Source organism: Homalodisca vitripennis, chromosome 2 (assembly GCF_021130785.1).
Source record: "Homalodisca vitripennis isolate AUS2020 chromosome 2, UT_GWSS_2.1, whole genome shotgun sequence".
NCBI lineage: Eukaryota > Metazoa > Arthropoda > Insecta > Hemiptera > Cicadellidae > Homalodisca > Homalodisca vitripennis.
The window spans coordinates 108,411,209-108,540,208 of NC_060208.1; the positions used below are offsets into that span (position 1 = coordinate 108,411,209).

General features: G+C 33.8%; 2 protein-coding genes and 1 pseudogene across 4 annotated transcripts; 1 reads left to right on the top strand and 2 right to left on the bottom strand.

The window, feature by feature from the left end:
• Positions 1 to 26,308: 26,308 nt before the first annotated feature.
• Positions 26,309 to 28,793, bottom strand: LOC124355760 (annotated as a pseudogene).
• Positions 28,794 to 29,076: 283 nt separating this feature from the next.
• On the top strand, positions 29,077 to 83,293 carry LOC124354552 (NADPH:adrenodoxin oxidoreductase, mitochondrial). 3 transcript variants are annotated; one of them, XM_046805097.1, is made up of 9 exons: positions 29,077 to 29,608; positions 55,890 to 56,060; positions 56,790 to 57,008; positions 60,559 to 60,774; positions 61,500 to 61,692; positions 64,092 to 64,276; positions 65,743 to 65,881; positions 77,719 to 77,892; positions 80,830 to 83,293. In XM_046805097.1, exons 2-9 carry the CDS (start codon positions 55,938 to 55,940, stop codon positions 80,958 to 80,960), a joined length of 1,380 nt encoding a protein of 459 aa, XP_046661053.1. In that variant the 5' UTR covers positions 29,077 to 29,608; positions 55,890 to 55,937; the 3' UTR covers positions 80,961 to 83,293. The 3 variants fall into 3 exon arrangements, with proteins under 3 accessions (XP_046661053.1, XP_046661055.1, XP_046661054.1); XM_046805099.1 differs by having other exon boundaries at positions 29,077 to 29,426; XM_046805098.1 differs by having other exon boundaries at positions 29,077 to 29,401.
• On the bottom strand, positions 83,156 to 110,074 carry LOC124355761 (DNA polymerase nu-like). Its single transcript, XM_046806916.1, is given in 7 exon segments — positions 83,156 to 84,161; positions 98,813 to 98,956; positions 99,368 to 99,430; positions 99,433 to 99,466; positions 99,468 to 99,538; positions 107,918 to 108,107; positions 109,040 to 110,074. Coding segments are annotated over 7 exon segments (1,656 nt in total). The 3' UTR covers positions 83,156 to 84,042.
• Positions 110,075 to 129,000: the final 18,926 nt, after the last annotated feature.

Below are 129,000 nucleotides of genomic sequence, written 5' to 3' on the forward strand. Positions count from 1 at the left end.
AGCATCGACGAAGTGGAAGCCTTCCGTACGTCCGGTGGTTAGCGGCAGTCCCACGACAACGCAGTAATTTGCCAGAGTTTTAGCGTAGGTTATAGATACTCCATAAATACAGATAAGGACATGGCAAGTAAGACTTTTTTATTACTGTATGTTAATTTTTGTTTGCAGCATTTATATTACAATTTTCGTTTTGACATTATAGTTTGTAGAATTTATTGGCATGTGCATGTGTATTTTTAAATAAGACTTAACAAAGTGAAAAATGAAAATATTTTTTTGCAGCGACGTTTAATATTAATATAATTACTACTAGGACAACTCAGCATTCAAAATTAAATATTGATTGTACTATACCAACCTATAATTAAATTATAAATACGTAATGGGTAGAAGTATGTCTGTGTGTTATGCATGTGTCTGTGTGTGTATGCATGTGTGTGTGTGTGTGTGTGTGTGGTGTGTGTGTGTGTGTGTTGTGTGTGTGTGTGTGTGTGTTGTGTGCGCGCGCGCGCGCGCGCGCGCGCGCGTGCGTGTGAGTATGTATGTGTGTATGCACTTGAGTATGTATGTGTATGTGTACACGGGCTAACGAAAAATAACAAAATAATGTTTTATAAAACAGTTATTATCCCCATCTTACTATTAGTTATTTATATTATAAGAATAACAAGTTACTGTAGAAAACAATAATTAATTTATAAATAATATTAATTTAATAAATACTTTCATGCCATTGAGATTATAAGTTTCAGAATGTAAATTTTTTAATTCTTTTAAACTTTTTTACCATTTTTACAGCCATCTTTACTGTCCAAAGGTTAACAGATAATGTTTTTTGCATGGTCAGTGCGATGTTAATTGTATATTAGGTCTAATTTCCGTCTATGTCTTTTTTATATATGGAATAATAATTCTTATAGTCATCTTTTGAATATATGACACACACAATTATAAGCATGCACATGTCAGAATTTATACTGAAGTATATTTTTAATTTTAATTAGTTATTCATATGTTAATACAATTTATATTTTTGTTTGTGCTAGTTACATTTCATTGTGGCATGTAATATAAGATACGTTATTTATTTTTAGCATATCTATATTTGAAAAGTTTTAATTGCATAAATTTGTAAAGGTTGCTTCTTGTTTTATTTTAAACATAAGTTGCAGCATAGCATAGATGTACCTATACCGATAATGCTTTCTTAAACGTTATTCCATGTATATATTTTATTTTATTTCATATGTATTAAATTAAACAAAAATATTTATTTTATTACTATATCATATGATATTGGTATTTGGTTTCAACTACATATAAGTTTTTGTTATATTAATATTGTTTTTTTTATAGGTAGCTATACATTTGGTTTTTAGTTTATTTTGATGATGTTGTAGTTTTTAATCAAGTGTAGTGATATCTGTATAGATATATAGAGCGCGGTGGCTGAGCATGGTGTACAATGAGCAGGTTTGCGCAATGGGCGAGTTTATGGATGAAAATTGTCCAATTCTAGAGCTGTGAATGCATGTGTTTATGATTATGTTTGATAGTTTTGATTTTTTCTCAGAAAATGAAGACGTTAAATAAAAATCGAGTGACAATCCTTAGCTTGAATATTCGTAGCTGTAAAAAGAATTTTGATGAGCTAATTATCATTTTGAACAACTATAAAGTTTAAATTTGACATAATTATTTTAACAGAGACTTGGATGGATGAGTGCAGTGTAAATGTGAGTATGGATGGGTATGATAGATTCGTAAATAAGGAAAGTATGAATCAGAATGATGGCGTGATTGTTTTCGTTAATAAATGTTTTTTCAGTATGTCATGCGGAAGTGAATCTGAGCGGTGCCACATGTTTGAAAACTAGATATAACGTTTGGCAGGGAGCGGATGTCGTGGCTCGCCATTTACCGGAGTCCGTCCGGTGACCTTGACTCTTTCATTAGTGATCTCGAGGTATATCTTGAAACCAGGCACAGGGATCGGGTTTCACTGGCTGATAGGTGATATAAATTGTTGTATTTTTACCTGAAACCAACGATCCACTGTCACAACGATATCTTGATGTAATGTATGGAGCTGGTTTCATTAGTTTGCATTAATGTGCCAACCAGAGTTACTGGATTTTCCAAAAGTTGTATTGATCATATATTTACGGATATTAAAACTACGGACGGTGTTAAGTCGGCGGTCATCAAAGCGGAAATTACGGATCACTATTTTTACTGTCTCGCAAAGTCAACAGAGTTTAATTAAAAGTAAAAGAAAACAATCATCTTTAGTTAAAAACACATATATTGACTTTGATATTGTTGGCCGTCTTGTCTCTGAAAGAAATTGGACACCGATTTTAGAGATCGAGGATGTTAATCTGTCTGCATCTAAGTTTGTTGAATATTTGCAAGATATTCTATTACAATCCTCAATTAATAAGAACCCAATTTCTTCTAAGCACGTCAAGCTAAAGCCGTGGGTTACCGTTGGACTAATTAAATCAATTCGAGTTAGAGATAAAATGAGTAAGCAGCTCAAAGGCCAGCCTTTTAATACAATGTTAAAAACTCGTTTCAAGCAATATAGAAATCTCTTAAATAAAACTATTAAATTGGCTAAAGAAATGTATTTTTAGAAATAAAATTAATGAATCAAAAAATAATAATAAGCTCTTGTGGAAAAATATTGCTGAAATTATGGACATGAATAAAAAAAAAGATTCCTTTCCTATTGAACAGTTTTCTGGACGGCAAACTTAATATTGAGACAAATGATATAAATAATGTAGCTAACACATTAAATGAGTAACTATGTTAGGGTGGGTGCCAACTTAGCCAGTGCTGTGCCTCCCGTGACTGAAGTCGTTATGAATGACGAGGATTACGGGGCGAATTCTTACTTCCAGCTGGAGCCGATATCCGAGGATGTCCTTGCTCGTGTTGTACAAAACCTTAGAGGCGGGTCTGCTCCGGGAGAAGATGGAATCCCGGCTACTCGTATCAAAATGTTTTTCAATTTCTTAAAGCTTCCACTTCTACATATTATAAACAATAGTATGTCACAGGGAATTTTCCCAGCATCTTTTAAAATGGGTAAAGTAATCCCAATCTATAAGGGAGGCCCAAAAAATCGATGTGTTAGCTTCAGACCAATAACTTTAACTAGTGTTTTATCTAAATTATTGGAAAAATGTGTCAGAATTCAACTCGAAAAAATATTTAAACATCAATAATATTCCTTGTACAAAATCAAATTCGGTTTCAGAAAAGATAAGAATTTGAATGATGATTTATATTTGCTAACTAAAAGTGTTCATGACACGATTAGCCGTAATAAAAAACCATTATTGATTTTTATAGATTTAGCTAAAGCTTTGATACAGTTGATAGACAACTATTACTACAAAAATTAAAATATATTGGAATACAAGGGAAACTCTTGGAGATGGTTCAAAAGTTATTTGTCCGATCGGTATCAAGTTGTTTTCCGTTTTGGGCCATACAAGCGTTCCTCAAAAAATTGAGTATGGGGTTTTGCAAGGCAGTACTCTTGGACTTGGACCCTTGCTTTTCTTAATTTTTATTAACAATCTAGGAAGATTGACTTTGTTTTAAAGGACAGATATTTCTTTATGCGGACGACACCGCTTTGTTATTTGAGGGTGAAAGCTGGAGGAAGTGAGGGATGTGGCTGAGCGCGGTCTACTCACTGTCAAGCGCTGGTTTGATCAATGTCGGCTCACAGTTAATATAGCCAAAAAACTAAATGTATGCCAATCTCTATACGAGCTGACGGCGATCCTTTGTTTTTAAGCTACGGTGTTGCATACTTGTGGTGGCCAGGATGGATGCGTTTTGTGTGATTGTATTGATAGGGTGAGTGAGTATAAATACTTGGGTGTAGTTTTTGACAATCGTTTGAAGTGGTGTAATCACGTAGCTTACATGCGGAATAAACTTCGTAAATTTATCTTTAATATTCTGTAATCTGCGTAATATACTTACAATAGATCTTTTAAAAACTGTATACTATGCTATGTGCAATCAATTCTTCAGTATGGTAATTTAGCATGGGGTGGCTGTTTCCAAAATAACCTTGCTCCCTTAGAAGTCGTTCAAAAAACTATTATAAAAGTAGCTCTGAAGCGAAATCGTACTTATCCAACCAATTTATTATTTGAAGAATTTAAAGTTTTTAAACGTCTCGCAATTATATATCCGAACATTAATTTTGTACATTTTTTCAACATCGAGATTCAATTTTTCATTCACAGTAACCACAGCCATTTTACGCGTTCTTCACTTCATAACAGAATTTTTGTTCCTAGACTCGTTAAAGCCTTTAATTCAACCATCATCTCACTATATTGCTCATATAATTTTCTCAAAATTACCATACTTTTATAAAAAACCCAAGACCTTGCACTATTAGTACGTACAAAAAATTATCAATAAATGGTTAGTAGATGCTGGGCGAGATGGATTTCGTCAGTATTTTTCCTCAATCTACACCTAGATATGCTTTTTTTATGTATTAAATTTCTGTTATATTTTTTGTATTACAATCAATGTTAGTCTGAGTGTTTGGTGAGTTTGTACAATCGTTTTTGACTGCAGGCCAACGAGTACGTGTAGTGCGTGCATGTGTGCGTGTGCGTGTGCGTGATTGGTGTGTGTGTGTGTGTGTGTGTGTGTGTGTGTGTGTGTGTGTGTGTGTGTGTGTTGTGTGTGTGTGTGCGTGGGTGTGCAGTGTGTGGTCCAAGTCTCTCTCTAACTTATATCGGCTAATTTTTAATTAAGTCTTTCTGATTGCTCTTTTTTATGTAAGTTACAAGTTTTTATAAATTAAATTTTTAAGTCTTCAAATTATATTTTCTAAATAAGTATATTCCTTTCAAATTTTAGATTATTTATTAACTGAATTTGCTCATGTATTCCATGCTCTGGCCTTGTATGGTTTATTTTAGAGGTTAAATCTTCATTTCTCATTTGTTAATGAAAATGTTTTTATTAATGACAATTCATTTCCTTATTTTAATTTAAGTTTTTTGTGTTATTGGTAGTGCAGACTGAGGAACTCGTTTCCCCACACACAGGCTGGTGCCCATGTGGGGATAATTTCCTATAAGTTTTTTGTTATGTATTATATTTAACTCTGTACATAAATTTTGGAAATAAATCAATCAATCAATCAATTGATTCCCTGGTATCCAAAGTTCCCAGATATCCTACAGGACAGTTTTGACCCAATAAAATAATGATGATTTGCTTAGCATCGGTAGTTTCATTGCCATTAAGACACACATATATACTGATACTAATCAAAGAAACCCAATATTAAGTCTTCTTAGTCTGGAAACCTCAATAAAGCAGTCTCAAACAATCATGAATGTACACACACAAATGTAAGTATCTACAAAATATAATATTGTCACCAAAACAAAATAATGTATAGACTGCTGAAACCTTGGGCATTGTGAATCACTATGATGGAGATTAAATAGAAAAAATTACTTTACAAAATTAATATTTAAATCATGTTGAAAAACAAAATAAATGATATATTTTTAAATCGTTAGAATATTAAGAAGTTTCAACAAAAATTTACAACAAATTGTTTAGTAGACTACAACTACACCCAGTTAACACATTAATTGTGACTCGTATAACTACAATTCCAGATGTTCTCATGTTGGTAAATATCTCATACCTCAATTTAAGGTCATTATTTGGTGAACATGTATTGTATTTGGTTCTGTGAAATTTGTTATAAACTTGCTTTTCTCTCGTGAAATAGTTCACAAACTGATAATAAGGACTGTTATTAATTGATTTCGTTTATTTTGATAATAGTTTTGATGTAGTTTATTGTTCGTAATGTAATGTTTTTTGTTCTTCCTGTTATATAACCTTGTCTTGTTTGTGTTTATGTTTTGATTGTTTACGTTTTTGTAGATTCTTATGATGCAAACAGGTTCCACTTGTGAAAATGCTTTCACAGATGATAGTGCTCAATGTTCTACATGATCACGGTTATAATCAGACAGCAGTAATATCTACAGGTATTCCAAACTCCCGAAACTCTGAGGAGAAAGAAAGTAATGACGGCATCCACTGGCAAACAGTGACTGGTTCATTCAAAAGACCTAGGAAATTGGTTTCGAACGGTCCCGACATATCAAAGAAATTGTGTTCAAACCCAAGTAGCTTCTCATTAACTACAAATAATCGTTTCGATGCTATTGGAGGGTCAAATACGATGGATGAGAGCACCACATCGACGCCACCGTCTCATGTTGGCGAGGATAAACCACCTCCGATCTTCGTACCCAACGTTGTAAACGTTAAGAGCATGATAACCGCTATTGAAACTGTTATCCCAAATGACAACTACACATTTAAATGCCTCAGCCAAAACAAATTCAAAGTTAATACAACAACTATTGACGGTTATCGGAAGCTGGTGCACAAACTAAAAGAGTTGCAGGTCACCTTTCATACCTACCAAATCAAACAAGAGAAAGCATATCGCGTGGTTTTGAAAAATATGCACTTTTCCACTGATGTTGCGGACATTAAGATTGCTATTGAATCCTGAGGGTTCCAGGTTCGCAACGTAATGAATATGAGACAACATAAAACCAAAGCACCTCTTTCAATGTTCTTTGTTGATCTGGAACCAAATCCGTGTAACAAAGATATATTTAATATCGAGTACCTCCTTAATGCAAAAATTACCTTTGAACCACCGCTCAGGAAATCCGAGATCGTTCAGTGTAAGCGATGTCAAAGTTATGGACACACCAAAACGTATTGCTGACACCCTTACAGGTGCGTTAAATGTGGCCAGAACCATGACACACGGGCATGTTTGAAATCCAGTGATACCCCACCCACCTGCGCTCTATGTGAGGGGAACCACCCGGCGAACTACAAAGGTTGTTCTGTGTACCTACCGCGAACTTAAACAAAAATCGTTTCCCCCGATCAGACCCAAAGTACCTGAAAGTAAAACTCATGATCAATCACCTCGGGGAGCCCAAGAAGTGGTAAGACCTCCCAGTCCATCCACTGTTCGAATCCTGCCGGGACGATCATATGCACAGGTGGCATCCAACTCGATGTCAGAAGATAACAGTACTCAAAACGCTTTAAGTAAAACACTTAACGACTTTTTCAGCAAATTTGAAAAAATAATGATACAACAGGCTGAACAGATAGGTACTTTAATGAACCTATTGTCTTCCATCATTTCGAAGCTAAAATGAATAATTTTTATAGAATAGCACTTTGGAACGCCAATGGCTTGAGTAACCATACTCAAGAGGTGAAAATATTTCTTGGTCTTCATAAAGTTGATATTATGCTTATCTCCGAAACTCACTTCACAGATATGACACATTTCAAAATTCCTTTTTACTCTCTGTATCACTGTGATCATCCAGATAATACTGCTCATGGTGGTAGTGCGGTATTAGTTAAAAATAGTATAAAACACCATGCCATACCTGCTTATAAGTATAATAATTATATTCAAGCTTCCAGTGTTGTGATTGAAGACTGGTCAGGTCCACTCACGGTATCTTCTGTGTATACCCCTCCTCGTCATAACGTTTCATACCAGCAATACAGCGACTTCTTCAATACCTTGGGTTGTAGATTTATCGCGGGGGGTGACTTTAATGCGAAACACACCATGTGGGGCTCTCGGCTGTGCAATCCCAGAGGCCGTAATCTCCTTAAGACTATCAACGACAATAACTATCAATATTTTTCTACGGGAGAACCAACTTATTGGCCTACTGATCCCTTAAAAATTCCTGATTTGCTTGATTTTTTCGTGACTAAAGGTATTTCCCAAACGTACACACGTGTAGAATATTGTCTTGATTTATCCTCAGACCATTCTCCATTGATCTTCACTTTAAGTTCATCTGCCATTACTACAGAGGGTCCACTGCGGTTAAGTTCTAAATATACTGACTGGGACCAATTTCGATCTCTTCTTGATGAAAACTTGCATTTACACGTTTCCTTGAAGACAAATGATGAAATAGATGAAGCTGTTGAATTGTTTAACAGGACAGTCCAGAAGTGTACTTGGCAATCAACGCCGTATCAACGAAATGGAACCACTAATGGCCTGAACTACCCTCTTAGCATCAAGAAAAAGATTGCTCAAAAAAGAAGACTTCGTAGGATTTGGCAAAATTCCAGGAATCCTCGTGATAAAAACAACTTCTATAGAGCGGCGCGGGATTTGAAACGTTTGTTATCTAACTTCAATAATGAAAGGTTTCAGGTTTTTACTGTAAGTCTAACTCCTACAAAAGACACGAAATATTCAATGTGGAAAACTACTAAACACATGACTAGTCCAAGAGTGCCGATTCCTCCGATTATCTTGCCAGGTGGTGGCTGGGCCAAGAACAACAAGGAGAAAGCTGAAGTATTCGCTACGCACTTACGCGATGTGTTCAAGCCCAGTGACTCAGCTCAAGCTCCTGACCAAGAAATTGAATACTTAATAGAATCACCTACCCAACTATCACTTCCTGTTCAGCCCTTTACTCCCTCTGAAGTAACTGAAATAATTGTGAAACAATTGAAGCCGTACAAAGCTCCTGGGTATGACCTATTACAGGAAGGATTTTAAAAGAACTGCCGAGGAAAGCTATTATGTTTTTGACTTTTGTCTTCAACGCAATATTGAGAATTGAGCATTTTCCAGCACAGTGGAAATTATCGGAAATTGTCATGGTAGCTAAACCTGGGAAGCCTCCACATCAGGTTAGTTCTTATAGGCCCATAAGTCTATTGCCTGTGACTTCAAAAGTTTTTGAGAAGCTTTTTCTAAAACGATTTCAGCAAATTATTGATAGCGGCAACCTTATCCCCAACCATCAGTTTGGTTTCCGCCAGAAGCACTCTACCATTGAGCAGATTCATCGTGTGGTCAATGTAGTGAAGGAAGATCTGGAAGCAAAAAGATACTGCTCGGCTGTTTTTCTTGATATCAGTCAGGCTTTTGATAAAGTTTGGCATGAGGGTCTCCTCTATAAATTAAAACTACTAGTTCCTCATTCTTTCTTTAATGTCATCAAGTCCTATTTGTCAAACAGGTTTTTTCGAGTCAAATTTCAAGACGAATACTCCGACCTCCACAAAATTGAGGCGGGCGTTCCACAAGGCAGTGTATTGGGTCCCATCTTCTACACCCTCTTCACATCTGACATACCTGTACGAGCCGATGTCACCATGGCCACCTTTGCTGATGATACCGCTATACTAGCCTCTCATGAAGTCCCAGGAACTGTATCCCAACGACTACAATCTGAGCTGGATGACTTGTCGGAGTGGCTTGTGAGATGGAGGGTGAAGGTTAATGAAACCAAGTCCACTCATGTAACTTTCACAACAAGGCCTGCTAACTGCCTACCTGTCTCTCTTAATAATGTCCTCCTCCCCCAATCTGAAGAAGTGAAATATCTAGGTATGCATCTAGACCGAAGACTAACTTGGCGTTCTCATATCTGGCACAAAAGATTATTTTTAAACTCAAAATTCAAAAAAATATCCTGGCTTTTAAACAAGAGGTCGAAATTATCATTAAGAAATAAGTTGTTAGTATACAAGGTGATTATGAAACCTGTTTGGACTTATTGTATACAGCTTTGGGGTACAGCCAGTAACTCCAACATCGAAATTCTCCAACGTTTTCAGTCTAAAGTCCTTCAGAACATCCTGGAAGCTCCGTGGTATATAACTAATGAATTAATACATCAAGACACAAAAATTCCCACAGTAAAAGAGGAAATAACTCGCTACAGCAAGAAGTACCAAGACAAGCTGTATTTTCATCCGAACTATTTTGCGATGAACCTGTTGGTTAATAGTGCGTCAGTTACACGTCTGAAGAGACACTCAATCCTGGACTTACCTCTTAGGTTCTAATTTCAAACTTTCTTGTTTATTTGTGTTAGCTCTATCGCTGGATAGAGTATAGCTCGTGTTAATTTATTATTTTATCTAATTTACTTATTGTTCTAAGAATGTCTGAACAGATTGTAAATAAAATTGTAAAAAAAATTAAGGTATTAAATGAGTAGTGAAAACATGATTATTTGTAATCACAATACATTACATTAACACATTGTAGTATTGAATTGTATGGGGCTAAATGAAAATTTAATTTTAATAGAATATTACATTTCCATATGGTTGCTATAAGAATTATACTTAATCTAAAAAAAATACTCATTATTTACAAAACAGGTTTGCAGGTACAAGTTTTTAAAACCTTTGCCAAGCAGCTAAAGCTGATTTTTGCCCCTATTGACTACTACCATGTAGACAAGTGTCTGGCTAAATCTCCACCCCTATCCTTCTTACTTCTCCCTCCACCCACTTAAAAACAACAAATTTTTTTATAATTTTACTTCAAAGCTTCACAGTACACCACAGTTTAGCATGTCAAAAGTACAGTGGACAGAAGAATTGTTCAATTCATTGCTTTATTACAAAACGTGGGAAACCCACAGCCAAAACTTATAATTTAAGTTATTTTGTTTAGTTTATTTGAATCTTGTTATAGTCTATAAATATAGTTTATGAAAAAAATTTACATAACAAAATAATAAACAATAAATTTATAAATAAAAGAACAAGAAAATAGGAAGGCAGTTGCGGGACTGACCGACAGAAGTGATAAAGAGCTGTGAATATATATCTTGAAAAAGTATGTTTGCTAATTGTAAAAATCACTTCACTGAAATGGGAATAATGACGGTTTACAGTCTCTACATATATAAAATATTAGTAGTGCGTAGATTTATTAAAACTAGTATTTTACCATATATTTTAGTTTCTTTGCAACGATTGTTTGTTTGGAGTTGGAATTTTTTTAATGTGTTTAAAATTTATTAATATAGCTACTAATAAAAGACTATGAATTGATTTTGTAAATTTTGACAGATTTTAATTTGGAACTTTTAATCTTAACCTAACCTGAAAATTCATAACCAAGGAATGTCAGCAGAAGCAGGGATAGATTCAGACGATTCAATATTTTGGACAACATTTATGCCAATAATAATATAAGTAAACTGATCAAACAAATAATTGCACAAGGGTAAATCAAATATAAACAGTAATTTTTTGTTAATCTTTATTTGATAACCTTATACACTTATTATTGTTTAACATTTTTCAATAAACTCTCCCGTGTGATTTACACACTTTTGTCACCGATTTGGTAGTTTCAGTATTCTCTGGTCATAGAAAGTTTGAGGGCGAGTTGGAAGCTAATTGCGCACGTTCTTCTCAACTTCTTCATTGCTCTAAAACCGTTTTCCACCCAGTGATTCCTTCATAGGCGCGAACAAAAAATAGACACAGGGGAAGTCAAGGATATGAGGAGGCTTCTCAAGGTTTTCCAGCCCATTTCTTCCAGTGTTTCCCTTGTCAAAGCCACAGTGTGAGGCCTGGTATTGTCATGAAGGAGAATGACATCTCGATGGGCATGTCTTTTCTTTTTGTTTCTATATACGGCTTTCACTGACTGTAACGACTGACAGTAGTAAACCGCATTCGCTGTATGTTGATCATGAACAAAATCGACGAATAAAATTCCCCTATATAAAAAAAAAATCACTGCAAGGACTTTTCCCACAGAGAGTTTTGGCTTTCACAGGACAACCTTCATCATTTTTACGCCACTCCTTACTTGCCATTTTTGACTCGGGCGGGGGAGAGTTTGTGGTGTACCCACGTCTCATCACATGTAACAATGCGCTTTAAAAATGCCTCCCCTTCTTGCTGAAACTGATCCAGAAGCCTTCAAGCAATCTCCGATCTAACCTATTTTTGGTTTTCAGTCAAGAAACTCGGAACCCGTCAACCACTAATTTTTTTGAAACCGAACTCATCACTGATTTATGGATTGAACACTTCCATAGCTGATACACATTTCTATTATAATAAAATTTCTTCCACGGTTAACTGTCCATGTTCAATAAGCCCTAAAACGGCTATATTGATAATGACGTTAAGACGCATGCCTTGAGCAAATAGAAATAAGTAAGCAATTTATAGGTAAATATTATTTATGTAATAATCCAACAGTGGTCCCATGGTTTGACTGATACAGCAGCTAGAAATATTGCTTATAATGAAGCAAGTAGTTGTGATACATTAACATTTAACAAAACTAGGTTTCGGTAATGTTTATTTCTATTATTCAACAATGAAAACACTAACTTTGAACATTGCTTTTGCACCATTATCTCACACCAAATTATGAGCAAGAAGAAAAAGGAATGAAAATACAATGTTTTATTTAAATCTGACATGAAAGTTTACAATTATTAAATGAAATGAATATTCAAATTTGCTATGAAATGTAATCATGTATGTTTAAATTTTAATCAATACAGGTAATGTGAATGAATTAGATCCTAATTACAAACACTACAACAAGCCGTCAATTCCCCAATCCTCAAGAAATAAACAATCAGAGCTATATTTAGTGAGTGTAATTTTTAATTAGAATAGGTACAAAATACTATGACAATATCATAGTCATATGACAATATGAAAATCACCAGTTTGTGGTTAGTTTTGTAACATTCTGCACAAATCTCATGTGCAATAAACAATTTGATTCTATTTAATGTGTAATGTACTGTACATAACATAGGGCCCACAGTAATATTATTGTAATAAGTATTTAATATTAAAATATTTTAACACTATTCATATACAGTACTTCATACATCTGAACCTCATTGATCCGGATTATTAATATCAGTTATATAGAGGGTAAGGAGTTAAAATTTTTTGAAGATTTTTATGCATAATCTGGTTTTCCAAGTAGCTTCTTATTGCTTTGCCGTTAATAGTTTCCAGCACTGCAGTTAACCTAGCCTCTCTAGGACTGAATTTTTGAATCGATTTTGGCAAAAATGTATGCGTGTACTAAAATATTAACAGAATGAGTTTGGATACAGATAAATTAGTCAATTTTTCAGGACATTTTAGTCTATTTCGTTACTCTACAATAGTTGTTGCTTTCTCCAAATAATTTTTTATTTAATTTTTTTAGTACATATTATTCAATTAAATCTTTTTAGTGAGATGAACAAAAAATTAAAAACAACTGTCAATATTGTATTCCTTTGTGGTTTATCTCTTTCTATAGTTTTTTATTCAAAACAGCACAATGTTTTTTACATGGAAAACCAGTTTTATTGGATTACTTAATTATAAAGCATAATAACAAAAGAATAAAAATGTATTTACATATTTTCACTTTTTGATGACTTTATTACAAGCTCCTGAATTAGTTGTGAGGGAGATGAGATAAAACGGTTTGTTACGTTTCATTGTTATTATTAAAATGATAATTAAAATAGACTATCTACATTACATACAATGACCATTAATTTAATCTTTGATTCACTTTTGCGTCAGTCTTTGAATATCTTTGATATCTCAATATCGCTGTCCAAGTATCTGTCTACTTCTAAAGTACGCAAATTGTCTTCTTCCATGAGGTAGCGGAAGAACTAAAAACATTCAACAACTATCAACAGTTAAACACTAAACATTGAGAACACAATACGTAGAACGTAAGCAGAACTTTGAAGTGACAAAAAGTGAGCATATGGCAAAATATAAACAATAACAAAACAAGCTATTAGTTGTAGTTCCATTGTGCAAACATAACGACTCTAAACAGAATGATTGCTCATAAGGATGCTGGAGGGCACAAAACTGCGAACTAGTGTAAAAAAAAAAACAAATATGTGATCGTTAGCCTCTAGAAAGAGCACAAGTGCTGCTCGGACAAGATTATTCAGTCCCGCTTGCCCGCAACGAGTGACGCTCGGGCAAATTCCCCAATGGGTTAATAGTGTCAACACAAATATCACAACATTCACACAAATTATCACCATCACAGCAAATTTCAAAATGGATTTCTAAGTCACAAATCACGGCCAAATCCTGTTTTTAACAGAAGTAACTAAAAATTAAAAAAAATAAATAAAAGCATTGTTACAGAGAAGAATAATACAACAGTGATCTCCTTACAGCAGAATAATAGTTTAGAATATTGCCGGTGATGCTTTTTATAGTGGGAAAAAGATGTGACAAAAATGAGAAAAAGATGTAACTTGTATTGATTTTGGACACATTCTACCCATTACTAATGTCTTGAATGATTAATGTCACTTGTCTTTGCATGTTTTCAACATAATAAAAGTGGTGATCAATTATTGCTGTAAAAGACATAATTGTTCAGTAATTTAAAATTTATTGTAACATTTACCCGTTCAATAAATTTAAAATTACTGGACAATTGTGTATTTTCTTTTACAGCAAAAATTTGTTTCAATAACCCTCCCCCCCAGAATGAAAGGTGAGTCAATATTTTACCTGTTTACTGAAACAGCAGGGTAAAAGGGAAGCGATTACGTGTGCTCTCTTGTACATGACTATTTTCACAATCTCTTATCAATGAATGTCAAAAAGCTTCACATGTTCTTTGATGCTTGCATTAAGCCAAACAAAAACTTTATTATTTTTAGATTTTTTTAATTTTCTTGTGCATTTTGAAAATTATTTACAAATACCACAGTACTGTAATATGCCCTAGTCACAGTTATCTCGACTGTGATATTCATATGGCTCTTCTAAATTAATGCATGGTTGGAAACATAAAAATACTGGCAAGATTATTTTGAAGCAGCTAGAGGAAAACCAACTCCATTTAGTGTATATACCATTGACTCACTTGATGCCAAATATCCATCTGCTAGGCTAAGTGTATTTTCATGAGTTGGACCGAAATCTCCAGTCATTTCATACAAAGAGAGAATTCAAAATCAGATTCTTAAGGCAGATCATGTTTGATGACAAGACCTTTGAAAACATTTTTGATTGGCTTACATATCATGCATGGGGCTTGAGAGTCTGCAATGATAACCAAAGAAATCACTCAAGCAACTAAGTTCACACTGCCAGCTGCAAATGGTGAGTTACTATATTACCTAATTATAATACTTATTTCTTGTTATCTTACTCTACCCAACTGAAACTAAATTCTGCAGAGTGGCTCTCAAAATACCGGTACTTTTAAAAGTAATAAGTAGCTTGTTACTGATGTTTATTTTATTAAATTGGAAATAATAGTAGTAAGGCCATAAAGTAAAAATAACTGCAAAATAGAGGATACCAAATGGAAAATTATGTGCCCAACCCATAAAAATTTGTGTTTCCTACGTACCCAATGGCAAAGCCACCGAAAATACATATGAGTGCACAGTGGAAAGGTTAGCATGCAGGTGGGAAACATAGGAAAGAACAAACTCAAAACTTCCACATAGTTCATCTTTCTTACATAGTAGCATTTATTTGATGGTAAAGCAGTTTCACAGCAGTAAGGATGTATGTTCTAAGTTTTAGGGCCACTTTTTGTAAGTGGTGCTAAGTATGCTGTCCTCCAGCACTTGTCAAAAGTTTTGTGGTTTAGAGGCATAGGACATGTTCAAGAATTTGAAACACAGCTAAGTGGTGAGAAGACAAAAAACTACTTTGCTGTATTTTCACAATGTAACTTAAAAAAATATGTATCAATTGAAGTAATATTAGCTATGGAACTGCATGGACCAGTAGCAATAATATTAATACAATATCATATATTTATATAAGTAAACATGAGGGAATGAAAGCGATGTCCACTGCAAACATCCCTTATTTCCTCGTGTGTATTTTCGATTTTTCATACAAACAAACAAAGAGTGTATAGAAACTGAATGCTTTTCCCTCAATTAGCTTTAAATTTTTATTTTGTCAAACTTGTGTGCATAGTCTGTAGAGTACTTAAAATGTTCCTTAAAAATTTTAAAAAAGTGCACTTTCCTCTTTCTTCCCTAGATCCCTTCATTTGTTATCATAATGGTAGAAATAATCTAAACAGCATTTTATTAGTTTTATAAGTTTTCCACATCAATGGCTTCATCCTAACAACACGTATTTCCAAAATTGGTGATTAATTTGAGTTTTAATTTCAGTTTTGTCCCTTATTTTTCCCTGCATTGGATAAATATACCATTTTAAAACATCTCTTGAGGGATATTAATGAAAAAAGGTAAATTAGTTTCCACGTATCTCTCAGTACTTTATTCTGGACTTCTAATAACACGTATCTCCTTTTTAACAATGCAAAAAGTATTGCTTGAACACAGCTGACATATTGCAGGGCTGATATTACTCCAATTCTTTTTACATGCAAGAAAATTCTAATTGGTAAGTTGGCAATTCCTAAAACTCAAATCATAAAAAAGAAGAATAAACGTCATATGTTTTGTTTTTTTATTTTGAATCTACTTAAATATTTGTTTGAATATTGTTGAAGAGATACGTGATGTTAGAATTGATTTTGTACTTGGTTATTTAGAGATACGTGGCCATTTGACTGTATTGAGGTTAGAAGCTGAGTAGACCTTTGAGTGCTTTTTAAGCCATTTAATATTTAGTTCATTTTTGTTTTATGAGTTTAAGAATGTCTGATAGTGAAGAAGACAACTTGGTTGAAGAAATATATAATCAACTTCAGAATGCACCACCAACATTTACCCGTAAGTAGACCTATTCTTTACAGCTTATAGCCAATTTAGGTTGTGAAACATAACATAGGCTAACACAACTACTTAATAATTCTTAACAAAAAATCTTGCTTCTTCACACCCCACACTTGCATATTTGTAATACATGGAAAAAAGAACAATTAATTTGCTATTTTTTCCAATTACAACTAAACTGTTATAGATTCGCTATAGTCTGTTAAATCATTACATTTTGTTTGCACTTTGCCAAATTAGTCCTGCCACTTCAGAAAGAATTAAAAATTAATTAATTAGAGTTAAAACTTCATTAGTTTTTTGCATTGTTTTTAGGTGTTTACCATGGCGGAGACATTCATGGGAAAAAGTTACAAAGTGCTTGCACTGAAGAAAAATCGTCAAATTATGAATTAAATATATTAGAAGGCATATAATAACTTCAGCAGAGGTTGAATTGGGAGAAGGTGTGACAGTGAATGAAGTTACTAATGGTGACATTGAAATGACATGAATGTGTTGAAGGGACAGATATTGTACGTTACGAAGGTGAATAAACATAATCGAGTTTGTTGGAGCAGAACATTCCTGCAGACAAAAAGGTACTTTGGGATTATACCGACCACACCAGTATGAAGAACACAAAAATATAAATTTATAGAAACAAACATGATAGAAACGAAAAAACAACTCTTTAATTACAAAATTACAGACTTACAACGATTATCAATATTGTTAATGGGGTCAGATTCCGTTATATACCCCCAACGCTTAAACTTTTTTCAATGAACTTACGTTATAATACGATGTAGTTGAGTAACAGAACTAACATTCCATCAATCAACAAGCATTTCCAGGTATTGTGATCGTATTTTTGTCGCTGTTATCTTATCTTTCTCGAGAATCCCGATTACGGCAGGCCGCGCGGCATCACATGATTATTTAAATTTTTGCACGGTACAGTAAATAATTGCCTTTCCATTAAAATTCAATTTATATTTCTGATCAGCCCCTCTAGAATTTGATATTTTACTGATTGGTACTATCTCGAGGGATGTTTTTCTGTCGTTGACATCAGCGCGGGCTTCGGCAGCACCGAAGGCACCTTCGGTGCTGCCGAAGCCCGCGCTGATGGCCGGAGGCACTCGCATTTTGGGTGGCGGAGTGTGATAAAAAAAAAATAGTTAGAGAATAAATAAAGAATTAAAAACAAGTTTTGTGAGGTTTTTCAATAAAGAGTTTTTAAACACGGAAGTACAACCAAGCGACGCACCAGCTGAACGGGCGGCGAGACTCTGCAATCACGTTATCTACTAGACCGCTCGACTTTGACCTCTGTCTGAGGATGGGGAGGGGTTTGCGATAAGACAATACCTGTTTTATAATGACGACATATTGTTCTACGCTAATCTAGTAATCAGTAGAAACAAAATGTCAAATAACGATTCATGTCTGGGTGTGGTCGGTATAATCCCAAAGTACCGACAAAAAAATGATTTGTTGCTTGCCCCTTTGCCCTCGAATGGCCAGCGCTGCTGGCCGCCGCCATTTCTCCTCAGCGCGGCAATGTTTTTAATGATTTTTGCTCTCAGGTCGAATGGCCAACTGTGCTGGGCAATAATGATTACACGACCCACTCGAATGGTCAGCACCGTTCGCAAATTTACAAATATTATTATATTTTTTATTGTAAAATAACTAGTTGTCGGTGAAAAAGCAAAGGGCTGCTGGACTCAATCGCTATTTTGTTTTGTGGGTTGGCAACACCTCAACTCCCCATTGCGCGCTAAAACAATGAAAACTATCACTGACTATTTGCTATAACGTATAAAGTGCACCTTTCTGTTTGCTATTTGCTTTTGTGGAGTTATTAAATTACAATCAAATTAAAGTTAATCAAATTTTGTGATTCAAATGGTTAAATATTAGTTTCTTAGTTATTATATAATTTGCAATTATTATTTGGTTTTAGCGATGTAATTGTTTTGTGTTATTTTTGCTGTTTATTGGAACAAGTAAGTTTTGATTACCTGCAGAATGAGTGATTTGCATAATTTTGCAGACAAATCCGATGACATACGGGACATTTTAAACAATGAATTAGCAGATAGTTGTAGTTATGCACATCAAAGTGATATTGACTCCGATGTAGGTGAACTGTTTGATCTTGAAGTACTTAATGAAGTAGGTGACAATTTAGTGATAAATCAAAATATATTAGAAGAGCAGTACATTGGATATAATAATGATGTTGAAGTGAACGATGATGACTTTGAGGAAGTGATTGAGGAACAGTTTTATAACAGTGAAGAAAAGGCGGAAGGAAATGGAGAAGAAGACCAGGCTGTAGGAATTGAAGAGAGAGAGGAAGAGGCTGCTGAAGGAGATGGTTGGAAAGAATGGACTGACGACGACGTAAGGTTTAATAAATTCATTTATGCTAATAATAGTGGTTTTCGACCACCTCGTGGCCCAATGCCACAGATGGAAAAAGATTTTTTCCAATTGTTTTTTACTGATATCTTACTTACAGAAATTGTTACTGAAACAAACAGATATGCCAGAGAGAAAATACTTAAGAATACTCCGTTAAGAAAGCGATCTATCTGGTGGTCATGGAAGGAAGTGACACTTCCTGAAATGAAAGCTTTTTTAGCTGTGTTAATAAATATGGGAATGAATCCAAAGCCAGAAATAGAAGACTACTTCTCTAGTGACTACGTGGATTACCAACCCTTTTTTAAAGACACTTTTTCAAAAGACAGGTTCCATCAAACCTTTTGGAACCTGCATGTTATTCCACCAGAAACTAGCCGTGTAGGAGGATTTTTGACCCGATCTGGTAAGGTAAGAAGGGTTTTCCAGTATTTAGATAAGAAATTTAGGCAGTACTACGTCCCAAAGCATAAAGTTAGCATCAGATGAGAGTACTGTGGCCTTTAAAGGTAGGGTTTGTTTTAAAGTTTATAATAAAGACAAACCCATTAAATGGGGAATAAAGATTTGGGTCATGCCTGAGTCTGCAACTTGTGGCTTAGAATCATATTTTGGCAAGACAACAACAGACTGCGTGTGCCGAGAGGACCTAGGTGTCACAAGCAGAGTAGTGTTACACTTGGTTGAGAAACTAAAACATGACTATGGAACAGTAGAAGGTCTGCATGTATTCACAGACCGCTTATATACAAATGTATAACTTGCAGATGCATTAAATGAAAAGAAAGTGCACATAACTGGTACAATTGTACGCACAAGAAAAGGATTATCCCCTCAAGTAAGACCGAGCAGAAAGGGGAGAAACTCTAATAAAAAAAATACAAAAAAAGAGATGTCCCAATTATAAAAACTGAAGAAAGGCGAGATCAAAGCCTTCCGAAAAGATGACAAATTTTCCCTTCTCCTTTGGAAAGACACGAATGAAGTGACTATGTTGACCACTTTGTACGATACATTCATGAAAACTGTAAAACGGGTGAAGAAAGGTGGAGTAGTGGAAATTGTACAAAAGCCAACCGTTGTATGTAAATAAAATGAGTCTATGGGGGAGTAGACCTTACAGACCAGTATATATCATCATACGCCTTTTTAGGAAAATCCATCAAATGGTGGAGAAAAATCTTTTTTTGGTTATTGGAAACAGGAATTGTCAATTCCTTCATTTTGTTTAACAGTAATAAAACACAAGGAGAGAAGGTGACCAAAAGAAAATTTAGAAAACAATTAGTTAAACAGTTAGTAATGAAGTTCGAAATACAAACAAAAGACTTAGACCCTCAAATATTAGTGATCAACAGAGACTAAATGGCAAACTACACATAATGTATCCCCTTGAAGAAAGAAAAACAAAGGACTGTGCTGTGTATAGCGACCGAACTGGAGTAGGCGTTCGAAGACGTACCAAATTCTTCTGTAACACTTGTGACGCTAAGCCAGGACTTTGTCCTGGAGCTTGCTTTGAAAAATACCACACCAAGACAAATTTTAAAAACTGATTTATGAGTCCAAAGTTGGACTTTTTAACAGTAATATTTCTATATTTTATGTTAATACATGTTATAATTTCTTATCTTAGTCATTACTATAAAGTAAAACCTTGTAATTTGATGATTTTAAGTTTAGAGCAAATTAAAATACTGCTGTTGTTATGAAACCAGTTAAAATAAAACTGTTTTTATTAAAATAAAAAAGCAAACAAACACAATCAGTAACGATTGCGAAGTAGGAATGAAATATTTAGTATTTGATCTCAAAGTGTATATCCATACATATGGTACTTTATTGTACTGTTTTCTCTAATTGTCCATATTTAACTAATATCTCTTCTCTGCAAGAATTTTAAGGGAAAATTAATTTTAACAATAAATAAGTTCAAGTAATGTTTCGGGGCTATTTTATAATTTAAAAATTGTTTTAAATAAAGCATTGTTTGCATTGAAAAGTTTCCTGATTTTACTTATTGAAATAAATTTACTATGTTATGTTGTATAATAAATAAAACCACACCATGAAATTCAGTATGTTTTAACTTTTTAAACAAATTACAACCTAACCATTTACGTGAGTCTATGGGGTTTAAAACAATTAAAAACCACACTCATGTACAAACACGTTTTTAAACACAAAATAGCTTCCAACCTGGTAGATTGGTTAACGTAACTTTGCCGTCGAGCTGACAAAGAAGCCGCCATGGCCAGCAGTGTTGGCCATACGATCTGAGAGAACAAAACATAAGAAAATTTGTCTAGCTGAGACAGAAATGGCTGCGGCCAGCAGTGCTGGCCATTCGATCTGAGAGGACAAATCCTAAAAGGAACTACCGAGGGCAAAGGGTTAATGATCCTGACGTTTTACCTGATATATCGGAAACTGAATCAGACTCAGATATTTGTGCCCACTCTTTTGAAAGTTCTCCTGGTATACAACTCGAGTCTGTCAGTGTTTCTCAAAATGGAAGTAGGGTTAGTGTTGATGAAAATGTAGAGCCAAATTCTGTTGGGACTCATTACAGTAAAAAACTTTCAGAGGAAACACCTACACCTAAAAGGCGTAAAAAGCAAAGGCAGAAGAATGGGAAATTAATCAAACTAAACGAAAACGTATGTCTGGTCAGAAGTATGTATGTTTTCAAAGGACAAAACAGATGATGGTAAGGTAGTCTATCTAGAAGTTCGGAAAGAAGTGAGAGAAAGCTAAGTCCAACCTGTGATTCAGTTGTCTGTAAAAACAGCAAAAAAGGCATTGTACAGAATTTAAAGAAGAAGAAAGGAAAGCTCTTTTTGAAGAATTTTGGTCCTTGACTAGGAAAGAAAAAAGAAGTTTACGTTAGGTCTTATATATCTGTTACCAAGCCTAAAACCAGAAAGAGAAAAGATCCTAAATCCTCAAGACGGTCTGGTTCTTATTTTTACAATTTAAGACACTTAGGTGTTTCAAGGCCAGAATGTAAAAAGTTATCTTTGAACACATTAGGTATCAATGAGTGGATGGCTCATAATTGGGTCGGTTATAAAAACAATCAAGATCGTCAAGACTTACACGATAATGATATTCCTACATCATGTAATGAAGATGGTGAAGAGGAAACACGTAGGAGGCCTAGACCTTATTCTAAGAACACATCCGAAGAAAAGAAAATGTCAGAAAAAAGTTATATATTACAAATTGGCTTGAAAAACTACCAAAACTACCAGCACATTATTACAAAAACAAAAAAAACCAACAAACTTTACTTAGAGTCAGTATGGCACTCAAAGATTTCAGTCTATGAACAATACAAAAAGGACTGCCTCCACGACGAAAAACCATTTGCTAGTAAAACAATGTTTTTTGAGCTGTTTGATATGAAATATATATCAATTTTTACACCAAGAAAGACCAGTGTGCTGTGGATTTAAGGCTAGACATGTGTCTGAAGAAGACTATAACTTTCACAGAAAAGAGAAAGAAAGAACAAGAGAGGAAAAGAGTAATGACAAAGCCCTGACTGAAGGTGGAAAACTTTATTGTTTAACAGCAGATGTTGAAGCGGTGATGGTGACACCATTTACGCTAGCAAATGCCATGTACTACAAAACAAAGTTGTGTAATCACAACTACACAGTTTACAACTTGTCTAGCCACCAATGCACTTGCTATTGGTTTAGCGAAGTAGAGGGGGACTTGACTGCTAATGCATTTTGCTAATGCATTTTCATCATGTCTAATTGACTACCTAAAAGAAAAGTGTACTCAGCCTCCACTTCCTACTGTCATATACACGGATGGTTGCACAAATTAACCACCAATTCCTGGCCAATGCTCTCCTCCACTTCTCAAGACAACACAACGTTACAGTTACACAACAAGTTTTAGTCAAAGGCCATACCCAAATGGAGAGTGACAGTGTCCATGCCATGATTGAAAGAAAACTTAAAAACAAAGAAGTCTACATCCCATTTATGAGCTGGTGAAATATACAAGGGAAGTAAGAGAACAACCTTTCCCATATGAAGCTAAGTACCTCTACTATGTTTTTTTCAAGGACTACAGTCATATCAACTACTATGACTCAATTCGCCCAGGAAGGAAACCAGGTTTGTCGACTTCATTATTGGATTATCTTCTACGTACTCTAAACAAATGTAATGTTGTGATATAGTCACTCCTTACTCCTAATTTTAACAACTATTTTTTTTTACTTTGGCGGTTGTAGTGGGAATAGAAGAGTTGATGAGAATCAGAATAACTTTAACATGCGAAAGAGAAATTTGGTAAAGTCACATAATATTGGGCAAATAGTAAATTAACACTTGTTTAGAAGAAAGTGTTTTAGTAGTAACTTTAGCACTGACGTGTTACATTTCAACTGGTATAGTACTTGAGACCATGCACAACATTTAAATTTGTATTTGACCTATTATGATGTTAATTTTACATCCATAACTAAAGTCCAGAACATTTTATGTTTCAGGTGATCCAGTAGTTACATATATGCATGTACCAAAATACTTGCCTGTGGGAAAGATAATGTACAAATTAAGTAATAATCATAAGTTTTAATTATGAACTCAAAGACCTACCAAGAAGAGCACAAACTGTTGACAAAAATATTGAACCAGTACCTCTCTACAAAGCTAGACTTCCTATACTAGAAAAGAAGTACAAGCATTTGCAGGACTTAAAATATGTTATTCCAAGGGAATATCATAGTGTCTATGATGAGTTACCATACAAATAAGCAACTTAAAGTGATGAATGCTGACTGTTGACTAACTTTAAAAAATTTATTGAAAGTGAAGGATTAGTTTTCGCCAATAACATAGTGTAGGCCTATGTAATTATAATTTTAGCTGTAGGAAGATTACTTAAGGTGGTTAATGTTGTTAACGGTGACAGTAAATAAATGCAATTGACTTAATTCACTTTGTAAGTGTGTTGAAATATTCATTTTCCTTCACTTATAGTATGCTATCATTAAATTCTAATAACACGTAAGTTAAAAAAATAAACTTCTAATAATGCTCTTCTAATATCTCCTATTTCCAGCTATATTTACTAGTGTGTAAAGTTTACATTGTAAAACTTATTAATGAATTTATTAAAGAATTATTTTTTAAAGTATTGTGTACTTTTTTGGCATTTTTAAAATTTAAAATAAAAATTTAGCGAAGTTTTTTTCATTTTCCTGAAATGTTGACGTTTTGGAGATACGTGTTATTAGAATGAAGCCATCGATATGCAACTCTTCCTGTCACTTTTAAATGAGGTCTGGCAGAATGAAGTCTTTCTAGCAGTTGTTGATCCCTTACAATAATATATGTTATAACTTACCGTAATTCAAGAGCTAATAGCACAACTAATTTACAATACATTTGAAATATCAAAAAGAAAAAAAAGTCAGAAAGGGAAGGCCTTTATTTGGATAGCTTAATTAGTGTTTGCTTAAAGAATTGCGCTGTTCATATATTCTTCCTTCCTTCTGCTCTTTTATACTAAAATAGATTCATGAGAGGAGAGTGGGAGAAGGGGATCAAACTTATTTGGAGAATTAGAACTTATTTGGGTGGTTAGGGAAGAAGTTATGAATGCATAGGATTATATTTGATTACTTCTTGAGGATACATGCTTTGTATTCAGTAGTGCAGGTTCAAATGTTGTCTGTGATGCACTTTTTATCAGTACCATTGTACTGTATCCACTCTCTTACTTATTCTGATTGATAAGATCCTGCACAGGCTAGTGGTATATGAGAAAGGCAAAATAAGGTTTAAAAGAGTAGGCCCCTCTTAAAAAGGAAATAAACATTGTGTATTGTCAAGTTACACAATGTTAATTGACAAAACCATTTTTAATTGTCAATATTAGACATCAAATTAAGATGCCTACGGAATTGTACTTCCTTTATATTAATTTTATGTGTGATATTTCAAGCTGTTGGATGAACCTTGTCATAACAATTAAGAATAATAACATTCATATATGTATGACAATGCATACATGTTGAAATTTATAACCACTGGCAAAAGAGATCTTGATTTTTTAAGATGTGGAGAGTAGAGGACAGTACTGACTTTGGGTGTTAGGAGGGACTTTGTGTACAACAGACTTAGTGATGCTTATTTTTTATATGTAATACTTAATTTATGTTTGTTACTCTTTGTAAGAATTATTTAAAGCATTCTCCCATTAACTATTAAATTAATTAGTATTCATCATATCATGCTACAACATTAAATTTACTTATTGATGCAATAAAAACAGTGAAAATGTTCTTTTGCAATTAATGCAATCAAATCAAGGGACTGCTTTATTTATTGCCTGGGTTTACTATTATTATTATTATTTATTACTAACAGAACACTCGTTGGTTTTAAGATATCTGTGCTTCCTTACCTTCACTCAAAATGTATGTAAATTAACTATTCAAATGCCTAAGTTTATACATTCCACCTCTAAAATTTTAAACCCATAATTTTTTTAAACAAATTTTTTTATAAATTTCTATCTTGACCAGTAAGCTGTTCTAGCCTTACTTTGTTAAATTATATCTCTATAGTTTTTCAAAACAACTCACCACCTTAATGTACTCTAAAGACAAAATTAGTACTCTAGGTTAATTATATATTCATTTATAAATTTGTTATTTTGAGAGTTTTATATTTTTAGTTCTCGATACACGATGTTGTCTTCGTTTCTGAAATTTCATATGACCTACATCCTAAATCTAAGTATTATTAATATCAGAGTCAAGCTTAGCGTGGCCACCTCGCTGCCACCGACGTCGCGTCGACCCGCTGCAGTACTAAGGCAAGCCTACATGGTTGTTGGGGTTGAGAGGAGGGCGGGAAATTGTGGATAACCCAGGGGTGGCAAATCTCCAAATCCGCCTCTGGGTGGCATGATGTCCAAACTAATTGAGAGGAATGCGAGAATACCCTGCAATCAGTCTCAAAACATTTACTACATGCTCAGACAAACAATCTGGTGTAACTATTCAAGTTTTTGAGGGAGACCGAACAGTGACTAAGGACAACAATATCCTTGGAACATTCAACCCCGAAGTAATTCTTCCAGCATCCCAAGGTATTCCAAAAATTTATGTCACCTTTGATTTGGATGCAAATGGAGTACTCAATATTACAGCCAAAGACAAAAGCTCCAGAATATCAAAATTATTTAAATAAAAAACAACAAGGGAAGGTTTATTAAAAGAATAGATTGACAGGATGGTCAATGAAGCAGAGTTTATTCAGACCCGATATAGCCCCAGCATCCTTTGTAGTCTGTCTCTGAGAATTATTGTTGAGTTATGTAGGAACTGTAATGTGTAATGACTGCATCTCGCACCTTACTACCAAGATAAGTTTCTGCTGTCTCTTTCATTTTGACTAAAACCATGGAACTAATTTATTGCTTCTGGAGCAAACTTCTTGATTTCACCTTTGAACCCAACTTGAATTTTAGGTTTTCCACAATCATTTACAACTTTGAAAGGCCAATGTTTCATGACATTTTGAATCTTATGATGGTCAATTCTCCTACCAATCAATATTTTAGCGTTAGATAATGTGTTCTAAGGATTCATAGCTATACTTGATTCTTCGCTGCATCGCGATGAGACGCTCGGTGTCTGTTAAGAGCAACGTAGCTCGGAGTTGTCCTATTGCCTTGGTCGTTGGCTATGATTTAAACTTTTCCCTGTTGCCAAACACCAACATGAGAGTAAATTGTACAGTTGGAGGAATTTAGTTGCGCGCTCGGAACCCAAATACTACCCTTCCAAGAAATAAACGCTATCTGTGTGACGGGATGCGTTTACGTGCTAGCCGTTGAGATGAAGGTGCAATAATCTTTTTAACATCAGTTTAAATCCACGATTTCATTTGCCGATGAGAAATAAGTTATTTTGAAAAAAAAAAAAACACGTTGAACGAGACTTTAAAAATTTAATAAAAAAAAAACAAGTTTATGTCCTGTTATTGGTATTATTTGAATTTCTCTAATTATTTAATTTTTTGCAAATTCAATAATATTTAGTTAATTAAAATACTAGAATAAATATAATTTTATAATAACAATTATTGTTTTTCATTGGAGTTCTTTAATTCTACACGAATGGTCCTCCTCTTCTGGGCCATTGCCACTGCTGTCTGTATCCGAATCATCTCCACCTGATTCAATAACGGATTCTATAATATTGTCAATGTGGGGTTTGGCGGCTGCAAAGTCCTTTTCGATTTTCCCCAAGTGCATGCACTTTACTGACCACTCTTCTGCGCCTATACTTGGTACTTGTCTTCTCAGAGTTTTAGCTTCAGACATAGGTATAATTAATTCCTTTTAGCTACATAACCTTTTACTTCGACACAAGTTAACTTAATGGGATTGAGGTCTGTGTGGTAGGGTGGAAGTCGTAAGATGTCGTGACCCTCAAGCTGAACAGTTTCATCCATGACGTACCGCGGGCATGTCTTGGTTTATATAGCTGCACAAGTTTGTACAGTTCAGGTGAAAACATATCGTTGCTAAATGGCATTCCGTATTTTGAAAGCCACGTCTTCATACCTTTCTTTCTTCATACATTTTGAAGTAGGAGCCTTATCAATGTTTCTAGTAGAATGGCTCGTTATCAACGATTCGTAGTGAATTTTGTTATATATTTGGCAACACCTTTTTCCTTCATCCACTTCACAAATATTTCCCCATTCACGTTGTCGTGGTAGTCCCCACTTGGTTGCTTACTTCCAACAGGTAAAAGCAGTAAGCACGAACCCGCATAAATAATTATCAATCTCGCCCTTGTAAATCTGAACGAGTAACTCTCTAGTTGAGCTATCAGACCAAGTATACATGACACGATGGCACTAAAGACTCATCTAAATAAGCTAATGGGCGTCCTTGCTCCCTGTGGTGTCTTAATGCTCTGAAATATATTACCTTCTTCTCTCGGATTTCTGGGGTTTCAATTAATAATTTCCTCTTGATTGTTGTCCATCGCCAAATAAACCTCAGGTTCTTTAAAAAACCACCTCAAACTTTTCTCACAGCCCTGAAAGTTTATTATTTTCCTTAGCGCCTCCCTCAATAGTTTTGCAGTCTATATCCGATGATTTACAATGTGAAAATGTACACTAGTCTTCTCACTTCACACTTATCGAGTCATCTAAATAAGTAACTGTTTTACTTCGTTGGCTTTTTTGTGTAGTGAAACTTGCCTTGAATTAATTACTAACCATCCATTTTTAAGCTCACCTTTTATTAGAGTCACAACTCGTTCTGATACACTAGTTGCTAGAGCAGTTCCGCCTTCGACAACGGAATATTAACGGTTTGATGGTTTGTCTCTTCCTTCATACATTTATAAACATTACCCATGATTTCGGGAATTATTCTACTTTTGAACTTTTGACTTTGACTCATCAGTTAAAACAAAGCTCCAGCAACCACCACACTCGGCACCGTAAGAAAACACGCTGATGTTTTAGCGATTGAATTGAATTTATTGCGTCAGTACGAGTCAGAGAAAGGAAGCTGTCGTCGCTGAGTCATAGGAAATGTTTTCAGGACGCAGTGCATAACGTTACCCCGCCACCCCTACCGCCAATTATCACACACCCAAGGCCACGCGCTCAGATGAAGTCCTCGAACTGTACCTAGGTTGATTCCAATTGCAGGCGTTTTTGGCGGCATATTTCACTGTGATATGTAAAACACGACAACACAAAATCACAATCACTACCGATTGCACTGTCAATTTTGACATTTTCACTTCTGAAAGCTAACTGCTGTCGTCTACGTTGCCAACTGTAACTATACAATCAGTAAAATACTTTTCTGATTGTTTCAAGAAAAGTCGTTTGCTACAATCCCAGAGATCTCTAGAGCTCGCACATTGCCAGATTATAGAAGCAAAGACTAAAGTTCCATAACATCATAATAGTTACTTAACTTTCAGAGGGCAGTGGAAATAATTTCTTTAACCTTTGGATATTATTCTGGAAGGAGGAAGAGGATAGGTCACTAACCTCAATCCATTATTTAGTTTGAACTTTTTTTCTATGAATTCATATTTGAAAGTAAAATTTTAAATCCCGTTTGTTTTGGATTGGATAAGTTTATCAGAAATAATTTTTTCCTAATCAATAATTTTAAAACTTGTGTATTTTACAGAAATTCACAGAATCCGAATTTCATGCAGACCTGAATTGGCTTATATTGTTCAACAAACTAAGAAATGAGATAACGATTAAAACATTGCAGTTGTAGATGTTTTGTTTTATACGATATCAGTAGAATATGTAAGTTTTGTTTTGGATGATATTTGTGAGTACAATTTTTAACGTCTGTTATGGTACAGGCCCTAAGCTCTAACCGATTTTCTAAAAGGGTTTCAATTCATTCTTGATTTTTTTTCAATTAATTAAAAATTTTATGAAAACCGAAACAAAATTGCCACACCTAACTAACTTCACGATATGGCACTTCTCTGTCACAGTTATTTTTAGGTTAGTTATTCTCATTTTATTTCATGAACTACTATTCTCACTCATTCAAAGATAAGAATGTGTGTCTTTTGATATATCTAATGTTTACATCATAAGGAAGAATATTTGAGTAGACTTTAATAAGCGGCCTATAATTTTTTATTCTACACTCTTTATTCTGTTGTTTTATCAAATTGTTTGATTGTTTTTATAACGATTTGATTGTTTTCTGTTTTCATCGGAATGAATATGATATTACAATTTATTTAACCAACATATGATTCCTGTTTATTAGTTACAGACATTTGTCTGGGTAGACTGTAATAAGTGGCCTACACTCGTTATTCGATTGCTATTATCGAATGGTTCCATAGGATAATTCAATATTACAGTTTATTTAACTTAGCGTATGATTTCAACTTATTAGTATAGTTGTAGTAATTGGCGATGAATATGAGGAAAATAGCCTATGTAAGATATTCCTCACAAGTGACGAGATTTCTTTAAGTGGCTTCAACATGTGAGTTTGGATTTTGGTAACCCATGGGGAGAATTCTTTCCTCCATTTCACAAAAGCGGTTACTTATTGATATCAAGCTGGGCAAGTTATAAATATTGTAAGGTTTCTTTTTATCTAAGTCTGGACCATAGTTAGTTTTGTAATGGTATTGTAAAATTTATGTTTTAAAAATTGTTATGTACGAGATTCTTCTTGTTACGGTTATTTATTATAACTCTTATTGTGTACGATTTTGTACATATCGAAGTTGGATAATATATCGAATTGTTCGATAATAGTAATTGAATAACGAGTGTAGGCCGCTTATTAAAGTCTCCCCATTTGTCTTTTGAACAATTAACAGCAAGAAGTAACTAATTTGTTGAGAATTTGAAAATGAGGTTTGTTTACTACCTTCACAAAAGCAATTGCTCATTGCTATTCGCTCAGTTTATAAATATTGTAGCATATTTCTGATGTGTTGGTCTAGGCTATAGTTTGATTTATTATTTTGTAATGTTTGTGTTAAATTATTTTATTACTAATTTTAATGTATTATTATCGTTAATGTATTGTAATTATTGTTTTGTACGATTAATATGTAATATCGAATTTGGATCATATATAGAATAGTTTGATAATAACAATCACATAACGAGTGAAGGCTGTTTATTAAAATCTATCCGAATATTTAAATCTCAGGGTATATTATGGTTTTGATGTTATGTTATCAGGTACATTTTATTTGACAATATTTCACTGTCAAAAGTTTCCTAAATACTCACAGTCAATTCAATTACAATAACATCATTTACAAATGTAAAGAACCCGAGTACCGGTTGTACGATAAGATAAGGTGACTCGGTTTATACGTTGATATTGCATAATTATACCCAGTAGTTTAATCAATTAAAACTGATTAATTCATTTAAATATTTAAATTTAATCATTTGTGCCAACATACAAAATTTTCAAAATGTAAGCATAATATTTGATAGGGAGAAAGAAAAAATGATATGATAGTTAATCCTTGGTACCAAGCAAGGGTAGAGTACAATAAGGATAAGCGTACCCAGTTTTTTATATCGAAATTATCAAACAATATTTAATCATTATACACATCAATATATTCAACCATTAGTAATTAATTTGAACAACAATTAAAATCATCTGCGCAAACTGTATACACATTTTTATATTTGTTTTATAAGAAACTTATTTTGAATAAAAAATTATAGTTATATATTTAGAAAACTATGCAAAATAACATTAAGAGATCATTTACTATGTCTTTCTCAGTTTCAAGATGTTTGTTAAGTTTTCTTTACTATTTAAATTACATTTTTCATCTTACCTGTCTTAATGTTTTGTTTGATTAATGGTTATGGTTTTGAAAATTATTTATTACATTATGTAATTGTTTAAACGATTTCCGTTAATTTGGAACTTGTGAATTTAATAGTAGTATTTTAATATTAGTATTTTGTATATGTTGATTTTGATTGATAGTTCTGGTATTCTATATAAAAAGTATCGATGATAGTAGTAATATGTGATATAAAAACCGGGTCCGCCTATCTGTCCCCCTAGCACTTTTGAGGGGATGGCACTGACAGTGCCTAGCATTTATGACAGGTCACCTCTCTCAGTGTCGAACACTTTTTAGGTGTTTGTGTAGAGTTCAACCAAATAAAAATATAATACAAACAAAAATTAAATTTTTAAATTTTGCAAAACTTTGGACTAAACAAATTGTAATTTTAGAATCTTAACCACTCATTTTTTTGGAATGTTACTCAATAATGCCAAAGTTATTTTTGCAAGTGTTATCCAAAAGTTCTGTGCTATTTTTAGCAATTTGCATACGGTTATTATAAAATATTATAACTTTGTTATTTATTGGCGAATTTGTACTATAAGTTTAGTTTTGTACAAAAATGTGTATAACACTAAATATACTCAAACACAGAACACTATATTTTAAACATATCCACTAATTTTTATAAAATTATAATAGCATTTTTTAACACCGCTCACTTTTTAGGAGAAGGAACTAAAATACATATATTGATTAGCAAATGTTTTTTTGACTGATTTTACTACTGTTTTTATGAGTAATAACCATAATGATAATTATGGTAAATATTAAGATCAGCGACTACCCCTCCGATCACCGTAATTTTTTGCATACTAACACAGGTTAACGTAATTTCACTGAAAAAAATAGTCCTGATTGTCGCTAACATATAACAACCCGTTTTTCGGCAGTACAATGTTGGCAATACAAAACACATAAATAACAAGATTTTCGACTATCAAACTAAAAACAATGGCCGACCACGGTCGTTTTGATGAGTTGACAGTAGTCACGTGACAAACAGGAAATTTCTGATTGGCCGGACGGATCACGTAACCTATAGGATGGCTTCGATTGACCGCCAGACGTCAACAAACAAACCCACATGGACAAGGAATTCACAGTATCAGTTTAATCACCTGACTGTGAATCACTCAAAGGTCTTTGTTGACCACTTAACATCCGCTTGTACCAACACAATTGAACGGAAGTGGCGTGACGTCGACCAGAAGTCCCCAAATACGGTCGCAAGAACAAGCACTTCGTCGGCTACCTCGCGGGAGAGTACTTGTTTAAAACCAGTTACATCCCAGAAGAAAGGGTTCACACGCTTTCCTCGGGGCAGTGGCTGCGTTGTACCCCCAAAAAATTGTTTACAATTTTAATTGTTTTTATTTAAAATTTGTTTAATTTCATTTTTTTCCATTTTTTTGGGGGGTGGAATAAACGGCCTCGGCGACAATCGGGACTATTTTTTTAGTTTAAATTACGTTAACCTGTGTTAGTATGCAAAAAATTACGGCGATCGGAGCGGTAGTCGCTGATCTTAAGATTTACCAGATTTTCTTTAGTCTCACAGTAGTCAAAAAACATTATACACTTTGATTTACTGGTATTTATCAATAATTTATTGCTAATTAGCCATTGAGATATTTTTTCTAGATCACTGTTTATTTTATATTGCAGTGATTGCCTATTATAGGCAGAGCATACAAGTGCTGTGTCATCCACATAGGCAAACACAGATGAGTGAAGGTCAATATTCAAAAGATCATTAATGTAAATCAAAAAAATAATTGGTCCTAATACCCCTCCTTGAGCTGTTCCGTACCGTAGCTCCAACACATCACTATAACATTAATTTATTTTCACAACCTGCCTTCTACCCCTGCAAAATGAATCCAACCATGCCAGTGCTGCACCCCCAATGCCATGTTTTCTAAATTTATATATTAAAATGTCTAATACATCAAATGCTCTCGGGAAGTCCAGATAATTTGTTTGAATCTATATCGTAAAGAAACAAACATTATTCTAAGCGGCTAGGTTTGTTGAAGTTATATTGCCACAATTGCATTTATATAGTGGGACTTTATGTAGTTAAATAAAATATAAAAATCTTTGTAGCGCAAATTGTTTAATCTTGGAGAAGGAACCTCTACACAGGCTTTGCCTTAGAGGCCCTATGTTTTTTGAAAGTAAATATATATTGGATATATACTAGAATATGTGTGTTGCATTTAAACTTATATATAGTATTTTTATTCTTTTAATTATGATAATTTGTGATATTTTATAGTTTAATTGCAGTCATTAATTTAAGACTATATGTGAATTAATATTATTACCATCTTTTTTGATAATTTTGCACCAGATTATTTTAGTTGTGATGGATTGTAATTACTTTCGAAAAATAAATATATTCTATTCTATTCTATTCTATTCTATAGATAAACAGCTAATGTATACATACTTTTGTCTGTAGATGCCACTATACTATTGACGTGCTTTTCTATGGCTAAATCCGTACCTCTACCCCGCAAAAACCCAAATTGATTGTTGGAGAACAAAGATCTATTGTGGAAATAATTTAGTGACTGCTTTTTAATTATACTCTCAAAAATCTTCGCCACAGTGCTTATAACAGATACAGGGCGGTACGAAGAAAAAAGTGATTGATCACCTGTCTTATAAATCGGCACAACTGATGCAGTTTTAAACTCTATAGGAACTATTCCCTGATCCAAAGACTTGGCAAATATACTGTGGAGGAATGGCGCAAAAAGATTTACATTTTGTTTTATTGTACCAATGCCGATTCCATCAACGCCACAACTAGGCTTATTTTTGATTTGGTCAATAGCTTTTAATAATTCATCATATGTACATTCGAAATTAACAAACAGGTCCTCAAAAATATAATCATTGTTCTCTTTAAACATGTCACATCCAAAAACGTCATGCTTCAGAGATGAAATAATAGTTGTCAAATATGAATGAAATGCGTCAGCAACAATTCTTTCGTTATCTACCACCTGTACCAACCTATCATTAATTGTTATACTGTCTAAGGATGTTTTCTTTCTTTTAATAATTTTTTTAATAATATTCCAGTACTTTTTTGAATCGCCTTGACACTGATCTATTAATGAAGAAAAATAATTTAACTTTTCCTTTTTAATTTGCTTTGTTACATTTTTTGCATACGTCTTATACTCTGACCTTAAAACCAAATTACTTCTATTGTTATTGTACATAACAAACAATTTATTCTTTCTGTTTATTAAACAAATAAGGCGATCTGAAATCCACTCCCTTCTTTTTCTACTCTTACTATTAAGTTTTTTCAAAAAACAAGCATTATAACAATTATTATATATCGTATAAAAATTTTGTACACACTTATTTACATTAATTTCATTGTACACCGGATTCCAGTGTGTGTGTGTACGCGCGCACGTACGTGCGTGCGTGCGTGTGTAGTGAAGTATTATGAATGTTTCAAAGTCCCCATTGAATGAAAATACAAATGAGTAGTGGAGGAAGAGTACCTAAATGACAACTTTATAACTAATTTCTTTTCTCATGTAAATATTTGTAAATAGGCTAAATCATGTTAAGTCTATTTTTTTCAGTGAAATTACGTTAACCTGTGTTAGTATGCAAAAAATTACGGCGATCGGAGCGGTAGTCGCTGATTTTAATATTTACCGAAAATCTTACAAATGTTTTCAAACTGTTTTGCCACGTGCATCATTGTATTTACGGTTGTTCTTGTTCCAGTATTGAGGTAGTTGAGTTTGTAAGATATCTGGGGATTTACATTGATCAATTTTTAAAGTGGACGTTGGCAATTCAGGCATGATTTTAAAACTCCGGTTACCGGGACGTTGGCACTGAAAGGGTAATTTATTTATATGCATTCATTTTTATTGCTTTTTATGTACATATGGCTGCAATATAATAAGCGTCCAACACTCGAGTGATCGATAATATCTAATCATCAATGAGAATGATTTAAATGCTGTCAGACATGTATGTTTATCTTGTTAAAAATTGTAACTGCCAAAACTTAGTATAAAAAAATTATTATTTTATATAATCCAAAGTGCATATATTTCTTTGACATACGAAATTATAGCTTCACTATAAAACAATCTTAAAAGTCTATAATGTAATTCAGTTCGACATTATTGTTCCAAATTAATTGAAACAAAGTTAAACCATGTGTGATATTTAAGTAATGGCCTCTAGAAACATTATATAGTGTTGTTTTTCAATACACATTACAAAATAACGTGTTGAGTTATTACGTTCATGTTTCCTGTTACCATGGTAGCATGTTAATATACAAAAATTTAACTTGCTCACTACAATGTAACATAGACTGATAAACTAATAAAGTTATAAACAGGTTAATTCAAATTTGACTATACAATACAATTATTGTGTACTATAAAGTCCTTATCTACTATTTGTTATTAGGCTATACATATGTATGTATTGTAAATATAAAAAGTTAAAGATAACTTTACCAAGTGCTCACGTGATCTGGGCTTGAATTTGGGTATTGTCTCAAGGGATCAATCAATCAATCAATCATCTTTATTTCATAAAAATGTACATATCGTACAAGAAATAGTGTCAACAGAGTAATTGGTTTTAATTTAAACATTTACAATGTCAATGAACAATAAAAACAAATGAGACAAAACAGAAAACAAGAACCTCTTTATACACAAAATTACACATTCTTAACTAGGTTTGTGCAGATTAGTTTAGGGGTTTTCCCCTTCTTCGGGCCAGAACAACATTAGTTCTAAATACAGGTTTTACAAACAATCATACAAACATTGAGCCTACAAATAAAAATATTAAAATTAAGTGTTTTCACCTTGTTTCAACTTTCATACCTGTTCTATTAGAGTAGTTATTAACAATTTTCTTTTGAATAAAACGAAAAGGGGAAAAGCACAATGTATTTCAATGGTTTCTTAGAGTAAGTAGCTCTTCAGTTGAGTAAAATGCAGATTTTATTAAAAAATTTTTTAATGATTTAAGAAATTTGTTCGGATTTTTCTCTTTTTTAATATTTTGCGGTAAACAGTCAAAAAATTTTTTTCCTTTAAAAGAAGTTTTTTTTCGAAAAAGCACAATCTATGTTGTTCAACTTGTCGATGTGATCTAGTATTATATGTATGTACATTTTTCCCTATTGTAGTTTTATTATTTAAAAGTATGAATTTTATTGTCTCAAAAATATATAAGCTATACACTGTAAAAATCTTCAATTCTGAAAATATATGTTTAACAGAGTCGGATTGTTTCAAATGGAGCATAATCTTTAAGGCCCGTTTTTGTTGGATTAAGATTCTGTCCATATTTCGTTTTGTTGTTGTGCCATATATACAAATACCATAAGAAATGTGGGAGTGGATTAAGGCGTAGTAAATAGATTTTAATGTTTCTATGTTACATGATAGTGCCATTCTTCTTAGAGCATAAAGGCCACTTGATGTTTTGCGCATAACAAGATTTACATGGTCATCCCACGTTAAGTTTTCATCTATAACTAATCCTAGAAATTTAGTTTCTTGTACTTGGTCCAGTATCTTATTTTCGACAAATACTGTGGGCCGTAATTTATTCTTAGCTTGCTTTGTTGAGAAGGAAATAAAATTAGATTTACTAGAATTCAAAAGGAGATTTTTACTGTCCAAAAAGTCTTTTACCAACGACAAGCCAATGTGAGAGGAAATTTCTATTTGCTCTTCACTTTCCGCAGTTACAATTATGTTTGTGTCATCTGCATAAAGGCAAACTTTATTATCATTGCCCCATACTACTCCAGGTAGACCTTTCAAATAGCATAGGAATAGTAATGGGCCCAATATAGACCCCTGGGGGACACCATAGTGAACAGTTAAAAGACGAGAAGCATATTTTTCCTTATATCTAACTTTTGCATTTTCTTTATAGTGATTAATTTCAACAAATTGTTTTCTTTCTGACAGGTATGATTTAAACTATGTCAATTCTGTACTTTTCACTCCAAGAGTATAAAGTACATTCAGTAACTTACTGTGTTCAACACTATCGAAGGCTCTTGACAAATCCAGAAAAATGCCAATTATTTTTTGCCCTCTATCAACAGATTCAATTATTGATTCAATAAACTCAACTCCTGCCGTTGTAGTAGACTTACTGGACCTAAAGCCATGTTGTTGTTTATCTAATAGCTCATTAGTTTCGAGATAATTAGAAAATTGACTATATAACTACGGGTCAATCCGTTTTCAAATCACCCAGGTCATGTTGCTCAACATTTTTAATTTGCCTAATTTTTTTATTATGAGTTCCCTATGGGTAGACAATCACAAAACTCTATTTGAAAAATTTTTACAAGCCATAGTTTTTTCCTGGCGGCCATTTTACAAATGGCGGTTTTGCAGATTTTAGTAAAATACGCGGTTCGCGAAAAGTTTTAATTGCCAAGCTATTTTTAAAGATATCGGAATAATCCAAAAACCAGTGTGTTCAGCATAAAATGAAACTTCAATTTGACATTATAAATAATGTTTCTTTTGTGCAAGAAAGTCAGTCAAACTTGTTCTGCAAAATCTCGGAAGAAAATCATCAATTGTTACTTTTTAAGACCATAAAAGTTTAAGAAGGAAAAGAGACTCACTACTAATATTTATTTCTTTGTTGAAAACTAATATAACTACCTACTGAAAAAGTTTTAGCCCTGAGAATGCTCTCCTTTTTTTTCTAGAGCTTTTCAAAAATGGCCGAAAGCCTAATTATGTCAATTTTCTAGGGTTAATTACTAAAAAGGGACTGAATGAAAATAAATGAAAATTTTACAAAATGTTCTTTATACAAATAGGAATATCTCATAAAAAAATTATGACTGAGACTTAACTACATTTAGAGATATACAGCATTGCATTTCAGTTAAAAGCGCTACCCTTCTTCTTGCTTGTGCGGTAACCAAGTTAGCAAACAAGGGCTTGTTTAAATCATTATGTTAACAATAAACTTATATTTAATGCTCAAAAACATTATATTCCTTATTTAAACCTACTTAGGATTTACAATAAAAATTATTTAAAACCAGAAAAATTAGTGACCATCTTGGATCACAATACCACGACTGTATACACATTTCAACACCACCTAATTAGTGAAATAAAGAAGATAAACCCTAATTTTTTAATGGTAAATTTACTTTAGCGATGGAGCAAGCAGCCAGTACAAAAATAAGAAAAACTTCATTAATGTCTGCCTACACAAAAATGGTTTCGGTTTAAAAGCAGAATGGAATTTCTTTCGCCTCATCATACACGGGAAGAATTCTTGCGATGGTATTGGGGGAACCACGAAACGAGAAGTAACACGAGCTTCACTTAAAAGACCTTACACTGAACATATCCTGACTCCACAACATATGTTTCAAATATTGTGGAGAAAATATACTGGAATTCAGTATATTATTGTTCCTTCAGCCGAAATCAAGCAAATGGAAACAAAACTTACCGAGAGATTTTGAATGCTGTTTACCAGTGAAAGGAACAAGAAGCTATCACAGATACATCCCCATAAGTGGCAACCAAATAAGATGTTTTGTTACTTCTGCAGGCTCAAACTTTGATGATCATCAAACATCGATACTTTTTACAAATGTAATCATCTTTTTACGAGTAATGACTATGTTGCTTGTATCTATAATGACATTTTCTTTCTCCCTTCTGGACAAAAAAAAATTGCCTTCCCAGCTTTCCAAAAATGACACTGCCTGGGTGCCTGCTAAGAAAATAGTGCGAAAGGTGACTCCACTGGAACTAACAACCGTGTCTGGTAGGACACATAACATAAATGAGAAACTATGTAATGGAATATCATCTTTATTTAATTCGCTGATGAAAATTGCAGTCAACAAGTAATTGAAACCAATGTTTTAAATCTAAATGCACAGAAGAACAATATTATGTGGATACTGTATGCAACTGTAGTACAAAAATTGTATCGGTAATTTAAGTTGAAGAATTATGATTCTTACCTATTGTTCTCACTGTGTAAGATTATGAGTTACTATTTTAAAATATTCCTCAGGTACTAACACATATTTTTACATCATGTATATTATAAAAATGTATTTGATAATATTATATTTTAGAACATAAATTAAAATGCATATACATTTTGACAGTGTAGGTTTAAATAAGGAATATAATGTTTTGAGCATTAAATATAAGTTTATTGTTAACATAATGATTTAAACAAGCCCTTGTTTGCTAACTTGGTACCGCACAAGCAAGAAGAAGGGTAGCGCTTTTAACTGAAATGCAATGCTGTATATCTCTAAATGTAGTTAAGTCTCAGTCATAATTTTTTTTATGAGATATTCCTATTTGTATAAAGAACATTCTGTAAAATTTTCATTTATTTTCATTCAGTCCCTTTTTGGTAATTAACCCTAGAAAATTGACATAATTAGGCTTTCGGCCATTTTTGAAAAGCCCTAGAAAAAAAGGAGAGCATTCTCAGGGCTAAAACTTTTTCAGTAGGTAGTTATATTAGTTTCAAACAAAGAAATAAAATATTAGTAGTGAGTCTCTTTTCCTTCTTAACTTTTATGGTCTTAAAAAGTAACAATTGATGATTTTCTTCCGAGATTTTGCAGAACAAGTTTGACTGACTTTCTTGCACAAAAGAAACATTATTATAATGTCAAATTGAAGTTCATTTTATGCTGAACACACGGTTTTTAGATTACTCCGATATCTTTAAAACTAGCTTGGCAATTAAACTTTTCGCGAACCGCGTATTTTACTAAAATCTGCAAAACCACCATTTGAAAAATGGCCGCCAGGAAAAAACTATGGCTTGTAAAATTTTTTCAAATAGTGTTTTTGTGATTGTCTACCCATAGGGAACTCATAATAAAAAAATTAGGTAAATTAAAAATGTTGAGCAACAAATTTTATTTTTATTGGGTGATTTGAAATGGATTGACCCCTACTTTTTCTAAAATTTTTGAGAATACTGGAAGTACCGATACTGGTCTATAGCATTTCACATCCTCTAAATTACCCTTTTTAAATATAGGTATAACTCGGGCTATTTTAAATTTATCTGGAAATATACCTGAGATTAGGGAATGATTGATTACATGAGTTAACGGAATACAAATAAAAGGCAAAGCTGCCTTTATAATTGTAATAGGAATGTCATCGTATCCTGAAGAGTACTTATTATCGAAGGATGTTATTATTTTTGCAATTTCATTTTCTGTTACCATTTTGAATTGAAATTTTGTGTTGACTTGACTAACATTTAATAAAGTAGCTTTTGCCGAGTGCTCAATGTTTGGGATTACTAGATCTTTAACTGCATTCACAAAGAATTCATTAAATGTTTCACATATAACAGATGGATCAGTTATGTAGTGACCCAGATGAAATAATTTAGTGTTTGTGTAGGTTTTTGACAGTTTTCCAGTTTCTAAATTTACTAAGTTCCATGTAGTTTTAATCTTATTTTTTGAATTCATAATTTTTTCCTCAAAGTATAACTGTTTATTACTAATTACATTATTTCGTAGATCTTGCTTTTTACTTTTGATTAATAATTTTAATTTGTTATCTTTACATATTCTAAATTGAGACTCCAAATAAGTTATTTCAGTTTGCTTTAGTTTTAACTCCTCATTAATCCATTTATTTCTACTATCTAACTTTTGTGTAATATATAATTTTGGAAAATTAACATCAAAGTAATACTTAAATATATTGTAAAAACTATCATATTTGAGGGGAATGGTAGATTGAGAGACATCTAACCAATGTTCTAAGCTTAATTGTTTGTGAAATATGTCTATGTTACTTTTATCAAATTTTCTTACTTGTTTTCTAACTAGAGTAATATTTTTTGATTCTAAATTTAACAATTCCATTATTTGGCCATCATGATCAGAAATATGAGTGATTGCCCCAATTACATTTAAACTATTGGGTTCTATATTGGTGATGAAGTTATCAATTGCTGTTTTTGAATGTTCTGTTACTCGAGTAGGGAAATTTACCATATACCTCATACCATAACCAGATAAAACATTTACAAATCTAGTATAAGTGTGGTTTTTTACTAAAACATCCACATTAAAATCTCCAGCAAGAACAATTTTTTCAAATTTTTTACATAAAATGTCTAGTAAAATTTCTAAATTTTCAAAAAAGATGTTTAAGTTTGAACCATTTGGGGATCTGTAAATACATCCTAATACAAAAGAAAACCCACTATTTATGATTTCTGTCAAGCAACATTCAAATTCTTTTTCTACTAATATTGATTGAAAATAAGGGATTTCTACAGCTTTAAAGTTTACATTTGTATGAGTCAAAATTATGACACCTCCACCCCGTCCTAGGTTTCTTGAAAAATAAGAAGCTGTTACATAATTTGAAATTTTTAGCAAGTCTATTTCTTCTTTTATCATCTTATGCTCGCTTAGTGCAATTATGTCCGGTTTTGATTCAGTGAGAAAAATGTCAAGAAGATCCAGACGAGATGGAAGGTGTTGAACATTGTGATGTAATATTGAAAGGCTTTTATATACTGGATTACTTGAACAACAAGAAGTTTTTTTGGATATGGAAAGGTTAGGACTTATTAACAGGGGGGTGTTTGCTGTGGTACTAGGGAGTTTAAATAAGATGAAGGGTTCTTGCCAGATGTCAAGGGAGTTTGCAGTGACTTGGTGGGGACTGTTAATGGCGGGAAGTCTGAACAATGTAAATGAAATGAATTCAAGTTAAAACTAGACTGGGTGGAGACAGGAACACTTTGGGAGGTGCCGAGGTCTTTGGTCGCCGGCGTATCTGCAGATCCTGCCTTCTTAATCTCCTCCTTCAGCTTCCTGACAAATACTGCGTGGGAAAGTCCATGATGTAATACTCTACGAGCAGTAGACTGTTCCTTGGTGACCACCACCACCTTTGCACCTGTGGTCTGATGAAACTCATTGATGTTCTTGGCAAAGTGCTCTATCTTGACATGGTCTCGGACACAACCCAAGGGCGAGCATATTAACTTAGAAAAAGTTCTACTCTTAAAGTCATGAGTAAGGTCATGGAACGCCTTGTTGTAATCATCCCTTGAAGGCTTGTCATTGAAGTTATCCTTGGTTATCAGGCTGTAGATTCCCGCTGCCCGCGGACCATCCCTCTGGTAAGCCAGATACTTGGTGAGGCAATCCCTCCATACAGGTTTTCCAAATTGCTTTGCAAACACAACCGCCACCCCTGCAGTCATCCTTCTGTCTTGATGGAAGTCGCCTGAGATTGTATGTGCAAAGGCACAAGACTCGTTGCTTTTCAGGTTCTCAATAATCTCCCACATGTCCCCTTCCAGCACCTGAATTCCCGTTACAGAGTTCATAGACAAATTTAGTTTTTCTTCATGAATTTGTGTTCTTAAGTTGTCTGTATTGATTTTGGTCTCTCCGCAGATACTGTGTTTGATCATTTTAGACAATTCTTTTTTTCCTGTACGGTTGAAGTGAATCCCTTTTTTTGTGTACATATGCCTAGGTAAGATGTTGACAGGGAGAAAATCTGCATCTAGATGTTGAGAAAGAATTTTTTCCAATTCCATGTTTATGTAGGCTATCCGGTTATTCAACCCAGGGACATCATGTCTGCAGGGTATTGCAGCAATTCGAACTGTGGTATGTGTTGTAAGTTGAATAATACGAGGGTTGTTCAATAAAGACTGAGACTGTGTCTATAAAACATTTATTATTTCATTCTGATCTACATCAAATTTTTCACCTTCAAAGTATTCCCCATTAAGTGAAATGCACTTGTTCCAGCGCCTTTGCCATGCCAGGAAAACGTTATAGAGAAGCCATCCTTTGACATGTTCTTCAGGATCGCCTCCAAAGCCTTTACTGCATCCTGTTCCGAATCAAAACGACGTCCCTTTAATTCCTTTTTTGCAGTAGGAAACAAAAAATTCGTTTGGCCAAATATTCTGTCACAACGTGTGCAATGTGAGGCCGCGCGTTGTCGTGATGAGGTTTCCAGTTTCCTCGAAGTTTTGGACGCTTTCGAGAAATGTGATCATTCATTAATGTAGCCAAAACTTGTTTGTAATAGTCTCCATTGATTGTCTGTCCACGTGGAACTGAATGAGTGTACACCATTCCTTTATAGTCAAAAAAAGTAATGACCATTGCTTTGTTTGCAGATTTGGTTGCCCTAGCTTTCTTCGGGCGACCTTCATTTTTTTCTACCCACTCAGTGCTTTGGATTTTCATTGCAGGGTCATACTGATAAACCCAGGACTCATCAGCAGTGATTACACTCTTCCGCCAATCCCTATCTTCTTCAACGAACCGCTTCCACTCAAGGCAAACATCGACACGGTTTTGTTTTTGTTCAGGTGTGAGTAAACGAGGAATCCAACGAGCACACACTCTAGACATGTTAAGATTGTCTTTTAAAATTGTGTGAGCACTACCTACCGATATGTCAAGGAGTTCAGCAATCTGTCTGACGGTCAGACGTCGGTCGGTTTTGATCATTGCCGCTGCTGTATTGATGATTTCCTCAGTGAGAGCAGTAACTGGGGCACCATCTCCTCCCTGCAACTCTGGGTCCTCTCTTCCCTCCTTAAAATCTTTGAACCAGCGAAAACAGGAAGCACGAGACATTGCGTCATCCCCAAAAGCTTGCTTTATGTCTTCATAAGTGTTAGTCGTAGTTTTGTTGAGTCTAACACAAAACTTAATCGCATATCGTTGTTCACGCAAACTGGACATGATAAAACGTTGGAGGCGGCACTTACCAAGCTGATGTTCAAATGAGCACTGATGGCTTTGTGATAGAGATAAAGCAATTCAATGTCTGTTGGTAAACAATAGGGTCCAAAGGTATTGGAAAAACCTGGCATCATGTCTTATCAGAGCAGTATGGGGAAATCCCGGGCCCAGTCTCAGTCTTTATTGAACAACCCTCGTATCTTTGAAAATGTCAATAAGTTTGTCTTCCTTATCCACAATATCATCATTCGTTCCCCCAATAATTATAACTGAATCATCTTTCGTGAAGTCTTTAGTCAACAGTTTTAAGTCTGTGACGACACTCTTTAGAGTTGCATTGGGTTTGTGTATACAAGAAATATTTACATTACTTTTAGGCCAGATTTCAGCAAGGTTTTTATACATCTCTCTCCCGTGGCTGTCAGCAAACATCAGTATATTGGATTTATTTTCAGTTGTTACTTTAGGGTTTGAAGTTGGAGGCACCTGTGATTTTTTATTATTGGTATTATTACTTTTATTCTCTCCAGGTTGTCTTATTTTACTAATATTGTTAGTTGTTGGTAAGAGTGCCTCTGTTATTTCTTCATGAATACTCGTTTCAGTAGTTTCCAGTAAATCAAAACGGTTGGCCAGGCTGATTGGATCGGAGCAAAACTTTGATCTATCTAGATCCTTAGAAAATTTTTTTGGGAATTTAAAATTATTTTCTTGAAACTGTTTGATGTCATTTTTTAGTTTTTCATTTTGCAAATTGGTACTCTCAAGCTCATTTTGTAGCATACCAATTATTTCCCTGTAGGATTGAAGTTCTTCACTGAATGTGTGTTCCAAGAGCTCAACATGTTCATTCAATCTTTTAATCTCCTTAGTGAGAGTTTCGTCTGGTAAGGGACAGGGCTGAATAGCTTCTGTAAGCTTGAGATTTTCTTTTCTAAGTTCATTTACTTTATTTTCCAATAATTTTATTTGCATGTTGTTAGGTTTACTTTCATTTGAACTCTGAATTGCTTTACAGACTCTGTCACTTGGTGGATGTTCAACATTAACTTCTACATGTTCAACATATAGCTGATTTTTGAGAATAGAAATTTCTTTGTTTTTGTTTGTTATTTGTTCATCTCTGGATTTTACTTCCTCTTCATAAAACTTATTTTTTTCCGCTAGAGTTTTGACTTCATTTTGTAGGCTATTTATTGTTTCTTCTGCTTCAGATTCCAAAAGTTGAAGAGATAGTTCTGCTTGTTCCTTTTGAAATTTCAACTGAGCCATGTCCTCACTAGCTTGTATTAAGCTCTTGCCTAATTCATTAAAACTTTCATTGCTAGAATTAGTACTACAAAAAATCTCTTCATTTTCTGTACTGTTGAGGGAAGATTGTGGAAGATTCCTACTTTCTACTATGTTGTTTGGTGTACTGGAATGAAGATTTATTTGTGTTTGAGTTTGTGTGTTTGTTAAAGAGCTATTTAGATCCTGAACTGATTGAGAGGGTTGCTCTGGAATATGAGCTGTGGGCTGAACCACTGTTAGGTCAGAATTGTCATTTTTTTGCTTCTGTTTATTTGTTTCAATATGTTTTAGGACACTTTGTTTTGATCTCAACTTTGTTGTTCCATTAGGAGAAAAATAATATTTGTCAGTTTTTCCTTTTGAAAGTCCAGTCTTCCTTGCCACTTCTGTTTTTGTCCATCTATCAGGGGTTTTTATATTGTCTTTATTTCCCATATTATTAATAAATAAAACTTCACGGGATGTCTTTCTTGCTTTGCCAGCAGTGTGGAGTGGCGCAGGGGCATTTCTGATCAGTATTTTCCCGACTTCAGATCATTTCCCAGATCGTCCAACTTGTCTGACGTCAGATCACGTAAGATTTAGGATGTGATCTAACACCGGGAAAGTACAGATTGAAAATGCTTCTGGCCATCATTGCGCGTTTTGGTGGAGTCTGGCGCCACCCCGCACTGCTGGCAAAAAAAAATCCTTTGAATAGTAATTATCCTTATACAGTGTAATTTGGTATAAGTAGTTGTGGCGAGGATTCTTTACTCATTCTAATTGATGATTTGATATTATTGATCAATGGAGTGTTGGATGCTTATTATACTGCAGCCGTACGTAGGAACAAACATACCAAATTAAAAAAAGGAAGTATCTGTATAATTGAGGTATGATTTTTTTTATAACTGAGTTTTGATTTTTTTTAAGTTTGATGTTTATGTAGTGTTTCATAAAATAATTCGCAACTTTTTCAAAAATAAACATAATAGGATGAATTTTTTTATTGTGTTGGGGGAAAAGTAGGATATGACATAATATTTAATCAAACAATAAAATCTGTTGAAATTTTCAAATTAAAAATATACAAAACATTTTTAATTTTTTTATTAATTTACGTATTGATGAAGAAAAATTGTAACTTTTGTATCTTAATACTTTTGTAAGCAACTTTTTCATTGTTCCCTATGTAAGTAGGAACAAGTACAACTTATCAAGTTTCAAAAAAGTAAGTGTCTGTAATACTGAGTGTGACTTCTATATATAAGTACAAAATATGTAGATTTGACTTATTATGCATAACATAAGACTAAGTACAATCAATCAATCATATCACTTTATTTGTATCATACACATAATGTACAAAAGTGTGAATTTAGGGCCATAAGGCCCTGTCTTACAATTAACCCTAATACAATAATACTTGTTAAGTCAAATAAAACTACTACATTTAAAATAAAACAAGATTATATAATAAAGGTCTCTTTAAGAATTTAATATGAATTCAAAGGACACATACATTTGTACAGTACATTCATACACACATTCATTAGCACCCCATCTGTCCTCCAAGACCTACCCCAACTAACCCATCGCTGATATCATTTCTAGCAATTGAGCTTTCAGTAAGGCTGCAAACCGGTTTCGACTCCCTACTGACTTAATATGGTTAGGGAATTCCTTCTCGGCAAGCAGTAACGACAAATGATTAATTGTAAGTGGAGTTTCGGTGGCAAGGGATAAGAAGCATTGATGAGGCCATTCTTGTCTCTCTTGTGCTTGTTTCAGAAATCAATTTGGATTTATCAGCCAGATATATATACTCTCCAAAGTTAGAAGACTAGAATACACCAATTTCAGAACTTTTAGTAATCTTGTATCAGCTAATCTTAGAATAGAATTTGAATATAAATATACATTATATGATTGTCACGTCTTAGATCAAATACAAAACGTACAAAGTAATTTTGGCATCACTGCAGTTTGTTAGCCAGATCCACAGTCATATCATTGATTAGAGAATTGCAGTATGAAAATTTAGGAAAAATTAGTGTTTTTACCAGTCCTTCAAGACATTGTTTCACACATTCTGGCAAGTGTTGCATCCTCTTGAGTGAGTGTACTGAAGCAAACACCTTCTTACAGATGCCCACAACAGCATCACATCATTCATAGTTAGACCCAAATTTGTCACTTTGTTGCAGTACAGAAGAAAAACGTTTACAGTAATTTTGGGTATATTATTTGTGTCTATATAGTTCTTAAGTCGTGAGTGAGAGATGATAATCATTTGCGTTGTGTTTTTGTTAAGCTTCAGTCCGTGTTTCATTGTCCATTCCACAAATTTTTTTAATATCAGAGTTTATGTTCTGTAATGTCGTGTGTATATCACGGACCCCATAAGTATATAAATAGTCATAAGTCTAATAATCTTATTTTTAGTCAGTTAGCTCAGTAAGGTAAAGAATTCCTAGGGAGGATTAGATGTAAAAAAAACTCTTGTTAAAATACCTGACACTATTTCTTGCACTGCAGGATCACAAGATCAGAGATCACACGTAAAAACAGAAGTGGGCAACAAAATACAGGGTTATTACAAAAGTAGTAAGAACAAATTTTAAAATGATAGAAATATTTGAACCATAATATTCAACACCTACCATCTCAACTAGATCAATTACAAATCAGCTTAGAGGTAATTAAACCTGACATATTGGCATTATCAGAACATAAATGACCGAAGCAGACTTGTATATCTCAACATAGAAAATTACACAGTAAGGTCATTTTTTTATTGTAAAGGCGCTCTTGGAGATGGGGTTATAATTTTGGCCCAGAAAAATATTACTATCAAAATTGTCTTGTTCCCTGAGATGCAAGAAATGGTAACAGAAAAAGAATTTGAATGTTGTGTAACAGAATTTAAAATTGGGAAATATTTTTTGTGTTGGCTTGTATATATCCCCCCCCCCCCCCGACTACTGTTATGTAAACTCTTTTCTGAACAAATTGGAAACCCTCATTTATACTCTTTGCAATAAATACAACAATGTCATAATTACCAGAGATCTAAATAGAAATGTGTTAAAAAAAGATAATATTTGTAATATTCTAAAAATGTGCAATATGGATTAAAAAATAAGATTTTCCAACTAGAGTAACTCACAATTCAAAGTTAGCCGTAGATAATTTTATTACAAATATTAAAAGTAATAAGTTATTAGCAGGTAACCAAAATTGTGGATCGCGATACCCAATATCTTAAGATAATGGACATTCAAAGTAGTCAGAAATAACACCTAAACGTATGTAGAAAATTTGATAAATGTAATTATGAATTATTTTTCAAATATCTCAAAGCTGAAGAGTGTTTATCAGGTCCCTGTAGAAAACAAACATGACATATTTCATACACATTTTTTATATTATTTTTATGTAAATTTCCCAAAAGTAACAGTTACAGAAAAACCATTCAAAACTCAAAATTGGTTAACAAATGATCTGAGGAATAACAAAACTGAATTAGTGGAAATCTAAGTCTTAAACCAATCATTAATGAAAAAAGAGATCTCTGAATCAAAACATTACCAACACACACAAAAATATTATGAGTAAAATTTTAAGATCCTAAAATAAAGGCAAAACCACTTGTAGTATAATTAATTCAAATTTAAGAGAATCACAATAGAAAATTAACAATAGAACACTGTAATATAACAAAAAAGGGTTGCTAATCAGTAATCCAAGAGAAATTTGTGAATTTTTTAATGATTTCTTTATAAATATAGTTGACAAACTGATAGTACCAAATACAAAGCCGCAAAAGATTAGTCCAACAAAACTTCAATTACAATAGGAAAAAGAAATTTTCTTTCAAACCAGTAACTGAAAAAGAACTAGAAAAGATGTTCTCTCTTTTGAAAGTAAGTACTTTGCCGGTGTGGATGAAAATCCAATCATAGTAATTAAAGGTTCAGCAAAATTCATCATGAAACCTTTAACACATTTGATTAATTCTTCTCTTATTTTGGGACATTTCCCTCAAAACTAAAAATATCAAAAGTCATCTTAATCTTTAAAAACGATGATACAAAAGAAGTTTCTTGTTATAGACCTGTGTCGATTCTACCCTCCTTCTCAAAAATCTTCGAACGTATAGTTTATAATCAATTACTTAAGTTTTTAGAATCAAATAAACTATTAATCAATCTATCAATTCTTTATTGTCATTAAACAACATACAACATTGTAATAGACATTGTCAAATAGGAACATAAAATATACTCTATGCTAAAAATGTAAATATAAATATAAAGGCCTACAACATAAAACATATAAAATATTAGACTAGAATGGTAGGCTATGTACAATTGTTAAAACTTAAGGTCACTCATGTCAGCAATTTCCTAGTCCTCAACACAATAAAAGGCTTTAATTTTTAACCAATTTTGTAAAACTTTTTTAAAATTATGTACAGTAACATTCCTAGCAGCTAATGGTAACTTATTGAACAGTTTGACCCCAATGTAACCATAACTGTGTTGTGTTTTACTTAGTCTAACATATTTACAATCAATTAGGCCCTTATTTCTAGTGTTATGCTCATGGCAACTACCTCTTGGGTTATATTCATCCAAATGTTTTTTAACATAGATCAGACATTGGAGAATATACATTGAGGGAACAGTAAGTATGCCTAGCTCTGTAAAATGTGATCTACAGCTATCCAGAAAGCCAATACCTGAAACACATCTGATTGCTCGCTTTTGCCATTTAAAAACCTCCTTTGCACCAGGGGCGTTTCCCCACAGGATTAGGCCATACAATATGTGCGAGTGGAAAAAGGCATAGTATGCATTTATGACTAAACTGTCATTTGTGTACTGTTTTAGCTTACTTAGTAGGAAAACTACTCTAGATAAGCGAGTACACAAGTTACTTGTGTGATGATGCCAGCCCAATTTACAGTCTAATGTAATTCCTAACAATTTCACAGTCTTATCATCTAAGTTAAATCATAAACTAAATACAATTTCCTCTGTTTTACTACTATTTACAGACAATTGATTGGCACAGAACCATAGGTTAGATCTCTCAACCATATAGTTTTTAACAATACAGTTAGTTTCAGAATTAGCGCTTGAAGTTAACAGTGTCGTGTCATCTGCATATAAAATACATTTATCAGGGATAAAAGCAGGTAGATCATTGACAAATATCACAAACAGAAAAGGGCCTAGGACAGAGCCCTGAGGTACCCCACTTAAAACTCTTAAAACATCAGATTTTTCTTCAGAAATTTTTACAAATTGATATCTATCTGTCAGATATGTCTCAATCAACAATAATTCTTTTCCCTTAATGTTATAAGATTGTAGTTTTTTAATAAGAACATTATGAGGAACAACATCAAAAGCTTTACTTAGGTCTAATAAAACTATTAGATAGTCTATTAAAACTATTAGTCTATTAGATAAAGAACAGCATGGGTTTTTACGAGGCAAATCATAGTTAAAGCAAGTATAGAATTTATTTAAAATATAAATTCAGTTAATGCCAGAAAAAAAGTTATAGGTATTTTCCTTGATTTATCACGTGCCTTTGACAATGTATCCCATGTACTGTTAAACAAACTAAAAAATGTAGGAATAGTAAAAAAAGAACTAAATTGGTTTACTTCCTTATCTTAACAATAGACAAAAATATGTGGAAACACAGTTCACAGAAAATATCAAGGGTAACACTTATTTAAGGAAGGCCGTCTCAGCCCAGCAAACAATCAAGTATTGCGTTTCCCAAGGCTCAATATTGGGACCCCTATTTTTTATTTGCTATATTGGAGAGATAACCAAAATTATTAATCAAAGTAAAATATGTATATATGCAGATGACACTAATATGGTAGTAACAGGCAATTCAAAGGAAGAGATAGAGAGATTTCTGCATATATTAAGCTAGCAGCCATTAAAGAATTCTTAAAAAATCATAATCTTTTATTGATAAAAAAAAATCCAATTTCATAACATTCTCAACAAAATAAAATCAACACAAAATTGAACCATCACTTAAAATTGGCAATGATCTCAAAACACAAGAAAATTGTAAAAACTTTACAGGTTTAATCATAGATGAATACCTTTGTTGGAATGAACATGTTGACGGTATTAAATAAAATTTCATGTGGAATCTATAGCGTATGTCGAAGTTATGCGACTAAAGTGCTCTAAAAAAATTTATTACGCACTCATTCATTCACATTTAGCATATGGAACAACATCCTAACAAAATCTTGACAAGATACTTATACACTGCCGCTGATTTGAGAGATAAGATTTAGTCCAGGTTTTACTAAACTCGGAAAATCCTAAAGCACCCAACTTTCTCAACAACAAACCGAATATAACACAAAAGTCTTGGAAAAAGTCAAACAATGTCATAATAGTGCATTGACTTCTATCCATTGCTTGGCGAATGCAGTAACACTGAGAAGCGCAGTTTCAGTGCTATGATTTGGTCGAAATCCTGATTGAAACTTATTCAAAATATTATTTCTTTGAGGAATATTGAAATTTGACAGTGCACTATTTTTTCCAAACCTTTTAAAAGAGTAGGGAGAATGCTAATTGGCCTGAAATCTTTTGCTTCAGTGGGAGAAGAAATTTTTTATTTGGACGTATAAGGGCAGACTTCCAATTTTCAGGAAAACCCCCGGGGGTTAAAGATTTGTTATATATAATATTCACCACAGGATGCATGGCATAAAGAATCTTTTTTCAGCACCTTGATTGATGTTTTATCAATTCCGGTGGCATTACTTTAAATCCTGTTTATAGCTCGTAGAGTGTCAACCTGAAGGATATGTATAAAAGTGAATTTATTTTGATTAGTTGATTGTGATGCAGTAATAAAAAGAATATTAAGATTGTTTATTAAGATGGTATATTGCAGTGAATATCTGTTTTCTGCTTGCCCATACCTAAACATTTAACATTCTGCCACTTGTCGGTGGATGAAGAAACACATTTTCTTCTTTCAGGAAATAAAATGTGAATATATTGCAGCCAAGAGTTACAATGGTCCTGCTTAACTCTATTGCAGAGCTGATGATACTGAGAGAGGATATCTGGGTCATTAGTTTTACAAGCTCTACGCTCTACGAGTCGTGCTGAGTCATAAGACTGCTTATAGCAGGTGTTAACCTAGGGACGGGGCATTTCTTAGAAACTCTCCTTGTCACATCGACCCAGAACAAAGGATTTAAACCTGTCAACCATTTTATTGACTGATTCGAGGTGTGTAATGGACTCCCATGGAATTTTCAACGTCACAAGCAAAAGAATATTCATTAATATTTTTTTAATCTCTGTAGGTTATAAACAAAGACAGCACTAGGAGTTTTAGTTTTTAGAACATAGTATATGAGGTCATGATGTCAGATGCCAGGGATTGGAAGCTGCCCAAGAAGGAGGACCTCAGAAGGATCACTTACCACTATAAGGTTGAGTAGGATATAGAACTGGCAGTGAGATGTGTGGGATTCAATGGCAGTATAGTCAAATTGCACGAGTCAAACATAGTGGTCAGTTGTGATTGTAGTCATTATTGTGTCTAGTCATTAGAAGATCTGCGATCAGATCTCCCATCACCAAGACACAAGTGTAGGTTGGCGTGTAGCACAAGACAGCATTTTCAAAATCAATCATGAAACCTACATTCAGAGACTGGTAGCAGATCCCTAACAGGTGGTGCTAATAACCTGGAAATAAAATTTCAACTAGCATAAATTCAGGCTTAGCTGAATACTCAGAAGGCGAAGAATTTAAAAATTTATACCCACACATAAAGCGCAATCTTTTTTATTAATCCTATCATTCCGCAAGAGTGAAAAACCAGGGAGTACTACTTCATGAGACAAAACTAAAGGCTTAAGCCAAGTCTGAAATACCAATTAAGTCAAAATTATTATACTGAAATATTGAATTGACCTCATCAATATGTCCTGTAAGGGATTAGGAATTTATGTTAGCAATTTTGAGATGGGGATCGAGGCGGGCAGAGATAATGTCGGCAGTCGATTCTACATGGTGCTAAAACCATCACCGTGAGGGCCAGTATCTGAAGTACAATGCTATATCTGAACATTAGTAACAGAATAATAAATATCTGAAAAGCCAATCTAGTCAGCCTTCTGCACTTTTCGGAAATACCCACAGGCCGATCACATAGGCACTCAAAGGGTTAACTAACCAACACTATAGAAAACTAACCAGAATAACTTGGAATGTCCTGGATTTTCATTGTTTCAGCATATTTGTTTTAAATTTATTTTATTTAAATGAATTTTTGTAACCTATCCCATTGTTTGTTTGATGGTTATGGCTCCTTTAATTATTTATAGGGTTATATAATTGTAAAATTGTAATAAATTACAATTAAAAATAATATATTTTTATTTCCAGAAAGAATTTATTAGGCGGTCGCAAACCATATATTAGATAATAATTACAGTTTCAAATCAGTCCATCAGACCAATCAATGAAGTAAAGCAATGTATCAATTCCTTTATGATAATTAGTTAAAAAATTACGTTTATTATGTAAAAAGTTAATACTAAATTCATTCTTTACAAATATTTCTTTAACAACTATAAAATAACAATATCAATAGCAATAAAATTAGCTGTGACTAAATAAATTAACAAACAAAACCAATTGAAAAGATTTAAATTCTCGTTCAGTTCAGTTGTGCTTAATTGTGTTCTTTCCCGGTTTGTTAATGAGTTGTTATTAATTTATATTGCATAAACAACGTGATAAACATCATATAAAAAGCAACTTATAATTTCAATGTTTTAAGACTAAATTGTAGTATTTAAAGAAGTGCTCCTTAAGACTTATAGATATCTTAATACTTCATTATTTTATTCCAATTATAACAATTCTTACATGAGTGTTTTCCTTATAAACTTTACTAAAATTTACATTTTATTTTTGGTTAGATTGCAAAGTTTTCAAGTAGGCAAAATCAGTGGGTTTTCATTTATTTTTGCATTTTTGTTGTTGTTATAAACTCATATAAATAATATAGCCATGGTCTGGGAGAGTTGATTCAATGCGAATATTAAGTTTAGCTTAATACAGCATCTGAAATATGAAACTGTTATAGACGTGACTCCTGGAATCTGAAGTTCACTTCCAAATGAAAAGATAAAATAATCTGCAACAATGTTCAAAAGTGATCTCATTGCATTGTTTTGACATCAGAAAAGAGCTCTGCCTGGTTTACCCAGCAGCCATCCATTGTAGTCCAGATGAGGTATTCTCATTGTCTGTTTAGATGCACATTTGTGTGTACTACGATGTTTTAGACATGATCCCAAAGCATGGCAGAGCAATCACGTTTTCTTCATGTCATAGGCCATGTAAACAACAGACATGGTATAAATGTTCTGATTTTAATCTCACAAGAAGATAGACTAGATAAAGAATTGACACATGGCACCTCAGCAACAACACATGGTACAATAGCTGATACTGCCAAGTGTTGCAACAAGCTTCTTATAAAACAAAGTAAACTGTTTAGAAGTAACTAAAAGGATATATTCGTATAAATCAAGTACATAAATTTTAAAAAGTTTTTGCTTTTAGTAATTCCCGGAGGGTTCACTTCTGGCTGGTTTATACCTTTCAGTTAAATTCACAGTGGGTACAGCAAAAACTGATGTGTCACTTAAATCTGGGTAACCTTATGAATGTCCAGGAGCAGCACATCACTAACCGCAAATGTCAAGATTCTAAGGTGCAAGGGTAATTCGATAAGTCCAGTCCACTGCGTGAGATAACTGTTGGAGTTGGTGAGTGGTGAGGTTTGTTCCCTAAGAGCCAAAGGTTCTTGCCAGCCTAGACATAAGGGTGTGCCATTCCCTGCCTGCTTTGACTAGAGGGACTGGTTCAGAGCTGGCTTCTTCTTCCTAGGGACACTTGAGATTAGTGCCCTAAACCTTTTCTCATAAATCTTGACAGGAAGCGGCCCCTATTCCCAACCCTACCTATCCAAAATATCCTGTCACTGGGAGCAACGCATAGGTCCTTATAGGACTAGGTGCAATTTTCTAGGTTTCTTGTCCTAAGAGAACAAAAAATGTTTAAGTATTTATTAATTTTCTTAGCATTTTCAATAAATTGTAGTCTTTATGTATTTTTTAGAACAGTTTGTATAATCTATCTAGATTAACCTCTATCTAGTTTGATTAACCTATCTCCAAGATCATAATCTTTGTCGTAGGTTGAAAACATTATATATAAAAACACACATGATAAAATCTAATAATCACATTAAACAGTTCCAGATGAAAGAATATCAATAAGTGGTGAGATAGAGTGGTGAAACTATGATGATGTTACGCGCGTCTTGTATGGCCATAAGGTGTATGTCTGGCAAGGCTGCAGTCCCCCGAGTGTGTGTGGTCGGGAGTGGACCTGCAGGATTCTACGTCACCCAACATTTGGTCAAGGTAATCTGTGATACTTCTTGAGTGTGGAGGTACAGGGATATAATCTTTTTCAATATTGAGTATTAAAGCTACAGGGTGCTAAAAGAATGTGGACCAAACTTTCTAAAAAAGGTTAAATGGATTTGTTTAAACAGAACATTGACTTCTAATATTGTAAGTTCTCCTTATCATCTTAGAGAGGCACAAGTAGTAAGTGCAATAGACAATTATTGATCTTTGTGTGTTTTTAAACGTGTCCACAGTTGATAACACAAACCGATAGTAATAAAAAAAGTGGTCGAGCAGGAAGAAGTCATAAGTGTGGATTGTGTCCGAAATATGATATAAATAACTTATTCATCAAATTTTCACTATAAATATGTTTGATTTGCTATGAATTTCGAAAGGCTAAATACATATTGACACCACAATATTTAATAACTGAGTAACATCACAGATCTCAAAATGAGCAGGATTTTCTACTGCTGAAGTATTATTTATTTTAGTTGCCATTTTGGAATATTTTTAGTAAAACAAACTTGACTGTACAGGAAAAAATCTGGTCAGATTTGGGCATTGAAAAGAGAGTTAACTAAGTAAGCATTTACTGTTGTGTGTCAATGCTTTTGGACATAATACTTTCATTGCTTATAATTTAGAGTGTAATTTTAAACCTATTACTGGTGTGTAATGAATCAAGGTAATCACCAAATATTTTGTGTGATACCAATACAGTTCTAATGGTTCCAGAACAATGAGCAATTGGAGGTGGATATCTACGAGAGATTGCCAGTGCCGTTCGGTCTAGTTCGATATGGTGTTGCGCCTGACCACCCCGAAGTGAAAAATGTCATCAACACCTTCACCAAAACAGCACAGCATCCCAGAGTCAAATTCTGCGGAAACGTCTCGCTCGGTGAAGATCTTACCCTGCGAGATCTAAAGGATGCTTACCATGCTGTTGTACTGGTTAGCATACTGATGTTTTAAACACTATGTTCCTAACAAGACTTAAAAGTTTTCTGGATGCCTATGAAATGAGTACTCAACAATTTGTATTCAGATAAAAAAGTCAATGATTGGTGCAGTAACTACCCTTGTAGATGTCCATAGTCTATGGATTGGAGAGGAGAGAGAAAAGGTGCTTAACATTTCTCTTAATGTTTCAAAGGCTTTTGACTTTGAGACACTGTACCATAAGATACTGCATGATACTTAGAGGTGTGTATCGTGAGATACTGAATGATTCATTTGCATCATGTATATTGCGGCACCAGTTTGAAACTTGTGGGGTCCATGGTTTGTTGCCCGGTTGGCTCTCGTCATATCTAAATAACTAGATCAATGTGTACAGTTCGCGAACACCATTTGTGACAGGGCATCAGAAAAAATTGGAATGCATTATGAAAACCTGTAGGAATCATTTCTTGGGCTGGTATTTTTTCTTATATACATCAAAATTTTGAATTTGTAGGTAATAGAGAGATCATTCAATACGCTGAAGACACGACTTTCTATATCTCAGATAAAACAATTAAAAAATAAAATTGTTTCTTGAACTGAGTTTGTGCATCCAGTACTTTTCTGAAATAAACTTAAATCAAACCATACAAAGTTCTTTGATAGCATAAACAAGAATTAAGACCAATTGTGTTTATGGATGATGAATCGGAATCCATCAAGAATTTTGGTAATTTATAATGGACTAACCTAGAAAGATTATACTAACCCTATCCTGGCCTTGAGTGGCCTAGGCATTTGTGCTTTACGTAATTTGGAACAATATTGCTACTTTAATATCTTAGAAATGTTATTTTTGGTCTTGTTTACTGAAATCTGATATATGGTGTGAGAAAAAGGGGAGAATGTACCAAATATAGACTGGAAGGGTGCTTAGACTCCAAAAAGTCAATTCAAACCATGTTCAAATTAAATTTTAAAGAGTTGTGTAGGGAGGCATTCATGGAATTAAAACTGCTAATTTTGCCATGTCTCTTATGTGCCGTAAGTATTTATATACCAGTAAGAGTGTACTTTCATAGTCAAGACCGAGACTGGCACGAGAGGCAAGGACAACCTGTGAACACAACCACAAGATGACAGAATTTGTGCATTTGCTGTCTCAAGTTAGTGTGAATCTGATAATAACTCCCAGAATGCACCAAACATACTCAAACCTCAAATCATATTCAATCTCAATTGAAGTGTCATCTTGTGGCCTATGTGTTTTACTTAGTTGATGAGTTCATGTAGATTCGCTGATATAATAAACTGGTATTGGCTTAAAATCAGCCAAATTTCAGATCTGGTGTTGTACAAATTTGAATTATTGTGCATGTGTGTGATCTTTCTAGTTTGAATGTATTGTATTAGATTAGAATTTTAAGCTTTGCAGTACTGTAAGCACTGTTAGGCACGAGGGCTGACCATGCACTAAATGCAATAAATATGTAGTCTACACACACAAAACAGTTGTTTGCCTTGTTTTATGATTATAGTTCTGAGTTAGTCTAGTTGAGTGTGTGGGAAGAATGTTTCAGTAGTTTAGAGATGTGCAGTATATCACGTGACAAGGAAATGTAGAAAACTCGGTTGCTCCACTGTGCATGTAGATCGTGTCTAAAATGTCATACTGCACTCTATAAAGTAAAATTAATGTTTGTGACACAACCAGTTAATCATCTTTAAAACAACTATTTCTTTAACAAATTCAAAACATGGATAGTTAATGTAGTCTTGTAATGTTTATGCGATTTTAATTGATAAAGAATCTTTTATCCATTTTTGTTTGTTTAGGGTGTAGTGGTTTAAATAATAACCATTGCTGTTTATAATATTTATTTTAAAGTACTTTGTGTTATATATAAAGCTACTGAATGAAACAAGAATATTTGAAAAAAAAAACTAAAATGACATGATGATTATTGAATAATGAGTTTTAATTATTTGGGATATTTTAAGTAGCACATTCACAGAATAAATAATCATTACTATGACGAAGATCTGGTTGTGTAGTGTTGATAACTGTTGTTTAGTTCTAGCCTGAAGTTATTTCAGCCATGTGATGAAGTTCAAAGTGTACTAGATTAATTAGGTGTCCCATGTTGTAATTCAAAGTACTTCAAGTATTAAGTTACGGTGTATTGCCCATGGTTAGCGATGCCACATGACAAAAGTTCTTAATGTGAGTTTTACTTAACTTTAGCAATAACAAACAAATGTTACAACTAATATAACTACAAGTCCATGTTGGGTAACATAGTGAATTAGTCTTGAACAAACACAGCAATTTGTTTTTATTGTAGGTAACGATCATTGACGACGGTCTTAAGTCTAGTTTCACTTTTAACAGATATGCATTGTGCAGCGCAACTACGGCAGTTGTAAACATCGACTGTACCACCATCGAGCTTGCAACTGCAACTATCAATATCAGACAACGGTTGCAACTCAGAACCATCATTTGAGTGCAGCCATTCCAAAAACACAATTCCGCTGTATTCTACCCATCCCTATTGTCGATCTGGCTAGTCCTGTTCTTCTGTAGTGATAGTTTTTGCTGTTGTGGTTTTGTGCTATTTTAATTTTTTGTGATAGAAAATTTGAGTGAATAGTGTGCAACTGTAAAATTTTGTTTCCTGTTCGTTAAAAATGCCATTAAAACGGTTTTAATATTTAACACAGTCTACAAAGATGCTGCTATGAGAAAATCTCAAGTGCATACATGCTACATTTATATATGATTTTACCATGGTATTGATCTTTATTTACAATAATAAGATGCATTTTCCGTTTGTATATAACAAAGCAAAAACATGATGGAATAATAATACAAATTCAGTTTAATAAATTTGTGAAATGTAAGCTGCAAAAAGAAAGGAAATAAGCCAATAAGTACAGACAATTTCAACAGGATGGTCTCGAGATCTAGATCAAGTAGTTCAGTATACACTAGCCAAGGATCTTCCATTATGGTACTTAAAAAGTAAGAGGTCTTTATTTTTTCACTGTTGTACCCCTTCCTTTTGTTAAATTAAGGAAAGATATATTTAGAGAATTTTAGATCATTTCATTTCTTTATTGTCACTTTACTTTACACATCTGGCAAAGCTATAAAGAACTGGTAAAATGCCAATCAAGCTAAATCTAAACTTAACATTTAATACACTATAAAACAATATTATCTAAGAAATATATTGCATACAATTTATTAACATTTGTGTCAATAAAAGACAGTAAATACACAAATTTAAAACTCAACATTAAACAATATAACAAAACTAATCATTTAATGTCAAACATTACCTCAAAAGCATGTAATAGCATTACATTTTTATGCTGTTACATTATATTTTTAGGCAGTAAAATAATAAATATCAATAAAAGACAAAATACATGTCACTACATGTTAGTTTATGTCAGTACTTGTATGAGTTATGACGAAATTGAAACAAATTTTAATGAGATATCCTTTATTAAAGTCAGTTAAAACTATGCTTTTTAACCTGTGCATGTGTAGACATACGGAGCCGAAAGAGACAGAGAGCTTGGTTTGGCAGGAGAGTCATTGGTGAACGTGGTCTCAGCTCGCAGGTTTGTGGGCTGGTACAATGGTCTACCGGCTGACAGAGACCTGATGCCGTTGCTAGATACCGACACTGCTGTAGTCTTGGGCCAGGGGAACGTAGCTATAGATGTGGCTAGAATTCTACTGACACACATCGATGTTCTTAAGGTATTTTTATTAGTTTTATATTTGCTTGGTGGGGGCTCTTGGCCCCATTTATATTAATAATAAATCAAATTGAAACTAACGTTGCCATTAAAACAGAAAATAAAGAGGAAGGTCAGTATAGATGGAAGGTTAAGCAGTAATGCTTTACCAAAGAAATTCTTGCACACTAAAGAATTCAGGTGGCTTTATCTGTCTAATGTATGTGGAGTATCATGAGGTCTGACTACTAATGAGCAAGTCCTATTGTTTACTGTTGGAAGTTGTTAAATTGAGAGGAGGGACTATTGTGGTAGTTAGTGGTCAATGTTTGAACTTTAATGATTGTATTGCTATTATAAAATGTTAGTTTGCAATAGTTGGTGACACTGCATCACCTAACTTGGATTGTGAACATTCTCTTGTTTTAATTCTTTGCTGAAGCCTTAATGATGTAAAATATTAGTGTTTGCTGTACATTTATTTAAGTTGTGATTTATCTTCAATGCTTCAATTAGGTCGATCCTTCTGATTTCCTTTAACTTCTTTATTATTTGTGTACTTTGGTATAACAGTGCTTCTTAAAATTGATTGTGAACTATGGTAATGTGGCAAAGCCATATATATTTTTTTAAATTCCATTTTAAAATCTTTGAACATGTCTAAAATACTTCAATAATGTGTGTACTAGTCTTTTGTTAATACAATGAGGGAATTGAAACAACATAAAAGTTTTGCTGTCTGAGCAGAAGACAGACATAACAGCGCATGCTCTTTCCATGCTGGCTGCCAGTAGAGTGCAGCGTGTGGTGCTTGTGGGACGGCGTGGGCCACTGCAAGTCGCTTTCACCATCAAAGAGCTGCGCGAGATGACGCGACTGCATGGTGTGACAACTGAATTTATTCCAGGACAGATGGATGGTGTACAGATATACATCGATAGTAGGTAGATCATGTGTTGCTTCTAAGGCCTTTTTAAAGAGCTTGAGATTTTTGCTGTATATGGATTATATATAAATATATATATATATAAATGTTAACAGAAGAACAACATATATACAGGTATATATATATAACCATATACTGCACCATATATATTATATGTTGTTCTTCTGTTAACATTTTTGGCACCCATCTCGCACACATTTTTTTTGTAAAGAAGTTTATCAGTAACAATATTATACACTACAGACCTTGAAACTTGTGAAAATTTCTGATGAAGTTCACCAATATTGAAGCGCCTATTTTGGCGAATTTCCTCATCAACTGTTTGTGTTAAGTCTTCATTCCCAGTAGGCCGTCCAGGTTGTTCTTTATCATGAATATTTGTCTTTCCTTCTTTAAAAAATCTTCACCATTTTCACACAATTCCATCTATTACACTCTCACCATAAACTTTAACAAGCTGCCGGTAAATTTCAGCAGGACGAACTTTTCTTGCTTTTAAAAACTGAATTACTGAGCGCACTTCACAATCGGCGAGATTAATGATTTACATGGTAACAAACAAAGCAGTTCAACCAACACTGGCAGAGACGTGAAACGTAATGCTGGCGTAGTGGGGAACTGGCCTAGAGTGACTCACCTTGAACGGATATCACATGACAGGATGTGCCCTTTAAAAATGACCCTCATAGATAAAATACTTAATCGTATATTTTTTACAGTGATCTCTGAAGCTGATTTTATCTTTGATGTGTGAATGGAATAGATAAAATTTCTTGGTTTGACTGACTGACTGATTTATCCATGCACAGCAAAAACCTGAAGGATAGAAAAATGAAATTTAATGCATAGGTTCAGTTTGTGTCCTACAAGTGTCTAAGAAGGGGTTAACACCGCAGTGGTGTGTGGCGGTCGCCGGTGACCGCGCCGCATGCGATGTGTTAAAGGAAAGGGCTACTCATGGAGCTTTGTATAACGCTTCAATATTATCAATTGACGCACAAATCCATATAGTTGGTTCATTTGTAACCTAATGTGATTGGAAAAATTATTGAATGAAAGATAAAGATTTATCCACATTTGCTTTGCAAGTTAATTATAACCCAGTTATGAGTTATAACAATTCAAAGTTGATCATCTATAATACAAAACTGGTTTAAAATGTGGAAAATGTACTTTGCAAATAAACATGGGCAATCTTTGTCTTCAATTTGATTCCTTTCCAACTTACGAGTATATTGGATAAAAAATGAAGCCACTAAGTGGGTTAAGGTCAAGCGTTACATGGTGCATTTTTGACCTATATGGCCATTAATTTGAGCAACCTCTAGTGGCAGCCGTTGTAATTACTAGATGTGAAGGGATAATATTTTTATTAATGACGGGGAACTACATCCAATGTATATCTAGAATACAGAAGCAATAAACGCTTACCATCTAACGCTTGGTTTTATAGGGTACCATCTATTGTTTTACGGGATACTATCTATTGTTTTATGGATACCAGCTATTGTTTTATGGGATATCATATCCCATGTCATTACAATTTAGACTAGTCTACATAATATTATTTTTGTATCTAGTGGTTAAGTAATAGGCAGAATTCAGAACAGTTAGTTTATAATGAAATATATTTATAATGATTACTTTTATCCTCTCTTAAGAGGCAGGTCGGTAGGACAGACCTTCCAAGTCGTAATAAAATAGCCCCTACATATAGGATGGTCCTGTGCTTAATCATAAGAGGACAAAAGCCTGTCAAAAACCAGTGTACGTGCTAGGAGGCTGAGGTTGTTGTATCCTGGAGTCCTAAAAATAAAATAATATTGTAAATTTACAACAGTTTATAAGACGAACATTAGAGAATTAAATTCCAGTGAGATTTATCACAAATGTTAAACACTGGCTGTGGTAGGCATCATGTATGCAACTCAAACAGACCATGAAAATGTCAGGCATTGTGTAAGCTACTCTTAGGGTTGCGGTAACCATGATTATCCTGTGATAACCGAGTCAAGGAATGTCAAGTGAAGGTGATCTCTGAGCAATCTTGTCTTGTCATCAACCTCCCTTTTTATAGTACTTTACTCAATATAAATACCATTATAATACTGCTTTCAATAATATTGTATTTCAAGGGATACCATTAATGAATCAATGAAAAAACTATAATAGAATTATTATGTATAGATTTATAAACCGTTTTATATAATAAGTTTAGAAACAAACACCAATCACTCATAACATGACAGATTTGTTATTTGAATGTTTGTTTTAAAATTAATTAACAAAATCCAATTAGAAAGAAGCTTCTACAATGTATAGTTTTATATTTTTTCACAATCAGTGCTGTAAATTTAAATATTTCATTACCAAATTATGATTTTGTTCTTCAGAGTTGAAAAGACCTAGACGTAGACTGACAGAGTTGCTGCTGCAAACTTCGGCTGCAACGTTTCCACAACAGAATGATAAATCGTTTCAGCTGATGTTCCTGCGTACTCCCCTATCATTCCAAGGAGAACAAAGAGTTTCTGGAGTTCAATTAGCAGTCAATACTTTACAAGGAGACAATCCTGAGGTATGCTTTTGGGAATTTATCTTACCAAAAAATGTAAATTTTGCAATAGGATATTGTCCAGATATCTATGACAAATATTTGGTACAATGTAAGGATAGTCTGACATATGCTTTCGAGTTTGCTTTATTATTTTGGTTGAATGGAGATACACCAAGTGAGCTTGGAATATCTATACAGAGATGACTGTCAACAACTGACATGACGGATTTTGGCAATCCTGTCTTGGAGAGATCATGTTACTGAAAGTCCATATTCTGACTGGAAATCTCTTGATTTGTGGACTACTATTATAGAACTGAACTCCTAGATTTGTGATGGACGCTGGTGGTTTTAATGTGTTTTTTGTAGTTCCTTGGCTGTTGACCACATGCATAGAGCTGTGTAAAAAATCATGTTGATAACCTCCTGTCACTGTCAGATATGAATCCTATGATTGCTAAAATTACATGAAAATTCAAAATAAATTCTGTAGTTTTGTCAAGATTTACTGGAAGTGTTAAAAGTGAAGATATTAAGCAATTTGTAAATACAGGTGTTAAAGGCATTTACAAAGTAATCAAATTTATTTAAAAGTAGGTATCCTTCTTTTAAAGTGGGTACATATTAATCTTCAATCAACAAAGAATAAATTGAACCTCCTGGTCATGTTTAACCATACAACTTTATGTGAAATGCTGTGTGTGTTAATGAACATTGGTGCACCCAAAATGAATAGTAATATATATACCTAAGGAATACTCTCTAGTTGCCAGTTATTGTAGACTATCTCCTTATGTGAGAGTTGCAATTTTGTAAGCAACTCCTTTCAATACCCAATTGAGGTCTTAAACATTGAAACTTACTGTGATTGTAAAGTATTTTTAGCATTCTGATAATTTTATCTCTGTACCATACCCCAGATTATGTGGTTGACATTTCTACAGATAAATGATCTCTTATAATAATTATCTCTCTCTATAAGTTCTGGACTTTTTAACTAACAACTCTAAATTTGGTCAGTACAAGATTGTCATAGCAGGTGACATAAATATTGATTCTAGATGCAATAATCCACAAACTGTAAAGTTATTATAATTTCATTTCCAAACTCCACTCTGCTTCTTATACCTGTAGAACTGTCAAATCCCACCTCTCTGATCATTTTGGCTTGGCTTGTTATCAATATACGAGAAGGGGTGGCATCAACCCCCAGGAGATAAGCAACCTCCGTCACAGGGTAGACTTTGAAATAGAGGAAGTAGAACCTAAATCCAAAATTTTATGTAAATCAGTGCTGTTTGAGATAAATACTTAGGTTATCCTTTTTTCATAGTCATTGACTGGACTATATCAATTGGTTTTTTTGTTTTTATTAATTATTTTTGATTCTGTCATTTTCCAATAAAATTATTTGCTTTTTCCCTGGAGGACCATAGTACAAAATGCTTATAAAGACAACCAATGTCAGTTATCATGTTTTTGTTCAGATTCAGACAGCTGTAGCGACTGATACTAGAGAAACACTGTCCTGCGGCCTTGCACTGCGTAGTATTGGGTACAAGAGTATCGCTGCTGATCCTGAAGTACCATTTGATTCCTCGCGTGGTGTAGTCATACAGGAACCAGGTGAAGCTATTTATTCTTAATGTTTGAAGAATAAAGTCACACTGCAGATTCATCTAGCTCTTAACCTAGATTTTTGAAATAACCAATAAATAATCTTAGTTCTTAGGCTAACACAGCCGTGTCATGATTATTATTAAAGTTACCAAGTTCATATCACATCAAAATATCGTTAGCACAATTAAATTGAATTAAATCAAATCACAGTGAGGTTGAAATATTTCAAGAATTTAATTCTTTTATCAATATCTAACGTAACGTGGTTACTGGAAAATGTACGTAATAGTCATGACCAATAACTAAATAAGTATAATTTATGCAATGATGAGTCAAACTAATCTTAATGTCTTTATAGTTGTATATTAATAACTGTACTACATCAATTTCTAATTTCTAATAAAATTTGTAGATACTACTTATCAAATCATAATATTAAATACTAATAATTCCAACTTTCTGAATGGATTTTATTTGTCAAAAAATAGAATAATTTATTACATATAAATAAATATTACAGAATAATTACAAAAAATCACATGTATGTGATCTCTTTAATATTCTGAAAAAGTTACACAATTTATTGTATTATATTTCTTTGTTATTTTATATATAAGCGCTATCCAGAAAGTAGATTTTGTTTCGTTCAGAAACCACTAGGATCAGAACTATTGTGGCCATTTTGATGTCACGGAGTTTTCTCCGTGCAGTGGCCATGCAGCCTGTTGTTTTACAATATCAGTTTTAAATGTGTGATGCTATTGAAAATCCCACGAGTTGTGAAGTGAGATCGGTAATGTGGTTTTTGTTGTCTAAGCACAATAAACCAATTGAAATTTATCGCCAACTCTGAGAAATTTATGACAATTATGTGATTACTGAAGTTGGAGTGCATCAGTGGTGCATTAGGTTTAAACATGACTGAACTAATGTGCATGATGACGAATGAAGTGGACGGCCAAGCATTATGACCGATGAATTTGTCTCTAAAGTTGATGAGAAGACCGCCGATTCACAATAACAGAACTCTCACTTAGTTTTCCTCAAATTTTAAGGAATTTGTTACATAGAAGTTAGGTTGCCATAAATTTTGTGCAAAAATGGGTACAAAAATGTTGTTTTTGCATGATAATGCCAGACCACACACGGCAAATTGGACTCGAGAAGTCCTAGATGCTTTTAAGTGGGAGGTGTTTCCACATCCACCTTACTGTCCGAACTTTGCACCCAGCAATGACCACCTGTGCAATGAAGACCTGGCTTGGGACACAGCGCTTTAATGACGACGTGGAACTGCAGGACGGGTGTGAAGTCTCTCTTGGTTGAAGTTTCAGGCAGCATAATTTTATAACACTGGCATTTCAAAATTAGTTCAATTTGTATGGTGACTATGTTGAAAAATAGTATTTTAGTAACACTTTAAAATGTATATAATACAATTTTGTCTTGTACTTTGTTTTTTGTTTATATCAAAATGTAATCTACTTTCTGGATAGCCCTTTTGTGTGTGTGTGTGTGTGTGTGTGTGCGCGCGCGTACGCGCGTGCGCGCGTGTGTTTTATACATTAATCAGCTCATTGACTTTAAATCAGCTGTTCAGAGTAAAACAGTTTAGAAAACCATACTTCCTGTTGTGTAATGTTGTAAAACATGGTATTATGTTTGGTAGTACTAATCAGTTGTTTTTTATTCGATTTTAACTCTAGAAGTGGCAATGCTAAACTTCCACAGTGGCAAGCTCTTTTTGGCCACTTTGCAGAGTATTTTTTAGAAATTCACCAAAAATATATTTTTTACTCTAACCTAGTCATGTTGCATACTGAATTCTTCAGAAAGAGTTGAATTTTCATATTATGACAAAATAAAATGATTTCTTGAAACCTGAATTGGACTTATCATGTGAAAAACCAAAAAATGTTGATTGACCGAACTAAAATTGTAACTTTGACACTTTGTAAAAAATAATAAAAACATAGTTACAGAAAATCCATTATATACCAAAGGTAGAAACAATAATTACCTACAAATACCAAAGGAAAAACTTTGAAAATTATAAAAAAATAAATAAAATAAATGAAAAAATAAAAAATAAATCTTTTTTGCAAAATAGCAAAAAAGTTTTGTTGAAACTGGTAAAAAACAACCTAAATGCTGTAGAATCTTTGCATACTATATTTTATTTTGAAGAGAAAGAGTTTTTCTACAGATCTACCAGATCAGTTTATTACAGTAAATTATTTTAGTTTTTTTTTTGTGATCAAACTTGAAAATGAAATTTGGTACCAGGAAACAGTGAATAAACAAACTAACACAAGATCGTAAAAACAACGCCAAATTTATTACAAACCAAAAAGATAGACAATGTTATAATAATAAAGAAAATATATAGCTATATGTACAAGCCAAGAGAAACGAAACAGTCACGTAGGCCTACTCAGCTAGTTTTGCCACAGACCGCGGGAGAAAACTTAGGATTATTTCAGTTATTACCATTCATTATTTCATCGTGATGTTGATGATACTATATGAAATGTATTTGAAATTTAGTGGTGAACGCAACTGTGCAAAGTAGGCGTAAAAATAACTATCGGTTGCCTAGCAATAAGTGGCAATGTGAAGCGACTTCTAAGACGTCGCTTGCCACGTCACGGCGGCGTAAATAGATTGTCTCAGAAGTCGCTTGCCACTTAGAGGGTTAATGAAACAACCACTGTTAGATTTAGAATAAAGTTTACAACATTTTAATATTCTTGTAAAATTTTCATACAGGGTTTCGATTTTGCGGAATTTAACATAAAAATTTATGATTGACTGCCATTTTGAAACTGGTAAAGATAATTTGTTCATATTTTTTTCTCAAATGGGCATACAAAAGGTCAATACAACTGCAAAGTTTCATAACTTTATCTTTACTGGTATAAAAGATATAACTTTTTTGGTAAAAATCATATACAGACAGATAGACGGAGTTCCATATGAAATTTTTTGCTCATTTTCACGTCTAGAACAAAATACCACAATATTGGAACACCTTTAGTAACCACCCTGTACACATATATACTCTTCCAAGCAGTTTAAAAGTTCAAACAAAACAGAAAATCCAGTGTTCATGTTTGTTTTAATTTTCAAGTTCCTAGAACCCGTCATTAAAAACCAAGAAACCAAGAATTAAAAACATAACCGAAAAAATAATAATTTGGCAAATCAATTCCATAAACAATAAAATTCTAATCAGATGTATTTAGATTATTTGTAACTGTTTACATAAACTCAAAATTTATATGAGAAGGAAAAGAGAATCATCTTAAAGGTTCAACCCATTTGGTTGCCTTGTTTTAAAAATGAATTGATGTGCGATTTCAACATTTCTTTAACTTATCAAATTTGTATTTTGATTGGGATTTGGCTCTAAATGATAAATTTCTTTTTCAAAATTCTGAAGGTTTCTTATTTTGGAATCTTCCCCTGAAACTAGAAATTTTATGGATATGAATTTTTATCTATTCTAGCCTTTTTATCCCAATGATGAAGTTATCATCCAACTAAAAAGTTGCTGCGGTCAATATGAGTCTGTTCTGGTCGTTTAAATTCACCCCCGGTCTAATCTATTTACAGTTCCACAATTGATTTATGCTGTTGCACTAACCAAAACAATGGTCTCATACCTGTATGTTGGTTTCGGGGCGTATAAATAGCATTTTCATTGCATTAGATGGATATTTTGATCATTGGCGCAATCAAAATCTAAAGTTAGATAATAACTTTGTCTCTGCAATCTGCATTACACTACTGATCAAGCAGTTTACAGTAATTTAATAGTTACTAAAAATTCAATGTAAACAAATAAATGTTTCTGCTTCTTTGATGAACTTGTGCTGAGTGTTAACAGCTGAAAGTATCAGTTCATTTTGTATTACGTGTTGAAGCGCAATCTGCTGGATCCAATATTAAACACTCTAACATCAACAACAATTTATAAATAAAAAATTAATTAAATAAACTATTTAAATCGGACCAAATCATGAATCTAAACCATTCTCGAATCCCCTTCAACACACACACAAAATTTCATCAAAATCAGTCCAGTCGTTTATGAGGGGTTTAGTCACATACACATGAACACAAGAAAATATATATATATTTCTATACCAAACATAGAATGGCCCCTCCTAGATTCCTTACTACAGTTAGGTCAGAATTGCTTACTTCTAACTGAGAAAATATTCATCTAGCGAATAAAGAGATAAATTTATCAAATAATCTTTCGCTTTAGATTTGAATTTACATAAATTATTTTCCAGTAAAATATGCCTTGGTAGCATATACAAAAACTTTGTTCCCATATATTTAGTTTTTTTCTTAAAAAATTCTAAATGATGTGTTTCAACCTGTCTATTTAATCGAGTGTTGTGAATATGATTATTTACAGATAAAATCGGGTCAAAGTTCTGTTTTACGTAAGTCATAGTTTCTGTATGGGCTCTAGCCCATATACAGTTAATATTTTTAGATTAGCAAAAAGATGTTTGACTGAGTCTTCTCTTTTTAATTTGCACATAATTCTTAATGATTTCTTTTGTTGTATTAAAATTCTATCTAAATTTCCCTTTTTTGTTGCTCCACATATGCTTATCCCATAAGCAAGATGTGAGTGAACTAAAGAAAAATATATTATTTTTAATGTTTCCAAGCTACAGTACTTTGCCAATTGTCTCAGAGCAAATAAGCCTGTTGACATTTTGCCTACCACATGATCAGTGTGCTTGTCCCAACTTAGGTTTTCGTCAATTAAAAGCCCTAAAAATTTTGTTACTTCAACTTGTTCTATTATTTCGTTATTTATAGCTACTTGTGGGTTTATTTTATTCCTTGTTTGTTTTGAACAAAATTATATAAAATTAGATTTACTTGAGTTTAGTAGAAGATTTTTATGATCCAAAAATTCTTTGACAACTGACAAAGTAATAAATGATGAAACTTCAACATTTTCTTTAGTGTCTCCTGATATTGTTATATTCGAATCGTCAGCAAACAAACAAATAGTACTACCAACAGGGATCGCCCCAGGTAAACCCTTCAAGTAGCAAAGAAACAAGAGAGGTCCCAGGACAGACCCCTGCCGCACACCATGTTTAATTATTCGTCTCTGGGAATTGAACTTGCGGATGTAATTGTATTTTTCTGAAAATTCTGATATTGAATGTTCAATCTCAACATACTGCTGTCTAGTTTGGAGTTAAGATTCAAACCATTCCAATCGTTTTTCAGTAATCCCTAGTTTTTCTAATGACTTTAAAAGTTTTTTATGAGACACACTGTCAAAGGCTCTAGTCTTATCCAAAAATACACCTAAAACTTTTTCACACTTTTTTGTATTTGTTAGTTAAAATAGAACATAAAACTTCAAAATTTGACATAAAATTGTGGAAAAACATTGGTATTGGGAATCTGTAGATACAGCATAATACACAGTTAAAATTTTCTAGTAATACCTCAACCAGACAGCATTCAAATATTTTGTCAATCAACAAATTTTGAACTGAAGGAATTATTAATTTTTTAGTATTGAGATATGTTTTGAATAATATTATTACTCCTCCGCCCACTGAAGATCTAGAATAATAAGAACATATATTATAACCCGGAACTTGTAATATATTTAGTTCGTTTTCACTCATTTCGTGCTCAGAAATTACCATGATGTCTAACTTTTATTCGTCCAAATTAATTCTTAAAATTTCCAACCGTGAGGGTAAATGTTGCACTTTTTGATGCATAATTGTAAAATTAATCTGAATGTTGTCTTGGTTGTTACGATTTAAAGAGGGGCCATTTCCAGAGCTACATTGGCTAAAAAAGTTTTTGTGATGGTTGGTTGAGGAGTGCTGCACGAGTGAGAAGAGTCATTTTTGAGTAGAGAACTGTTAGACTCGTTTGAGTGAAGTTCTGCTACCTCATCTTGAAGTGTTCTTCTTACTTTAATTAAAAATTCTTTATGTGTTGTCCATTTTTAAAATTTCTTGCTGATTCTTCATTGCATGTAACTACGGTAATTTTTGCCTCTGTACTTTTTTGAAATTTAATAATATTTTTTATAAAATGTTCAACTTGTATTTCATCCCTAACACAGCCCATGGGGGAGCAAATGAGGTGTTTAAGTTGCTTGTCTTTAAAGTCACTTGTTAGATGATGGAATGCTGAGTCATAGTCATGTGAAGTTGGCTTTTGATGATATTTATCTTTTGTAAGCAGACTATAGACTGTTGCTCCATCGGGCAGCTGTTGGTAGGCAAGATAATTAGATAAGGAATCTGTGGTATCAGGACGGCCAAATTCTTCTTTGAAGATTGCAGCCACACCAGCACTCATATGCCTTTCACTGTGGAAGTCCCGTGAAATGCAGTGTGCAAAAGCCACTGATTTTTCCCCTTTGTGTTTTTTTATAGAAATTCTCATATTTTGGTCAAGGATTTCAATCTTATTTTCAATTTGTTTAAGATGGGCTTTATTTTTATTTTCATTTGTAGAATTGAGTTCACTCCTTGATTCCAAGCCAGATCCATGCAGTAGTTTGGCTATCATTTCTGCTACCTTATCTTTCCCTCTTCTATTCATGTGCAACCCATGTCTTGTAAAGTAATGTCGAGGCAGTTGATCAAGAGGAAGTATCTGAACATGTTGACATTTTTGAGCTATAATATTCTCTAGTTCTGAATTAATTTGTGCTATTTTTAGATCCAAATCATGTCTGTCATGTCTCATTGGAAGCTTAGCCAAGATAAGCTTGGAAAATGTTGAACTTTCTATCATATTTTGTATGTTACTCAATATTTGTTCAATGCTACTGTTTTCAACATCATTTATGCCTGCAATTACTAATAAGTAGTCTTTTTTATTTAAATCTTTGCCAAAACTTAGCACTTCCTCAACAACGTAGTTGAACTTGGCACCCGGACGGACACATGATGAAACGTGGAAAGTTCTCCGCTGAACCAGACTACTTAATTGTTTTCCATGGCTATCAGCCAAGATTAGAACTTAAGATGTTTTTACATTTGCAGTACTACAAGTTTTCCTGTGTAACATTGTTGTATTAATATTTGTTCTATTATCACATGCAATTTCTTGATAAGCTGGTGTGATGGCTGTCTCAATTTTCCTAGCCAATGGCGGAAAACAATGTACACAAGTACGGTTTTGATTTTTCATATCTTCAAGGTCCTTAGTTAGTTTTTTATTATCATTTTGTAAAATTTCCACAACAGCTTTTAGGTTTGTTCTTTCCAACTCTGATTTTTTAAACTCTTGAATCAGTATTTTTGTTTGAAAGTCTTGAGTTTTGTTATCTTCTGAAACTGTTTCCGAGTCAGAGTTATTATTTTTATTTTTTCCTTCCATTAAACTTTGTTCTAGTTGTATACACCGTTCAGTAACAGCATTAAGTTGATAGTTTAAGTCTATATCCAATGTTGTATTTACAGCAGCATCCTTTTTGCAATTTGTGTTATCTTTTATATTATTTATTGGAGTAGATGTCAAGATGTTAGAAGTATTTAATCTAGAGGGTGATTGAGAGCTACTGTTCACATAACTTGTTGCAATTTTTTGTTGTTGCTTTCGAGACATACATTCATTTTCAATGTCCTTTAGGGCCAATGTAAACCCATGCTTTGTTGTTTGGACAAGTTTTGACTTATTTTCTTCATAATTATTCAGCTCACTAATTCTACATGCTCCAGTTTCTTTTGTTCCGTAAAATAAAACATTGAAAATATTGGCATTTCCTTTTTTTTTCAACACTAGTAATTATAGCAGGCCAGTGAGGGTGACCTCTTAATTTTACGGTAACTAAATCATTTATTTGAAATTTAGTCATTTTTCAGTTTGTAATAATAGCACATTAATTATAACTATTTCAATATACAAATAATTTATATACAATTTTTCATTTGTCTCAAACTTAAAAATAACTATTTATAATTAAAAAAGCAATCATTAGGTTTCACAACAGGCTCATCTGTGATTTTGTTGGGAACAAAAATAACTCAGTAAAATAAGGCAAAATAAGGATGCAACCTCGGAATGAAAGATAATAAGCTAAAAAATTTGCATACGTATTTATTTTGATGGTATAAAACTTACCTCAAAAGTCTCATATAATCACGTGTACGCGTCTTTAGATATTTAAGGTCAAAGTTCACGAAAATCAGTTTTTTGCAAATATCTCGTTTCCCTTACGCTAAATGACTTTGAAGGTGGTTAGAGAAATTGTTAGAACGGAAAATTTGCTTCAACTTTTGTCTGAAGTAATTTTATGTACGTTCAACCCTTTTTTTAGATACAGCGCAAAGAGTAGGGGACCGCTTTACCTGTATATACGAATAATGCGATGTCAGCCAGTAGAATAAAATAAATAAATGAGTTATATTGTTAATTATTCACTTACTATTATTATTATTATTACTTAATACTATTATTATTGTTAGCATTATTATCATTATTATTAAATTTTTATTATTATTTATTATTTAATATACCATATTTATAGATATTAATTATAAATGATATATTCTCTAAAGAATACTTATTTTATTTTTACCAAACACACAATATTAAAAGAAATATTTCAAATGAAATTTAATTATATATTTATTTATTGATCCAATAATCAATTTATTTAAAATTACAAACATAAAAATATTTCTTTTCATTATTAATGATTAATGTTTTTGTTTTAATTTTCTTCTTGTTCATCGTCTTCTTCTTATTCTTCTTCTTCTTTTTCTTCTTCATCTGGCTGTTCAACTATCGGATTCATTATCATTATTCTCGTTTACTAAAGTATCAGAATAGAAAGATTCAAGAATGTCATCACTTTCTTCATTGAAACCATCTGAAGTTGATGAAGCGTTGAGGCATGATTGTCCATTACACTGCCCACAAATTAAAGTGCATCGCAATCCTGATTTTCTGCATGCGTAATTAGAACCACAACCTTTCTTGCAATTGCAAAATATTGTATTCAGCAGTTCTTCTGGTGCTGGTGGTGGTAATAATGTTGTTATTGGTTCCAGGAGTTCATTTTGCACTACCCAGCCGAATTCCTGGGGTTCTAAATCACTTCCCAACCAAATTTGAGTCTGATAATAGACACGAAGGATATGCTGACGAGCTTGCTGTACTTGAAGGAGGAATACTTGATAACTGCACTGGTTTGTTGAGTCTTGTTGATTTGATGAACTGGGTGTATCGAAAAGACTTCTGATTTCGGAGCATTATACGTTGCTAAGAAAATACATACTCCATTTTCAAATAATTCTTGTACAGAGCAGTTTTTTTTTTTGTTTAAATAATTGACCTGATTGATTTAAATCGTGATTTTTTTTTCAAACATTTTTAATAAACGATATTTTACCTTTTTTTATATAAAGCCCAGAAGTCGTATCACATCCACTAAACGCGTGTAAAAATAATATGTGTTTCTTAGAATGAGGTGTTTCTTATTTATCGAAACTTTTTCGATGAATTCAGTTTTGTCTCCACATTACCCTTACCCAATTTTTTTGAAAAAAATTTCTTGTTGATGTGATTGAGCACGCCCTACCAAGATAACTAGCAAATCAATATCTTCTCTTACAATGACAAAAGTTTTTTTTAAGTTTAGACTCCTTCATCTCTGGCTTGTTTTGTAGTGATATTAAACAGTTTTTAATTTGTTGATAAGCATGTCTATAAATATTTTTTATTAGATGAATGCGATTAAAAATTTTTCTTGGCTGATTGGCACCTCCATTGTTTCATCAAAGCGGAGTTCGTAAGATTTTGAAACACCAGCAGTTCTTTTTAATTGTTCCATTGCTTTTAATGTCCTTAGTGTAGTCTGAGTAACCATCAATAATACAAACAACGATACTTGACCCATAATTCGTTTGTAAATATTTGAAGTATTTATTCAAAATATCAGAGATAGTATCATCTTTATTCCATACAACGTGATGCAAGAGAAATCCACCATCGACTATATATATGTTGTAGTGGTTCGTCTAGGTATATTAAATAATAAATAATAATAAAAATTTAATAATAATGATAATAATGATAACAATAATAATAGTATTAAGTAATAATAATAATAGTAAGTGAGTAATTAACAATATAACTCATTTATTTCTTGTATTCTACTGGCTGACCTCACATTATAGTATATACTGGTAAGCGGTCCCTACTCTTTGCGCTGTATCTAAAAAAGGGTTAAACGTACATAAAATTACTACAGACAAAAGTTGAAGCAAATTTTCCGTTCTACAATTTCTCTAACCACCTTAAAGTCATTTAGCGTAAGGGAAACGAGATATTTGCAAAAAAACTGATTTTCGTGAACTTTGACCTTAAATATCTAAAGACGCGTACACGTGATTATATGAGACTTTTGAGGTAAGTTTTATACCACAAAAATAAAGGACGTATGCAAATTTTTTAGCTTATTATCTTTTCATTCCGAGGTTGCATCCTTATTTTACCGGACTAAAAGTGTATTGGCTTAATGTGGATTTGAACAGAGAACCCTCACATTACTAAGTTCAGTACTTTACCACTGAGCCATCACCAGATGATATTCAACTGTAGTTAATAATATTAGATAAGGTGTAATCTAGTTCAGTTACGCCTTGTATATATATAAAGATTCACTTATTTAAATGAAAAACAAAGATTATAAGGCTTCTATATATTTCGTGGGATTTGATACCCACATCTTCAGGAAGCATAATATAAATATGAAGAAAACAAGAAACACAACAAATAAAAAGAAAATAACCAAAAATGTAAATACACAACTAAAAAATTGAAAAACTCAGCTGTTATATCATTACTTGCACAGATGGAAATTTGGAAAAGTTAAATTTGTCTTAAATTTAAACCATTTGGATATTTTGATTTTAAAAGTAATTGATGTGCTTGTTCCAGATTTTTAAATTTTAATCTATTTAAATTTTCTTCATGACAAGGGAAGACCTTATTAATTCCTTGAAGGTTATAACATTCTTCAATTTTGTCTTTTTTGTGCTCAGCAACATGTTTGGCCAATGGCTTCTCCTTGTCTTTATGGAAAATATCAAATCTGTGCCCTGTTATTCTGACTCTAAGGTGGTTAGATGTTTGTCCAATGTACTGTTTGTTACAAAATTTACAATTAATTTGGTAAATTACATTCTTAGAGTCACAGTTTTCTTTGCCAATGATGGGATAAGTTAAACCTGTTACGTTACTTTTGAATTCCCTAGAGTTTTTCATAATTTTGCAAGAACCGCAACGTGGTTTGTTGCACGGTTCACATCCATTAGTAACAGGTTGGTGTAATTTAGGTAGTTTAGGTTGGACAAGTTTGTTTTTCAAATTTGGAGGTTTTCGAAATATTACTCTAGGTGCTTTAGACATAAAAGTTTGGGTATCTGGAGAGGAAAGTAGGACATTATGGGCAATTTTCATAATACTGTTAATTTTGTGTAGTCCAGGAAAAAACTGTGTAATAAACTTTGGTTGTGTTTTATAATTGAAGCTTGCTGGACGTTTTGGTTTGTTTATTTGATTTTTTAAAATTTTGTCTGGGTAATTTAAATGTTTAAAAGTGTTGCTTAATTTTTCAATCTAATTTAAGAAGTCTTTATCATTGCTGCACGCGCGCGCGCGCACGCACACACACACACACACACACACATACATATATATATTGTGTATAGAATTTATTTATATATATATATATATATATATATATATTATTTTATAGAATCTGAGGGTATCAAATTACAAGGTAGATAAATAAAGGATATGGTTTCTCTACGCAGGTCTATATGCGGCAGGGTGGGTGGCCACTGGACCTGTTGGTGTAATTCTGTCTACAATGTCAAATGCTTTTGAGGTTGCCAACACAGTTAACAAAGACTTGAGCTCTGGAGCTGTGGATTGTACAAATTCTAAACCTGGCTCTGTCTACATTCTTCAGTTGCTGCGTTCTAGAGGTGGGTACTTACGTTCAAGGGTGGTTGGTCACTGGACCTCTTGATGTGATTGATGTTAAATGCTTTTGTTGCTGGACTGTCTATAGCCCTGAATAGCACACAAAGTAAATATGATCTACATTGTGCAACCGTTGTGTTTTAGAAGTGAGTAGCCAGGGGTAATATAGCTACTATTATCATTTCAATTTATAAAATTTGCAGATAAAAGTGGAGTCTGATATTGATATACATAACTCACATAGTTTATTAAAACATTTATTAAATAAGCCTACTACATTTATGAACCGGCTCTACAGCACGGGTGATTTGGTTGTGTGGTGCAGAGTAACAAACATGGGCTGCGATAAGAAGAAATTAACCAACTCCGTCAAGGGCTGATCTTGAAAAATAGAAACAGATCCAAAGTTGTCAAAAATAAAATTCAATTTGGTTTATTATCTGGAACATTCTAACTTACAAAATGTTCCTGACAACAAATTTGAGTAAACTCTTCATTGAGGAACTTTTTGATGTCAGAAATTGGGTTTCTAAAAAGTTTCGTAATGTTTTATCTTTTCACAGCTTCCTTTGCCTCGATTAATCCATCTAAATAGGTTGGATATGTGTCAAATTTGTGTTGTACTAGCTGTTTCCAGCGGCTTCGCACGCTTTTCGTAAGCACGTGTTTAAGAGCGACTAATTCTAGTGAATTATATTGTCAACACCGATGTAGAGTTTCCCTTGCTGCCACATTCAAGAAAATCTGTTAAAAGTATATGTTTATAGCAATTGTACAAATTCGATTACCTTATGTGCAAACATTCACGGATTTTTACAATGAGGTTGTTTTCATAATAGCGTTTAATAGTATTTTCATTGCATTAGATAGTTTATTGATCATTGGTGCAATCTGAATTTAAAATTAGGCAATGACGTCTTCTATGCAACCTGCATTACACTACTGATCAAGCACTTTACAATAAAAATTTCCTAAATTTTAAATGTAAACAAATGTTTCTGCCTCTTTGATGAACTTCAGCTGAAAGTATTAACAGCTGTTAAGTATCAGTTCGCTTTGTATTATGTGTCGTAGCGCAGTCTGTCGGATCCAATATAAAACACTCTAACATCAACAACAATTTATAATTAAAAAATTAATTAAACAAACTATTTAAACAGCCACCTCTCTAAAAGTATGCCTATGTTACTTCCAGGAACGTGTAGAATCACTGTACAAAATTTCACGATGTTTCGTGCATTGGTTCCAGAGTTATAACGGAACATACAAACAAACATTCGCATTTATATATGTAGATTTCGCTAAACGTTGTCTGCACCATTCGTAGTAGTTAGGTGTAGTGGGTCAATGAATATGGGCCTAGCCCCATGTAGGTGGTGCCATCAGTAGAAACTCGAATAGTGTTGTGTATGTAGGTCTAATTTAAATAGTGTGACCCACGTTGTCAGATGCCCTGTGTTGTAGATCTAATCTAGGTCAATGTAAAATGGATGTATAGTCCTAGGCCCAGGATCCCAGGATGGATTTGACATTTGCTGGGGATTGTATATGCATTAATTGTCTCTCGTTGTTGTTGTTGTTGTTGTTGTTGTGTAGCCCAGTGTTAGTAATCTGAAAATAATAGATTATGTTGTATGTGGGATTGATTACAGAGTAGGATACAAATCATTTACCTACTATACTCATTACTGATGTACACACTAAGAACATTAAGAGTCATTTCAATTTATTTGTAAGATTCTACCAACAAACCGTGGCTATTAAGTTTACTAGTTTTTTTCATTTGACTATTTCTCTGAATCATTAGTCATCACAATACAATGTTTTATTATGCATTTAAATAACTATATTATTTCACTTTTATATCACTGAGAATAGGTTTTAAAACAAATTAAACCATTGCATTATAATCACAGTATCATAGGAGCTTCTACTCCCATCAATAGTTCACTAATTTTCCAACATGATTGTGCTTGTTGCATACCAAAACTGATAACTTACTACCACAAAAACAAGAGAGCTCTATCACAGACTTTCTTTTTTTTTATATGACTGAAGGGAAAGAATTTTTGGACAGGATTGTTATTTATTTATTGGCATCTTGGTCTTTGATTTTACTGTATGTGGTTGATTTTATGATCATCACTTACATCTTAAGCTTATTGTGACATTTTGAAAAGACTGTGAAAATCCGATGCTGATGGATCAAAAATGGCCTGACACGTGGTATTGTGTTTGTGCATGACAACGCTCGTCCTCACACAGCTCAAAGAACAACTAAACTATTGGTCAAGTTCAAATGGGACATTTTTGATTATTCTTCATACAGCCGAACTTGGCTCCTAACGAATTTCACATGTTCCTGAACATGAAGTGGTGACTTGCATCTCAGTGGTTTGCCAATGACAAAGAGCTTCAAAATTTTGTGGCACGTTAGTGGTGGTAAGTAATGATTTTGGAGCCGAGGGTATTTTAAAGACTGTTTAAAGATATGACAAATTTTTCAATGTATGTGGTGTCTATGTAGAAAAATATAGACAATTTTTAGTTTTGAGATGTATATAATAAAGAATTTGCATCCTCACAAGTTTACTTTTAATTTGTGTCAGCTTACTCTCATGGAGGTTACTTTCTGGATAATACTCGTATTTTAATCACTTGCCATTACCGTCATTGCATATTATTCTATACTCAATGGTCACTCTGTATTATTTATGTTAACAAAAATAAGTAATAAAATATTAATGAGATTGTGATCATCAAGTACATCAATATACATAATTTACAACCCAACAACGATTGGCTGTTTCGGTATCGATATCTATAGAAATGTAAAAAAACAGTAAGAATATCTACTGTGACAACTCTTCTTACATAATAGTTCTTGAAAATATTGTAAATGCCTACTGTGTATGATATTGACATGGTTTTATATGTAGGTGTACCGACAGTGGATTTTGCGGGCTGGGAAAGAATTGACAAGAAGGAGATTGAACGTGGAAATGCTGTGGGAAAACCTAGGGAGAAGGTTGTAGACATCGCTGAAATGTTGGAAATTGGAGCAGTGTGAGAGTACATCTGGGATTGTATACAACCAGTTCAAATGATTTAATGGTTACTCTCAGTGAACAGAGATAATTTATCTCAAAAATGTTCTGGATACATATCAAGAATTTTACTTTGTGGCCGTATAAAAGAAATCATTATTAGATAAAAATTTTAAACTTTTAAATAAAGATTGAACTTTTATAAGAATTTTAATGAAGGTGAAAAACATTGTTGTGAGATTCAAGAAGCAGAATGAATACTAAATAACCTTTACTGTGCTATTAATGTTTAAAAGTGACCATTTCAAAATGTCCAGTTTTTTATGGGTTTAAAGAAGTCTGTGATCCTTGAGAAATATAGTTTTTCCTCCAACAAATATAGTGTTTCAAAGGCCAAGTATTTCAGTGAATTTTGATGATTGAAAACAATATTCTACCATTTGCTAACATTCTCTTACTGAGAGGAGTACATTCATATCCCAGTGTGAACGAGATTTAACGATCTCAGTACCATCTAATCAGTTTAAAAAAGTTCATAGTCAATGGTTACCAATTAACTGTGTTTAGTTCCGACCAATGTTCAGGAATATCAAATTATAGTTGTTTCATATTTTAGTCAAAATTTCTTTATTTTATCCTACTGATATTCCAAATAAATAAAAAAAGATTTTATAATGAATTTGTCATACTGGGCTCTAGAAATGCTATTACATAATTTGTTTGTCATTGATGCAAAATCCATCTCACTCTAGCTAGCATATTCAAGTTTTTAATGTTGTTGTTTTGATTAAGGAAACTGCAAACTAAACAACATATTTTGTTTGCTCCATTTTGTATTTCTGCAAGGAAATGTTTCTTTCATAACATAAAAATGTTATAGAAATGTAAAAATAGATCACCACAAAACTTCATGTTATGCTGTAAAAAGATCATATACAACAGAAAGTAGACCACAATATAAAGAAATGTAGACAGAATGTTACTGCTACAGAAAAAAAGCTTTAAGAATTATTTCTAACTTAAAACAAACTTACATTTCTTAAGACATTTTAACTGTGTATGATCAGTATATTTATAACACTATTTTATATGTAAAAATAACAAATCTGTTAATATTGTGAATCGTCATGATTACAATATAAGGCATAGTAGATATGTGGAACAAGTTTTACGAAAAGAAAACTTAGTTAATTGATGATACATTGTTGTTTTATCTTCCTCTTAAATACAAATTAAGCAAAATTAATAAAAAAATTAAATATTATTTATTAGACTTATCCTTGTATTCTTTTAGAGTTTTTCTGTAAATATAAATAACTTTGAAATATTCTTAGGTATTATTTATGTATTAATCAAGATGTATATATATAATATATATTATAGCAGTCAATTTTTGTAAGTTACTTTATTAAAGTCCACATGGCCAATATCTACCAGTTAGTACCAGTTGTTGTCTTTTATCTTATAAATGTTATACAAAATCTTATATGTTCGTGTAATGGGAATATATAAATTTGAATATACTTAAAGTTGAATACAATATGTCTTAAAGCTGAGGAAAGAAACCACTACAAATGAGCCAAAATATGTCTGCCAGTTTTCCTAAAAAGGAAAAATAGATGGGCCAGTTTCAGTTAGTTATCTAGTACTGTTAATATTTACAATTTTTACATTTCAAACACTATGATGTAACAATGTTTGTTTGGTTCACATTGCCAGATATCATGAAGTCACGTAATCAGGATGCATGTTCCATCCTGCATATTGTAATCATGAAGGAATAGCCAATGGTTTCCAATGCTTTGTAAACTAAGAAAGCTGAGCTTATTTTTCAAAGGAGAGACCAGTTTCATTTTTAATTCTTTCTGCCTGTTTTCTTGGGCCCCAGCCTTGTAGAAGGTCTAATAAAGCAGAAGGAGGAGAGTTGATACATTTGTAGGTAGTCAGTTTTAGTAAAAAAGTGCTCCAGTTAAAGACACAATTCCAATCTGTGCTATCTTTACCACAGTCTCAAAATCCGAACCTTACGATTACCTTCATCTCGTATAACCACCATTCACTGGTCTCTTCTTTCCTGATCCTAGCTAAAATGTATGCTGATCAAATACTCATATCCAAAATTATCAGTTGTAAATTTGTGAGAAAAGTGTAGGATTTAATTTTTATATTTTTTTTAGCAAATATAGGCTGTTCAAAAAAAGACTTCATGAATTAAAACTTTTTTAGTGAATACCTTTTTATTTACTTATAAAGTGATGTTGTTTGCACTTAACATGTTATTTACATTGTTTATTTATTGTACAATACTTGTCACACTATTGTTGTTCTGTAATAAATTATATATTTTTATAAATAATTGTACTTTTGTTTTCTTACCATGAATAACTTAATTAGAATTATGTTTATTATGAAAGGAAATCTCTTTAACTCCTCCATTGAAGATAGTGAAGTAAATGTCAGAGGAAATATTATGTATATGTCTGTTGTTAACTAAAACTAAATTTTTATATTTTTCACAATAAAAGGTGTAATTCAGTGAGAAAGATTTTCATGACCAATACAAAAAAATTAAAACAAGTTAGCAACCACAGGTTTAACTGTTAACAGTACACATATAAATCTCAGCTCGTGCTGGGAACTGACTGGTTCAAACTTCACACCTGATGATATGTTGTGAATTATGAAATTTTACATTTGTATAAACATACTCCTCACTGAATTAAAAGGTGCTAAAGAATTACTCATTTCATTTTAAATAAAAAATTAGGATTATTAGGAAAATTAACTTGTTGTTCTTAAACAGTTAAAAAATTATCAAATGTTAGTTATTATAATTATGATCTATAGTTCTTTGAGATATTTTTCTAAAATTTGGCTAATTAATTTAAATCGCCTATTTTAGTTAAATAAATTTGTACAAGTTGAACTATTAAAGAAAATTTAAACCTTTAATTAAGTTTTTGAATTTTTCAAATTGATTTAAGTATTGTAAGAGTTCAGTAAATAGATTTTAATTCAAAATATGACCAAATACTAAAGATAAGAGACTAAATTGTTTGTAAACTAAGAGAAGACATTGGTGGGGTATGTTGACTTGACAAATGTTCAATGATCCAAGAGCTCGAGGTCTGCGAGGGTTTTCCCACTGGCGATGCTCACAGGGACAGGAACTCTCAGAGATAGTCTTTGGTTCCACTGATCTTCCATAGCTCTCCGAACAATATCTGAACAGGAGGAAATGTGTGAGACAATGTAAAAAAATAATCGTAGCTGATGGATAATATAAATAATGTTTATCTTGAGAGGTAAGAATCTTAAGCAGTCTAATAATTTGTTCCTTTTGTATTCATTCATTCAACTGAATGAGTGACATTTTTTGAAGAACAATGATTAGTATTGACAAACCAAAACCTTTATTACTGGTATCGGCCCACAGATCTGTGTTAAGATCTTATAAAACAGAACAAATAATATTGTCAGTACATTATAAGGTGGCAAATACTGTTATAAGGTGTTGAATTAAATAGAAAATCTCTTTATTTATACAAGATTGTATACATAAAATAGCATTTAAGCAATGAACAATAATAAAGTTGTTAAACAATTTTATTATTTATAGAGTTTATTATTATACTTTATTATTAGTAGTAATATTCAATAATTAAAATTGTTATGTTACAGAAAAGTTCAATACTGTATAATGCCTTATCTAATAGATATTGTTTTACATTTATATTAAATTTATTCACATTTTGCTCTTTTTTAAGTTTAAGAAGGTAAGTGCTTATAACATTTCAAACCTATAAAGCTCGTTTTTATATAAAATTTTTTAATGTGATTGGACTGTTGGGATATTGTTTCCTCTGGTGTTATAATTATAAACGTCTTTTGGTTTGTCAAAAAAATCAAAGTTATTTTTAAAATTTAGAATAGTTTTATATATGAACATGGAGTTAAACAGTTAAAAATTCCAGTTCAGTAAAATGTGTCTTACAGGAATTAAAAATTATTTAATTATTTATAGAGCTTGAAAATGATTTGAATAGCACATTTTTGTAACTGTAAAATTGAATCCAATTTTGATTTTGATGCACTTCCATACACCCCTATTCCGTAACAGATATGAGATTGCATGAAAGCAAAATAAATTGTTTTTAAAACATATATGTCACACACATGCAACACCCTCCTAAGAGCAAATGGTGCTGAACTCGTTGTATTGCATATTTTATCAATATGCAGTGTGAAGTTTATGTTTTTATCTAAGATAATGCCTAGAAATTCAACTTGGAAGTCCAGTGTCCTACAAGTGAAGTTTACAAATTTTGATTTACTTAGGTTTAAAAACAAACTTTTGTTGGCCAAAAAGTTATCAATGTCTTGTAATAGAGAATGTACATTTTGTTTCTACTATTAGGGGAATTTTGTCATGAAGTAACAAGCTTATGTTATCAGCATACATACATAAATTTAATCTGCATGATACAAAATTTAAATAAAGATTTTAGTTATGTAGCATAAAAATAAAAAAGGTCCCAGCACCAATCCTTGGGGAACCAAGTATGTAATTTCTCTAATATCTGATTTTATATTTAGTAAGAAATTATTTTGAAGTGTTTTTATTTCAACATATTGTTGGTGATTCTCAAGATGTTATTGTAACCATATGTTCTTTATTCCTAAATATGATAATTTTTCTAGTAATTTTGCAGTGGGATACACTGTCGAATCCTTGATCAAATCCAAGAACAAAAACAGTGACATTATTATCTTTAAGGCTTCTATGATATTTTCTACAAAGGTAATTAAAGCTGTAGTACAAGACTTTTTACGTCTAAATTCATGCTTTTCGTTCAAAATCCAATAATGAATTTTTAAATTGATAAAGCATGCATTTTTCAAAAACTTTCGACAGTGCTCGCTGAACCGCAACAGGCCTGTAGTTTTTGAGATCTGTGCTGTCACCCTTCTTAAACAAGGAATGATTTTAGAAACTTTTAATTCTGTAGGATATGTGTTAGACATAACAGAACTATTCATTACATGTACGAGAGGTATGACAAGAACTTCTTTAGATTTTAAGACTAACATTGTGGGTTATCATACCCGCAAGACCACTTAGACTTAATCGAACCTATAATTTTAAGCAATCTTGCTTCATCCAAAAGTGTATAAGGAAAATAAATTGATGATTAATGTTCATTGTTAACAACAGACTCAGTATTTTTCCTAACAATTTCTGGATTTATGTAATTTTCTACCAGATTAACATAAAAGGTGTTAAACACTTTTGACATCTCTGTGGGATTAGAAATAAAGTCATTATTTACTTTTAAAACTATGATATTGTTTGATCTGTTATTTTTGTTTTTATTTCAGAATTCACTAATTGCCAGGTAGTTTTTACAATGTTGGCTGATCCTTTACTTTTTCAACTAAAGTAGCTATGTTTTTCTTTTTTAAGTAACACCATTTTGTAATTTTTATTTTGTTGTCTGCATTTTTCCTGAATGATTGGCTTTTGTGTTCTGTAGTGAAAAACGTTCTTAATTAATTTATTTCTTTAATTTTTACCTCATTATCATTCCATTTGCATTTTTCAGGGTATATTTTCTTATTAATTTTAGTGAATTGTTTTTAAAAATAAAACAATATATCAACGTAAAAATATGAAAATTTCATCTCACTTGGAGATAGATACAAGTCCAACCAATTTTCTTTATTTAGATCAAATAGAAATGAACTTATGTTTTACTCACTAAATATTCCTAAATTTAAATGTGATATGAAAAAAATTTCTATATCTGAAAGTTGAAATCATTGAAATTAAACATAGAGGAGATGAGGGAATAACCGAAAAAGGTTTCTGAGATCTCTATGTATTTGTATTTTCTTGATCAGGGCAACAAGGCAAACCTAGCACGATTTTTTTGTAACAGAGGGCCAGGTTCCTAGGCCTGGTAGTTGCCTCTCAGCCATCCGGCTTATTGTGCACACCCTCTCCCAGGTTTAAGCTGTATCAAATCCCAGGCCTTTACAAAACCATGAGACCTTCTGAACAATGCTTTCCTGTTCCAACCCCTCTTCCGTATGCATAAGAACACCTAGGGATCTTGAGCGTTTGCTCTGTAATGCCAGACATTCAAATATGACGTGCTTGGCTGTTTCGTCAGCCTCGCCACATTTCCTGCACAGTGTTTCCTGAACTGGAATACCTATTCTGTTCAGGTGACTTCGGAATATCCAATGACCTGTAATAAAACCAGTCACCTTTCTGATCTCCGTTCTACTCATTCTAAGGGCATCTGCTGCAATGTTTCTTGATGGTCCCTTGAGCATCCGCTTTGCTTGTACATTCCCCTCAGTATTTCTCCAATGTTGTAGGTGTTTGTTAGCCATCCACTTGGTAACTGATCTACGTGCTAAGTTATATGAGACCCCACACGTTGGTTCAGGACGGGTAAGAAGACAGTTGGCTCCCAAGTTAGCGCAACTGTCTGCCCCTTCATTTCCTGTGATTCCTCTATGTCCAGGCACCCAAGTTAGAATAACTTTATTGGTTTTCGCCAGCAATTTCAAGACCTTATGGCATTCCCAGACTGTCTTCGAATTACAGTCATGGTTGGCCAAGGCCTGCAGAGCAGCCCTGCTGTCCGAGTTAATGTAGATGTTTTTGCCTTTGTAGCCCCTTTCCATATTAACTCTTGCACATTCTGCAAGGGCTGTAACTTCAGCCTGAAAGACAGTTGCCAGTTTACCTAGGCTAAAGCTTAAGTTAACCCTCGGTCTGGCTCCCCAGACCCCTGCCCCAGTACCCTTCAGAGTCTTTGACCCATCCGTGTACCAGGTTAGAGCCTTCTTCATGTAGTCAGGCTCACCTTTTGACCATTCCTTCCTTTCAACAATGTTGACTTGAAATGGTTTTTCCCAGTCCTTAACCTTTGCCATTCTGTCAGACATCATTTCTAGAATATCCAGTTTGAGAATGTCAACGATCTTGGAGTGCTTACTAGCATGGTGATAATGCCAGTTCCCATTGCACTTCAGTTTGTAAGCAGCCATCCTAGCCTCTCCTATGACGAATATGTCTAGGGGTGGGAGGTTTAGCACTACTTCCATAGCAGCGGTTGGTGTTCCTCTCATGGCACCCGTTGTCCCCAAGCATGCCAACCGCTGTACCTTTGACAGGTTTTTTGCGGCAGTCACCTGTTGGAATTTTGGCCACCATACCACTGAGCCATACACCAACATTGGCCTAATGACTGGTGTACAGCCAATGTGACATGTCGGGTCTAAGCCCCCATGTGCATCCTACCGCACGTCTCACCATCATCAATGTAGTCTGAGATCGTCTGATTATGTATTCCAGATGACAATTCCAGGTGAGTTTATCATCCAGTTTGACACCTAGATATTTGAACTCCCTGCTTAACTGTATCTGGCCCCCACATAGGACTGGCTGTGTGATTTCCAGTTTCCTTCTTCTTGTAAATGGTATCATGACGGTCTTCGAAGGATTTACTGCTAAATGGTATCATGACGGTCTTCGAAGGATTTACTGCTAAATGGTATCATGACGGTCTTCGAAGGATTTACTGCAAGTCCTTCTTCGTCACACCATCGCTCCACAATGGCCAGTGCTCTCTGCATCATTTCCAGACATGTAACCATACGCTTGCCTCTTATGAGTATGACAACATCATCCGCATAGCCTTGAGCATACATACCCTGTTCATTCAGAGTCCAGAGTAAGTCATCCACAACTATGTTCCACAGGCTTGGTGATAATACACCTCCTTGTGGACATCCTCGCTGCGTTTTGTCCTCTCTTGTGACTCCGCACAGAGATGCCTGTGCTCTTCTGCTCTTAAGCATGTTACTTATCCACCTAACAACAGTTTTCTCCGTACCCCTGGATGTAATCTTAGACACTATAGAGTGAGTACTCGTATTATCAAAAGCTCCTTCTATATCCAGGAACACTGCTAAAGCTATTTCCTTTTGTTCAATAGCTTGCTCAATCTTGCCAACCAGACAGTGTAAGGCTGTTTCACAAGATTTACCTTTCTGATAGGCATGTTGATTTGGATGTAAGGGACGATTGATGACTGTGTCCCTTAAATGTCTATCCAGAACCTTCTCCATAGTCTTGACGAAGAAGGATGTTAGGCTTATTGGTCTATAAGCCTTTGCAACCTCATAGGAGGGTTTGCCTGGCTTCGGGATAAATATAACCCTAGAGGTCCTCCAAGATGAGGGTATGACTCCTGTCGCTAGACTAGTTCGAAACAGTCGTAGGAGCAGAGGTATCACCAAGTCCCCACTCTCCTGCAGTAAAGCGGGAAAAATGCCATCGGTACCTGGTGATTTGAACGGCTTAAAAGACTCCAGGGCCCGTTTTATCCCTAAGTAGTTGATAACAGTCTTTGCACAGTTCCAGTCCTCCTTAGACGAGCTATCTCTAGATTCTCGCCGCCATTCACTAACAACTGTTTCACTGGTTTGAAACGATCCTGGGAAGTGTGTATTCAGTAAACACTGAAGAGTCTCCTCAGGATCCTTGGTGTGAGTCCCATCTTCCCTAAGTATAGTACCCACCACTTTTGTGGGGCTTCGAGCTAGTACTTTTTGGAGTTTTGCGCAGTCAGGAGCCTTATCAATACTCTGACAGAATTCTCTCCACGAGTTTCTCTTAGCTCTTCTCACCTCTTTATTGTACTCTGTTAAGGCAGCAGAGTACCTATCCCAGTTCCCTGCACGTTTGCATGTATTATATGCTCTACGAAGGTTTTTCCTCAAGGTTTCCAGCCCCTGGTTCCACCAACATGCTTTTTTCCTTGAGTTTTTCTCAATCACGGGGCAGGCTTTGTGGTACGATTCTTCATGGCGTTTTGCAAAGAGTTCGCCATGTCCTCGACCCCTTGCCCCTGATACCCATTTTCCCGTACTAGATTGTTTTTTAGCTCTGCATTGAAAGCTACCCAATCTGTTTTCTTTGGGTTTCTATAGGTCTCCTTTATTTTATACGATCTCATGTCAAAGGAGATATACTTATGATCTGAAGCAGATGCTTCATCTAGCACACTCCAGTTTAAAACTTTAGTTGCAATATAGTTGCTAGTCAGAGTTATATCTAAGACCTCTTCTCTTACCCCTGTACCTCTTCTTTGTACAAAAGTTGGTTTACGGCCTTGATTCATAATAACTAAGTTAGATTCTACTAACTTCTAATTTCTACTAACCTAGCACGATGGGTGTGCTTGTATAATTCCAACCAGAAATGCTTCTCCATGAGCAAAAACATGTTATAAGAACAGGTTAAACTTGATCCTCTTCACGATAAACACTGCTATAATATGTACTTTGATGTATGCTTATTTACATTTGGAAAAATCAAATAGGATTCCATCATATTAAATGATATAAGTGCTTTTACTAAAGTAGTATAAGGACATTGAAATTACATGTGAAAGCTGCGGTTTTCAGGCTAGTTTGTAATAAATATTTTCTAAAAACATTGTACAGAAAAAAAGATACATGTATTATACGTATTATTTTTCAGCAATATATTTTTATATAATATATTATAACACATTCTCAATTTGTTAGAAAATTTAATTAAAGTATTTTTTTAGAACAAAGGTAAAATAGTTTTAATTGATACAATTACTATACATATCTTTTATATAGATATATAAAATACAAAATGGTACAGAGAACACTATTAATTATGAGCTAATGTTATGTACACTTCATATTATTGATCTTTTGCTTGATTTATACTTATGAATTTTTCAAAATATGTTTGCATACTGCCAAAAGTCTGCCTGCCACTTTTTAGCACTGTTAGTTGGAATGCTAAATAAAAGTTAAAAAAATAAAAAAATTACTTTAAAAAAATTTTTAGTGGCTTAGATTTTACTTTATAAACAGCCAGAATTTCTTGTGCAAAAATGTACTTAAAAGTTTCATAAACTGACAAGGTGTTAAACAAAAAGTGTTTAACTGACCGGCAGTTTCTCGCAAATGATGGTCAGCAACTTCCCACACCAACTCATCATGTATCTGTAGTGAATTATACTTGGCCTGGAATTTTTCAAAATATGTTTGCATACTGCCAAAGCAGTCTGGCTGCCAGCATGGCAGCCTTAGTTGGAATCCGCTAAATAAAAGTAAAAAAAATCAGAAAAAATTACTTTAAAAAAAATTTTAGTGGCTTAGATTTTACTTTATAAACAGCCGAATTTCTTGTGCAAAGTACTTAAAAGTTTCTTAAAACTGACAAGTGTTAAAAAAAAGTCAGTATTAACTGACCCTTTTCTCAAAATGATGGTCAGCAACTTCCCACACCATATCATCATATCTGTCTAGTAATAGCTTGGCCTGGAGACCTCGGGCAGAAACAGAGTATGGCTGTCCAGCATGTCAGTATTGCAGATATCCTTTGTCGGAACCTACAGTAGAACCAAAAAAAATCAGGAACATATCTGTAAAAGCAAATAGGCCTGGAGATATCAGGCAAACAGAAGAAGTGTTATTGTCTAGCATGTCAGTATTGCAGACATCCTTTGTCAAACCTACAGTAGACCAAACATATCAGGAACATATCTGTATCAGCAAATAGGCCTGGAGATATCAGACAGACAGAGTAGTGTTTCTATTAACATGAAAGCAGCAGAAGAAGTGAGTGTTTACTACTCTCGTGTAATCCACCTAAGTCAAAATTAGAGAATGGATGTTTTGTTAACATTGCATTTCATCCATTATTTTAATTGTTTCATATCAAATAAGGTATGTTTGTGGATTAGTAATTGAATAAACAAGTGATGATGGTGATAACAACTGAAGCAATGAATTCCTCTGACCTTGTATAAGGAAGTTGATGGCCTGACGCTCTGCGTATGTGCGCAGATGACTGTTAGTCGAACGGATGTTGGGGGAACAATCTACGCCGACCAGAAATAGTCACCAAGTAACCTTGTCTACGACACTGGGCAATCACAATGTGGGGGCAGTGTTCGCAAGCAGGGGAATGAGTCTGAAATATTAAGAAGAATGTCAGTTATTTAGGATAGGAGGAATATTATTTTAAGATACAAATAATGACTTCTGCAATTTCTATAACTCTTTCACCTACTGATAAGTTACACTCCATGAGGAGCCAGTGGAAAAATCTTAAAAGTGAATAAAAGCTTAAATAATGTTGCACTTCAAAAAAAAAAAAAAAAAAACATTTTGGTGAGACAAAACAAAATGAGAATATTAAACTTAGATAAATGTACTAAAAAGAGAACATTTAAGCAAAGTGTCAATTGCCAATGTTATTTGTAGTTAATATTTCATTCATAAATCGTAAAAGTAAATAATATTATTGAAAGATAAAACTATCAAGTATAAACAATTATAAATTTATTCTTGATATAGCCTCTACCTCAGTGGTAGTCTGAATGTTTAAATATCTGAGTTGTCCCTACCCCAGCTGAAATAGCAGACTTATAGCACTCAATGTTAGCAAACTGCATTGCTGTTAGTTTGAATGTTTTAAATCTTAGAGTGATCACTTCAACAGGCATACTTCAATGTTCCCAGTGAGGAAATTCTGGATTGCGAAGGTCAAAATAAGCTTGAAAACTTCATTTGATGATTAAGGTTTAAGCTCACAATGTTTTAAAATTCTAACATCATAGTCTATCATGAATTCTTGCTACAAGGATTACAATGATGGATTACTACTTACAAGTTCAATGCCATTTTGACTAAAGGTTTACGATCCCTTAGTGGGTATCGTCTAACAGGTGTCATTTGTTTGGGTGAAAACGCTGGAACTGTTATTGTTTACATTTGTACGTGGGCTGGGGCTTTGCCCCTGAGCGTTTCTGTTATTGTTATGGTTTTTGCGGAGAGGGGGGCAAGGTCGTTGCTAAAAGTACTGGCGACCTTGCGCTCGCTCTGTCCCGCGACTGTATATCGATCGTTTCCTGCGTGTGCTCTGTTGCCACGCTTGCGTCTGGGAGTCCTAGGCATTGTTGTCAACTCAGACATTTTCCGGACTACACTGTAAACCTACCAACTGGTCGATATGTCGTTTTCCACCTCATGCCCGTATTCAGTTCAACTAAATACGTGACTGGTCCTAATCGTGAAACTACCACACCTGGTATCCACTTATTTCTACCTCTGTAATCTCTGGCTATGATTGGTTGTCCAATAGCTAACTGTCTAGTTTTAACTACCCCTATAGTACAATCGTTGTTTTTCTTGATTATCTGACATTATTGCTTTAACATTTGGGCGAATTAAATCTAACCTAGACTTTTAGCGATCTGCCCAACATTAATTGAGCTGGCGATAGATTGGTAGTAGAATGCACTGTATTTCTATAAGTGAACAGGAAGTTACTCAAAGCCAATTCTAAATCCTTGGAATTATGAAGAGCTGTTTTCAATTTATTTTTAATAGTTCTGACTGACCGTTCTGCCAAACCATTGGTTTCTGGGTGGTATGGTGGTGAAAACGTGTGTTTGATACCATTTGACATCAAAAATTCTTTAAACTCTTGACTGGTAAAAGGTGGTCCGTTGTCGGACACTATGTGGTCTACAATACCATACCTACTAAATAATTCCCTTAATTTCACAATCGTGTGAACAGCTGCCGTTGAAGCAACGGGCAACACCTCTGGCCACTTAGAGTACGCATCTTTTTACCACCAAAATAACTTGGACTGAAAAGGTCCAAAAAAATCAATATGAATTCGAGACCAAACTCGTTTCCCGGAACATTCCAATGATGCAGGAAAGCCTTGGGCGGTTTTGCTCGTTCCTCCAAACAGGCTGCACAGCTGTTAGCTAGTTGTTCTATGTCCCGGTCGATATTAGGCCACCATACATATGCACGGGCTAATGCCTTCATGCGAACAATACCTATGTGTGAAGTATGCAATTCGTTCAGAATGTTTATTCTGAACCTTTTAGGTATTACCACCCTGTACCCCCCCACATTAGGATTCCTTGCTCCAAGGTTAATTCCGACTGTCTAATTTCAAATGGCTTTAGATCTGGTTCAGTTACAATAGGCCAACCTAATTCTACATAGGATATTACCTTTTTAATTTCACTATCTACCATTGATTCTCTTTTTTATGTTCTACATAGCTTAATGGTATGTCATTTTTCAGCTAAACACTGCAAATAGGTACCTATGACATTAATATTAAGGTCATCATCCGAGATTTCATCTTTAATCTCACTATTTACAGGTAATCTAGATAAACCATCGGCATTGCCATGGTTTTGGGACTTAACATACACAATCTCATATTGGAAACCACTTAAAAAACAAAGCGTATCGTTGTAACCTACTGGCTGCGAAAGCAGGTAACCCTTTCTTTGGTCCAAAAATAGCCACTAAAGGCTTATGATCAGTCTTTAACAAAAACTGTGTACCATATAAATATTGACTAAATTTCTTAACACCAAATACAATGCTTAATGCTTCCTTATCTATTTGTGAATAGTTTTTCTCAGCGCTATTTAACACTCTACTTGCGAATGATATAGGTCTTTCTGTACCGTCGTATTGAATCTGACTCAAAACTGATGCAATGCCATATGGACTAGCATCACTGGCTACCACTAGTGGTAATGCAGGATCATAATGCGCTAAAACTTCAGCAGAGATTAACTTTTGCTTAATCTCTTGTAGTGCCTTCTTACATGCTAAATTAAATACAAAATCGGTATCCTTTCCTTAACAACTGATACATTGGGGTTAAAATAGTGGATATCCTAGAATGAAACGTGAATAGTAATTAACAAGACCAAGGAAGGCTTTAAGCTGTGTCACATTTTGAGGTTCAGGTGCCTTGACAATTGCTTCAACCTTACTAGGTGCGGTATGCAACCCTTGTTTACTGATAACAAAACCTAAATATTCTAAACTGTCACAGAAAAATTTACATTTGTTCTTGCTCACTGTGAACCCATTGTCTTCAAGTCTTTGACACACTAGTCTAAGTCTATGCATGTGTTCCTCATTGTTTTTACCTGTTACTAGAAATGTCATCTAAAAATACAGTTACCCCCGGGATACCTTGTAATGTTCGTTCTATTATTCTCTGGAATATTCCCGGTGCTGAACTGATACCAAAAACATAGGCGATTGTAAGCATACAATCCTTTGTGTGTGCTAATTGTACAATACGTTTGACTATCTACATCTAGTTTAAGCTGCTGATAAGCTGAAGATAAATCTATTTTAGAGAATTTTTCTCCGTTTTGTAGGCTGGCAAATATTTCTTCAATTTTCGGTAACGGGTGTCGGTCTACCTCCAAGAAAGGATTTACAGTTATTTATAATCCCCACAAATTCTTATTTTCCCATTAGCCTTAATAATTGGTACAATGGGAGTCCCCCATTCACTGGTATCTACTGGTGAAATAACGTTCTCTTGTTCTAGTCTAGTCAGCTCGGCTTCTACTTTTTCTTTAAGTGTAAAAGGTAACGTCCTAGGTTTAAAAGTATTTTGGTACTACATTTTCTTTTAAACTTTAATTTAACTGTGCACCCTTGAAACATCCCAACTTATCCGTAAATACATTTGGAAACTCATTGTACAGTAATTCTACTTGTTTGTTGTTGTTGACAACAGACGGATTGACAGATGTTTGTTTGTTTACCTCTACAGGTGTGTTGTGGCTTCCACTGACAGGCGTGGCATGCGTCTGCCGCGCTGCCGCCTGCAGTTGCACAACCCCCACCATGCTCGTGCGATCGGCTGACTGTACATTGTTTACATTACTAGGCACTCTAACTGTTAAATCTAATGCTTGCATCCAATCACGCCCTAACAAGGGATTAGCCCCATTAGCTACGATGTATAAAGCTAATTGTTTCTCTTTACCTTTATGTTGTACATTGACCATAACCTTACCTAAAGGCCTGATCTTTTCATGTGTATATGAACTTAATACTAAGCTAGTTGGATACATGTTTATATTTCCTAACTTAGTCTTACAATCTTTTTCTGACATAACTGAAACACAAGCTCCACTATCGACTTCAAATACAATTTCCTTACTTTCCACTAATAACTGTACCGTTATTGGCTCAATTTTATTAATCTTAGTTTCTTATTTCTTTAACCGTAAATAGATTGGAAATGTCATACACATTCGTCATTGTCTTTATGTTTCCAGTGATTATCTGAACCGGACTCTGCTGATTCTTTACTTTCCTCTACATAGTGCTGCCTACCTTTATAAACATATTGCTTTTTATTGCTGTAAAACTGTTTCCCTTTAGCTGAAAGCTCCTTAGACCTATTTGTAAAAACATTTGGTTTGTTCTCATTAGGTTTGTTAACATAATTTTTCGATCTACAAACTCTTTCAAGGTGTCCCTTCTTTTTACAATGATTACACGTGTACTCACGAAAACCGACATTGCGATGCTGTGTGTGATCCTCGCTTGCCGCAACAATAGCAGGTGATGTCTCCCAGCGCCTTCCCGCCGTCCGATGACCGTCTCGCTGCGATGCTCGCCGCCTGTGTCCTTTTCGGTATCGACCCGCTGCTCTGCATCCGGTGAATACGTTCCTCCTGCAGTTGTCATCTGGGCCGCCCCCTTCTCAGCAAATTCCATTGCAGTAGCTAGTTGCACGGCTTTTTCATAAGTGAGGTTTCTCCTCCCCGAGAAGTCTTTTCTGTATCTGTTGGTCTCGCAGACACCGCGACTAATCTGTCCCTTTAAGTAGTCTGGCAATTTATCACCAAATTCACAATACTTAGATAACTGTTTTTAAATGCACAATATAATCGCTAACCGTTTCATGATCCAATTGATTCCGCCTACTAAATTTTAAATCTTTCCGTGATAAAAGAAGGCTTGGGATGCAGATGATTCGCTATAGTGTCCACAATTTCCTTGTACGACTTGTCAGACGGTTTGTCTGGTGTAATTAAGTCTTTCAGTAACGTATAGGTCCTTACACCCATAACTGTCAACAAAGTGCTTAGTTTTCTTTGAATTATCGATATCATTACAATCAATAAAAAACTCAAATCTCTCTATATAAGACTGCCACGATTCTTCCGCACTATCAAAATAACCCATAGACCCGATAGTTGCCATTTTGTTTTTCTTGTACACTCCGAAATAACTGTTTAAAATGTCCCCGGTAAAAATAATCGTCTAACGGCATTAATTGCAACGATTAAAATCAGCTTGTGCGCTGCTTACACCAAGAATAGTTTATATCGATCGGCGTACCTTACTACTCCCGACCGTTGGAGAATGTCCGAATGTCCCTTGCACATTCGCGGTTATTTGCACGTGTTCATTACGCTTGTTGCCCTTCCGCACTAAATCACTGTAATTCACTGTTGCAGTTGTTTTCCTCATCGCCACTGTAAGCGACGTTCCACTGTTGCAGTTGTTTTCCTCGTCGCCACTGTAAGCGACGTTCCACTGTGCAGTTGTTTTTCCTCGTCGCCCACTGTAATGTATGCGGGTCGACACTGTACTCTCTATGGGTCGGGAAGAATAATTAAACTACACATTTAGAGTAACATTGCTCCTAGGACCGCTCGTAAAGGAACGGACGGGACGCGGAGGTTACATGACGGTGTCTGGTGGTGGACTCGGGGTGGACTGCTGGCTGGCCAGCTTGGACCGTTGGTTGTAGGGTAGTGGCGTGATGTGACGTCACAGGAGAGCAGCCTATGAGCATTCTTTATTCTTTTAGACCACATCGTATGTTACATCGCCTGACAATACATACTGCCAACATCACTGGTGCAGACATTAAATATCACTATGGATACCCTACCAACTTAGTACTTCTCACACTAAATACACTACATCTCCATGAGCAAAACATGTTATAAGAACAGGTTAAACTTGATCCTCTTCACGATAAACACTGCTATAATATGTACTTGATGTATGCTTATTTACATTTGGAAAAATCAAATAGGATTCCATCATATTAAATGATAAGTGCTTTTTACTAAAGTAGTATAAGGACATTGAAATTACATGTGAAGCTGCGGTTTTCAGCTAGTTTGTAATAAATATATTTTCTAAAAACATTGTACAGAAAAAAAAGATACATGTATTATACGTATTATTTTTCAGCAATATATTTTTATATAATATATTATAACACATTCTCAATTTGTTAGAAAATTTAATTAAAGTATTTTTTTAGAACAAAGTAAAATAGTTTTTAATTGATACAATTACTATACATATCTTTTATATAGATATAAAATACAAAATGGTACAGAACACTATTAATTATGAGCTAATGTTATGTACACTTCATATTATTGATCTTTTGCTTGATTATACTTATGAATTTTTCAAATATGTTTGCATACTGCCAAAAGTCTGCCTGCCACTTTTTAGCACTGTTAGTTGGAATGCTAAATAAAAGTAAAAAAATAAAAAAATTACTTTAAAAAAATTTTTAGTGGCTTAGATTTTACTTTATAAACAGCCAGAATTTCTTGTGCAAAAATGTACTTAAAAGTTTTTCATAAACTGACAAGGTGTTAAACAAAAAGTGTTTTAACTGACCGGCAGTTTCTCGCAAATGATGGTCAGCAACTTCCCACACCAACTCATCATGTATTTATGAATTATACTTATGAATTTTTCAAAATATGTTTGCATACTGCCAAAAGTCTGCCTGCCACTTTTTAGCACTGTTAGTTGGAATGCTAAATAAAAGTAAAAAAAATAAAAAAATTACTTTAAAAAAATTTTTAGTGGCTTAGATTTTACTTTATAAACAGCCAGAATTTCTTGTGCAAAAATGTACTTAAAAGTTTCATAAACTGACAAGGTGTTAAACAAAAAGTGTTTAACTGACCGGCAGTTTCTCGCAAATGATGGTCAGCAACTTCCCACACCAACTCATCATGTATCTGTAGTAATAGCTTGGCCTGGAGACCTCGGGCAGATAAAGCAGTATGGCTGTCCAGCATGGCAGCCTTGCAGATATCCGCTGCGGAACCTACAGTAGAACAAAAAAAATCAGGAACATATCTGTAAAAGCAAAATAGGCCTGGGCGATATCAGGCAAACAGAGAAGTGTTATTGTCTAGCATGTCAGTATTGCAGACATCCTTTGTCAAACCTACAGTAGACCAAACATATCAGGAAACATATCTGTATCAGCAAATAGGCCTGGAGATATCAGACAGACAGAGTAGTGTTTCTATTAACATGTAAGCAGCAGAAGAAGTGAGTGTTACTACTCTCGTGATAATCCACCTAAGACAAAATTAGAGAATGGATGTTTTGTTAACATGCATTTCATCCATTATTTTAATTGTTTCATATCAAATAAGGTATGTTTGTGGATTAGTAATTGAATAAACAAGTGATGATGGTGATAACAACTGAAGCAATGAATTCCTCTGACCTTGTATAAGGAAGTTGATGGCCTGACGCTCTGCGTATGTGCGCAGATGAATGTTAGTCGAACGATGTTGGGGAACAATCTACGCCGACCAGAAATAGTCACCAAGTAAACCTTGTCTACGACACTGGGCAATCACAATGTGGGGCAGTGTTCGCAAGCAGGGGAATGAGTCTGAAATATTAAGAAGAATGTCAGTTATTTAGGATAGGAGGAAAATATTATTTAAGATACAAATAATGACTTCTGCAATTCTATAACTCTTCACCTACTGATAAGTTACACTCCATGAGGAGCCAGTGAAAATCTTAAAAGTGAATAAAAGCTTAAATAATGTTGCACTTCAAAAAAAAAAAAAAAACATTTGGTGAGACAAAACAAAATGAGAATATTAAACTTAGATAAATGTACTAAAAAGAGAACATTTAAGCAAAGTGTCAATTGCCAATGTTATTTGTAGTTTAATATTTCATTCATAAATCGTAAAAGTAAATAATATTATTGAAAAGATAAAACTATCAAGTATAAAATTATTCTTGATATAGCCTCTACCTCAGTGGTAGTCTGAATGTTTAAATATCTGAGTTGTCCCTACCCCAGCTGAAATAGCAGACTTATAGCACTCAATGTTAGCAACTGCATTGCTGTTAGTTTGAATGTTTAAATCTTAGAGTGATCACTTCAATCAACAGGCATACTTCAATGTTCCCAGTGAGGAAATTTCTGGATTGCGAAGGTCAAAATAAGCTTGAAAACTTCATTTGATGATTAAGGTTTAGCTCACAATGTTTTAAAATCTAACATCATAGTCTATCATGAATTCTTGCTACAAGGATTACAATGATGGATTACTACTTACAAGTTCAATGCCATTTCTGTGAAGTAGTACGAAAATGCCTGGATTTGTAGTGAAACAATTCTGCAACACAATTCCAGTTATCTCTTGCTCACCTTTGATTGCTTTTTCATGTATTTTTGGTAAAAAAACAAAACTGCAACAATGCTCTTAGCTTCTATATTTACCAGATATGGCTCCATGTGACTTTTATGTTCCCGGAATTTAAGAGAACCATGAAATGATGATGCTTTGACACTATTGGTGAGATAAAAATAGAACTGTTGAAAGCTATACTGAAAGGCTATTTCCCAAAGTAGTTAAAGTATTTTAAAGAATCGTTTTGTAAAAGTGCTCATTATTTTATGAGTTTACTTTTGAAGGAGGTAAGAAATATAGATAAATGGTGTTAAAAACAGAAACACATTTCATAAAGATAAATAGACACAAATTGATGATTGCTTTTGTAATTGCTGACTGAATTAATAATAAAATTGTTTTATTTTATTTTAAATATCGTCACCTTAAATGTAAAACCTCGTAAATCAACTTTTTTTTTAAATTGAGATTTTGATGTATTTAGTTGTAAAACCTCTTATATCACACAATACAGGTCTCAGAAAACAAAAAAAATGCACCACAATGCCATCTATTGAGAAAAAAAAGAATCACGTACATCAGTAGGCAGCCATTGTTTAGTTGGAAAAGCTTGTAAAAGCAGTGATTTTTTTGTGAGTTTATGGTCCTAGTTTTTACTTTGTTTTTTATGATGATTTTGTATTGTTTAAGCTTTCACCAGGGATGTAATCAATAATAGACCATGGCTAAGCAGGTAAGTTTAGTATTTATTGTACAATTACAAAAAAAAGACCTAATTTAAAACAGAGAGTTAAATTGAAAACCTTTTAAATCAGTTTAAGTTTACCTTCTTGACAGTAAAACCTCGTATATCTGATATACGAGTTTTTCATACTTTGTTTTTGTCTAACCTAAACATATGTATTCAATGGGTTTTTGTTGATATAAGAGGTTTTCATTTTATACAAAAAACATTAAACCATCGTAACTTTTTTTAATTTTTATTTATTGTTAGGTTTATTAGAAATAATACAGAACTGTAATTTTTACAGATATTGCGGAAACACACAAGAGGAAAATTGCTTGTTGACCTGGCCACTAAGATAAATTCAGTGTATCAAGATGTTAGAGTTGAAGAGTTTACTAGGCTTAGTCTTTCACTCCCCGCTTCTTTGCCAACAAATCTCATTTCTTCTGTTTTTACCAACCAAAATATTGGTAACCTCTGATATATTTAACAATATACCATAGCACTTAGGCTGATCTTATTTCATTAAGACTACAAAACGTTTGTTGTTTCCATCAAAGTGTTTTATTGTGATTTTATTTCAGAATAACATTTATGCAAGTTTGTTATCAATACTTATGGGCGCCTCCTGGTGTTTTATAAGGTTTACAACAAGACTTTGTTGTTTAGGGAATCCAGAATCTTTATGACAGGAGCCTGTAATCAAAATATTTCAGTGTGTTCTTATGCAATAACTAAAAAAAATATTATGCCAAGAGTATTAAAGAATGTCCTTTTATTTTGCAGATGACCATGTTAATGAGACTCTTAGTTCGTCTATAGGATGTGTTAGTGAGCTGCCCCAAATTATTCATCGCGAATTGAAAGGTCAGTTAGTGTGTTTTTAATCAAGTAATTGTAGTATAACCGTATACCAAAGGTCTTCACTTCTCGGATCCTCCAGTAAGTGGTATAATACCGTTCTCTTATTAGTTATTGAAGCGTAATAAGAGTATAAAATGTTAGTATACAACTTATTCACACAATGGCTACGTCTCATTGGTCTAAAGCCTTTATTTTGAAGTAACTCCCCGCCTTCTGCTTTGTTTTACAACTGAGAAAATAGTATAATATGCTAAAACAATTGCAGGAAGAAGTATTTTAACTTTCTTATTTATTGAATAATACGTTTCTTATTCATAAATAATTTACTCTGGTTCTTTTCCAGGTGCCGAAGAAGACAAACGACATGATTTGGAAAGAAACGCAGCCCAATCACAAGAAGAATTTGTGCTTGTTCCTTCTGGCCAAGAAAAATGTGTTTATCTTGAAAACCGAATGCAAACTCATCTCGATTAGTTGAAGATTTTGATCAAGACACAACTTGGGGTGATGAAAATGGTTTCTTGCCTACTGTAAATAATATTACTGATGTGTCTTTTGATTTGGAACAGATAATATCCGAAGGAATTGTGGAAGAAAGGAAATTTAGACAAACAAACAGAAAATACCATCCAAGAGATACCCGATGAAAAGACATGTACAAACTGAAAATGCAACTACACTAGAGGCTGAAGTACACACAAAAAATACTACTATATACAAGAGATACTCGATGAAAACTATGTACAGACAGATAACACTCCTTCACAAGAGATTGCCGATGACAACTATGAACCAACAGATTTGGAGGAAGTCGATTCAAATGCAGAAAAAGAACATGAAATGAGAGGCAATAAAAACAATCAAAGAAAACGCAAACGGAATAAAAAAACCTATGAAACAATTATGGGAGTCAGAACAAAATAAAGCAAAGAGAATGAAGGGGGAGGAATATTTTGGAAGGAGGAATAATGATTCCAATAAAAATGTGTTTGACGTTAGAAGGCCCAAAAGAAAACTGAAACAACGTTGTCAATGCGAAGCTAAACCTAACTCCCAATTTAAGTGCTACAAATTTTCAGAAGAAATCAGAGAAAAACTATTTAAACATTTTTGGCAATTGGATTGGAAAGAGAGGACAATATTGGTGAAACAATTAGTTGACAGAAGATCTGTTTCTAATAGAAGAGTTAACTCCGTAGAATTCCGTCGTAAAGGGTCTCTATATTATCATTTGAATTTGGATGACAATGAAGAGAGAGTAAGAGTTTGCAAAAAGATGTTTTTAGTAACGTTGTCATATTGTACAGCGACGGGTGTACTTACCAAAATAGGAATTGTGTACTATTGAATGCACTTCTTTTTACTAGTAGTGTAACTGGACTGATAATAACTCAAAAATTCCTTGAAAAGGGTCACACCCAAATGGAGTGTGACTCTATGCACAGTGTGATAGAAAGAAAGCTGCGCAATAGAGAAAATTTTATTCACCTGCTGGGTATGTAGAGGTGTGTAAAAACCGCTAGACTTAATCCAAGGCCTTACAAAGTTAACTATTTGGATCACACATTTTTCAGAAAATACAACACTTTGCAGTTTGTGTCTTCAATACGTCCAGGTAAAAAAAAGGGGGATCCTCTTGTAACTAACTTGAGGGTCATAGAATACAAGCGTGAAGGAACAATTAAAGTCAAGCTGAACTTTTCGGATAAGTTTTTTAGATCTTCCTCAACGGATCAAAAAGCCCCCATATGAAGTTTCTTTAAAAACATTACATAAGAAGCAAATCCCCATCAAATCAAGATTGTACAAGGACTTACAGTCATTGAAAAAACGTGCTACCAAGAGATGTGCACAGCTTCTACGACAACCTTCCTCACTACAAAAATGAATCTAAAAGCATCTGTGGCGAGGAGGACAACTGCTCATGTATCGTAATACCTTAACACTTACAAGTAATTTATTTTTCAGTATGCTCAAGTCATTTAAATACATTTTTCTTTAAAAACAGAGTTAGTTTTATATTCTTTCAGGTACTCTGTCCTTTAATTTCTAGTTTCTTATGTAGGAGCGTAAATTTGTTTTTTGAAATTTTTTTTATCTCCATACGTAAACAATTTGTTTGTTGATAAGTCTTTGAATAAACGTGGATTTTATATTTATTGTGTACAATTTTCTTAATATTATTTTCCCATAGACTATTAATAGAATTAATATGAAACCCACTTATACAGACTAGTATGAAAACCACATAAGTAATAAAACCTCGTACATCAAAGCTGTTATTTAAAATGCAAACCTTGTATGTCATTTTTTAAATATTAAACAAAAATGATAGGGTGAAATAAAGTTAGTTTATTCTATTTAAAACAAATTTATTATTATTTTCAAAATAAAACAGTTTTTTTAAAACGTCCTATAATAACAATAAAAAACAGTTTTTATTGCCTCCTGTAAAATTTCATAATTTTTGATTTACAAGGTTTTTACATTTAAGGTGACGATATAATAATTATATATAATCTGTAACATTTAAGTTATTTAAAAATGTTTACATATTTAAAATTGCCAAACTGAAAGAACCAAAAACAAACAGAATACGCTGCTCTAATCTGTACTTTAGAAGGAAGTATAAATAAGTTAATGGAATTGCTACAACTAAGGGTCTACTGAATGGAGGCCATAGCTTATTGTGAAAAATACAATGGCCAGGACTAGACAGTAGGCTGTGGAGGATTAAAGCCCTTTTCTGTGGTCACAACTCACCCCTCACTACATAACCTCCATGCACTAATTTTTTTTTTTTTTTTTTTTTCCTTTGGGATATTGGGGTGGATTCATAGATCCTCACACGTCAACCTGAGCTTATTGTGTGCCCCTTTGATGTTAGAGGGGTAAGCCTATCTTCGTGCCCTTAATTAGGCTAAGAAGCTTTTCCCCGATACTAGCATCTGGTTCGTCGCCTGGTTGTTTATCACCGAAAAGAGCCCTTCTCCTTGCTCCCAGTCTCTCACAGTCCAGTATTATGTGTTTTGCAGTCTCTTCAGACTTATTGCAGAGTCTACACTCCGAGTCCTCATTTCGTAAACCTAGAGTGTTTAGGTGTTTCCTGAAGTGGCCGTGTCCAGTGATCAAGGCAATCACTTGCTTAACCCGATCCCTGCCCAGCCCCATCAGCCATCTGGTGAATCCGGAGCTAGAATCGGCAAGCAGTCTTTTGCCGAGTGCTTGTCCTTGGTGACTCTGCCACCGCAAGCGGTGTGTCTTCCTGGACCATTTGTTTATACTTTGGTAAGCGGCTGACTTGCTTATACCACAACTCGGTTCTGGACCGGTGTATGGCATGCTTGCTCCGCTTTTGGCAAGCCTGTCGGCGCATTCGTTGCCACCTATGCCTGTGTGGCCCGGTACCCAACCAAGACGCACACAGTTGCGTGATCCAAGCTTGCAGAGAGTGTTAAAGCACTCCCACACAAGCCTGGATGAAATGCTGTTGGAGTCAAGAGCTTTAAGAGCTGCCTGACTGTCTGACATTATACAGATGTTCATTCCCTGGTACCTTCTGGTGAGGCCTAGGTTGGCACAGGCTAGGATACCATAGATTTCGGCTTGAAATATGGAGCAGTTCCGACCCAAACTGCCGCTAAGGGCAGTTCTAGGGGATTGACTAAACACTCCATATCCAGTTCTACCCTTAATAAGCGAGCCATCCGTGTACCAGGCAAAGCTCTTTCTTATTGTTGGGATGTTATCTTGCGATTTCCACTCATCTCTGGAGTAGAAGTCAACAGAGAATGGCTTATTGAATACGAACTCCGTTCTCATTGTGTCGGAGACCATTTCGAGAATAGCGCTTGGGTTTACAGCTTCAGTGATGGCGCCATGGCTCGCGTTAGACGCGCCATTCCTCCACAAGCCAGCAACCATCAGCCGATAAGCTGACTTACGCGCTTCAGCTTTTATATGGACATCAAGAGGTAGAAGTCCTAAAGCCACCTCGAGGGTCGCTGAGGGACTGCTCCTGAATGCTCCGGTTACAAAGATTGTGCCAAGCCTTTGTAAGCTTTCAAGCTTGGCTTTGGCAGTTACCTGATTCACCTTTGTCCACCAGACTAATGAACCATAAGTGATTTGAGGCCTTACAACTGCTTTGTAAAGCCATAGTGCTATATGGGGTTTTACGCCCCATGAGATTCCTGCAAGTCTCCTGGACGTCATAAGCGCCCACTTTGCTTTGTGCAGGATATTACTAAGATGATCATTCCACGTAAGCTTATGGTCTAGAGTCAGTCCTAAATATTTGACTGTCTTTGACCACTCCAGCTGAGTGGATGCGAGTTTCAGCCTAGAAAGAGACTCTAGGTTCTTTTTTCTAGTGAATGGTACAACTACTGTCTTAGAGGGATTTACTTTCAGTCCCTCTCCCTGACACCAGTTGTGTACATGTTGAAGGTTGGTATTCATGATATCAACAACAACATTTGTATATTTTCCCTGTACCATAAGGACTATGTCGTCTGCATATCCTTGGACATAGATTCCGTTGTTAGTAAGGTCCTCAAGTAGACCATCTACTACTAGATTCCACAGTAGAGGTGACAGGATGCCTCCTTGAGGACATCCCCTTGTGGGTGCGATCACAAGCGATACTTCATTGAGATCGGCCCTGATCCGTCTGGAGCACAGCATGGCCCTAAGCCACCGGCACAGAGCTGGCTCGAGGCCACGTCGCTGTGCTCCACTTACCATTGCAGTGAATTTGGCATTGTCGAAAGCTCCTTCAATGTCTATGAAGGTGCACAATGCCAATTCCTTGGCGGACAGGCTATCCTCAATCCTACTGACTAGTTGGTGCAGTGCTGATTCACAGGATTTGCCTTGCTGGTATGCATGTTGGTTGCGATGAAGGGGAGTGTCTGAGAGAACTCCCTTTCTCAGGTGCCTCTCCACCAGTCTTTTTAATGTTTTCAGTAGAAACGAAGATAAACTGATGGGACGAAAAGATTTAGGGACAGAGTAGTCCGCTCTCCCTTTTTTAGGGATGAAGACCACCCTGTTGAGACGCCAGACTTGTGGTATGTACCCACAAGCTAGGCTCGCCCTGAATAGTTCACATAGAAGGGTAAGGAGATTGCACTTTTTTTGCAGCTAGAGATGCCTCATAGATAGTTTAGAATGGGAGATCTGGGTGTGGAGAGTTAAATCATTTTCATATTGCCACAAAGCATCCATCCTTCATTACATAACTTACATGGACTAGACCTTTGCAACCACAGATGGTGAGATGCTTTAACAACAGGCTAAGACTGTAGACTGCTGTGGAGGGTTAGAGCACATGTCTGTTCCCACAAATCATCACTCACTACAAGACTTACATGGACTTTATCTTTGCAACCACAGATGGCGAGATGCTTTAACAACAGGCTAAGACTGAAGAATGCTGTGGAGGGTTAGAGGACATGTCTGTTCCCACAAACCATCACTCACTACAGTGAACTTTATCTTTGCAACCACATATGGCGAGGTGCTTTAACAACAGGCTAAGACTGGAGACTTCTGTGAAGGCTTAGAGGACATGTCTGTTCCCACAAACCATCACTCACTACAAGACTTACATGGACTTTATCTTTGCAACCACATATGGCGAGGTGCTTTAACAACAGGCTAAGACTGGAGACTTCTGTGAAGGCTTAGAGGACATGTCTGTTCCCACAAACCATCACTCACTACAAGACTTACATGGACTAGTTATCACCCTTATAAAATTAGTGTTTTGTGACATTAGTCTTCAATGGGGTTGTTAATTCTAACATCATCACGGCACACTCATATGTGCTATAATATACAGTATTATTATTAATTGTTAATGGATAACACTACTGTATACATCTTTTAATAGTTCCAAATCTGTTTCTTTATGGCATATGATTTTAAGTTGTGATTAAAATAAAAAATATGATGTGTGTTTTTATTTGGCAATAGGCTTTTAGCAAAGGAATCATGAATAAACATTGTGAATCACAAAACTAACCAACAAAGTTAGTGATTATTCTTGCTGCCTCATGTATGTCCACATGGAGGTACTCTGCAAGCTTTTGTGGTCCTGCCCCATACATAACAGAGTAGACTATTCTTTTTATCTTCTCCCTTTCCTCTCCTCCGTCCCCTCCCAGCCATTGTCCAGCTAGTTGAGTGAAGATGTCTCTACCTTCTCTGAACATCTAACAAACATGACCTTGGTATGAAACATTTTTAGATCATCAATGCTAAAAATATTCAAGTATTATACACATGCACCCTATCATTCTCTCTCTCTTATCCGGTAGTACCTAATACTTGAGATAACACTACCGTAAAACAATGCAAACACCCAACAATAATCAAAACTAATAGTATATTGTCTAAAAACCAGTCAGTAAAAACCATGTGTCTTTATGATTACAAAGTAGCGATACAGCAATAAATAAAGCTTAATTAACCACTTTCATCATCTTCTGTCAGATAATATGTATAATGGTAGGATAAAGTAATAAAACATGATTAATTACTTTGATAAAATTCAGTCAGATAATATGTATAATGGCTGGATAAGGCAATAACTAGAGCATTATTAATCAATTTGACCAAAATCGCTAGCTATTTTTATAACAACTGGATATTATATATAATAGCTACTTTAACATATATTTACATACACAAAACAAATTTTGTATATAATACTACAATCAATTAATTTAAATCTCAAAAATGTTCTCTTATAGAGCCACAGTGAAGTTGTTAATGCTATTTAATAAATTAACATAAAACTTATTTGAAACTCGCTTTTAAACCTACAATGTACAACATATTATAAAGATAGAGCATCACCAAAGATTTTCATGGGCTGTCAGTAATGGCAATTTGGAAACACTTTTGGTGATATCTAGTGCACCGAATAAAAAATATGTAAGGATCCATATCCCATATATACATGTTAGTATCTGATGAATATCTTTAATGGAAAATCATAAATAATTTGAAACCTTTTAAAACCATGTAAAATTAAATAAAATTGATTTTAAATTCTATGTAAAACACTTTTACAGTTTGAATTAGCAAAGCATAAAGTAACAATATTATAAACTAAACTATTTAAGATGGGAAGTTTAGTTACCTGTATTATGTTCTCATCTTGAGTGAAGTGGGCAAAGACTCGGAACTCAATCTGCTGAAAGTCTGCAGCAAGGAAGGAGAATCCTTCTCGAGATTTAAATATTGCCCTCAGATAAATTTTCTCTAGGTCCTGAAGCACAACTGGAACCTTTGGGATAGCCTGGAGGTTAGGATTCTTTGAAGTGATCCTTCCTGTGGCAGCTCCAGTCTGCTCCCAAGTACTTCCTATGGTCCCATCTTTCCTAACAAACTGCTGCAGTCCATCTACATATGTTGATTTCACCTTTTGGAGGTGTCGTTGTTCCAACACAATTTTTGGAAGCGGATGAAATCTCTTAAGTTGGCACAAAACCACTTCAGAAGTAGACTTGGCTCCTTGTTCAGTTTGCTTCACCACAATGTTGAACTTTGCGTCAAGTTTCAACTCATCAAACAGAACGTTCCTCAACTGCTGGTGGGAGTTGAGTTGAAAAGGATGTCCAACGAGTTCATACGCTTCCTTCTGAAGTTTTCTCAATCTTTTATCTATAACTCTTGATGTTTCATGCAGTTTTTTGATATCAACGAAGATTGATGAACATTCCATAATGGCCAATAATGGTGTCAGCTTCATCTCCAAATCTGTGAACACCGTCCAGAGTGATGTGGCTGAAAGTCTTTTTTCCATGATATCCATTGTGATGTCTAACACTGGAAGAAGATCACAAGCTTGTGTTTTAATATCAGCCTTATAACTGACAACCAACAGCTCATTGTCAAGTTCAAGCTTATTAAGGACTTCAGCGAAATTTGTCACTGGATTGTCAGGGTCTAGAAGCCAACAACCTACCAAAGGATCAAAGGCCATCCATCCGGTGGTGTCTTGAATGTGGAACACGTCTATCAGCAGCATGTAAACTGCCTGAACCTCAAAACAAACAACTTTTACAGGTGTAGTGAGGAATTTCTGTATGACAGGAAGCAGAGCAGATGTGACATTCACAAGGTTCAAGTAGTAGTAATTGGTATTGCCTTGGAACCAAAAGGCTTGAAACATTACTCCAGATGGTAAGCAGCCAGAGTTTCTTAATGACTCTAGTGGTTTGTTTAACAGTGTATAGCCCTCTCTATAAACAACAATAAATATTATTAATGAAGTGGTTTTATAAATAATAATTTTGTACAACTTATTCCACTTTGTTTTAATACTAAATTAAGCAACATTTAAAACTGACACATGTTAATTAAAAGTTGTACATTGTTTTTAAATGATACTTACTTAAATGTAACTGTTATTAGCATTTTAATCAACTTGTCGGATTCAAATTTTTGCAGAATTTCCTTTGCACTAATTTCATCTAAAATGGTTATCGTGTAGTTTTTCACTTTTATTTCCTGCAAAAGTGGGTAATAATTAATTTAAAACAAACTTCTGTTTTTCAAATTTTAAAATGTTACATAGCCATTAGTTAAAGTAATTTTATTAATATAAATGTTTATTTTCTTCATATCAAACAAATTTGCACTTAGTCCTGTACTATTGTGTCTTACTACAATGTAGAAGGCATGCCTAAAATATCCTGCAATGGAGCTTGTGTAGTGGTATGAACTAAGTGAGCAGCTCATAACTCTTTCTTACTGTTTACAGTTGAGAGTAATCAGTGGAGTCACTTGGGAGTGTTGTGCAGGCTGCAAATAATTTAGCAAAAGGAGTTTTTTTTTCTCCTCTTTGATTTTGTCAAGATGAATTCAAGAGATTCTTTACCTGTGCTATATTATCAAAATTCTCTCAGTTTATGTAAATTTCCAAGCATTTGGAGCAAGGCCAGGTGAACAGGGTCAATAGTCGTGTAGCATAGAAGCAGCACATCTAGATGACTGCATAACAGATGAATTTGTCATAGTGGGGAATTTTCAAGAACAAGTTTTTACAAATTTAATAGCTGTGCTATTAACTTAAATCCAGCACAATACATAAAAAATCAAAACACACGCCCGACTTCAGGTCATTGTTTTACATTTTAAAAGTAAAACTGTATATTGAAATGAACAAATTTATAGTTAAATTTCCTTGTACATCTCTGCACACAAGAATACACAAACAGAGGTCATTTACACTTGAAAAATATGCAAATAAATCAAAATTGCACTATCCAGTGAAAAATATCTATTGATTTTCAGTAGCAGAAGGAATTTACTCAGTTTTAAGAGTACTATCCTAGAAGTATTTACAAGTGTTAACCATGAAAAGAAGTAAATTTTATAATATTTTGCACTGTAGTCCAGTTCTAATTTAAAGATTCCTAGGTATTCACAAAGTTAATTTAAAATCAATAAAATCAACAGACAGAGAAAAAAGTGAGTTAATCAAATCCTTTGAACTACCTTACATGAGATCTAATTTCATTTATCCCAATTTTCATCAGTAATATCAGTCAATGTAAAATAGTAAACAACGCAATTTGCCGTTTAGCTTGTTATTAGAATGGTATTGCAGTTTAAGCTAAAATGTTCAAACTTATAAAACTATATATATAACTATATAAAACCAACCAATTTAACAAATTAACTTCATTGCATGATTAAGTTACTAAAAAAATCATAGGGTAAACCTTCACAATATACTTTGTTTATTCTATGTTTTTCTCATTGCTAACACGGTTATATATAAGACCATTGTAACCAGTCACCCTTTGAGACACAGAAATCAAGACTTCCAATGAACTGATGTTTACCATTTTCAAGAGTGATCTAGAGATGGTAAATCTAGATTCTCACATAAAATTTCAACCCTCTAGGTGACCAAAAATCACACAGCCAAAACAATAACTTCCTCAGTGTTTTATTACAATATCAACAATATAAAGGCTTGAATCCCTCAGGGCTTTATCCTGGACCCACTCTTGTTCTTGACTTTGTTAACATTACTAAACATGCCCCAGTGAACATTTTCTTGTTTATGCTGATAACACATCTGTAATAGGTCACCCTCTCTGTTAGAAATTAAACAGGTATATTTTGATCAGTAGATATTTTAAAAATCTTAACATGATATTAATCCTTTAAAGACCAAATTTGTTAATTTTAAGTTAAAAAATTTATCAAATCTTTAATAAATTTATGACTATAATTCTGGGAGATAATGAACTCGAGAAAGTTAATGATACTATATTTCTGGGTGTTACAGTTCTCTTCTGATCTGGAAGGATCATGTGAATTATATCTCATCCAAATTATCAACCGGACTTTTCATGATAAAAATAGCCCTTCCGGTTTAGTTGGAAGAAATAGGTAGATTTTGTGACAGATTAAATATTATTTTTTATTCTCATGAGATTTACATGTACTCATCATCTCAAAAACAGTTTGAGATGACAAAAGTCTGTGACAAAAAGTTCAAGTACTTCAAAACGGTTTTAGTTTTCTCTCTAGGTTCTTAAAAACAGAGATGCAAATTTCTTATACCTTTAAATGGCCACCATAATGGAAAGAAATGGCATACCAAGCTGGTTAATGAATTTGGTCAAGGTACCTATTTAAAAGATAAATGTTTGTACAAAGTTTGAACTTGTTTCGGCATTAATGAAAAGTTCTTATGGGGTTTACATATAAGCAATATCTGAAAACTGTTTGATATACAAAAAAATCATTTGTCGCAAAACTTTTTAATAAATCCTATGTGTATTTCAAAACACTGTTTTTCTGAGTTAATAAAAAACAGAGTGAGAATCTAAAAGTTTAAAAGGCCACCATATTGAAATAAAATGACGTACCAAGATGCCCAACAAATGTAGTCAAGATATTTAAAAGATCAATGTAAGATTGAGTTTTGTACCAAGTTATACTTGTTTGGGCTTTTTTTGGGACAATTAATCTTTCCACAAGCCGTGTTAAATAACATATGCAGTAAGAGTTAAAAGTATGGATACACTCTGATTAGTTTTTGATGGATAAAGATGGAGGGATGGAACTCAGACACCTTTCTACGAAATAGAAGTAAACTTTTTAGTCACTATTACAACTTTGCCCATTTCTCCAAAATAGGATTTTGTGGGGGCTGACTCAAAATCTTTAAATGTAAAGACCCATTAAATAACATCTCATTTGAAAGATCTTGATAAAAGAAGATGAACAGTGGAAAGTAGAGCTTTTTATCTCAACCCAGTACAAAATGGCAGCTCATTTAAATTAATTAAAACTTAATTGAGGTAAAACATGAACATCCACATTCAGAAGGAAAATAACTTCAATAGACAACCACTTTCCTTACAAACTCAAACCTGTTTTTCAGTTATTACCTGCTACAGGGCAGGCCTCCCTTATCTCCTATAAAGTACACTTCTATTTCGTAGAAAGGTGTCCTGAGTTCCATCCCACCATCTTTATCCATCAAAAACTAAGAAGAGTGTATCCATAAATACTTTTTTGGACTGTTTGAAGGATAAAAATATTTTCCCCCTTTCTCAAAAGGGGGTAGAGGGGTTCACTTTAAATTTTCAAATTCCAACATCTGTCATGTGACATGTCATTTCAAAGGTAAATTCTAAAGAAACATAATGACATGAACTAAACATCTCTACAATGATCCTAGCAAAATGTAAGGGCAAATAATCCTTTACAGTGTAATGCCATCTAGAAAAAGACACCTCTTACCAAACCATGTACACTAGAAACAATAGATACTACGTAAAGCGATAAGCTGTGCTCCTGAAAGTCTTACTAGAAGATATCACACGTGTTGATATGCGCTAGACATTTGCTCTGTCCCTACAGATAATTATTTTTTGTGTTATTTGCCCATAACTTTTGCTAGGATAGTCATAGAGATGTTATGTTCATGTCATTGTTTCCTTTTCAATTTACTTTTCAAATGACATGCCACAAAAAAGGGACTGCAATTCGAAAATTTAAAGTGATCCTCCTCTACCCCCATTCGAGAAAGGGGAGAAATATTTGTTCCATCCAAAATGTCCAAAAAAGCATTTTAATAGGTATGGGGAAGATTTTACATAGATATCTCAATCCGTTTGGAATATATCCAGGCATATCAGGACTTAATTTACACCCTGTATAATATTATAATAATATTTTAACAGGAGGTGTTTATGGACTGTAGGGGTCATGTGTGGTAAAATTATGCAAACATTTCCGGTAAGTGCTACCATGAGGGCATTGCAATAGGCTAATTTTTTTATACAAAAACTAAATATCTAAAAATCTTTCTTCTATAGAAAATAAACAACTTGCATTAAATTATTATCGTGCTTTCTTCAATTTGTACATTATATATTCAATTATACTATTGTATTTCTTTTCAAAGGAAAATTTAGTAAGAATCTTTATTTTACAGAAAAGATCAATCAGGAATACTGAACATTTTTTGGGTTCAATGAATCATGCAAAAATGCTTTCCAAATAACAAACTTCTAACTGTCCCATCCCTATATATTCATATATAATTTTTAATAAACATTGATTCACAAAAAGTACTTGCTCTGCTGGGACTCGAATTCGGATCTCTCACTTGCGGGGTGAGTGTGCTACCATTACACATCAGAGCCCTTACTTTTTACAATTCAATTATTTTGTACTAGCGGACCCGGCGCGCTTCGCTGCGCATTTCAATAAGTTTCCCGCGGCTTCGCACGCAATTTCCCGTTGAAAACAGTACACTATATTCACTTATTCATTTTCTATCACATTCTAAACATTGCTGAGATAATTGATAGTCGTTTCTTCGTGAGCTTCTTGGGCGCATTATGAAGGTATGTACCACATTCCTGATACTTCTGTCAAAAAAAAAAAACAACTAAGGTTGATTTTATAACATTCTTTATATTTGTAGCCAACGTAAGATAGTAATTATGATATCTGCATTGCTCTTCTGATCAAGCATGAGCATGGTTTATATTAAATAAATATTGCAGTTAAAGGTGAATTTTTACGTCAAATTTGAATTGTATTATCTGGATAGTAAAGTCTATGTTTAACAGTGATTGCAGAAACAGTTTAAACAAAATTTGTCGTTTCTCTTAAGCTTACTCTATGCTTTAAAACTATAAGTGTAGTAATTAAATTATATATAAATATATTTTTTGTCGCATTATTATATATGTTTACAAAGAACAGCTGATTAAAAATTTGAAAAGACTCTTTCACTTAATAACATATGTTTGCTGCAATGCATTTCTTACGGGTATTTCTGTAACCAGTGGGGCGGAATCCTGAATCGGGAAAGGGATAAAAAGTATCCTATAACCTTCTACAGATCAAGACGAACAAATTAAAAAAAAAATTAGGCGAATCCGTCCAGCCGTTTGTGAGTGATGCTGTTACACACGAACAGTTTCATTTTTATATAATAGATTTGGCCTTATCTGTCACATATGCATTTAAATGACCAAACTAACATATGATCGGAAGATGAAATACCTGTCAAACGACTTTTATTTACATTAATTAAATGTTTATAAATAGCCGAATTTAATTTTTAATAAACATTTAATCACAACAAATACTTGTTAACTGTGAATAATTAATATATAATAGTACATGGTTGTATTGTAAAATAAGGCAACTGTATATTTTTAAATAGACCTTTACAAATTCTAGAAAACGGCTGTAACGCCAAGGAGTTACAATGTGTATACAATGAATGCTTAGAGAGTTAAATCTTACCTGTGAAGTAGAATGAGACGTTTTGATGGGAACTATAAAACGAGATATTTTCTTCGGCTTTTGTTGCTCATTTATTGACCTTTTGGTCTCTTCTAATTTTACCAAGCTTGTTTGAACCATTTTCTTGGACCCCAAGTGGCTTGATTTCTCATCACTGGAACTGTAAAGCCAACCATTCTCCTTAACTGTAGACCTATAGTTTTGGTCATCTTGTTTAAACTGGACTTGCTGTTTATTCTTTGTTAAAGTGCTTCTTTTTGGTGGAAATTTAGGTTTTTTGAACGAATGAAACTGGTCTGATTCAGTTTTTATTGAATTGCTACTGTGTCTTTTCACCTTGTTAGACGATTTTTGAAACTTCATGTTTGAATCTCTTTGTTGTTTTACAGGAGACTTTGGTTTATTAAATGCATCAGTTTGTGCTTCCTTATTTGTAGTGTTTATACATTGAGCATTTTGGTATTCGACTGAAGTAACAGGTGTTATAAAATTCTGGTAGTTTAAAAGTGATTCTTGTTTTAGAGGGTTGATTTTTGTTACCATCTTTCTTTCTAGAATACCAATATTTACTTCACTTGAAGTTTGTGTAGTTGCTTTTCTTTTTTTGTGGTTTTCAAACTCAATTTCATGACTTCTTGTTTGGTTTCTAAAATTACTATTTGAATTTTGTGTGTCTTGTATTGCACTCTTTAGTTCATTTATTGTTTTTGGTTTTACTTGTGTTGCTGCAAATAAAGTGGTAGCTGTGTTTAAGATATTATCCAGTCCTGAAAATGGTTTATAAACATCAAAAGTATCACTGTTTTGGCATTTGTTTTTACAAGAATTTTTCAGTGCTGGTTTGATAACTTTCAGAGGTTCAATCTCAAAAATTTCTTTCTCGTGAAATAGATTTTCTTGTGAATTATCATTAAGTGAAAGTCTATTTTCTTTTGTAGCATTCAGGATATTTGCTAATTTCATATCATATTTATCTGTGTACACTACTTTCTTTTGTTCTTTGCTATTTGGTTTATGTTTTTGTGAATCTAATACCTGACATGAATTTTCCAATGAAAGAAAATACTTGATTTCAACATCATCTGAAATATGAGGCGAATGAGGTTTCTCCTGTTTCTGAGTGATAGTTACCCCTTTTTCTGATTGGTTACACTTGTATACTTCAAAATTTTCATAGCTTGCTTCAGAATTGTAATCAGTTTCAAATTTGTCACCATTATTTGGTTTGTGACAAGATTCTAGGTTTTTACCAGTTTCCAATTTTTGACAAGTAGATTGTCTAAAATCTTGGGTTTTGACAAAAAAGCATTCAGATAGTTCAGAACATTGGGTATTAGAATCCTCTATAACGTTGCCTTTATAATTTTCTGTATGTCCTAAACCTTGTTTGAACTCAAAAACTGTATCGTTTTGTCCCATATTTTCTTTTGTTTCATTTAAAATGTAGTTTTTGTTAAGTTTTCCAACTAACTTGCCAGAGTTTTTAAGTAAATCATTATTTTTATCATGAGCAATATCCCCTGATCTATTCCTAATGGAATATTCATTGATTTCTTTCTTTTTTATATCACTACATATTTCAAATCCGTTTCTACCACAGTTTCCAATTTTTCCAATTGTACTTTGTGATGTTGTATCAGCAGTTTCCTTACGTTTGAAGAATTCAGTTATTTTATTTTGATTGTTGTTAGCTACTTTGTACTGAGCCAGCTTTTTTGTAAATGTCTGTGTTGATGGAGTAATTGTAAGATTGAAATGTTGATTGGATGGTTTAATGTTCAATGTTTTTTGATGAAATATTTTTTCACTTGGCATACGTTTTACTTTTACTTCTTTAAACTGTATGGTATTTAATGTCTTTTCAGGTTTAAAATTGGTGTAAATATTTTCATGAAAAGAAGGATTTTCGTTCCATGACTTAAGATTTATGTTTTTCTGCATTGTTTCAAAATTACCAAAAGGCTTTTTGTCATGTTTTTCGTTAGTGTCATTCATATCTTCAAATACGATATTGTTTGTTGTTGTTTCAGTGTTGTGAGGTAAAGAATAAATTTTCAAATCATCAAATTCCATGACAGGACTTAATTTTTCAAAATAGTTAATCTGTTTATTCATGTCTGGAAGTTCACTATTGGCCATAACATTAAATGATGAGTCATTCAGATAAGCTTGGTTTTGACTTACATGTTGAAAAACTACATCTTTAGAATTTAAAGGGTGTTGATTCTTAGGATGAAAAGAGCACATATCTTTATTGTTCATTGTGGTTCTGAAGTCACCCACTAGAAATTCCTTTCCAGTATTATTCAGTTTAAAAGAACTATAGTTTGGAACATTTATTTCCAAGTTCCTAACTTCATTTTTGTTTTCAACAAACTGATCTTCCAAAATGTCATCAACAGTTAATAACCCTTGTTCATGGCTCTGCTGCACTATGTTGTTAGGTCTGTAAACACATAAGAATAGACGCAAAACTTAATAATTATTTTTAAGTATATCAATGATTTCAAGTAAAAAAAAAAATGCTTTTTATATACCTAAATTCCATCAGTATTACAGAAAAATATATTTTTAACAGATTAAATGATAAAGCTGAACAGTCTCAGCTCTTTAAAAGTTCTACAATAGACCAACACAAGTTAAATTGGAATTGATAGCTCTCCTTTAGCTCTGAGCTGGATCATCTCAAATTGTTTGTAGATGAGACCCTTAAGGATTACTCTGGCGTCGCATCTTCCTCAGACAGCTGTTTAATAAACTTACAAAAAACCTATTTTATTGTTGTTTGTTTTTTACTCCAAACAATATACATTAATGCATTCAGTCTTATTTTTCGTTTGTTTATTAATCCATAATGATACAATAGATACAACATTGCAGTTTTTATGGTTGTTTATTTGACAAAACTTTGGAATCAGCTAGAGAATTTTAGTTTATATTCCCGGTTGTACAACCTCCTTCATTAATAAAACGTAGAGTAGGTTGTTGGTAATAGGAAACATATTAAGAAACTTCTTTGGAATCTCAAATTAAAAAAGAGAAGAATAAAAATAAAAATTATGTTTCTCAAATGAATTAATTTTTACTATCCAACTTCAAAATACATTTGATACTAAATGCGAATTAAATAAACTGTACAAAAAACTGTTCACCAAAAGTTCACAAACGTAGAAAAGGAATGTAGTTTTGTCAATGTTGTATGTTTTCCCAACATTCAAAATGTTGGATATGTGTTTCACCTCATGTCTCTATGAATCAGGACATTTTCAATTTAAAAAACTTATTATATTTAACCACCAACACTTTTATTATTTTTTATTTGTACTACACTCAGTGAATTCACTGCATTAGTTCGTTAAGGTAAATATAATAAAAAATAAAATAAAATAAAAGTGTTTTGTAACTATCTTCAAGGATAAATTATCTAATTTATCTGTGATTAATTGATACTGTATAAAGGTCTACTAAATAATAAATTGTTGTTATAAACATCGTTGTGATTTGATAACATATTAGGATTAATTTTGGCAATTTTATCAATTTCAAAATATTCTAAAGTTGAGATTAGGTAACTTTTCTTGCATGTATGTAATATTTCAAGATTGTTTTCAATATTTGTGTGTGTTTGGCCAGTATTATTTAAATCATGGGCGTATATAAGGGGGGGGGGAGGGGGCTCAAGTCCTCATAAAGTTTTGACAGAAACATATATTTGCTCCTAGTAGTTTGTTTTAAGCTAACATGTATGCGATCTTAAAGGTCAATAACTTTACAGGGGAAGATTCTCGAGCCCCTGTTTTAGAGGATATTTAAACTTAGTAAACCACTCAGTGTCTTAGCCCCCTCCAAAATAATTTTCTATGTAATGTAGGGGAGACTGGGGGAATATCGCACATGCTACCAATAGATCAGCCATAACAGTTCAGGAGCTCTGGTTTTTGCTGCAATATAGCGGCTAGATGGAGCACCACGTAATTAATACTCTTATTTGAATACAAAATTGGCTAATTTGGTAGCAATGTTCAAGATACTATCATTGAATATAGTAAATATCTCTTTCTTCTTTTCTTTCTTTGTGGTTCTCCAATTTATTAATCATGCTTGACTCATATATTTTGGACAATATATTCAATTATGATTTCTCATTCTTGATCAAAATCTTACTTAAAATTTTGTCAAATATATTAGTAATTGATTTTAATGCAGCCATTTTCTGCTGATGTGAGATATTTAAAGAGGAAGGGATAACTAAATCTGTGTATATTAGTTTTCTGTAATATTTGAAAATTTGTTATGTTGGTTATAGCGAAATCAAGGTAGTTTATCACATTATTTTCTTAAATTTCATGAATAGAATGAGATTAGGATGGATTTAATTTAAATAGTTTCTGAACATGTCTATTTGTATTTTATTTCATTTGAATAGGCCAATTATATCATCAATATGTCTGTAATAGTTAACTACTTGTGTTAGATATTTATTTTTATAATTGAATATGAATTTGTCTTCTACGTTGTTAAGGAATATATCATCCAACAATCCTTTCAAACAGATGGAATATTAATAGAAAACCCTAACTATTACTTCAACATTTGTAATATTGCACACATTTTTTGTAAAAACTTATAATTATGTCCTACTGATTATGTGCTACCAATTTAGAGTATGACAATATATTGTAGTATTGGATAAAAATAATAATCTCTAACACCGTAATAGTTGAAATTTATTTTAATCAAGTACTAAGTAATTTTTTTTATGAAATTAAAGCAAACAAGTAATTTTAATTTTAGACTTATTATTTATCAGAAATACAACTTTAAAGGTATTAGGCAATAGTCAATATTAGACAATACATAAAAGAAGATATTTGTTGAATTGTAATTAATGTATTTTACTGATATCAAATTCTAATAAGTTGAAACATTCTACACGAAAAACTGTGAAATTGTGAAATTGAAATTATGACTATAAATCTTTAATAATAAAACGTAAACAGTAATTTAAAGTGAAACAGTATAAAAGCTCTATCGGTTGATTATGAATTGTATATTTATTGTTGTGTTAATAAAAATTGAATTTTAATTTTAGGGTGGCCTATGACGTTTAACAGTATTAGCAGTAGTGTACTGAGTAACAGACTTTTAAGTTAAAGTTCAAACAATAAATATGTGCAGAAACTGATGATACCACCATAAGGCTCCTGAGGATTTAAATAATAATTACATCACTATGCCATTATTTGTATTAGTCTACAATTTTTCAACTTATTTATTGCTGAAAGAAGTTACCTAAATGCAAATAAATATTATGATAAAGTACAATACTATTTAAGTTTAGCATAGTCTACTCACATTTTCATTATGCCCTAAAAATATTAAACCCTGGAACTTTCTGTCAAAATAAATACTGTGTACCTTAATTTCTATTACTGTGATTGGAAAGTCAATGGTAAGTTTAATGCCAGCTGAGTGTAAATAGTCTAATTTTATCTCAGAACTTACAAATAAGATTTAGATAAGTCTTGGGCCTCTGTAGCTCTGTAATTGCACCTATGTCTAGGCTCTGCTTGATATCTCTCCTCTCGAAGGCACTTTAACATCTGTGAAGCGAAGTCTGAGAAAATGGGAACCTGGGAGGGGTGAGGAGGTGCTATCACTGGAGTCAACCACATTTTCCTGAAGAGACATAAACTACCATTACTACACAGCCTAACATCGCACCTAACAAGGAGATTAATAATGAATGTAGGCTACATTCATTAGTCAATTGTTATTATCAAACCATTCAATATAATATCCAACTCTCATATTATATAATAATCATATGTGACAAGAATTATAATACATAACAACAAAAATAACACATTCCAATTTTTAATCTCTTTTTAACTCCTCAAACTTGTCTTTTGACTGCCAAGAACTTTCATCAATTGTTTATATCACACAATATTCTCGTTTATTGCCATTTACAAATTCCCCAAAAATTAGTAACTTCTTGTTGTTTATTGTTTACATTAAACATTTAATAATTAAAAAGTTGAAATCATAAGGTAATTTAAATAAACTGTAGTATCAAATTCTTCATTTCATAAAAACAATTGAAACATTTTATATATATATATATATATATATATATATATATATATATATATATATATATATATATATAACTGAATAACAAATGTAGGCCGCTTATTAAAGTCTATCCACCTTATTTTAAAACAAATCTCTAGGAATGGAAATTTAAAACAGAGATTAGAATGCTGTAATGTACAAGAAAAAATTCTTTATAAAAACATATATGTATACTTGTTATACAACTATGTGATTGTAAAGTTTCTATGTGAAATGTTTGAAAACAACTGTGAATTACTGTATTTTTACTGAAGCCTAATTTATTATCAATAGTATCTTATTATTTAGTTTAACCTGCGCTTTTCAGCTAAACCTTAGTTCTGGGCTTGTAACCAAAGGAATGAAATTTAATAATAATGTAGTCTAAATTGAAAAATATCTGATAATTAATTTATTTTGTGAGTATTTCTTGGCCAATGTGAACTCAATATTAACACTTGGTAAACAGAATAGGCTATAAATAATAAATTATTATTACTTGCACTAATGGAAGTAGATTAATTCACAAATTGGCATAAAAATGAAATAGTATTTTCTATTAACTACAAATAAAAATCTCACTACAGGTTTTCATCACTATTTCATTAACAGTAGCAATTAGAAAATCAGAGGTTTTGAGGTTTATTCGAAAATAAGTTTATTTTGCACTGTTGAAATTACAACAGATCTTAACATTTTCATCTGATGTTTGATTTCCGGGTTCCTGTTATGGAATCGAGTAATGCTTTGAAACCCATAGAGTAAGGAAAAATAAGTCATTCGAACTATATTAGTTTTAATAATTGTTTAAAAATACAACATTCTGTGATTGAATTTAAAAACCAAACCTGAAGAAGTTTTTTTTTTTTTAATTTAGAGCTGGATTAGCAAATATAATCAATGACGGTGTCTGTATCTACAAAGTTCAAAAAAATCATCTTCTCAGTGCATTTACAGTAAATTATAAATTTTCGTTTGTAGAAGACGATCTTAATCTGGTTTTGATAAGTTTGAATGTAGAAACTGCTCGTTTACAAAGTAGTCAATAATCTCTAACACCGTAATAGTTGAAATTTATTTTAATCAAGTACTAAGTAATTTTTTGCTTAGAAAAAAAGTATCTACTTTTGAAAGTTTAGGATATTGTAAACAGCCCATGTTTATATTCCAATACAATTTTATATGCACACAACTGTTCCACGATGCCGACGCTTTGCACTGGATCTCCATGGTCTTAATTATCACCATCTTCTTCACTCACTGATTCTTCACTCACCACCATCATCACTGTGGTCATCGATTTTCTCATCTGAAATATCTTCATACTCATAGTCCTTGTCCATTCAGTATTAACCTACAGACGCAACCATCAACACGGCCGTTCGGCAATATAACCTTTAAGCCTCGTCTTAGAATGATCCAAATTGAATTATATTAATTAAAATTATTGTTTTGTTTACTCAAGACGCTATTAATTATGCTGTTGAATGAGACATCATTGAAATCAAGTTGCTCACTGTTGGTATTCTGACTTTGAAATGTATCAATTTCGGGACAAAAGGGCACAAATACTTTTCAGGGTGGAGAGCTAAACGGGATACGTCCCGGTGTACTGGTGGCCCAGCACGGGTCTGCCAAAAATATATTATTTACCTTTTAGTAGCGATAAAAACAGAACGGTTAATTTTTATAACAATACAACAGTTGAATAAACAAAAATATAAGTGATGAAAAAGACATAACATATAGATATAGATAATACTAAGTTGGCTTGTGTGTGTGTTTTCTCAGAGGTTTCGAAAACCCCCATTTACAAGTTCCAGGACTTGCTGTACACACCTGGTATGTCGGACTCCCCGATTAATAACGATTAACAAACCTCCTCTGGCTCCGGCCTCTAGTTCCGCCACGTAACTGTCACTACGCATTACTTCATGAAGAGAGGATATATATACTGCTTTTCCATTGTGTAATAATTGTAGTACCGATTTCTAATATTCAGTTTTTAGTGTTTTATTTCCTCGGATTCGTTCTACACGACGGAGCTCTTGGACGACCGTTCCAAATACTTGTGTTGCCTTCCATGCTGACTTAGATGAGACCATGTCTTCATTAGAAAATATGGCCTGATTCAATGATGGAAGATTCCCAAGCATTGCGTGATGAATTCAAGCGGGGGCACTCAAAAATATGTGATCTGCGTTTTCGTTGACTCCAGTGCAGTACGGGCTTTATGGAGAATTCCCGTGATTAAATCGATGTAGGTACGTTAGAAAGCATCCGTATCCTGAAATCATTTACGTCAAGTAGTACTTTATTTCGTCATGACAACGGTTCAGCGAAATACTCAAGTCTGGGATAAGAATAGAAAAGTAACATTTTTCTCTTTTATTTTGGATCTCGTATATTAGGCATAAGATTGTCTCATTCTAATAACTAATGCCTTGTCTGCTACATGGTTAGCGTGCTGCTTGATTTTAAATCGAGTATAAATTATCACTCCCAAGTATCGAAGAAACGGTTGAGATGTCATTTCATGTGCCGGAGCATATTGCCGACTTTCAATGTGATGGTTTCCACCTTTTGTCTGCTGTGTGTGTGTGTGTGTGTGTGTGTGTGTGTGTGTGTGTGTGTGTGTGTGTGTGTGTGTGTGTGTGTGTGTGTGTGTGTGTGTCTGTGTGTCTGTGTCTGTGTGCGTGTGCGTGCGTGCGTGCGTGCGTGTGTGCGTGTGTGTTGTATTGGTAATTATAGATATCCATAAGTAAGTTCCGAGACATCCCTCAATGCTGGAACCTCCTAAGTTGGCGTCTGAAGGTCAGTGATGAGCAGCCAAATAAGTCCACACACACTTTGCTTTTTTCCTAAAGTGTTTATCTGAAACATAGCGTAGGAACAAATTAAAATAAACCAATTGAGTTTCACTGTCGATTATTGCAGCCTAAAACAGATTTGCGCAATATTTAACTGAGGCAATCTGTAACTGAGTATCACAGCAAGTCGTCTACGATAGAGGCCGGTCGACGTTGAAATATTTCTGCTGGTCCATTGCATAAGGCAATGTCCTTAATGTGTGGCAAGCTTGGAAAAACAAAAGCATATGTGACTACATCGTCTCCATGATGTATCCAATTGCAGCTGCCATGAGTAAGTGTTGAAAAATAATATTATTCCCTGACATAAAGAACATGCACATGCTATTCGAAGAATTAAATACTAACATTTATCTAGATCTAAGATTGCTATAACCGGTATGAAATGGGAGTACATATCGAATTCCGAAATCCGAATCCGATGAATTTTTTAATACCATAAAAATCTACATATACATATATGAAGCGAAGAACCTTTGTCAAGAATGTTTGTCTGAAAATAATAAGCTTGTGGTAAAGGAAGAAAAGTAAAAGAAATCACTTGTAGCCCTAGGCGTGTAAATTATACTGATTCACTGGAAATTGTGTAGTTCCTGGGTAATGCCAAGGACTCAAAGATGCCATGGAAAAGTTATGTGAACTGCAAGTGTTCAGTTATTGAGGGTGACTTTCGAACTACAAAGAGTGAAACCTCCGTTTACAGAGAATCATTTAATAATTTTCTACAATGCGTTATTTCACAGCCATATTAGTTATGAATTGTTACTGTAAAGCCACACAGCGAATTGTGAGGAAATTTTGCGTATGTAATATAAAGCATTGAGCTTAATAACAGCTTATATACCATTACTATAAGTATTGCAGATATATCTTCTGTCAACTAGATATCACGTAAATATATAGTCATTACGTGTATCTCAATCTTTTACACGTCATTAGCCACAAGAGCAGAACATGATTCTCATAACATCCTTGGGAAAAACATATAAAACTCCCGTACGTAGGCTATTAAAATGAAGGACTCCTTTCCAGTACTGGGAATGCACATGTTTAATGATTTGCATCATAACTTAAGAAAAATGCACCTCAGGCTGTTCAAGGCAAGACTAAGGGTCATGGGTGGGAGCAAAACCACTATATTCTATTAAGGAACATTTTGAGACAGCTCTGGATAGAGCCGTTGCCTCACCATCACAGTAATAATGTAAATGTGTGTATAATATTGAATATAAATTTTATATTTGGACGCAATTAGTCCGGCTCCGTCGGCCAGTGTCAAGGTGAATGTTTTCAATATAGGTTATGAAGGTGTCAAGGATGATACTGCACCACGAAGTAGCTTTTTTGTAGATATGTTCGCGTACTATACGATCGTCGATACAAATAGTGTCTGACAGTATTTTTGTTCGGAAAGTTAGATATGGGTGCGATTTGCAGTTAGGCTACCATGCTAATATCTTTGTTGATATAAAAACCGGGTCCGCTTATCGTACCTGCCCGAGTTGCAATCCATCTTAATCTCATAGTAATGGCCTGATTAATTTGCATTATATTAAAAATTTCGGTATATTGTATTATTGTCAAAGCTTACTCACTACAACAGGTGTAATACCTGTAATATATTTATTTATTTATTCAACGGTCAACACCTTTAACAATACTAATTACAATAAAGTATATGGCGAATATGTACAATAGAATGATAAAAATTTAACAAACGATTGTAGCATGCAATGATAGTATAAATAAATATAAATCGTGTATAGTATAAATAACATGCAAAGATAACCAAAACTACAATCAAACCTTCAAACAATCCCAAGCTAATAATAATAAATTAAGTGGAAATCCATGCTAAACATCAGGCCATGTAAATAATTACGACAATATTGGAATAGATATAACTATTGGCATTCATATAAAAGGAAAAGATCAAACAGGTTTTGTTAATGAGTAATTAAAACAGCAACAATTACAAACCATTAAATTTCAGAACCCCCTCACCACAATCAACATTCCAAGCTGACAGAATCAACAAAAAAATAAAAAAAAGAGTTACAAAAATGCACAAGGAATAACAATAAAAATGTTCATGTGGCATACAGTTTGAACAATTCCATTTTAAAGGCAGGCAAACTCAGTCTAAAAAATCCAAACCACGTGGGAGACTGTTCCCCAAAGGGTGTAATCTTGGCATTGTACTGTTGAAGGCGTACTGCGTCGGGTGATGCCATCTCTCGAACAAGTCCCTCGAGCGTGACAGGCGAGAACAACGAAGGTTGACTCTACTCAACAACTCTGTTGAATCGATCTCCGCAGTAAGAACTCCCCGAAGGAAGACAATGTCAGCAACCAGCCGTCTGGACCTCAAGGTAGGAAGATGAAGCTGCTGTCGGAGTTCCTCGATGGGCACTTCTCGATACGCATAGCCCAGACGCAGTCCAACAAGACGCAGGAAACGTACTTGTACACTTTCAATAAGGCTGATGAGTCCAGAGGTGTAAGGGGACCACACGGGGAGAACAATATTCCAACAATGGCCGCACCAGGTGCACAAACAATGTCCTCAAAGCCCAAGGAGAAAAACTATCTCTAGAGACTCGAATTATGAAACCAAGAGTAGCATTGGCTTTTTTGGTTATCTTTAAAACTTGACTTTCCATGTTCAAACTCGACGAAAAAGTTACACCAAGGTCGGTGACGACCAGAGAGCGAGCCAGTAATGTGCCATTCAGAGTAAGCGAACAAAACAGGAGTGGAGATACGATGGAAAGACACCACAGTGCTTTTTGTGTCATTTAGGACCGTATCATTCCGGCAGCATCATTCCACAATAGCATTCGAGTCGCATTGAAGTGAGTGACAGTCCTGAAGCGACGTTATTTCTCTGTATATTTTATTGTCATCCGCAAACATCAGAAGATATGACCCTTGAATCACTCGAACTAGATCGTTTATGTATACACGACCGGATGATCGTGGCGGGCAGCGGGGCTACTCTTTGAATCGGTGTGAATGGAAGAGTGAATGGAATACCGTAAGTGTAAGTTATAGTTAATTAGCCTTAATTTGCATTATTAAGATTAATTTTTTAAGAGGTTAAATGTAAGAAAGGACCATATGGTCCTAATTTCGCCTTAATAAAGACGCGTTTCTTTCTTTCTTATACAGAGAATAGAATGGGTCCCACCCCAGAAGAAGCAGCAAATAGAACTGACTCAGCTCCAGCAAATCTCACAGTCAAATATCGTCCCTGCAGGTAATCTTGAAACCAGGACAACAGTGGGCCGGTAATACCAAGTCCATACAACTTCGCAAGAAGATGTGTGTGACGCACACGGTCAAACGCCTTTGATAAGTCTAAGTATATGGAGTCCACTTGATGGTTGCGGGAGAAGGCGTTGACGATATCATCTTGATAAAACACCAAGTTTGTTGAAGCAGAGCGTCCTCTCATAAAACCATGCTGGATGGGGACATTAAAGTTCTTCAAAGAGAATGACAGTCTATACAGAACAACTGCCTCAAACAGTTTTGCCAGCGAAGACTGAATGACCACTGATCTGTAGTTTTTGATATCTGACTGGTCTCCACTCTTGAAGATAGGCACCACGTATCTAAGTTTGAGAATTTGTTGGAAGATACCAAGACTCATCAATGCATTGAAATAAACTGTAATGTGAGGAGCAAGTATGCCACCACAGTACTTCAATGTTGCTGGAGGAATACCATCTGGTCCTGGTCCCTTGTTCTCGTCAAGCTGGGATAAACGTGTCTCAACCTCCTCACACGTGACATGGCAACCGCCCAAGGACAAATCTGTATTAAAATCATAGTCTGGTGGCATAGCTACACAGAAGTCAACATATTGAACAGCAGGTTGGTTAGGTGGTAAGCAAACTCCTCCTACAAGCAACAAATTGTGAGATTGTTTGACAGCAACAAAATCACCTTCAACTGAACAGTTTGGAGTCTCAAAATTCCAAGAGATTAAAGCATTGCTGACTGCAATCAAAACCCCACCTCCACTTAGCTTGGAGCTAGTCGAAATGGAACGATCAGCCCTGTATACCTTGTAGCCATAAAATCCCAATTCCATATCACTAACATTGTCCATCAGATTAGTTTCAACAAGGATAATAATGTCATATTTACAACAAGAAAGATACCTTTTTAATATATCCAACTTAGTCTTAATACCATTGACATTCTGGAAATACACATATAGATCATGCTGACCGTTGATTCTTAAACATTTGTTTGAATTGCTTTTGACAATACTAGAAGTACCATTTTTGTATCTGATGGTGATGTCCCG

Coding starts and splice junctions, on each gene's coding strand:
- LOC124354552 (XM_046805097.1), top strand. CDS start 55,938: ATGATGATGTTACGCGCGTCTTGTATGGCCATAAGGTGTATGTCTGGC. Junction 64,277..65,742: donor TACAAGGAGACAATCCTGAG/GTATGCTTTTGG, acceptor GTTTTTGTTCAG/ATTCAGACAGCTGTAGCGAC. Junction 77,893..80,829: donor TCAGTTGCTGCGTTCTAGAG/GTGGGTACTTAC, acceptor TTTTATATGTAG/GTGTACCGACAGTGGATTTT.